The following is a 140349-nucleotide window of genomic DNA, read 5'->3' on the forward strand; positions in this document are numbered from 1 at the left end:
ATGATGAGCAAGCCAGTAAGCAGCACCCCCTCCATGACCTCTGCATCAATCAGCTTGTGCTTCTAGGATCCTGCCCTGTGTGAGTTCCTGTTCTGATTTCCTTTAGTGATGACCAGCAATGCTGAAGTGTAAGCCAAATAAACCCTTTCCTCCCTAACTTGCATTTTGTTCATGATGTTTCATGTCAGCAATAGCAACCTGTGGTGATATTTTAATTGTGCTGAAATGTGATATTTTATTTGTATGTTAATAAATAAAGTTTGCCTGGAGATCAGAGGTCATTAGCGAGCCAGGAATAGAAGTCAGGTGGTGGTAGCCCATGCCCTTAATCCGATCACATGGCAGGCAGAGTCTCTGTGTGGTCAAGGACACAGCCAAGCATGGTGACACACACCTTTAATCCCAGTACCAACCGTAGAGACCTGGAGGTCTGTATAGATAGGCAGTGACAAGGAAGTCATATGGTTGGGTTCAGAGCCAATGAGAAGGCAGGACAGAAAGGCAATAAAAAGACAAGTCAGACAGGAAGAAACACTCTTTCAGGGGAAGTAATGGTAGTGACTGGTAAGCTAAAGGTAGTCTTGGCTCTTTGCTACTGCTCTGATCTCTTGGGCTTTTAACTCTGCATTTGACTCTGTGTTTCTTATTTAATAAGACTGTTTAGAATTTCGTCTACAATAACCCTAACTAAGATATATAGGGACACCTGCAGAGAGGTGGTGGCACTTCTCCAGTAGCTGCAGGAGCCTGAGTAGTGAGGGCTCTAGGCTGCAGAAGAGGCTCTGGTGGCAAAACTGCAGGTGATGGTGGGAGGGAAATTGAGCAACTCCAGCTGGGATGGAGTGGAAATCCTAGGGGTGGGGCTGTTGATTCTAATGTGTGTTGGAGTGGGGCAGCTGGAGGAGGGGGTCTCAAGGTTTTCTGGTTTCAGATCAGAGTAGGAAGCTGAAGCTCAGATCCTCTGCTGAGAAAGGATAAGGCTTCTAGTTACCCTGTAGCAGATGGTATTGGAAGGGCCTCCAGCTGGTATGGGTCAGATGCCTCACTTCCAAGAAGGCCACACCTCCTAATCCTTCTAATCCTATCAATGAGTTCCACTTCCTGGTGTACATGGATTTTTCTTGGGGCCACCAGCTCACACACAAAAAAAACCCAACAACATGGAGATTTATTATAAATTATGAAAGCTCGCCACTACCTCTTATAACTCAAATTAACCCATTTCTATTCATCTATATGTTGCCACATGACTCATGGCATTCACTTCTCCTCCTGCATGTCTTGCTTTCCCTGTTTCCAGCTTGAGACTCCTCCTTTCTTCTTCCCAGAAGTCTCTGTCCCCAGAAGTTCCACCTAACCACTTCCTGCCTAGCTAATGGTCTTTCAGCTCTTTATTAAACCAAACACAGTAACACATCTTCATACAGTGTAAAGGAATAATCCACAACACTCTGACTAAGCATTCAAATATAAGCCTATAGGGGCCATTCGTATTCAAACAACCACAGGCTCCTGCTGTAGATGGTGGAGGCTGGGCTTTCTGGCACCAATTTTCTATTTTGCACTCACAGACCACTGCAGAGGCTGACACTCAGCTCATACTCTTGTCCAATCATGCTCTGTCCACCCAGGTCCACTGCTATGGCACTGGCGATTCTTCAGGACTGGTGTGGGTGGATGGGTGTCAATGCCCAGCGTTCACTGCTTATCCTGGGCATCCCTGATGATTGTGAGGAAGAAGAATTCCAGGAGGCTGTGCAGGCTGCCCTCAGGCCCCTGGGCAGGTACCGAGTGCTTGGCAAGGTCTTCAGAAAGGAGATTGGGGCAAAGGTCGCTTTGGTTGAATTCGCTGACAATTTGAACCAAAGTTTGATCCCCCGACAAATACCAAGTGATAGGGGGCCCTGGACTGTGATCTTTCTGCCTCAGGTCCCTGATATCGAGTTACAGGGTACATTCAATTTCCCTGCACAGGCTCATGGGCAAGCTTTGCAAGGGGCTTCAGGTGGGGCAGGGGCTTCAGGTACATCAGGGGCTGCAGTTGAGGAAGGAGATGTAGATGAGACAGGGACTGTGGGTGAGGCAGGAGGAGCAGCTGAGGAAGGCGCTGAGGATGAGGCAAGAGTGTCAGATGAGGAAGGAGCAGAGGGTGAGGAAGGAGGAGCAGGTGCAGCTCCCCCTGCCTCCTTCCTACAGGAGGAAGGAGCTGCAGCTGAGGCAAGAGTGTCAGACGAGGAAGAGACAGAGGGTGAGGAAGGAGGAGCAGGTGAGGCAGGAAGAGCAGCCGAGGAAGAAGCTGCAGCTGAGGCAAGAGCGTCAGACCAGGAAGGAGCAGAGGATGAGGGAGGAGTTATATATGAGGCAGGAGTAATAGATGAAGCAAGACTGTCAGATGAGGGGGCTGTCAATGAGGAAGATGATGTAGCTGAGGCAGGGGCTGCAAGAATGTCTGATGAGGAAGGAGCTGGAGGTGACATGGGGGTTGCAGGTGTTATAGGAGCTGTGGGTTGGGTAGGAGCTGCAGGTGAGGTAGGAGCTGCAGGAGAAGGAGGCGTTTTAGAGGCAGGAGCAGGTGATGATGGGTCTGCAGGTGATGATGGGTCTGCAGGTGATGATGGGTCTGCAGGTGATGAGGAGTCTGTGGGTGATGAAGGGTCTGGGAGTGATGAGGGGTCTGCAGGGGATGAAGGATCTGTGGATGGTGGAGGGGCTGTGGGTGAAGCAGGAGCTCTAGGTGAGGATGAAGCAGGAGCTGTAGGTGAGGCAAGAATGTCAGATGAGGAGGGAGCTGCAGGTGACATGGGAGTTGCAGGCATTATAGGAGCTGTGGGATTGGCAGGAGCCGCAGGTGAGGCAGGAGGTTCAGGTGAGGAAGGGGCCTTTGATGTGGCAGGAGGGGCACATGGGGCTGGAGCCTGGACCCAGCAGTGGAGCCAAGCCCTGCAGCCCATCCTGGAAAACATGGCCTACCAGGAACTGAGACACTTCTCAGGGATGGAAGAGCCTGGCTGTGGGGGTCAGTCTTTTGAGAGCTGGCTGGACCATGCCAATGACATGCTATACCTGTGGCGCCACATATCCGAGAGGGAGAGGCGGCGGCGGCTGGTGGAGAGCTTGGGGGGCCCTGCCCTGGATCTCCTGTGTGAGCTTCTGGAAGAACATCCAGATACCCCTGCACAGGACTGCCTGGCTGCACTGGTGCAGGTGTTTGGCAACAAGGATACCGTGATGACCGCACGGCTGAAGTTCCTGACTTGCTCCCAGCGGCCTCAGGAGACCCTCTTTGCCTATGTGATGCGCCTGGAAGGTCTGCTGCAGATGGCCCTAGAGAAGGGGGCCATCCAGCCTGCAATGGTGGATCAGGCGAGGGTACGGCAGGTGCTGATGCGGGCCCGGCCCAACCAGATGCTGCAGAACAACCTGAGGAGGATGCGGCTGGAGAGGCGGCCACCTGGCTTTGTGGGGCTGCTCAGGCTTGTCCGGGAGACTGAGGCGTGGGAGGCAGCTCTGGCTGAAAATGCGGTGGTCCCAGTGGGGGAAGGGGTGGAAGTGCATGGTAGAGAGCTGGATGTGGCCCAGGCTGCCCTTGTCAGTGTTGGGGGTACTGAGCCTGCCCCCGCTGTTAGAGAGGCTCTACTAGCTGGTGAAGATGCTGGCCAGGCTGCTGCTGCTGTTCTTGAGCAAGCTGCTGGGGCTGCTCCTGATAGTGATGGTGCCATAAAGGCAGGCCCTGACTCTGATGAGGCCAAGGTCTTCCCTGTCACCCAGAGAGATGAAAATGTGTTGGCGCCTGCTGGCTCAGGCCAGGCAAGGCCCACTGTGGCTCCTTAGGTCCTCACTCCAGCCAAGGCTCTGCTCAGTCCTCTCCTGCCCTGTGTCATGATCTCCAGGTCTGCTTTCTTGATATAAACCCAGGCCAGGTGCTTGTTCTCCAGAAGACAGGCATGTTCCTACCTGAGTAGGTCCTCCCCAGACACCTCAAGCACAGCACCAGGAGCCAGTGGGAAGGAAAAAGGATTGGGAGGGTGGAATTGTTGTTCTTCTCTTGACTGACTTTGACCTGAGATGGGCAGGAAGACTGGAACCAGTAATGGATGGGGCTTGTGGATCTTGCTGTGTGATATTCTACTTGTCATTTGTGACTCTATCTCCTTGGTTGCTAGGGTAGGGTGTTCCTTGCTGTACTTCCCAGTGTCCTATGACTATCCTGTACCAGAATAATGCACAGCCACCCCACAGTGGGTTATTCCCTGAAATGGTTCCTCCAAGAATGAGGACATTGCCAGAAGCCATTGTCCTGGACGGAAGCCTATCTGGGGCCCTAGGAAAGAGAAAATGTGAGTAATGATCTCCAGAATGGGGGTGGGGGGTGTGAATAAGGTTCTCTCTGGAGAAGTACCAGAAAGAGAAGATCTTAAGATCGTTGGCCTCTATTGGTTATGGGGTTTTTCCATATGTGTTGTCATCCCCCTTTTCAGTGGTTTCACTACAAGTTTCTATTCAATAAATTTCATGTATGTTCTAGCTGAGTCCTGCATCTGCTCAGGAGCTTTTGATGAATGGGTGAGTTGGGCCTTAGGATGGCGTCTTAGTTACTATTATTGCTGTGAAGAGACACTATGATCACAGCAACTCTTACAAAGGAAAACATTTAATCAGAGCTGGCTTACAGTTCAGAGGTTCAGTCCATTATCATCATGGTAGGAACATGGCAGAGTGCAGGCAGACGTGGTGCTGGAGAGGGAGCTGAGAGTGCAACATCTGGTTCCACAGGCAGCAGAAATTGGTTGAGACACTGAGTCTAGTTTGAGCTTCTGAAACCTCAAACCCTACCCCAGTGACACACTTCCTCCAACAAGGCCACACCTACTCTAACAAGGTCATTTGTCATAATAGTGCCACTCCCTATGAGCTAATACCATTTTCATCCAAACCACCACATTCCACTCCCTGGCCCCCATAGGCTTGTAGCCATACCATAAAGCAAAATGCATTTAGTCCAAATTCAAACGTTCCCATATGTAGCAGTAATGCCCGAGCTACTGTTAGTTATTTGGCAGCGCTCTTACCCTGTGAGGAAATGTCACAAAACATGATAGAATCACTAACAAGAGTTTTATTAAGATAAGAGAGAGAGAGAGAGAGAGACAGACAGACATGACAGGCCTGTGAGAAAGACACGTGCATAAGGAGAGAAGCCAGGAATATGGCGCTGGCTTATAAAGGCTGGGCTGTGCCTGCATACACAGGCTCATGTGGCTACTCCACGCATGCGTGTAGATCACATGGTTGCGTTGTGCACTTTACACAACCATGCAAAGCCACGGAGTCCTGGTCACGTGAGACGTTTTGACCCTGAAATGGCTATTTTGACCCGGAACTGGCTAGGTGGAAGTGTCTAGGTCTGCCAGGCATGCCCAACCATGCCCAACTGTGGGGGTGTGTTGTGAATCTATCAGCTACCACCACTCATTTGCCATGTCCGAGCCAGGGGCTGAGGATCAAAGAACAGAGACAAGGCAGTGGGTCACTCGTCTCAGCAGAATGCCGAATGCCGTTTATTGAAAGAGGGAGGAGGCCTTAAATACAGGCTTACAGCACAATGGGAGAACCCAGGAGGGCAGAAGTTCACTACCAATGTTTTACATTCTTGCATCTAAGTTGTTAACATCCAATATGCAGGATGCGCAAACAGGAACCTCTGGTGAGCCTTCAGGAGGAAGGAAACCTGCAGGGAATCAGCATAGGGAGGACATCTGGTCAAGGTCAGCAACCAAGGCAACAGCTACCCCAAAAGGGGGGCCAGGGCCCAACACCCATAGTCTATCACAACCTCAGCACTGGTTAAAAATCCTCTGAAGGAGCTTGCTTTGTGATAAATAGTCTCAGTAATCAACCACCTGTATCTCATGGCAAATGCTTGGATAGAAAAAAGGTTTAAAGTTTTTAAGTTCTGAGGGTCTAAAAAAGTGCTCTAAGGTATGTAAACACAAATTATAAAAGTCTGGTGATGTGAAAGCTTAAGAGAGTTATGAGGGTCTAAAAAGGTGTTTTAAGATGTATAAATGCAAGTTATAAAGCTATAAGAAGGAAGTGATTTAAGGTATGTAAAAATAAAAAAATGTTTCATATTTCTTTCCCTGAAGTCTTAGTATATTGGTATACTAAGACTTGAAAAAGTTCAGAGTTTTAACATTATCAATGGAGTTTTGATAAGCTATTAAGCTAGTCCTGGTAAAGTACTGACTACCTCATACTCACAAGCTCAAACTTTTAAATTTCCTTTGACTGTCTTCTAAGTATATACTTAAAAATGCTTCTCCAAAAAATTCTTGTAAGCTTCAGGGAGTCAGGAGACTTGGATCCATCTCTCACATGTCAAACTGACTCCAGATAAATACTCTTGTCAATCAAAAACCTAAGTTTCCCAAGCTGTCTATTCCTGAGAGCAGGATCTCTCTCCTCTCTCCTCTCTCCTCTCTCTCTCTCTCTCTCTCTCTCTCTCTCTCTCTCTCTCTCTCTCTCTCTCTCTCTCTCTCTCTCTCTCTCCCCCCTTCCTCTCTCTCCCTCCCCCTCCTCATTGGTTGAGACCCTCCATCCCCCAACTACCAGGACCATGGACCTGGAAGTTTCAAGTGTATACCCAAGATAAAAATTTCCCCCAATCTCCTTAACTTTACCTTTTGTCCCTAGTATATATCTGTACCAGCAGATTTCTAATCATCTGCCCCACACATGCCATCCCTAGGTGCTTCTGATTGAATTTCTGATCAGCCTGAGCCTCTGAGACACATAGTGCTCCAAAGTGGCCTACATTTCCCTATCCCAGGTGGTCCTGTAGAACCTGGGCATTGAGCAAAAACAGATATTCCCCCCATCCATTCTTTTGACCATCATTCTAGCCTTCCTGCCCATACCCAGTGATGCCCCAATTTCAGTTTGAAGTAGTTATAGAAAAGTCTGTGTTGCCCTTTACCATGATGCCAACTTTCACTGGTGAGCTTGTATTCTCTTTTTTTATACATTGCCTGTTTCAGAAAATAGTAAGATATGGAAGGGAAGGTAGAAGATACACATATATAAGCCTCACCATAGACATAGTTTTCATACCTTCCTAGTTTGTTTTATATTTTTTTGCAGCTTATAGTATTAGTGCTCATGATCTTTTTGGAAACACACACTTAAGATGGAAAAGAGAAAAAGAGCGGACCAATGTTTCCTTCAAATTTGGGGAGACACGCACTACAGAAACAGAACACACAAATCTGTATTGTGCTGTGTGTGTTAATTCCAGGGTAGTGTAACAAAGCATGCTTAAGATTTAGCGATCTACAAGTCTGCATATGAGTGTATGCCTGTGAATACTCCAGGGGACATCGTCCGCATAGCCGGAGCCTGAGTAAGAGTGCGCTTGCGCAAGCGGCCATTTCATGCATCCTTGAGCTCAAGTAGCGGTGGCCCTTGGGAAATGCGACTATGCAAAACCGTAAAATGGCTGCTGATGCGACTTTGGCCTCTGCGGGACTTCCCCCGAGGCAGTGCTCGCACCTGCCGCGAGATGGCGCTGGAGGACCACAAATAGTCCCTACTGCGCCAGCGTGCCGCCACTGCCCATCCCCCACCTCCATTTTCCTCATTTCAGGGCCCTGATTGGCCATGCTGGTGTACAGGGTGGCCTTGCCTGGCGACCTCGTTACCTGTCCTGATCTCAAGAACGCCCGGCTCCCCCTTACTCCCAAAGACTGAGCCCACCTCAGTCGTGCCAGTTGGGGGAGTTCAGTTTCCCTGTGTATTTAGTAAGTGAGTGGTGGAGGGGTGAGATTAGGCCCACTTGTGGGGCCACTCTTTGTCCAGTCCCAATAGTTATGGAGACTCTCTTTGTTTAAATGTAAAAACGGAGAAGACCAAAAAGGGGATTTTCTTTCCTGGTATTGCAGAGCCAGGTAGCGCCCCCCCCCGCCCCCCTTTTTTTTTAAGTTATACACACTCGCAGTATATTGTAAACTTTCATTATATTCACTCCCCATTACACTCTGCTATCTCCCTTTTCGTCTCTCTGAACTCCTTCCCACCTGGTCCTAACAGAGATCACCATTCCTAATTTTTTTGGCAATTTTACACACACACACACACACACACACACACACACACACACACACACACACTCCACTGCATTATACTTATACTCACCCCTCCATTACACTCTGCTATCCCTCTTCCCTTCCCTCTGAATCCTTTCTTCCCACTTAGTCCCATTAGAGAAAAGACACTTCCTCCTCTAACAACTATTAACAGTCAGTAGCTCCTGAGGAAAGAATGAGACCACATGGGAACCTCTCCTGTCCATGGAGGAAAGTTTGAAGGCCCAATTATGTGCAGGTATCCGTAGCTGCTGTGCATGTGTATGCTTGTTTGCAACTGCAGTGTCATATCTGGATGGCAGAATTTCATCACAGTCTCTCCCATCCTCTGGCTTTTAAGTTCTTTCCTCTCTTCCCTGGTGTTCCTTAGGCCTGGAGAACAGGGAAAAGTTGATACAGTTATCTAGTTTAGGGCTGAGTTGGCATCAGTCACTTATTCTCAGTGCTTTGACCAGCTATGTGTCTCTGAATTAGACATCACCCCCTGCAAGAAGGAGCTGGAAACTCCCTCACTGCTGGCTATTGATCATATTACTAGGTGGTACTTATGTAGGCTGCTGGTGGAGAAAAGTCACCAGGGATCTTTTCCAGCTGTAGACCATGTCTTCTATAATACTAACCAGTCAGGGATTATGGCCACTGGTGTAATAGTGAAACAGTTATTTGGGCATAACCACCCACTCTATGATTGCATTTTAGACCTATTCCATGAGTGTGTTGTATGTTGGAGACACACACCTATATACCTGGTCAAAAGCCTATAGCTTCTATGTCTCTATCTTCCATCCTGATTCACATAGAACAAGTTGCTAAGAAAGCCTTGGTGCTTCTTTGTTACCCAGAGCCTTTCAGTTTCTGGTTGGTATGCATATATATATATATATATATATATATATATATATATATTTATAATATATTAATAAAGAATATAGTAATTCTTTATTAATTCCTTGGGAATTTCACATCATGCACCCCAAACCTACTCACCTTCCAGTCCCTCCATATCAGCCCTTCACCCCTGCAGTGTCCTCTCCCCAAAAAAACCCCAAATTAATTAAAAACAAAAAACCACCTTGATCCTCTGTCTTTTCCACCTAACACCTCTTAATTCACCCTAGTGGCATTGGGAGCTGTGGTCTATCACACATCAGCCCCACCTGTAAAAGTTCATTACAATGAGTCATTGGTATGGTTCAAGGTCTCTGTGAGTCATTGGTATGGTTCAGGGTCTCTGTGAGTCATTGGTATGGTTCAGGGTCTCTGGCCTCTGGCACACCATTATCACTGGACCCTTACTGAAACTCATCTCAGACATCTTGCTATTGCTCTGAGTAATGGAGATCCTGCAGCTACCATTCTGCAGGACCAGTCTCTCTGCGTGCTTCAGCAGGTCATAGATGGGGTAGATGTTATGGTAGACCAACCCAAGGCCTAGGATGTGGGCTTCGGTGGGAGCTGAGCTGGTCAGTCCAGGCCACTGGGACTGCACCCCTCAGGTGAGGGGCAGAAGCAACTCTCCCATGACCATGGTGAGGGGTGGGGCCATCTCTCCCGAGTGCTGGTGTGTGTGTGTGGGGGATCAGCTCTCCAATGAGGGGCTGGACCTGCTCTCTTGCTGCAGTGACCAGTGAAGGGCAGGGCCAGCTATCCCAGAGCCAATGAGGGGTAGGGCCAGCTATCCCAGAGCCAATGAGGGGCAGGGCCAGCTATCCCAGAGCCAGTGAAGGGTGGGGCCAGCTCAGCACAGCCCTTGGATTTCAACAGACATGGGTTCCAATGGCCCCCTGTGGTAACACAGACCATGGATATCAACACAGACCCCAGCTGCAGCAGGACCACAGACTTTGCTCAGTCTGTTTTCTTATAGAACTCAGGACCACCAAGATGGGCCCTCCCCTATGGATCACTAATTGAGAAAATGCCTTTCAGCTGATCTCTTGTAGGCTTTTCCTCAGCTGAGGCTCCTTTCTCTCTGATGGCTCTAGCTTGGATCAAGTTGACACACAAAACCAGCCAATATAGAGGATTAGTCCATAATCATCATGATGAGAAGCAAATAGGTAATGGTGCTGGAGTAGTAGCTGGGAGCTTTACATTCTAATCCTCAGGCAGCAGAGAAGTGGGGAGGGAGAGGGGGAGAAAGAGAGAGAGAGAAAGAGGGAGAGGGGAGAGAGAGAGAAAGAGAGAGAGAGAGAGAGAGAGAGAGAGAGAGAGAGAGAGAGAGAGAGAGAGAGAGAGAGAGAGAGAGAGAGAGAGAGAGAGAGAGAGAGAGAGAGAGAGAGAGAGAGAGAGAGAGATTGAGGGAGAACAACAAATTTGGCATGGGCTTTTTAGGCCTCAAAGCACACTCCCAGTGACAGTTCCTCCAACAAAGCTGCATCTTTGTCTTTAACAAATGGTTCATGCAAATATATGAGCTTATATGGGGCATTTTCATTCAAACCACCACAGCCACCATGCCTGGCTCTCTATCTTTTGAACTAAGACTTAGCTATTACATTGGATATAACCTGGATATACAGCAGGCAGAGCAGGAAAGGCCTGCCTGATGCTGGGCCACCCTCCTGTGAGCTGGCCACAGGCACCAAGGGCAGCAAAGCATGCATGCCCCACGGTAGTGAGCATGCCTACAGCCCCTTCCACTGGATGGGCATCACCCAGATGGTGCATGCTCCGTGGGGAGTGGTGAGATGGGGTGTGTGCGCTCATGTGGTATCTATCTATTTCAGGGACTCTACCTAGACCAGGTGTTGCTTGCCCAGCTCTGTCACTGGACTAGGTCCAGATAGGGACTCACCAGCGGAAAAAGCCTCAGAGCCCCTGCTCCCTGGCCTTGATCAGGAGACAAAGCTGGAGGGGGCGCCGCAGCTTTCTGATGCCCTTCTGTGGAGAGACCCCTGAGCACTCTGGGGCCCTGAAGTCTCCAGGAGAACAGGACTGGCCTGGATTCAGGATAAGGAACCGCTTGGGGACAGTCAAAGGCAGGAGGACACTGAACATTGACTCATAAACCCCAGACTCAGAGGATTGGGGTGGGGTCCTCTGTGTTGGGGGAAGCGGTGTGTGTGTATGTGTGTGTGTGTGTGTGTGTGTGTGTGTGTCTGTCTGTCTGTCTGTGTCTGTGTCTGTGTCTGTGTCTGTGTTGAGGGTGGGCATCATCAGTTGACGTCACCTGAGGTCCCAGGTTGCCCAAGGCGTGATCTTCATGCGCCAATGGCCCTCCCAGGCTACGTGGAGGGTCCTCATTCCAGCACCACAGCACCCCCGCCCCAAGTCTACACTGCAGAGAGTGGTGGTGAGGCCGTGCGGCCGCATTGGACAACGTGCAGGGACCAGAGGGCCAGAGAGAGCAAGGGAGCTGGAAAGGGACCCTGGAAAGGAATGGTGTCCGACTCAGCCTCCTCTCTGAGCAGTCTGGGAACCTCACTGCGAGACTGAATGAGGAAGCATCTTGCCCTAGGAGGTACCAGATCCCAGGAGGAAGCTGACCCCGGCAGCCCCCTCTGCCCAATAGTGTGGGACTGCCGCAGCCTTTGGGATGGGGAGGGGGCTGCATCGGGGCTCAACCCAGTGGGGCCCGCTACAGCCTTTGGGGTGAGGAGGGGGCTACAGCACACAGAGGGGTGGGCTGTAGAAGTGTCTTCACAGGAGGTAGGTAGAGGCTGGGTGGTGTAGGAGCAGGAAAGTGAGCAAGGAAAGTAGGGTGCATTAATCTCCTTTCACTCTGTTTACAGACTCTGGAGACCTTGGAGGGCTACGGAACTGGAATTTGGCCCAGATTTATGTGCATCACACCCTGATCACCCCCTACATTAGAATCCTTTGAAGTTGGAGCCATGCCACTGAACCTGTTGCAGAACTGGTGTAGGGAGCAGGGAACATCTGAACACCCAGAGGTCTATGCTGATCCTGGGGATTCCCAAGGACTGTAGTGAGGATGAATTTGAGGAGACTCTGCAAGAAGCTCTCAGGCATCTGGGAAGATAAAGGATCATTGGCAGGATGTTTAGGAGGGAGGAGAACACCCAGGCCTTTCTGGTGGAACTTGCACGTGATTTTGACTATGCTTTGGTGCCTAGGGAAATACAAGGAAAGGGTGGGCTCTGGGAAGTAATGGTGAAACCTCCTAATTCAGATAATGAATTTCTTAATAGAATTAAGAGTCTTTTCTGGGAACATCATGTCAATCCCAGGGTTACTGGCCTTTGATTCCTGGCTTGAGCACACCACTGAGATGTTACAGATGTGGCAGGTGCCTGAGGTGGAGAAGAGGCAGAGGCTGATGGAATGCTTGCAAGGCCCTGCTTTACAAGTGGTCAATGTGCTCCGTGTCAACAATGCTGCCATCACAGTGAAGGAGTGTCTGGAGGCTCTGCAGCAGGTATTTGGGCCCGTGAAAAACCAAAAAATCGCCCAGCTGAAATTTTGGTAAGGCTTATCAGGAGCTAGGAGAGAAAGTTTCTAGCTTTGTGGTGCGTTTGGAGATCCTGCTCCAAAAAGCCCTAGAGAAAAACACAATCTCATGAAGGAATGTGAATCATACCCACCTGAAAAACATCTTAGGTGGGGCCATCCTTACTGAAAAACTTTGAGAGAAACCTAAGATGATGAAACAGCGCAGGAAGCCACCTGATTTCGTGGCCCTGGCGAAGCTTTTTCGTGAGGAGGAGAAGGAGTGGGAGGCTACTAGGGGTCCAGAGAAGAGGGGCTGGAGTTAGGCCCAAGTCCATCTAATGTAGGCAGCAGGGAGAGGGCACTATTTGTTCCTGCCTTTGGAAGTGGTCTCGAGATAAGGCCTTACCAGGGTTCCCATCCCTGGAGGGGCAGAGGCCAGCACTGAAGGGGAGGTGTGCCCAGGGATGGATCTCAAGGTACAAGAAAGCACAATTATGACACATTCTGTTATAGTTGCGGGGAAGATGGTCACATCAGAGTACACTGCTTTAACCCCTCCAACTGGCCCTTAGTGAAGCAGAAGAGACAGGCTGCAATGGAGATGGGAAACAGGGCCTGGGCTTGGGAGAAGAGCCATCCCAAGTCCAAGACCAAGTAGGCGCCAGGGCACCAGGTAACCATTGTTCCCATAGGCCAAGGAGACAAAAGAGATATTTGAAAGAGGGAGAAGAGGAGCTCAGAGAAATGGCAGGGGACCTTAGTGGAACACAAGTTAAGTCCCCTAAGCCAATGCCAGCTGGAGAAAACCCCAACAAGCAAAAGTATACCACATTCAGCTCAGTAATGACCAGATGCAAGGACTCTAGTGTGTATCAGAGAAGGAAGCCAGGAACTGCTGCAGCTGCGTGGGGCCACAAGGACTCAGATGGGGACATCAGGAAAGCAGAGGCAGAAGACAGTGAGGCTGTGGATCTAAGAAACCTAGCAACCTCCAATCTACACGGGCTGTGGAGGAACCAGTCACAGGGCTGTCCTGGCCAGAGAGAACCAGTGCCTGGGGGGAAGTGCAGCAAGGCAGGGAGACAGTGCTCCGCAGAGGAGGCCGCAGGATCCAGCCCGTCTTCAGGATCATCTACACTGCTCTAGGGGAGCCCCATGAGGGCAGTACCCTTGAGTCCTTTCGTGAGTGAAACCCCTGGGTCCCTGGACCCAAAGGCTCTGGGAGGCCAGTGCCAACCCAGAGGCAGTTTCCTTCTGGGCACCTTGACAGGACTGTGAGTGGGACAAGACACCAGTGCCCAAGAAGAGCCCCAAGCTGGGGGTGTGCACCCAGCACCATAGGATTCATGCCCTCAGCTGGCCTGAGAGCCTGTGAGTGTGCAGAACAGACTTTGTGTGAAGAGGAGGTAGAAGAACAGCAGCAAGAGGACTTGGGGAGAGGGGGTGAGGGTAATTTTGTCCAGGGCTGCTGGAGAATTCCAGAAAGCAAGCAGGGGGAGCCTGGTGAATACAACTGGGCAGGCAGCTGCCAAGGCTGGCCCCAAACCCTGCCAACCTGGGAGGGTGGCCAAGCAGTGCTGCCGAGGTGCCATCCTCCATCTGCCACCCATACCAAAAGGGTGGAAGTTACAGAAGAGGCCATCTCAAGGGTTCTGCCTGGCTCTCCCAACATGGATGCCCCTCCCCATTGCTATCCTGAGGCAGGCTACTCCCTGCTTTGGAACACCTCTCTTATCTGTCAGCCTCATACTGACCCAGCTGTCCAACCAGTCCCTTCCCCCCTTGTGTGCTTACCCCCGACCCATTGTTCCTGTACAAAGCTGTGAGTGAGGTGTGTGTTAACTTGAGCAGCAGGAAGCCCTGACTACCTGGTCAGGGTCACCTCTACACCCTGGCACATGTTGTGAGCTTCTGTGCCAGCCAAGGCTATGCTAGCTCCTCTCCCACCAGTGTTGTGAACTCCTTGTCTGCTTTCCTGGTGTACATCTAGACCAGCCTCCTGCTGCTCGTTCTCCTGCAGATGTGTGTGTTGTTACCTGATCAGGTGCTCCCCAGAATCCCCAGGCTCAGTCCTGGCAGCCAGTGGGAAGCAAGGACGTTGACAAGGGACTGGTTGATTCTCATCTTTTGACTGACTTCAATCTGGAGCAGACAGGAAGACCTGAACCAGGGATGAGTGGGGCCTGGGGACTGTGCTGTAATGTTCTACTCCTGTTTTCACTTGTGACTATGTTTCCCAGGGTTGGTGGGGTATTCTTTGCTGTGCTTTGTAGTGTCCTGTGACTATCTTGTGCCAGAATAGGGCAGGGCCACCCTATACTGGGTAATCCCTTGTGAATGTTACCCAAAGAGTGAGGGAATTACAAGAGGTAGCTCTTGGGCCCTTGGGAAGGGAGAAAATAACAGAGAGATCCCAGTACTGGGCAGACAGGGCCTTCTGAGGAACTCCAGTGTGGGATGACTCATCCCTAGCAGGCTTGAGGCCCAGCCAAGTAAAAAAAAATACTTTCTGAGAGCCAGCTTGGGTCCGCCTGATGGTCTTAGCAACAGCAGCTGAAACATGATCTGGAGATGACCTGGACCAATGAGAGGCAGCGATGTCACACCAGCAGATGCATATTCATCAGATCTCCCCCCCAGGGTGGAGTGGAGGGTATATAAGGCTTGCCTCTTCCTGAATAAACTGAGCTTGTTATTTCCAAATTCTCCCAGAGTCTGTGTGGTTTGACTCTGTGCCTGCTTGGCCCCCTCCCCCAAAGGGAACAACAGCAAAGGACCCTGCTACACTCAAGGAGGGAGGCCCAGAACTTGTTTCTTCAAGTGGCTGTGGAGAGTTTGTGTTGCTGGGCTGGTGACCCTACCAGCTCTCCCTCATCCTCACTACCAGAGTGTGCTCTACAGAACCACCCTCAGCTAGCTCACCTTGTATAGTAAAAAACAAGGGGCAGAGCCAATTCTCCTACTCCCATGTCCTCTTTGCTAGCTTTACCTACACCTACACCATCAGGGCCAGATCTACTATGATGCCCAGGCAAGGTGCAGGGATCACTCTCCTGAGGTACTGCAGCTGGTGAGACACAGGGCCAGATCTCTTGCTCTTGTGATCTCAAGGCCAGCTCTCCCACTTGCCACAAGTATCAAGGGTGGGCCTTCTCTCCATCCTCTTCACCACCCTTTGCCAGATGAAGGACGGGGCCAGATCTCCCTTGCTCGTGCTTGTTGGCCCAGCTTACTACAGTCTTATGTTGTTGTTTGTTCTCTTAATCTTTTTAGGAGCCCACCACCCAGCTCACAAATAAATCGCACACAGAGGCTTTTTCTTAATTATAAATGCCAAGCCCTAACTTGACATGTTTCTAGCCAGCTTTTCTTAATTTAAAATTATCCTGACTCTCTTTTGCCTCTGAACTTCTCCTCTTCTATTCCTGTATATTTCACAGATTCACAGAGTTAAACAAATGCATCATGAACAAGAGTAACACACCTTAAAATAATATTCTGTAACATTTCCTCCCTTTTGTCTAAACAAGAAAGGCTTTAACTTTAACATTGTAAAACTATACACAACAAAAACAGTTATCAAGTAAGAATTTACAAGATTCAGTCAATTTGCAAAACTCTAGTTATTTAGCCTTTAATAATATTGCCTAACAACAGAAACATTTAGCTGCCTGGACAGTCACGCACAGTTCTTCTGCAATGTTGGGGCATCCATCTTCAGCCTACAGGCCTAGAGTATCTGGAAGGCTTTTCAGTGAAGCGGGAAATTTGAGGGACTGTCCTGCCTTGTTTTGGCAAAGTTCATCAGTCGCTTTTCTCTGTGTCCTGCAGAATATCTGACAGACTCTTCTGTGAAACAGGAATTTTGGAGGACTGTTCTGCCTCATTTTGGCAAACTTCAGCGGTCACCGTGTGTCCTGCATGTCCAGTGCTGTGGGATGTCCTGTATGTTGTGAATATATGTTGCTATGATTGATTGATAAACAAAACAATGATTGGCCAGTAGCCAGGCAGGAAGTATAGGATAGGCGGGACAAACAGACAAGAGAGGCTGGGAGGTGGAAGCTGGGGGAGACGCCAGCCTGCCGTCCAGGGAGCATCATGTAAAGGCACGGAACACGTGGCGACATATAGATGAACAGAGATGGGCTGAGTTAAGTGTGAGAGCTAGTCAGTGGTAGGCCTGAGCTAATGGCCCAGCAGTTTAATTAATATAAGTTTCTGAGTGATTATTTTATAAGTGGTTGCAGGGCCCATGGTGCTGGGCAGGACTGGAGAAAACTCCAGCTACAGTCCAGTCTGCACAGCACACTGTCAGCAGTCAAAGGCAAGAGCAGATTATTTGCCCAGTGGCTAACCTTGCCAGAGTGAAAGCAAACTCCATAAGGAGTGTCTTTGATGCCCATCATCTCTGAAGGAAATTGGTGCTGCCAGGAGCAGATGTGTCTCATTGTCATGAAACACCTTAAGTTAACAAAACATTTTAAATGCCATATTCCATAGGTCTTTGAAGTGTTTGAAGACCACTTCTTCTAAAATATACCTATTTAACCTTGAAAACATAACTAATGTGACTACAAGTTTGATCATTATAGATTAACCACCAACCTCATTTCTTATTCATACACTGCATTTTAAATGAGCTGCATAAATAAGCACAATACCCCAACTTTTCTTTGTTTCTTACTCCATAGCTGGTTGTGTGGCTGGGTGACTGGCCCCTGGATCCTCCTCCTTCTCTGGTGACTTCCTCTTTTCTTCTAGATCTCTCATTCTAGTTATTCTGTCTGCCTGCCAGCCCTGCCTATCCTTTCTCCTGCCTCGCCATTGGCCGTTCAGCTCTTTATTAGACCATCAAGTGTTTTAGACAGGCACAGTAACAGCTTCACAGAGTTAAACAAATGAAACACAAACATGAGGTAGCTGTGGCTTGTTCTGCTTCTCTGATCTTCCAGCATTCACCACAATAACTGGCCTTAGGTTTGAGTTAATTAATAAGACCTTGTAAGATTCCTGCTACATCTGGCGCCCAACGTTCGTGGTACAAATTCACAAAAAAGCCGCTTGCCTGTGGCCTTGTGGGCCCCAGCTCAGGCCCGAGCTACCCTCGGCTGGTTGTGGTGGCACACTGGTTGGATTTATTGAAGGAGCCAGAGGCAGGAGGATCCCGAGTTTGAGGCCAGCCTGGGAGGCTTGCTAAGGAGAAGCTGTGGCCTGGCCCAAACCAAAAACAGTGGAGGCAGGACCACCGAGGTGGTGGCTTCTGCTCTGAGCTACAAGCTGCTTCTCATCATGTTGGTGACTGCGGTGATGCTGCTACCTGGGACGAAGGGTTTACTGCTGCTTGTTCCGAGAAGAATTGCCAGGACCATCGTGTTACAAGAAAGCATCGGCAAAGGTCAGTTTGGAAACGTTTGGCGAGACAAATGGTGGGGAGAAATTGCTGTGAAGATTTTCTCTTCTAGGGAAGAACATTCATGGTTCCGAGAGACAGATATTTATCAGACTGTGATTGCTCCAAACCACAGAGGAGGCACGAAAAATAAAAATAAAAAATAAAAATCTACAGGAACCATGACCACGCTTAACAGCAACTTTGAATTCTTCAAAAAGATGACAGGAGCCCACAATGACGATTCCACATGGACTATGATAAAGGCATTAAGCTGATTAACACCACCAAAAGATTGACTTTGGACTACAAACTGCTCAGAACATTTTCAAGATGGCTAGCTGAGATGATCCAGATTCATAGACAACTCGAGCAAGGACTTGAGACAAGCCCTGCACTTTCCCATTATGCAGAGATTGGACAAATGATACAACTAACTTTATCAGGACTTGACAATTAGCCCCAAAATTTTCTCTTTAGGATTCCCTAAAGATGTCTTCACCCCCAGAAAGCAGGAAGTAATTTCAAGAACACAACACCCACATTCCCAAGAAGTGGGGTGGGTGTTTTTTGGTTGTTTAGTAAGTTAGGGATATTGTCATTGTTTATGACGGTTGGTTACAAGTTGTTAATTGTTATTGGCCAGGAAGAAAGCTGAACAAGGAGATTAGATCCAGAGTTTTCGTTTAAAAAAGAAAAAGAAAAAGAAAAAAGAGAATATAGATATGAGGTAGATTATTGAATCTACTCTGAGAAAAAAGATAAAGAAATCATAGGATAAATGGGTAGATCATTGAATCTACTCTAAAAAGAAAAAGGGGAAGATATGTAAATGACAAAAGGTAGACTATTGAATCTATTATGAAAAGAAAAAAGAGAATATGGATATGATAAGATAAAAAGGTCAATTATTAAATCTACTTTTAAAAAGGAACTACTTGTTTTAAATAGGATAAGTAATGAATTTTTTGTCTGAGTTTATCAAATGCAAATGGACTGGACGTTGTTATATATTAATGGAGTTATTCGTCTGAATCTTTCAAATGTTAATGGACTAGACATCGTTAATGTAATTCTTGACTGTATATATTGTATATACTTATTGGATATAGTTTTTTTCTTGCATTAGTTATAAGCTTTTTTAAATTTTAGACAGAAAAAGGGGGGGGGGGGAATGTGGTGGTATTGTGTTCTCCAAAATATTGTGTGACCCTAATAAGCTTATCTGGGGTCAGAGAACAGGACAGCCACTAGATACAGAGGCTAGAAAATGGTGGCACTCACACCTTTAATCCTAGCCTTCTGGAGGCATGGATCTCTGTGAGTTCAAGGCCACACTGGAAATAGCCAGGCATGGTGACTCGCGCCTTTAATCCCAGGAAGTGATGGCAGAAAGCAGAAAGATATATAAGGTGTGGAGACCAGAAACTAGAAGCATTTGGCTGGTTAAGCTTTAGGCTTTTGAGCAGCAGTTCGGCTGAGATTCATTTGGATGAGGACTCAGAGCCTTCCAGTCTGAGGAAACGGGATCAGCTGAGGAACTGGCAAGGTGAGGTGGCTGTGGCTTGTTCTGCTTCTCTGATCTTCCAGCATTCACCCCAATACCTGGCCCTGGGTTGGTTTTATTAACAAGACTCTTTAAGATTCATGCTACACAAACAAGAGTAACACAGCTTAAAATAATATTCTCCAAAGACTTGTTAGCATACAGTGGACTATTATTCGGGTGTGGAAAGGAATGGAGGAGCACTGGTTCAAGCCGCTACATAGGCGAGGTGAGACACAAGGAACTGTGTACTGTGGGTGAAACATCATGAATCCAGGATGCTAAGTGAAACGGACAGACACAGGTACACTCAAGAGGACGGTTTGCCGAATGATTCCACCTACAAGAGCTGTCCAACTCGGAGATGAGCTGACGTGGCAGAAAGCAGAGTAGCGGCTAAGGGGCCCCAGGGACCAGGAAAGCCTGCAGCTCTGGATTTGCTCGGGATGCTTGGAGCTCTGAGTTTAAGTCTCCGGAAGGAAAAAGGGAAAACCCCTCAGGTTTACAGTGGTGACTGGGATCCTGGGTGGGGCGTGGGGTGGGTGGTGGGTGGTGGTGGGGAAGGTAGGGACAAAGAGCTCACGCTTAATGGGTAGACACGGTGAAAGTACCTTAGAAGCCGAGGGTTGTGAAGGGCTTGGTTCTCAATGGCACCACTGAGTTGCTCCCCCTCACGTCTTTGTCTTTCCTAGAAGGCTCCTTGAGCAGCCCAAGGTGTCCAGGTGGCGACAGCGCCCCTAGCGAGGGCGGGCTGGGAGCCATCACACACCACACGTCATCAGTGGGAGCTGGAGTGGGAGCACAGAAGAGAGGATTTAGACCGTGAGGGGTCGCTAGGATACGCAGCCAGACGCAGAGGGGCCCTTGGGATCAGCCTGGAGGCCCAGAGCCCAGCAGGCCAGCAGAGAGCCGCCAGGTGGAGCAGAACCAGCCTGTGAGGTCGCACTCCGAGGCCAGCATGCCCAGGACCAGACAGGGCAGCCGTCGAGGGTCGTCGTCGTCTCGCCGCTCCCGCACCTCCAGAGCCGAGCTGACCTTCTCTGTGAGCCTGGTGGAACACCGTCTTCGGGAGGGCGGCCATGCCCGGCGGCTGAGCGAAACGGTGCCCATCTTGCTGACTGCCATCCTGGAGTTCCTGACCCGCAGGCTGCTGGAGCTGGCAGGCAATGAGGCCCAACGCCGAGGCGCACAGAGGCTCATCACCCCGGAGCTGCTGGACGTGACTGTCTACAATAACACGCTGCTCAGCGAACTGTTCCAATTCGCCACCATCTCCCAGGTGGCCCCGGCTGGTCGCCCCCGTCGTGGGCGTCGACGTCAACGCTAGCTACTACCTGCTGCTGCTGGTGCTGCTGCTGGCTGGCTCTGGGTTGCTGACCTGCCCATCCGCCCCAATCTACCCACCGAGCATCAGTTCATCCCGCCCAAACTTTGCCACAGACAGCCCTGCGAGGCTGGTCAGCCTCGTCCCTTCCTTCTCCCTGTTGTGCTCTTATTAAAGCTTTAGTTCGAGAACCCCATAGGTTTGCTTCCCTGGCTTTTCCTTTGGCACGGGGTGGGGGTGGGGGTGGGGGCAGAGGGTGAGGTGGGCCTAGTTGGAGGAACACAGCGGGTGGGAGTGGTGCTGGGGTGCAGGTGACCTACAGGCTGGTTTCCCTAGTTTTTCCTTTGGGCATGAGGTGGGAGCGAGTGGAAGGTAGGGGAAGAAGGTCAGGGTGGCCTAGTGCGGCAACACAGTGGTGTTTGGGGTGCAGGTGTGGAAGGCAGGCGGGCAGGGATGGTGGAGGAACAGCCGCTTTGGAGGGAGACAAGGGGGACCTGGATGGGGGTACCCCCCATGCACCTCTTGGCCCTGAACCAGCCTGGGCCAGCCTGGCCAGCTGCATCAGAAAGATGGCCTTCTCATGGGAGACCACAGAGCAGAGACGACCCATGTGCAAAGGCACGCCTTTTGGCTGAGGACACAGATGTAGAACAGCGAGTGGCATGTGGGGCCTAGGGTCATGGAGGATTATGACTCATTATTAACCTTTATTAATCAGCAAGATCTGCCAGGAGGTTTGCCTGGCACTGGATGTGAGTAAGATATAACCTGCGTGCCAGTGCCTGGAATGCTCCAACATCTATGGCTTTGCCTGCCCTGGGACTGAGGTTTTGTACATGAGGCCATATCCCTAAAGCTAATCTCTACCCTACAGACTGTTATTTGCAGAATGGTCTGACACTTTGCTTGCCCTGCCTTCAATTTTTGGCTATCCAAGCCCCCTGCCCTCAGCATATTTGTTTGGCAACTGGTTTCATCCCACAGGCTATCATCTGCATATAGGGCTGATGGCCGGACAGAATCTGAAACATCGTTCCTGTGACCTGTGACTGGAGTTGGAAACCTCTCTGTATGCTCTGGGCAAGAATGCCACAGCTACCTTCCACTTCTTGCTTCAAACAGCTGCAGTTGCCAATTCATTTGCAATGTTTGGCCACCCCTCCCAAATTCAGCTGAGGCCATAACTTGGAGCAGCTCAGGCCTGTACCCATCAGTCTAAGCACTGACACCATCCCTTCTATCTGCCCAGTTCCCTGCAAACTCACCATACTCTGTCTTGCCCTCCCCTGCCACAATGGAAACTAACAACTTCCTAGGACCATTCAAGTAGAGGAGACATAGAAAAGCACAAAGAGACAACGTAAGTGGACAACTCATGAAGGCAAAAAAATTACATAAACGCATACATATTTGAAGACTCCCCCAGCTTATAAAGAGAATGAAATTCTGCCATTTGTAAGCAAATGGATGCAACTGTAGGATACTGAGAGGGAACAAAAGCCAGACGTAGAAACACAAGTACAATATATTATCTTTCATACGTGGAGAAAAAAGTAATAATTTAAAGGACCTGAAAATAGAAGAGAAGACTATTGGAAACAGGTGATTTTGGAAGATGGAATATTTGGAAGGAAGTAAAGGGTTGAAGCCTGGTGGCTTGGTATATATACAGTATGCAGATAAATACATAGGTGGTAATGAAATCGTGAAGAACATTCAAATGTAAAACTAAGGATAATTTCAAATATATAAATCAATTTTAAAAATTTACAAAAAAAAAGAGAAGAATGGTTAATAGAGACAGATGAAATAGGAATTTGGGGAAATATGGCGATCAGTCTTGGGAGATGGGTTTTCTTTTTAATAGTAAGCTACACAAAGAATATGAATAAAGGACATATTACAGTTAGACAACTTCAAATGGATTCAAAAAAAGGTTTTCAAGACTTTATAAAACAGCACAGGAAAAAAATAGTAACTTTAATTTTTAGAGTTAGATGCCTACGTGTACAATTCCACATCCAAGCTGAGTAATTAATATGAATAATAGAAGCACTATAAAAATTGCTCCTGGAAACACCCATCTAAAATTCTGAAACTGTAAATGCTTATGCAGATATTCATCGATGATAAAATGTTTGTGACCAAAGATGAGGGCAGGTGTCTTCTAACCAGGGTTGAATACAGCCTAGAAACGAGTCTTTGGGAAATGCCACAGCCCCACTGCAAGCTCACACCCAACACGTTAAGATCTGGCTCTGCTGCTGCGGGAATGCTGTCAACAGTTTAGCACATCTGGGCAGGAAAACATGAGTTGTGCTCAGTTAAGTCTGAGTGAACATGTCGGGTTGGTTTTCCTGTAAAGGCCCATTTGCAATGGAATTGGCTCTGTGACCTCCTGAATAAATGAAAGCATGCACAGAAAAATGGATCCCACCGTTATTTATTTCTTCCTGAAATAAGAAAGGTAACATTCACTTTGGGCAAGTGACAGAGAACCAAAGAAGCCAATCGTAAAATCAAATGACATTTTCTTGCAAAATGTAACTGCCACTGCTGGGGAGAATGTATCTCCCTTGCTGTCAGGGGCTGGAGGATCCACACTTAACTGTTGCTACTCACAGAACTGTTGGGGGTTCACTTAATGGTTAACAGAGTCTCAGTCATATTTCTAACAAGCGAAGTAAAGAGAAAGGAGCTGCACTGACTGCTACTAACGTCCTCTTAGCATGGCTAATGCTCCCTGTGCGTCCTCTACGTGAGCGTCAGATGGTTTCTTCAGAGTGGTCAAGGACCAGGGATTGAAGGTATGTTTCAACAACAGACACATCTTGCTCTTGCTGTTTGAAAATGGAGAATTAGGGAATTGTTATTGCATCTCTGCCCGTAGGAAGCCATCTCGAGGCTCACGGCATTACAGACACACGACTTACAGTTTCCATGATAACTCTGTCCTGCGCCTTGGAGATTTCTTTCTTCACTTCACTTTCTTCACCACCAATAAAAGCTTTGAGATGTTCACTCAAGTCCTTGGCTTTCTGAAAAAAAACAAACAAGCAAACAAACAAAACTCTGCTTGAGCACAAAGCCCTGGCTTGGCTTGACACCTCACCTCATTTAATTTCAAAAGAACCGACTCTGCATATCCAAAGGACGCTTGCTATGAATTCAAAGAACGAACAGTGGCTACTTCACACACATCTAAATAGCCACTCCAAAGAAAGCTCCAGTGCCACATTTTAAGGTGGTGCCATTGTGGGACAACAACAGCTAAGACACTTATCTCCGAAAATGGGTGGAGGATCAGTTAAAAGGTCCCACGGAGCAGACATGGAAAACGAGGCACAGGCCCACGTTGGAGACCCCCAAGGTTTCCCAGAGGAGGGAGCCATTCACTATGTCCATGGAATGTGATTTTTCAGAGGAAGACACAGTGTACGATCCCATGACCCTTCAATCTAAGAAACGCTCAAGCGGGGACTCAAACCCCTCTGATCTCTCAAAGCACACTGCAGTGGTGGACACAGAGGAGAAAGAACTGTGTCACCCTCTGTCCAGAAATTGCAAAATGCCTGTTCAGTCTCTGCCCTATTCCCAGGGCCCAGAGCACCTTGGGAACAGATGACATGCACACTAGCTGAAAACAGGTATGGAAGGGGAGCTTGCTGGGCTCGCGGCTGAAAAGGACACAAATGGTGACTTCAAGCAGTAAAAACGTAAGATTTCCTTAGAGAAGACAAGGCACAGGGAGCTTTCTGGGCAAAGAGCAGAAGCAAAGCATGGACACGGAATAGGAGCCACTTCAGGGGAAGCTGGTGCACTGGGAGGAGGGAAGACAAGATGGACAGAGGGAAGCAGGCAGCCAGTGAAGCTGTCAAGAGGCTGTGGGGGGGGGGGGGGGGGACGGAGGGGGAGGGAGAGGGGGCGTGTTGTGCAGAGGACACAGGAAGCAGAGAGAATTAAGAAGGAAGGCCTCTGGGAAATCTGGAAGGCCATGTTTCAGGACAATAGTCCCTCAGAGCCAGAGCCAAGGACTAGGAAAGGAGGGAAGCCTGAGTGGAGAGGCAGAGGGAGATCAAGAGAGTGAGGGAGTCAGAAGAGCACAGGGCAGAAGGGCAGGGACCACCTGGGAAGCCAGAGAGGCCCAGTCACAAGGCTCCCTCTGTGGTGCTGCTCACATTGAGCACTCACAGTTAGAATCAAGCCTTTCTGGTCAGTTCTTCCAACCAGTTCCCAAGCAGTATTCAGCTGCATTAGAGCTGCATGTTCCCTTTCCTTAAGCTCTTCCTAAAGGACTGGATGTATGTAGATGGCCCCCAAGGTCTTGAAAATTCATTTTTACTTTTCTGTGTGCATGGGTGTGTGCCGGAGGGTGTCCCTGTATGTGTGCTTGAGTGTGGAGACCAGAGGTCATAAAAAACACTCAAAGTGATTTCCTTCACATGTACATGTTTGCACGCATACACATGTGTGTGCTCCCATGTGCCGGCGCCTTCCTGAACCGCTCACCACATGACTTTTTGAAGCAGGGTCTCTCACTAAACACGGGGTTTCCAATTTGGCTGTACTGGTGGTCCCACAAGCCCCAGGGGTCCTTGTGTCTCTCTCTACCCTCACCACTCTGGGGTTACAGGCACCTGTTGCCATGCCTGGAGGACACATGGCTGCTGGGGATATTCACTAGGGTACTAAATGGGGTACTCATGCTTGCTCAGCAAAGACAGGCCTAGCTTCTCGATAGCATCTTGAAAACATTTAATTTACTGTGGCACACTGAGCACGTTAGTTAAGGCATCTGAATCAGATATGAGGAGAGATTATTTCATAGTGTATTTAAATGAGAGCATCCAAAAGAATTCCCATTGAAGGGCTGCTTCAACTCCTGGATATATAGAGGTCACTTAGGAACTAGAGCTTCGGCAAGGGTACGATTGCCAGCTCGCAGCTCTCAGTTCAAAGAGGGTTAATCCTCTGCCAGCTTTGTCATTCCCCACATCTCTTGGGGAGCTCTTGAAATACACGGCCACCAATACTCAAGAACAATGCTGATGTCGGAAGACTACAAAACACTCAACATGAAAGAAAATAAAATCTACCCTTGCCCATTGCTTGTTTTACCGACCTGTCCAATCCAAACGAGTCAAAGAAAACCAGAAGGATCCCCAGACTTGCCAATTTCCATCGAAATGTCACGAGAGGTCACTAATAGCTCATCACCGCGATGCAGTATGCTCCTTTCTAAGCAAATTTCCAGTCACCAGCTCCCGTGCTAGAACACTGTCCCCAACACTGTCATCAGTTTCCCAGGTTAAACAAACCTTAGCATTTCTCCTATGTGTGGGGAAAATAATCCAAAGAGAATGTGATCCCGGTTTTCAAAACTAATTACTTCTCCCACAAACTGAGAAAGGGCCAACCTGTCTTCTGCTTTTACAGACACCTGGTGTGACATAAATGGGTGTGTTCTGTTAACAAGTGCAATCCACCAGACCTTCAAAAATGTGTCACATAAATCTTTAGCGTTTTCAATCCTGGTTTCATGATCCTCTATAGCTTTCTGTAAAATCTTCATCTGCTGCTGAGCTATAAGCTGAAATAGAGGAAATCAATGACAAAATGTCAGTAAAGCTCAACATCCAACCCTGCTGCTTACAGGAACTGCTTCCCGTGATGTTTTGTGTTCTGACATTCATGAACAAGTTTGAAGACATGCCCTTCACTGCCAAAAGCAACATAACACGGTCTGACCAGTCACAGAGTGAGATAGTCTGTCAAGCCTGTGCAAAAATTCTATGAAATAATTATTCATTTTGAAATTAACACAAGACCCACCTAATCTGTGGATTCTCACCTCACCAAAATTAAGTACAAAGCATTCCTTTGTTTTCATAAAGTATTTATTTTAATACAACGAGGACACAGAATAGCTTCCAAGGAAACCCTTCTTTTCAAAAAAAAAAAAAAAAATTTTTTTTTTTTTGACCAAAGCCTTCCTCATCAATCAGTCATTCCCCAGCTTGTGACATTCCATCAACTACATTATCAACCAAATAAGAAGGGCAGGGAAGACGAACAGCAAACATGCATCAGCTCCCACGGTCAAACGTTCCATAGCAACATGCCACAAAATGAAACCACTCAATACACAAAGTCTAGAAAGGTAGGGATTCTTCACAGGTCGGCTTTTACTCCTAGGAAACTGAGGCAGGGAGGTTAATTATTTTCCTGAGCTTTCACAATGAGCAAGTGTCAGGACTATGGTTGCATCCCAAGCAATGGGGTCCAGAGAACATGCTCCTCACCACCAGACTGGAATCTGTCTCCATCTCCCTCAGATTCCAGGTTCTGCTTCCCCACCTTTGGAAGTCAGCGCCTTTGGGAGTACAGTTCTATCCTCCATCAGGATGAAAGATTCCTCAAAGACCGCACTACTCGGTGTCCATACTGACTGTTCTCACTCTGCCTCCCTGATCACTGTGTCAGAAGGCTACCTGGGACCCCCCCCCCCCCAAGCCCCACCCCATCCCGCACTACTTGGCATCCGCACTGTGTGGATCACAAAGGCTCCCCTCCCTCTGAGCATACAAGCCCATACCTTCTCCTGCACTCTCCAGGCAGTGCCTGCTCAGCCTCCCCCAGCCCCCCATGCTGGCTCCTAACCCATGACCACATCACCCCTCCACAGAAAAAGAAGCAAGCCAGAGAGGATGGCCAGTCTCTCCAGGCCACATCCACCCCCCTCCTTGTCTCCGTAGGCTCATGTCCTGTCCTGTCCCTTTCCCTCTCGACTTGATGCACTGAAGCCCTGACACTTTGGAAACAGACACAGTGGATCTAGTCCAAGCTAAGAGAGAGACACTCACAGTAAGGTGTTCTTCTTGCTCCCTTGCTCTCCCCACCTCGTCCAGCCACTTGTGATAGAGAGACTCAAACATCTGGGAGTGCATGGAGTGAAGCTCCTGCCTGTAAAACACAGTAACAATTACTGAGCATTGTCACACTGCGTGTGGGTAAGGCAATGGCGCACACACTCATCATTTTGAAACAAGAGCTAGGAGCAAAAGAGAAAGGGGACATGAATGAAATTGGCTCTTGAGAGGCAGCAATGTGACTCTCGTCCCAGAAGAATGTTGTCCTAATTTGCTGCCAGTGACGCGCCGCCATTTCACCTGTCTTCCCTCTCGAACACCTAGGATGCTGTGATGCATACATTTCCCAAGATTGCATTTCTGGCTTAAAATTAGACTCATCTTCCCTTTCCCTTATGGAGTAACCTAGAGATTCTGAGAGCCCAAGTCTGTGTTGTGAAGGCAACATACCCTTCATCCTCTGGGACTTAGATACACGAAGAGGGCACAGAACCTCCGCCCCCGACATGGGCACAACGTAGACCATAGAAGACTGGCCTTCCTTACAGGAAGTTATCTGTATTGTTATCTGACAGGGGGGAAACCGGTCTCTTGCCAGTCTTGAAGCTAATACATCTCAGCTGCGTAAAAGTGGGGGAGGGGGGGGGTCCCCGCCAGCTATGAATAGGACTAGCTCATAGAGAAAATGCAGTGCTATGTAGGTCCCATTAGCGATTCCACTCTGTGCAGGACCACAATGGCAGGCAGGAGTGACTTTGGAAGGAAGAGTAAAAGCTGTACAGGTCTCGTTGACAGAGGGTCACAACTTTACCTTGACTTCTGTTGGGTTTTGAAAACACTCTGGAGGCTTTCATTCAGGCTGCTCAAAGAGGCATTTATATCCTTTTCAAACTGCTTCCTCTTTGCCAGAAGGTACCGAGTAACGTCACCTAGTCGAGAAAGGAAATGGTATCACTTTAAATCAAATACCCAGAGGAAGAGGCGCACTTTCATCCCTGACACATCACCTACACGGTAATAGGAGTATCTACAGATCTGGTGTCCATTTTGCTCTTCGTTGTATTTTTATTTTTTAATTTTAGACCGGGTCTTGTGTAGCCCAGGCTGGTCTCAAACTTGAGAGGTAAGTGAGGACGACTTCCAGTTCCTGATTCTCCTGCCTCCACTTCCTAAGTGCTAGGAATACAGGTGTGGGGGCATCGAGCTTTGACGAGTGACCGCCACTGACAAACCATTTTCTGGACACCTCAAAAACCCAAGCAGTTCATCTGTACCAGAAAGAGCGATGCTGTCAGACATCCTTGCTTGTATGAATTGACTCTATACACTGGCTAAGAACTGACGGTGTCTCTCCAGTAATGCTGTTTTAGGGCCACCTACACCAGTGAATAAAAGCTGTCTCGGCCTGAGGGGCGTGTGGTACACTGACTTGGTTACCGTGGATGACAGAAAACAAGCTAGTGTGGCATGCATGATGTTTGCATGCTATCACACTTTTCTTCCCTGTCCACAGTGTGGCTGCCTTCAGCATTCCCTGGCAGGCTCATAAACGTGTACGGCCTAAAGGCTGTTTTCCATGCCCTCCTTTGGCAGGGCTTCCTGGAGGAGAGCAACTTCGGAAAGCCAGAAAAAAAATGACTTAATTCAGAAGGTGAAAAACAGCTGTTGAAATGCGACATGCCACTCGTGCAGTAAAGATAAAAAGCAGAGACTTATCTGCTTGCCCATCATCCCTAGTAACACTCTTCAGCAATGCAGGAAGCAGGAAACTCTCCCCACGGCCTCAGTGACAGCTACAACACCCCCCTGCTCAGAGAGGCCAGCTAAAAGTTAAACTAAAGGTGCCCCCTGAAGGATAAATGGCAATTTACTGTCTCCCCCACCCCACCCCACCCCACCCCCAAAAATCCTCTGGGCGACAGAAGTGTAACAGAGTCCTGTTGGCGGGTGACCACGTTCTCACCACATATTAAGTTGTAGGGTCAGAAAGAGGGCTCTGGGACTAGCAACATCTGCTCAAACACACCTTTGACATCCGGTATCCTCTTCTGAACAGGCTCCCTATGGAAAATGCACACAAGAATCCTTAATTGAGGACAAACATCCCAAGTTTGCTTCGAAGGAAAGGTGAGGCGCTTGGTTTTGGAGAGACTAGCGCTTATGTGAGGCAAAGTTGGATTTTCCTGTTTGGGGCCATTACTTTTATTCCTTTATTCGCGTTTTCACAGTGAACCAATGAGTTCACTGCAGAATACATACGGGCACATGGGTAAGGGTTACTTACTGGAGCATGGGTGACTCAAAGTCAGCTGTATCCCCAGGACCCCAACCTCTGGCTGGGTGTTGGATGACACATGAAAACTGCATCCCTGGCGTTCGCTCCCTGCCCAACTGCAGGCAGCTCCACGGAAGTGTCCCCTCTCCTCAAGCGGTGACTCCCGTGTTATGTTGTGGCAGTGTAGGGGATTTTATACTAAAGGTTTACTGGAACCCATCCACGGTACAGCTGCAAGGCGCCTCATAAAGGTGTACTCACCCATCTGTCGTGCACTCCAGCCATATTCCCTCTCATCCTTCCTCAGTACCCTCCTGCTAGTCCTCCTCTATCACCCAGCCAGTGTCTCTTCAACTTTCATGCCATGTGACCATATTCAACCTCCAGAGTCGGCCTCTACTCCTCAAACCTTCCCCTCTATTGGGCATTGCCTGCCTCTTCCCAGCCTCTCTTCTGAATTCGGATTATATTATTTTATGGACCTATTTATAATTTAGGATCATCAAATGAGAGAAAACAGGTGACTGTGGTCTCTTTGGTGCTGGCTTATTTCACTTAACACCAAACTCTCCGTTTGGATCCATTTTCCAGCAAAGGGCAGAAATTTCTTTGTATGCCTGCATAAAACCACACTGAAACTACCTCCTGGGACAGGCCAAAGTTCCTTTAAGACATCACCTGGCCTCTTGCACGTCTGGTCCTGAGGAACAGCTGCCCATCTCACTGGTATCAACTGCTGGATTGTTTGCTGCATTGAGAAGAAAGGAAAAAAAAAAAAAACCTTTGCGAATGAAGTGTGCTGTTCTCATCATCCTACATGGGAAACAGCTTCACTCTAGGGTTGGTTGAGCCCATGGCCAACAACAGTTTTAAAGTAGTCTTCCAGGAACTCATGCCCCCCACCCCAACACACACACACACACACACACACACACACACACACACACACACACACACACACACACACAGGTGAAATTCAGCTCGGCCGGAGTCTGGGGACAGCAGGTACATGTATTTGTACAAGCTTTTCAAGGAAATTCACTGTGACCCATGGGCTTTGTCAGAGGCACATTGGTCAGGACAATGGCTCTCCTCTGTGAGCCTTGTACCTCTGCCACGGGGTGAGAACGTCAGGTGGGGACAGAAACCCAGAATATGCTTTGAGAATCAGCTCTCAGCACCCGAATCTCCCATCTCCACCCCACCCACGCAATCCCATGCAATGACCTGGTTAGTACCAGGCCACTCCTGTGCTCCACCTGCCAAGGAGTAGTATAATGTCCCCTCCGTTAGGCCCAGCCCTATATGCCCCTTATCAGTTGTTACCGGGGGTGATTGCATCTGGGTTCTGGAAGTCATCTGATGGGAGATTCTGATCAACCCTTGGGCGCTTGGCACGTCTCTCCATGTCTTTCTGTTCCTTGCTTGACATGGCTGGGGCCTTGCTGGGCTGGGCAGGACTCCTGAAATGCTGGTGTGCACAGACAGTAAAGACACCAAGAAGCAATTTCATGACGGCAATGGAAACAGGTACCGGGACTCCACAGGCTGTGGCCATGTGTCCTGGCACTTGCTGTGCTGGAGCAAAGAGGAGGCAGGAGGATGACACCGATATCCCACCACATCCAATCACTTTCTGTTCCATTTTTCTGGTTGAATGCAGAGCTCTCCACAAGCCTGTAGCCCTCAATCTCAGCCCTTTCTGCTGATTTCTTGTCACCCACCAAGACAATCCTATTCCGAGACCCACCCCTCAGAAACCTCTTTCTCTTTTGAGGAAAGTAACACCTAGCTACTGTCTGCCCCCACAAGCAAGCATGCTTACTGATTGGCTGGAACAGCACCTATACGTGAGAAAGGCCCAGCAAGTGGGCCCAGCTGGTATACATATATGAGGGGTGTGTGTGTGTGTGTGTGTGTGTGTGTGTGTGTGTGTGTTTGTGTATGCGCACGCAAGCGCATACATGCACGGGGGTGGGGTGGGGTGTGTGGGGTGGGGAGGGGGGTGCCTGACATGCGTGGTAGGCGATACAGGCTAAGGCTGAGCACCCAGCAGGTGAATATGCATCTTCCTGTCCCTGTGTGAGGCCCCTCAGCAAGTTTACATACTTGAGGCTGGCCCAGCAGGCACACTTGCCTGTGGTGGGCCAAGTATCCATCCTTGGTTGAGGCTGCCCTGGCACAGATGAATGGATGGCCTGGGAGTATCATGCAAACTCAAGAGGTGGGGCTAGGAGGTGCTCTTGCAACAGATGGGTCCAACAGTCACATATGCCTGGCTCGGGCCCAGCAGTTGCCACCCATGAAAGGGCCCAGCGGACATCGAAAATGGTGACGCATTGTCCAGCGTTGACCAAAGAGTACACAAGGGGCAATGGGGACCCTCCATGTTCTCGCCCATCCCTCACTCTGTTTCCCACATACCTTCTAGTACCTGCAGTACCCGGGATTCTGTCTAGTCCCTTGCAGAAGGGAGGTTTGCAGAAATCACCTCAACCAGGCCCCCGACACCCTGTGATTCTGTGCCACCACCAAGCACTGTGTGGGCCTAGGCTGACTCTGATTTTGTAACCAGCAGAACCTCAGAACAGGGATCCGCTCAGATTAGGTGGCCATGCTTCTTCCCCTCAGAGGCTTGTCCCACCTCAGCAGGGTCCATTTCCCTGAATGGAATGATTTCTGATGAGGGGGAGAGCATGCAGGCCTGTGTGAGCCTGCTCCAAGGTGCTAAAGGATGAGACCCATCCAGTAATCGAGCATGTGTGGTAACCTGGGCTCGCAGTTGTACTTGACTGAGCTGGGAACTGCATGCAGTAACAGGGGCTGGAAGGGACTGGACTTCCCTCAGCAGAACACATGCTGTCCTGCCCACTCCTCCAGGGCCCTGCGATCCTGACAAATCTTTCTCAGAATCGCCCCCGCCCTCCTCCCCGTGCTTGCAGTCTGATGCAGAAGTGAGGCTCCAGACATCATCTCAAGGGTTACCCTGGGTCACAATAACTAGTCACTCACCGAAGTGAACCTGCTCCACCACCGTCCCCTGAGACCCTCCTTCTACTCGAGGGTGGTCACACCCAGTTAGTCCTCACTTCCTGAACTTAAGAATCCCTGCTTCTGGAAGAGCAGGAAAAGCATGTAGGCACGGGCCTAGCCAACCCTGTTCCATGGTGAGGTCCACCCAGAAATCATGCCTAGGGGCTCAGGGCTTGCAGTTGCACGTGCCTGAAATGGGACCTGCACTATCAAGGGTGGGAAAGGCCCAGAGCACCCCTTCTTTCCAGCATGCCTGCCTGTCTAGCTCTCTCCCCTGGACCAATCTGGAAAATACCCAAGGAGTACAAAAAGTGCCTCCTGGAAGGTCCCTACTCCCTCCCCCAGCAGGCAAAACTCCCTAGGGCCCTGGGGCCCCAACAAAGCTTTCTCAGACTGCTCAATCCAGCCTCCTCCAGTTACATTTGGAAGTGAGGCTCTGGATGTCATGGGCTATCCTGGGTCCCAATACCTCCTCACAGACCTAGGTGGACAGGATTCACGATGATCCCCAGAGACCCTCCTTACCCACGAAGGTGGGTCACACTTAGCTAGGCTTCCCAGAAAGTAAGCATCTCTGCATCTGGAAAAGCAAGCATGGCAATCGCATATGTGTGGGCCAGGGTGAGTGTGGGGGTGTGGAGGTGTGGGGGTGTGGGGGTGTGGGGGTGTGGGCGTGTGGGGATTGAGATTGCGCCTGCATGTACTGAAAGTTTCGAGAACCTGAAACTGTATGAACCAGAAACTGCCCAACTAAGGCCTAGAAAGGCCCGGAACACCCAGAACCCTCTTTTAAATGGTCCCACCTGTAGAAATATGGGCCCGGGAGAATGTCTGGAGTACTCAGAGACGGTCCCTAGACACTCCGCCAGGACACATGCTGTCCTGCCCACTCCTCTCACAGTCCCTGTGGCCCTGACAAACCTTTCCCAGACTGTCCTCCCGGGCCTCTTCCAATTCGATGGGGAATTTAGGCTCCTGAAGTCGCCTCATGGGTGACTATGGTAGGTTCCAATACCTAGTCACTCAGCTAGGAGAATATGCCTCACTGCAATCTCCCCAAACCACTCTTACCCTCGAAGGGCAGTCACAGCTAGTGAGACCTCACTTCCGGAAGCATTCCACCTCAGTGGAAAAACGTCCTCGAGGGCGGTCACAGCTAGTGAGACCTCACTTCCGGAAGCATTCCACCTCAGTGGAAAACGTTTGCGCATGTGTGAAACAGGCCGTCCCCCCTCCTGAGGCCCAACTAGCACTCACGCATGCGTGCCTTGGGTCTTGGGGTTGCGCATGCGTATCCTAGGAACCACTGTACTAAGGCTTGCGAGGCCCTGAACACCCACACCCTTCTTTCCAATAGTCCCACCTATGGGCATGTGGACCGAGAGAACATCAGAAGTACCCAAAGACCTCAGAAAGGGCCATGTGGAAGGTCCCTAGTCTTCCCCTAAGCACATGTGCTGCCTAGTCCACTCCCCTCAGTCCCTGCAACTCTCACAAAGCGTTCCCAGACTTTCCTCCTGTGGCCTAGGCCACTCGGTGTGGAATTTGGGAGCCAGACATCACCTCAGGGAATATCCTGGGTCCTAATACCTGGTCACTCACCTAGAGGAGCAGGCCTCAGCACTGCGACCCGAAACCCTGCTTCCCCTCCAGGGTGGTCAGAGCTGCTTAGTCCTCACTTGCAGAAAATAGTCGGCCTCCGTGGAAAAGCATGGGCGCATGTGTGTGCGCATGCGCCTGCCCAGTCCGTTTCCTTGGTTAGGCCCCCCCACAATCGTGCGCGGGTGGACGGGAAATTGCGCTTTAAGGCCTGAGAGAACCTGAAACACCCATACTCCTGTTTTAATTAGGCCCAACAGTGGACATGTGGACCCGGATGAATGTCTCATGTGCCCAAAGACTTCAGAAAGGGCCGTGTGGCAGGTCCCTAGTCCTTCTGCAAGCACACATGCTGTCCTGACCACTCCTTTCAGTCCCTGCTTCCTATCAAAGCTTTCCCACACAGCCCTTCCAGGCCTCCTCCACTCCACTGTGGAATTCGGGCTCCGGACGTCACCTCAGGGACCATCCTGGGTCCCAATACCTAGTCACTCACCTATAGGGACACAGCTCACCACAATCCCCGAGACCCTCTTTGTCCTCGGGGGTGTGGAGGTGGGGGGGTGGGGGGGTCTCAGGTATGCCTCACTTCCGGAAAGTGTTCTACCTCTGTGGAAACCATGTCCGTGTATGGGAGCCTGGCCAATGCTATTCCATCTTGAGGCCCACCCCGTAATAACTCATACTTGACTTGGAGCTTTCGGTTGTGCACGCATAAACTGGGAACTCACCTAGGAAGGGCTGAAAGTGCCCGGAACACCTCTGTTCCCTGTTTGCAATGCTCCCACATGTGGAAGTATGGACCTGTGCAGAATGGCGGGAGTACCCAAAGGGTACTGAAAGGGCCATGTGGAAGGTCCTTAGTCTCTGCAGGGGCACACACGCTGTCCTGCCCACTCCTTGGGGTCCCTAGCACCTTCACAAAGCTTTCCCAGGCAGCCCTTCCAGGCCTTGTCCACTCCAGGGTGGAAGTGAGGCCCATGACATCACCTCATGGGCCCTAACACCTAGCCACTTACCTACACAGACATGCTTCGTGACAGTTACCTGAGACCCTCCTTTTCCAGGGATAGTCCTCACTTCTGGAAACTAAGGGTGCTGTCCTCTCTAGAAAAATCAGCAAGTGTAGTTGGAGTTTTCCTGGTCCTGCCTGGCCCACAGTCAGGACAAATCTCTCTCTCATCCGCCAGTCCCACGGCCGCTCACACCCAACCAAGTAAACACACAGACTTACATTACTTATAAACTGTATGGCCATGTGGCTCAGGCTTCTTGCTATCTAGTTCTTATATCTTAAATTAACCCATATCTATTAATCTATACCTTGCCACATGGCTCATGGCTTACCAGTATCTTACATGTTGGTACTCATGGCGGCGGCTGGCAGCATCTTCTGACTCAGCCTTCCTGTTCCCAGAGTCAGAGTTCTCTTCTCTCTTTGTCCCACCTATACTTCCTGCCTGGCTACTGGCCAATCAGCACTTTATTTATTAACCAATCAGAACAACACATTAACAGCATAGAGAACATCCCACAGCAAGCAAGCATGCATGAGACCAGCTGAAGGTGCTCCTAAGGGATACCCATCCAGCAATCATACGAGTGTAACTTGGGGCATGTAGTTGTTCGTGCTTGACTCATGTCTGTGGTTGCACATGTGCATCGGAACCCAGTAAGCCCCTCTTGTCTAAGTATCACTCATGGCTGCTTCTCTGGAGGACCCGGGCGTCCAATGATGAGTGCAAAAGTACACAAGGGGCAGAAAAAGGAAGCCCCTAGTCCCCCGCCCACTGTACAGTCTCGTGCCCAGCCTTTTTAGGCCTGCCGTATCCAGGGCCCCCTTCCTGATTGCCTTCAGGAGCTTAGTCCCATCTAAAGAATAAGTGAGACTCTTGGCAGTCACTGTATTGTTCAGCTTGGGTTCGGACACTTCATGGTCCTACTGTCCTCCCCCAAGGACTGTGGATCTAAGATGGCCATGCTTTGCCACCATATCATCTGGGCATGCATAGAGCGTGGGGGCTCAGAACACAAGTACCATGATATCTGACCTTATGCAAGAAGCATACAACGACAGCAGTTAAATCCACCTCTCTCCTCCCCCCACCCCCGGCCCACTTGACCATTTAGGAAGGAAATTAAGAACCACTGTTAAGCACAGGAAGAATCCCAAGGCCTTGTTGCTGTGGGGATTTTCAATGCTGTATCTACTGTGGGGAGCACCCTTGCATTCATCAAAATGGAAACTGTTACATCAGCCCATCACACAATCACTCCACCCCCAGGTATGGACCAATCCCCTGAATAGAAGCATTTGAGCAAATATAGGTACACAAAGGCTCATGGCAGCCCTAGTCTCAGTGGGGAAGTCCCAAATTACCCCCTCATGATAAAGAGATACACCAAGCATGGTATATCTGCACAACAGAATACTACCCAGCCCTAAGAAGGAATGCACTGCCAATCCATGAACGTGGGAGCATTTTAAGTGAAACTGGTCAGACAAAAGGCACATTCTGTAATGATCCATGTATGTGTCATGGTCAGAGTAGGAAAAACCCTAAGAGGTGAACTTTCCAAATTGGTGTCATCTAATGTGGTGAGAAAACATCCCACTAGATGCAGGGATGGGTGCATGGACTAGTAGGCATGCCTTGAGGCAGCTTAGAGGAAAATGGTTCTCTCTCTCTCTCTCTCTCTCTCTCTCTCTCTCTCTCTCTCTCTCTCTCTCTCTGTGTGTGTGTGTGTGTGTGTGTGTGTGTGTGTGTGTGTGTGTGTGTGTGTGTGTGTGTGTGTGTGTGTGTGTGTGTGTGTGTGTGTGTGTGTGTGTGTGTGTGTGTGTGTGTGTGTTGATTGGAATGAGATATCCACCACAGCCTGGGGCTTTTGAATACTTGTTTCCTAGTACTGTTTGGGTTTGTTTGGAAGGTGTGGCACTGCTGGAGGAAATATGTCACTGTGGGTGGGCTTTGAGGTTTCCAAAGCCTCCTGTCATTTGAAGCTTGCTCTATCTCCTTGCTGCCTGAGATTCAAGATGGGTTTTTTTTTTTTTTTTTTTTTTGATGATGATGCCACCTGAATTCCTGCAGGTCCACAGTCCTCCATATTTTCTGCCAAGTGACCTAGAACACTTATTTACATCTGGAGAAACAACGTGCCTGCCTTCCAGATTCTGGCAGGTGCAAAGGTGTCCTCAGACCTGGCCTCTTCCTGATCTTATTATATTAGAAGGCAGAACAGAACCTGCCATCTCTTGTCTTGCCTTGTCCCAGACCCTCTGTGGTCAAAGCCCCTGCACCAAGGCCCCCTGCACCCTGGAATGGCAGCATCACCTTCTGTAGTATGTGTGCATGCTTTCTTTCATGCGTGCAGCTGCAGGGGGTGGTGGGGGAACTAGGTGACAGAGATGGAAGTGAACAGTCAGCCTCCTGGGTGGATTAGTACTTCCTGATTTCCACAGAGAACTGGCTAGTAGGAAAGAACGTTTTTTTTTTTTCTTCCCCCCTATGACACTGTGGTTGCCATGACAACGGGGACAAGCCATTCTTTCCTGGTTACAGATTCATTTGCGAAGGATACTCACAGAATGGAGAGGTGGAATCACTAGACAGACACGCAAAGCACATAGGTAGGTGCCTGTAGCTAGCCTGAGTGAGTGTGAGCTGAGCCTGTGAGTGTGCCGTGGGAGCGTGCTGGCCTTTTCACGGGACAGGAAAGGTTCTCACTACTACTGTTTGAAGCGAAGCCCCAAGGACTGGCTGCTCAGCCAGCCCTGTCTCTTTGTCCTCAGGTGACACCTCTTTGGTACCAGCTTTATCGTTTCAGGCCCTGAAAGCATAGATCGCCAACCTACGTAAATGGATGCCTCGTCTCTGTTTGGCGATGATTGTCACATGTGCTCTTGACAGAATGACCCTGTTCATGTGACAGCACCTTACCTGAGATAGTTGTGGCTTGTGTTGTCTTGAGGGAGAGAAGCTGGAAGGCATCTAAAGAGGAGGTAAATGGGGACGAGGACTGGCAGTTTCCTTGGAGGATTGAAGCCAAGGTCTCCAGGTCTCTTGGCCTGGAGACCTGACACAGGAAGTAAGAATTGCCTCCAAAAGACAGCCACCTCCAAGCTGGCCACTAATCACAGCTAGGCAGACTGAGGTAAAATCAGCGCGGTATGAACACCTGAGGAAGGGGCAGAGTTTGTTCCCTGGACCGGTATTAGTTTGTGTCCGGGCCTGCGTCTTTACTCTGCTCACGGTTGGGTTAAGCATCAGCTGGGTATTACAGGATGTGTAATTACAGGTTTCTCTCTGACCCACCAGCACATCATCTGGATCTCTGTGTATCTCTGTCCCTGTGTGTGAGCAATATGCTTTGTACCCTTCTTGCACCCTCTCATCAGACTGTCCCCTGTCTGTGTGTCTTACCACAGGGAGGGAAGCCATCTGGAAGCTCCCATCTGGAGAAAATGTGACTAGACGTCGTACACAGGGATTGAGTGCAAGTTCTTGATAGAAGGCCTTCGGGCACGGAGCCAAAGCACGTGTTGAGACAGAGATTTCAGGATTCTATCTCGCACACTTCTCTGTGCACCTCTGGGGAAGACAGTGCTTCTTTCATCGGAAAGGTAACTGTTGAAGGTAGTGCACTGGAGGTGATGCCTGAAACGATGGAGGCGGGTGGCAATACTGACAATATTTAAGCAGGCTGTAGAAAATGTAAGGACTTTCCTATGCCCTGGAGCAATAGGCATGCACAGATGGAATACACACACTGTGGAGGGTGTGGCCTGATCTGAGTACAAACGTTTTTCTTTATGACTGAGTTACAGATGCTGCATGGATATCCTGGTTTGTGGGCTTGAACACATACTTGGTATTCCCAGGTATGGTTTCTAACTCAGGAAGTGTGTGAGGCTGAGAACATCGTGCTTGAGGGAAGCAGAAGCTCGTGCAGGCCTGCCTGGGGTCAAAAGCTTGCATTCTATAAGCGTAACTCGGGCATCCGTGGTTGCTAAGGGCACTGAGTGAGGGGTGGGCTCTCTTGTGCCTGAGGTGTGGTGCCTGGACATGGGGGCACATTGGGGCTTGATGGTGCTCATTCAGCCTTGCTGGAGGGCATGTGCTAGGAAGGTCCAGCAGAAGGCAGCCTGAAGTAACTGAGGCACCTATGTTTTTTCCTCTGTGTCCTCAAGAGACAGCTGTGGCCCAGGACTCCAAGGGGGCTGGATCAGAGAAGGCCAACCCTGTGAGATCACACAGATTCCTCAGAGGAAAGATTACTGCAGGTGATCCCTAAATTGGGCCCCAGACTTCCACAGTACACATTTACTATTGCATCACCCAGCAGGTGTGGCCTGGGACAGACCTAGGCTTCTTTATGCAGATAGCCACTTTACACACTGTGAAATCAGATTCGAAGTCAGTAAGACTTGAATGGGAATAGGGCAGAAGGGCCACCGCACATTTGTGCAGTGACTAGGGAGCCAGAATGTAACACCAGGTGTTTATGGATACAGAGAGCGTGGGAGGGGGAGGGCTGAGGGAATGATGTGAATATCATCTGCCTCCCATATTTCTGTACGGTTGGGAATTCCTATGGATAAGGACTGGAGTCCCTAAGAGAGCTCAGTGTGCCCACACTCACAGAAGGGACACGGGGTAACGGGAGCCCCAAAGAACAGCAGTGTCCTTAGGAAGCTGTGTCAGGAGCCCTGAGTCCACAGTGTTCTACCTCACTGTGCCTGGTGGCGCCCAGGCAATGACAGAAACCACCTGCATCCTTGCATGAGCGGTGAGCAGCTGTGGCATGTGAGCCCTTCATGGTTCTACTGTGTTGTGGTCCTTTAAAGCGTGTGGTCCTTCTTGGCAAGCACAGTGGGCCTCTTCTGAGGATCAGACAGATGTGGGCTTTGTTTCCAGCATGCACGCACGCACGACATGCACACTGCTGACAGGAAACCACGGGCCCAAAAGGCAAGAGCAGTCAGGAAAGGAATAGACCCTGATACACACCTACTCACAGTGAGAAGAAAGGGATGAGATTCCACTGAGAAGCACAAGGGGGAGGGACTGTGTGGAGAGGCAGAGCATGGAGGAACATGAACAGGAGTGCTGCCCTACAGATGAGATTGGACACCACTTCCGATTCAAAGCACGCCTTCTGGACTTAGGGATGGGCAAGTGGTCATCAAGCTAACTGCTTTGATTTCCTGTCTGTCTAAGACTTTGTGGATTAACGTTAGGGCACAGAGGTTGTGGGCAGGAGACTTCTGTGGCCTGGGGTCTTATTGGTAAGAACAGTGCCTATCACCAGCAGATATGGGTGTGGCAGGGTCTACAGACCTGAGGTTGCAGCAGGAGGGTGGGCAATTCCAACAGAGACACTTACCCTGTTGCTCTCCATCTGACACTACTGAGCCTGCCAATTAGTAAGCATTTCTCCACAACGAAGTGCTTTCTTTTGGGGGCTCTCCTTTGTGCCATGTGGACACTTGATCCCATAGCGAGGTCCAGGACAGAGTTGGGAACAAGAGATCTGAACCAAAATATGGGGGGCTCGGGGAGGGGTGAGGGACACCAGAAGCTATGACAGTGACCTCAACCATCCTTACTTGCCATGTTATGCAAATCACCGTGAAGATTTCCCTACCCCCTTGCTCCTCAACCTGGTATCACACTGGTGTGGAAGGCACGGGTGCACTAGGTGTCCACAGGCTTCCTGGGGTGGGGCAGAGTGGGATTAGCTCCCTAGGAAAGAGAACAATGAGGCTCCCCCCACCCCCAGGGAATCCCAGGGAGCCCCAAGGTACTGGATGGGCAAGAAAATACACAAGCCATGTAAAGAAACTCACCTCTCCAGGAGGAAGTTCACCACCTCAGCCCCAGGTGGGGAACCGTGTGTTACACATCTGCTCTGGATCCTTCCATATCTTCTCCCGGATGCACCCTCAGCTCTGTGGAACAGACTTTGTGCACCCCCTTGCTTTCTCTCTCCTCACCTCTGTGTCCACTTAAGGCTAATTCTGTGTCCACTAAAGGCTAATTCCTTCCTAACGCAGCTCTGCTTCCCTCTCCCACACTACAGGATACGCCCACATCACACTGAGCCAGGACGTCAGTTCAAGCTTGTCTACCAGATTCTGGAGGGAGGATAGCACCACAGGCAGGGGAGCCAGGCCAGAGACGACCAGCAGTCACAGTGCCCACCACAATCAAGGGAGCCAGTCACCCTGTCCTGATCAGCACAGCCCCAGAGTCCCATCACCATGGACTCTGCAGAGTATGTGCTCTGTGGCTGGAAAGGCCAGCTGTGGCCTGCAAGGGTGTTGTCCAGACCCGGGATTTCAGCCCATAGTAAGAGGAGAGGGGCATCTTTCCTGGAGGTCCAAATTCTGCCTGTGGGTGAGAAGACGAGAGTAAGGCGCACAGAGGCGAGGCCCCTAACCAAGTCTGAAACCGTAACCATCGCCTCCTTGGCAGGAAAGGAGTCACAGGGCAAAAGCTCGCCAAGGCAGACCAGGGCATACAGAAAAGCCCTCAAGGTGGCACTGGATGTTCTGGGCGAGGGAACCTGCTTGTATCAAGGAGGAAGGGCAGGTGGCCGAAGAACCGGCACAGCGGCGCCAAAGGTTCCGAAAGAGCAGGCCAGCTCCAGCCCACGCCAGCGCCTGCACCTCCAAGGGCGCAACCAGAAAGGCCAAGGGCTCTCCCACAGGAGTCCTGGGAAGCGGGGCCGCCCGGGACCTGTGTTGATGGGCTCACCGAATATGCCTGCAGTGCAAGGGGGAAAAGCCCGGGCACACAGTGCTGTTGGGCACGCTCACTTTGAAATGCAAGGAAACATGCTAAGACGCACCAGAGTGTGGCCAGGTTCCTGCAAGACACCAGCAGGAAATGCTGGTGATAATCCCAGCAAGAGAAAGTTGAGCACATCCAAGCTCAGGTCTTTGAGCGCCCCGGCCTCCAGGGAGGGTGCCCGGGATAAAAATGAGCAGCAGGCTGCCTCTGGGCCACCGAGGCATGCCTCTACCCTGCCCAGAGCTCTCAAACAACAAGCACGGTGCGGCGGCCTAGAGATCCGGGCTATTGGAGCCCAAAGGAAGACCATTCTCCCAGAGAACAAGGAGGACCCCGGCCGGGGGACCCCGAAACCAGACTCAAAGGGAGCATCGGCAGCCTGCATGCCTCCATTCCCGAGGCTACGAAGATCTCTCCGCATTGCTAGCCGGAAAAGGAAGATCCATGTGCTGTGTGCACAATGCGGGCTCCCAGAATTGGAAACTAAGGTGCACTCAAAGGTAACTAACACCAGGGTCAAGAGGAGAGCGGCTGGAGTTCAAGAAGACCGCCAAGCCACCAACGTGGCTTCTGCTCAGGAGCCGAGTACCATCGAACGAGGGATGCTGGTCTGGTTCAAATTCCAGGACCTTCCTTTCTGGCCGGCGGTGGTCAAGAGTGTCAGCAAAAACGACAAGATAGCGAGGGTGCTGTTGATCGAGGGCAACATGCAGTTTGAGCACAGGGGTGTCAGAGTCCCTCTCCGCAAGCTGAAGCACCTGGACTGTGGAGCAAAATTATCGCTCCTGAGGAGAGCCAGCAGAGTGTACAGCCAGGGCATCAGCTGGTGTCTCTCAGTGATTGACCACTACAGAGAGGACCTTGCCTGTGGCTCCTTCCTGGGCTCCTTTATGGACTACTACACCTCCCAAGCCAGTTATCCGCTAAGGAGAGCCATCCAAGAGGGCGACCTGCACATTGATTTCCCCAAGGTGAGCTATGCCGACTTGGAAGATTGGGAGGAGGAGACAGCCCTGGGTGGGAAGGGGCCCCGCAAGAAACTCCTGCCTGACCGCATGAGGGCCGCTTGGGACAGAGCCAACCAGAAGCTAGTAGACTTCATCGTGAAGAGAAAGGGGGCCGACCAGCACCTGCTGGACATTGTGAAGGGCAGGAAACCATCCAGGTGGCTGGACGACCTTTGGAAATCAAAGAGGGAAGTCTTCTGCATTGAGACCTACCTGGAGGATGAGGACCAGTTGCATCTCGTGGCCAGACATTTGCAAGAAATATCCAAGGAAGCAGACGAGGCCCTGCTCTCGCTGGCAAGAGGAGACAGAGTCCGGTTTACCATGGAGGTTCTTCTTCCAGAAGCAATCATCTGCTCCATCGCTGCCCTGGATGAGCTCAGCTACAAGGAGGCAGAAGAGAAGTACCTGCGTGGCCCACCCGTGCACTACCGTGAAAAAGAGCTCTTTGACAAGACCATCCTAAAGGCTGCCCGGAAGAGGTCCGCATCCAGGATTCAGGCTGCCAGGGACCCCTCTGCACCCACTCCTTAGAAGGGAGCTTCCTCCTTTCAGCCATCACCCCTTCAGCTCCACCTCCAAAAGAGGACCATCTGGGAGACCCTGGGGTTTGCTATGGCCACTGTGAAAGCTCCTCACTGCATACATGTTTCTCCCCTCCTACCCACCCCACCACACCCTCGAAATAAATGTTCATGTCCGTGCTTGACAGTGCAGATGTCCACATCGGCTCGACAATTCCTGTAAGCTTCAGGCCAGGCCTAGCCCTCTTTAGCCTGTGTCCAAGGCGCCGTAGAGGCGCCTCTCTGGACCGTCACCAGCCATGGGTGGAGTATTAGCTAGCTATGCACAGCCTTGCACTCTCTGTACGGACCCCACCCACCCAGATAGCACACCAGGTCCCTGATGACACTGTGTCTCTCCCTGTCCTCTCTAGGGTGCTATGGATGGGCCCGGATTCCACTGTTTTCTCCATTACCTCGTTCTTGCTCACTCACGTTGAAGGAGAGGAACAGATGTGTGCTTTGAGCTGTGCTTTGAAGCCAAAGAAGGGGTTGGAAATATTGTGACCTTGGAGATAGCCTGATTTCAAAGAACTTACATACACTCTCTCTCGTCTCTGTCTCTGTCTCTGTCTCTGTCTTTCTCTCTCTCTGTCTCTGTGTGTGTGTGTGTGTGTGTGTGTGTGTGTGTGTGTGTGTGTGTGTGTGTGTGTGTGTGGTGTATGTGTGATAGGGCAGAATCTGGTGTCTTCTTCAGCTATTCCCTCTCTAATTTTTGAAACAGGATCTGTGGACCTGTCACTTGCTCACTGATTGTGCTAGAATGACTGGCCAGGCAGGTTTTTTTTTTGATCCTCCTGTCTCTCTCTCATGGTGCTGAGTTTAAACATACCTGACCATATACTTTTTTTTTTTAATGAGTACTGGGTAATGAACTCAGGGTGTCACCTCATGCAGGAAGCACTTTACATTCTCTGTCATCCTCTGCTCCCCAGAGACTTCATACTCTTAATGAGAAAGATTTGCCAACCTCGTGGGCTGACTCTCTGCAGCAAACATCAGTATCCCAGCTTTTCTCACATTTCAGAGATCAGAGACTTGTGCTGCTTGCAGGAAAGGGAGGGGACCTGACATTCCTTGGAGTCACTGACCCCTGGGGTATACACGGATGAGAGACAGCCCTGCCATATCTCCCAGAAGCTCCTGTTTTCTGTCTTGAATCACAGTCCATGACATATTTTGGTGACAGGGAACTGAATTGGTGCCTATGTGGACTCTCAAGTACAACCTCATAGGCACCTGATTCCACTCTCCTATTGTTCTTGCCTGAATCTCTGAGTTCTGTAAAATGTAGTTTCTTTTTGTATTGATATTTTGCTTTATTCTGTTATTAGAATATAGGACACTTTATCTGTGTTTACGGTTTCTTTAGGTTTACCCTCTGTCTTAATGTGTCTTCACTTTTGCCAAATGTCCATCAGGTGCAGTGTGTATTCTTGCCCTTCAGTTGGAACATTCTTTCATGTCCTTCTAATTAATAATGTTATTTATTTTCAGTTTTCCTCTGTTTATTTTTAATCCAGATGACCTCTCTATTGGTGGGCATGGGTTTTGAAATCACCCACTATCAGTGTAGTGGTTTTTAACTGTGGGTTTACATTTTTCCATCAAATTGTATTTGGTGCATATATTTTTAGGTTTGTGTTTTCCTCTCAACTTATTGTTCCATTGATGAGAATGAGGGAATCTTCTTTATCTCTCCTCTTCTGGGATAGAATTTCATTTTGTGTTATATTAAAATAGCCATACCTGTATTTTTTAGAGGCAACAAAATAATGGCTCCTATTTTCCAATTCAATATATTCATCTGCATCTTTTTCATGTGGAACTGAGACTATTAATATAGAGAGTTGTTTTTTAAAGATATGTATTAATTCTTTCATTTTGTATATTTGTGTTGTTTACTTTGACATTATTTTGATTGGCTGTCCTGTTATTATTTATGCTCCAACAGTGGCCTCTTTGATGTATTTATCCTTTATTTCTGATGAGAATATTCCTTTTAGTATCTTCTGTAGAGCTGGCTTAGTGTCTACAAGTTCCTTTCGTCTCTTTTTAATCATGAAAAAAATTAATTTTCCCTTTATTTTGATAGATAATTTTGCTAAGTATAATAGGTTTGGCGGTTGTGGTCTTGTAGAGCTTGTAATACATCTGTGCAGGATCTTCTGGTTTTAAATATTTCTATTAAATAATCAGATGTTATTCGGATGGGCCTGCCCATATAAGTGACTTTATTATTCTTTCTTTCATACCCTTTCTTTTGTCTGTGATTTTAGTGTTTTTACCATAATATATAATAGGGGGTTCTTTTCTTTTCTTGTCTATTTGATGTTCTGTAGGTTTCTTGTGTACCTACAAGATGTGTATCTCTTTTTCTAAATTTTGGAAATTTTCTTTTATGATTTTATTGAAAATATTTTCTATTGCTTTGGTGCAGAATGCCCTTAATTTGAAGATTTACTCCTTTCATGGTGTTTCATAAGTCTTACATGTTCTATTAAGGAATGATCTAATTCCTCTACCTTGTCCTCCAGCTTGATACTCCTTTTCCTCATGTCTCATTCATTGATGAGGCTTTCCACCAAGCTATTAATTCGTCTAATTGAGTTTTCATTTTCAGTATCATTTCAGTTTGGTTTGTCTTCAGCACTAATATCTCTTTGCTGAAATCTATTTTTGTATCTTTGATTGACTTCCTGATTGCATTCAGCTTTGTGTCTTTCTCTTGGAGTACATTAATGGTTTCTTTGAGTTATTTTAATATAGTTAAAATCATTCTTCTGAATTCTTTGTCTATAAGTTCTTACAAATTGTTCTTACTGAGACTCTTTACTATGAGATCAGTAATTTTTGGAGAAAGTATGTTATCTTGGTATTTTTGTGTTGATTTGTTTTTGTGCTGGACTTGTGCATCTGGAGTTGGTTTGTTGGCTGAGTTTCTCTTTTTTATTTTTTAATTCACATTGCCTTTCTTCTTTCAGTGGTGGTGTTTACAATGTTCAGAAGAGGACTAATTCATAGTAATGTTGAGGTGTGGTTTTCCTCTGTGACACCGATATTTAGGCCAGAGTCTCTATGTCTAGTCTTTCTCCTGTGGGTTGTAGAATCTGTCCTATGGGTGTTGCCCTGGGTCAGATCTGGTCCCTACCTTGGGTCTGCAGCTTCCTTTGAAGCAGCAGCAAGATGTGCATTCCCATCACATATGGAGGACTCCAGTCCTTATTCTGGGTCAACAGCTTCCTCTGCTGCTGGGAGATGTCAAGACCAACATTTCACATCGGTTCTGGTATCCACCTTCTTCCAGTATGACCTCACCTAAATTAAACTAAGTGTTCAGCAACCCTATCCCCCAATAAGGTCATATTCTGAGGTAATAAGAGCCAGAGACTTCCTCTTAATAGTGTGGATTTGTGGGAAATTGAATCCACAGCACCCAGGAACCCAGGACCATGGAGTCTCCATCAGATGACTGGCACAGAAGCCCATGCGTTTGGGTAAAGACCTCTTTCTTGCAAGATGTTGCCTTGTTCATGAATGTTGGCTGACTCCTGAAGTACCACTCAACCCCATGAGCCAAAAGGGCAAGCCAGGCAGACCATGTAGGCTGGTAAGCCGAGCTAGAAGGAACAAGGGCCCTTGGGTTACATGTCCATGACTCCAGGCTGGACAATCAGGCTGCCACGTCCATTTTTGCTGCTGTAACAAAATACCTGAGACAGATTAACTTACACTAAAAGTATAAATCTACCTCTTACAGTTTTGGGTGTTGGGTCACTCACTCCTGCTTAGTTTGAGAATCTATCCAGATGGTCTTCAAGGCAAGCTCAATCCATCACTGATTCCCAGTGAGCTTGAAGCTAGCTAAATTGTATCATCATCTTATTTCTCTGGTGTCTTCATTCCCCACAGAGTCTCTCTCTCTCTCTCTCTCTCTCTCTCTCTCTCTCTCTCTCTCTCTCTCTCTCTCTCTCTCTCTCTCTGTATGTTTGTGTCTGTGTGTGTGTGTGTGTGTGTGTGTGTGTGTGTGTGTGTGTGTGCGCGTGCGCGCGTGTCTATTTACTATTGGCTCTTACAACCTAGAAGACAGACTCACTTGCCATCCTAGGCAACGTGATCCTGCAAGGCCCCTTTTGGTAAGGGCACCTGCTTGCTTTCCAGGAGGGAGTACTTAATGCTTAAAAGCAGAGACCTATCCATCATTTATCTGGTGATGACATGTGAATAAGTGCTACTAATATGGATAAAGGAAGATAGAGGGGTCAGAGTACAGGCACGAAGAGTAGGACACCAAGCTAGGAACTATGGAAAAGAATTGCAGTCCCTGGCCATAGTTGATAGCCTCTGGTGGTGGGAGAGATTTGGAGGTGAGGAACGAAGGAAAGGGGAAGAAGTTTCCTGCTGCCTTTGCTCAAATAACCTGATAGAAGGCAGAGCCATTTGTATAGATGTGGGAAGCCTAGGGAAAGAGCAGGTATGCAAAGGTGCTCGAAGCACCCTAGTTGAAATATCTGAATTATTAAATGCCTGAGGGGCATCCAAATGGACAGTCTGATACACGTGGGCAGAGCTGGAGAAGGGATCATGACCAGCACAGAACATCTCTGGAAAGAATGTCCAAGACCTGCAGCTAGGAGACCACCCACACTATATTATATTGAGGTCCAACAAAGGAATAGGAAGAAGAGAAGGAGGTGGGGGGGAGTTAGAAGGATAACTTCAACTGAAAGGCAGGAAAAGAGGCAGGAGGTCAGTTCAAATGCAGGAAGGGGTGTTCCAGAAGCCAAGAAAGGAAAGGTAGAGAAAGAAAAGCTACTAACTGCTGAGAGACAGAGACGTTGGGTACAGAGAAGAGACAAAGGGAGAACAGCTGAGGTGTCACAACCCATGCCCTAGTGTAGAGGGAGGAAAATGAGCCTATACAGAAGCAAAGCCCTCACTTGGAGAGAAGGAAGAGAGGGAAAGAGGGAAAGGAGAAACAAGCCTAAAAACAGGGGAAATGGGTTGATAATCTGTTTGCAAGCCCACTGGGCCAGCTGGTAGCACTAGATCAGCCTGCATATTTATGTTCCCAAGGGAATGCCTTCTCTGGGGGGGAAACCAGGAAAATTACACCCAAACCAAGAAGGAAGACCAGGTATTTATTGTATGAGTCATGACAGGTCAAACAAGGAATTTCAGTAGACAGAAATTCTTACATCAGATATTAACAGCAGTAACTGGCCAGCATGAGAACAGGCAGTTTGGGCCCTGGAGGTTGAGTAAGGGAGGGATTAGATAGATGCTTTAGACCAATTGAGAAAGTTGGGTTGTAACAGAACATTTACAATTCTCCCCCCACCCCCACCAAAGCACTTGCCTTCAGGCTGTGGATAATCATAATAGGAATCACAGGGGCAAGAAAGAGAACTGCCCATGACAAACGGAAGACCAAGTGTGAGGTCAAGTTGAATGTAACCTGTTTTGGGCAATGGTTGCATGTACACAATGAGAGTGCCTTCAGCTTTGATGCTAAAAACTTTCTCCTGAAAACGGGCCAAAGACCTGTCTGTAGGATGGGGCTGGGCATGAGGAAGGGGCAAAAGAGATACACAGAAGATGAACCAGGAGTGGAAGATAAAATTTTAAGAGGATGCACAATATAATAACCTATTAAGGAAATGCCAAGCACATGTTGGTGCATGAGGTAGTAATTCTCCCTTTGCGGGGGGGGGGGGGGGGGGGGGGTGTTCAATGGTCAAGGCTGAAAGGCTGCTTGGGTTGTAGGTCGGAGATGAGTGCTCCCACACTGCTAATTGGAGAGAACATGGGTTGCTCCACTCACAGCAGATAATGGATTAATGGAAGCCTACTCGGACACAGCCCAAGTCTCAGCAAGGTCACTTTCTGGTGTACACCCCAGAGCCTTCCTCACTGCCAGAGGTTCAGGAAGGCAGGTAGGATGCTAGTGGCAGCACTGTCTGAAACAGTCTAACATGACAACAACCTAAATAGAGCTCACAACAATAAGCCAAGGCAGTATGAGTGAGATGGACACCACTAGGGAAACTTTTCCCAGTAGTGAAAGTCAAGTGGCCAGAGTATGGTGCCCAAAGAAAGGAAAGGGGGGCAAGAAAGGATATGTAGAGGTCTGACCTTCTGTGAACCTGCTTGCCTTCTCACTGGCAGAGACGTTGTGCATCTCTGGACTCTTGGTGACTGGAAAGAGTCAGGGGGATAAGAGTGGTAGGGACTGAGACTCTGTTTTGAGCCACGGTAGCACAACTCTGAGGGGATGTCTACCCCAGGCAGCAGAAGACATAGGGCAGGGGAGGGATTGACTGATGGTAAAACACATAGGGAGGCTTCTGGGATTTAGGCCACCCATGTCACCTTCAACACCAAGAGAGTCGTGTCCCAGAGCCTGCAAGGCTATTGACACAGGAGGCAGTGAAAAGTTGAGCACCTCACTGCCATCACAGTGTTTCTTCCTACATGAATTTAGGCAGAATTCCCAGAAACTATAAACTTTTCTGCAACAAGAATGGGCAGGGACTGGCCCAAAGAGAGCCAGTAAGATACAAGTCCAAGTGTTTGGGCTTCAGATCTCAAAAGCAGCTTTTCAAGAACCTGGATATACAGCAGGCAGAGCAGGAAAGGCCTGTCTGATGCTGGACCACCCTCCTGTGAGCTGGCCACAGGCACCAAGGGCAGCAAAGCATGCATGCCCCACGGTAGTGAGCATGCCTACAGCCCCTTCCACTGGATGGGTATCACCCAGATGGTGCATGCTCCGTGGGGAGTGGTGAGATGGGGTGTGTGCGCTCATGTGGTATCTATCTATTTCAGGGACTCTACCTAGACCAGGTGTTGCTTGCCCAGCTCTGTCACTGGACTAGGTCCAGATAGGGACTCACCAGCGGAAAAAGCCTCAGAGCCCCTGCTCCCTGGCCTTGATCAGGAGACAAAGCTGGAGGGGGCGCCGCAGCTTTCTGATGCCCTTCTGTGGAGAGACCCCTGAGCACTCTGGGTTCCCTGTGCCAGTGGCATAGATGTACGATGGGGGAGGGGTCAGCAGCAGGTTACGTCACCAGTGGCCGGCCCATTGACATCACCGGAGGTCCCAGGTTGCCAAGGGCTAGGCGACAGCCTTGTCTTGTGATCTTCCTGCGCCAATGGCCTGGCTGGCTTGCTCCCGGAGGACGTAGGGGGCGTCTGTGCTCCAGCGCCACCATACCCCCGCCCCAAGTCCGCACTGCAGAGAGCAGTGTTAAGCTTGTGCCCACACTGTTCTTCGTGAGTGTGCAACTATAAGGCTAGAGAGAGCAAGGGAGCTGGCTGGCGAGAGAACCTGGAGAGCAGCCCGGGGAATCCTTGCTGTGAGGCCGAAGGAGGAAGGATCCTGCTTCTAGGAGGTACCAAACCCTGGGAGGGTACTACTGGCCCTGACAAACCCCGCCCCAACCCGCAGGCCTGTGGGAGTTGGACTGCAGGGAGATACTGGGCTGAGGAAGGCCTGTGCCTGAGGCATGGGGTGGGATGCAGAAGCATCTTCTAAGGCAGTGGTTCTCAACATTCCTAATGCTATGGCCCTTTAATACAATTCCTCATGTTGTGGTGACCCCCAACCATAAAATTATTTTCGTTGCCACTTCATACCTGTAATTTTGCTGCTGTTATGAATAGTAATGTAGATAGATATCTGTGTTTGCCAGTGGTCTTGGGAGACCCCCGTGAAAAGGTCTTTCGACCTGAAGGGTTGCGACCCACAGGTTGAGAACTTCTTCTCTAGGGCTAGTGGATGGGAAGGGGCGGGGGTGGGGAGGAGTGGACATTAACCTCCTCTCTCCCTGTTTTTGTTTACAGGCTGTGGAGACCTAGACTGGTCTCTAAGTGAGTCCTAGCCTAGGCTCCTGTCCCAACCTGACCTGCTTCTGGGGAAACTGTTTCCTGCTCCTAGTGTGAGCCTTGCCAAAATTTCAGGTTATGGCGGTGGAGATGCTACAGGACTGGTGCAGGTGGATGGGTGTCAGCGCTCGTAGGGGCCTGCTTATCCTAGGCATCCCGGAGGACTGCAGTGAAGCTGAATTCCAAGAGTCCCTGGAGGCTGCCCTGTGGCCCATGGGCCACTTTACTGTGCTGGGCAAAGTATTTCGTGAAGAGGATAATGCCACTGCAGCCCTGGTTGAGCTTGACCGGGAAGTCAACTATGCTTTGGTCCCAAGGGAAATCCTAGGCACTCGGGGACCCTGGAACGTGGTCTTTGTGCCCCGTTGCTCCACCGAAGAGCTTCTTGGTCGTGTTTTTCACTTCTTGGAGCAACAGGGGCAGACGGTGGATAGTGTACCTGGAGCCCTGGGCCTGGAGCTGGACAGAGTATGCAGGCTCCAGTCAGTTAGTCAGGCAATCCAGCCCTGGGTGGAGACCTTGCAGTACCAGAGCTTGGGTGTGTTTTCTGGGAGGGTTCAGCCAGCCCCTGGGGAGGAACACTTTGAGGCCTGGCTAGACCACACCATTGACATGTTTCAGGTGTGGCAAAGGGTCCCAGAAAGGGAGAAGAGGAGACGATTGCTGGAGGGCTTGCGGGGGACTGCCCTGTACCTTGTACATGGGCTGTTAGCAGAGAATCCAGCAAGGACTGCAGAGGACTGCCTAGAGGCCCTGACCCGGGTATTTGGAAACAATGAATCTCAGGCCACCCTCCGAATGAAGTGTCTGACTGCTCAACAGCAGTCAGATGAGCAGCTCTCTGCCTTTGTGTTGAGGCTAGAAGTCCTGCTGCAGAAAGCCATCCAGAAGGGGGCTCTAGAGAGAACCTCCACTGATGATGTCCGCCTGAGGCAGGTGCTCACCAGGGCTAACCTGAATGAGCCTCTGGATGAAGCTCTGAGGAGGCTGAGAATGATCGGGAGATCTCCAACTTTCCTGGAGTTGTTGGGGCTCATAAGGGAGTCTGAGGAATGGGAGGCAAGACTAGTCAGCAACATGGAAGCCCAGGTGGAGAATGAAGCTGGTGATCTGGCTCCTGCCTGGGCTGATGGCAGAGTCAATGCAAAGGCAGAAGATGAGAATGTGGAGAAAGAGGAAGATGAGGTGGAGGAGCAGGCAGAGGATGAGGTTGAGGAGGAGATAGAAGACCATAACCCAGACCACGGCCCTGTGGACCCAAGCCAGGCAGGACCCGATGAGCCCCCTGGGGCTCCCACTCCAGCCCAGATGGGCAGTACTCCTAGAGAGTGCCCAGGAGGGCCTGGCTGGGTGCCGAGCAGCCTTGCCTAGGCAGGAGAACATAAAGCAGATGATCCCATCCTGTACCAGCCTAGAAGTATTGCTGAAGGGTCAGCCCCAGAGTAGAGGAGAGGGCCTGCAGATAGCTGCTATACCCCTTGGCCTGGGAGATATTAGAGAGAAAGAGTCTATTCAAAGGATCCTGACAGCCTGGCTCTTCTACCCAGTCAGCATCCCCAGGCAGACTTATGACACTGCCTTTGGAATCTCATCCTTAACTGTTTTACTCACAGTGACCAGCTATTCAGTGAGTATGCATTTTCATACTAGCTCTCCCATCCACCACACCCTAGGCAAAGTGTATCAATCCCAGATAGGTGGAAGCCCTGACCCACCCAGCTAGCCACCACCATAGTCCCAGCTTGTGCTGTGAATTTCCATGCCAGCCAAGGCCCTGTTTGCTCTGCTTATGCCTCGTGTTGTGTATTCCTGGTCAGTTTTCTTGATATACTTGCAGGCCAGCCACTTGCTGCTTGTTCCCTACAGATGTGTGTGTTCTTACCTGAGAAGGTCCTCCACAGAGATCCCAAGCCAAGCCCTTGGAACCAGCAAAAAGGATGGGTGATGACAATCAGGGACTGGCTGATGCTCATCTTGTGACTGATTTCAACCTGGGGTGGGCACGAAGACCTGGACTAAGGATGGGTGTGATCTGACAACCAAGATTTAATGTTCCACTCTTGCTGTTACTTTGTGACACCAGTTCTTCAGTTTGATGAGATGTTCCTTTGTGTGCTTTCCAGTGTCCAGTGACTGTCTTATGCCAGAATAATTCAGGACCACCCCGCAATGGGTGATTCTTCTAGAGAGTTCCCCCAAAAGAGAGAACATTTCCAGATGCCATCATCCTGGAAAGAGGCATATCAGGGGTCCCTGGAAAGGAAGAAGCTGAGACAAGTAGGCCTTAGTGTAGCAAGCAGATGAGGTCCTTCCTCATGAAATGCAGAGTGGGATAAGGTGGGACCTGTGGCCTTTAGCAGCTGTGGGAAATTTCTGTGCTGTCATTCCCTTGCCCTCAATGGCTTCAGTAAATGTATCTGTTCAATAAATTTAATGGATGTTACAAGTTACATCCTGCTTTTGCTGGGCTTGGGCTGGGCTGGAGCAAGATTGGTATACGTGCAGGGCAGGGACATGAAGGGCTGTGTGTGTGTGTGTGTGTGTGTGTGTGTGTGTGTGTGTGTGTGTGTGTAGGTGTGCAGGGTGCGTGGGTTAATAAGAGTAGGCTGACCAGTCGCTGGTGGGTGTGTGGGGGCAGTGGCTATCTGGCTTTCAGGGGGAAGGCACTCCAGGATGACAAGAGATAGGGGTAAGTCAGTTATGAGCTCAAGTGAGGCTACAGGGCAGCAAGCAAGGCCCTTGGCCCCAATATTCTTGACTGTCAGGTATTTCAGTTAGGAAAGCATTCTCACAGAACTCAAATGCCATTTTTTTTTCACTAAAATATAGAAAAAAGAAAACTAAAAAAAAAAAAAAATCCGTGGGGCCACAAAAGGCCCTAAATAGCCAAAGCCCTCCTGAGAGAGAAAACCAAAATTGGAGGCACCAGCCTTCCTGATTTCATAATATATTACATAGATATAATGATCAAAAGAGTGCGGTAGCCAGGAATGGTGGTGCATGCTTTTAATTGCAGCATTGGGAGGCAGAGGCAGGAGGATCTCTGAGTTCAAGGCAAGGCTGGTCTACATGGTGAGTTCTAGGATGGCCAGGGCTACACGGAGAGACTCTATCTCAAACAAACAAACAAACAAACAAACAAACAAACAAAGTATGGCATTGGTATCAAGGTGGGTATCAATGGGATGGGAAAAAAGAGACAAGGAACTAGTCCACACACCCACAGAAAACTGATTTTCAGGGAAAGATGCCCCAAAATACCACAATTGGGGAAAGTATAGTCTTTTCAGCAAATAGCACTCAGGAAACTATGCATCTATGTGTAGAAGAAAGAATTTTGACCTTGACATTGTTCTTGAAGCATTTTTTTAGTTATCACATCAAAACATTAGGCAGTAAAAGCATAAAAGATTCCTTCAATCTGTAAGTGCTATATATAGCAAAAGGAAATATTCAACCAAACAAAACCACCATCTTTGGATTGGAGAAAATCATTTGTGAATTATAAACCACATGGGGGGTTAATATCTCAAATATCAATGAATTAACACAACTCAGTAGCAAAAAGCAAGGAAGCAAACAAGGACTCCCAAATCATCTGATTTAAAAATGGACAAAAGATCTCAGTAGATAGTATAGCCAGCAAGTATATGAAAATGTGCTCAACATCACCAGTCATTAAGGAAATGCAAACCAAAACTGCAATGTGAAACTACCCTAGGTGGGTTAGATGACTACTATTAAAAACACAACAGAGGCCGGGCGGTGGTGGCGCACGCCTTTAATCCCAGCACTCGGGAGGCAGAGGCAGGCGGATCTCTGTGAGTTCGAGGCCAGCCTGGGCTACAGCGCGAGATCCAGGAAAGGCGCAAAGCTACACAGAGAAACCCTGTCTCGAAAAACCAAAAAAAAAAAAAAAAAACACAACAGAGCAGAGCTGATGAACATATGAACTCACAGGGACTGTGACAGCATACAAAAGACCTGCACAAATTCAAGCCAGACAAAATCCTAGGAGATGGTGAAGAGTGCACAAAGTCTTACCCCCTAACCAAGAAGCTATTTGCAATTGATAATTGCTGGGAGAAGAAAATCAGTTTTCATTAATGGAGTGACAGTGGGTATATCAATCACACTGCAGGGCGGGCCCCATGCTCAAGAGTAAATGGCCAACACAAAACAGACTTCATGGTTTTTGTTTATGCTTGTTTTGTTTTGTTTGGGTTTGGATTTTGTTTTGCTTTTTAAGGGCATACACCATGGGGCCAGTAATGAATGTGGAGAGACTTTCACAGTTTGAAAGCAGGGATCTGGGAAGAGTTGGGGGGAGGGGAAGAATATGATCAAAATATATGAAAATTTAAAAAAATAAAATAAAATAAATCACAGCAAATAGCAAGTGCTGGAGAGGCTGTGGAGAAAACCAAGGTATTTTTCACTGCTTATGGGGATGTCATATATTACAGAAAAAATAGTATAAACATCCTTCAGACAGTTAAAACTAGAACTATCATATGACCCAGCAATCTTCTGTTGAGTCTATGTGCAAAGCATATACAATCAGCACCATGTTAAAATTGCCGCGTTCCCATGTGCACTTGTATAGTATTCACAATAACCAAGCCACGGAATCAATCCAAGTGTCTATCAATGAGTAATGTGATGTGATGGGTGGTGTGTGTGTGTGTGTGTGTGTGTGTGTGTGTGTGTGTGTGTGTATCTGAGAGAGAGAGACAGAGACAGAGAGAGAGAGAGAGAGAGAGTGGAAACTTGATACTCTTGTTTAAAAGATAGAACTAAGCTCTTTCTTACTTTGGAAATTTCACATCCACATTTTGCTTCAGTGTATTTATATTTCTATCCTTCTTCCCTCGCATGTATTTTCTTCTAAAAATGCTTTGTTTTATCTTGAAAGACTCTAGAACCCATTGCTGGTAGGCCTTTTTGATTTTTAAGTCCTGAGCTGATGCATTTAAGTACTTCAAGATACATATTACACAGTGAGTGAGGAGTATGCTTCCCTTTTGGAAAGATGAGAAACAGGAGCTGTGGAAGGAACTGGGAGTCCACAGGAAGAAGCCGCCAGATTTCAAGCATATTCAAGAATCAGAATATGAAACTCCAGGAAAGTTAAATTCACTGGAACCCCTAAATTTGAGAACATATTTGCACATGAGGCACATGCCCCTCACTTTTGATAGTGGTGGGGCTGGAGTCCACGTTCTCTCACATGCTTGGCAAATATTGTACCACTGATCTGCACAGCAGGCTCCTAAACCCTACTTATAGATCCCTGGACGTACACCACGGGGGCAGTGATGAATGTGGACAGACTTTCACAGTTTGAAAAGAACCTGGAAAGTAGAAGCTACCCATCTTTGTGTTTGTGTTGCATTACTCAGGAGGTTGGGGACATGGATAGTGGGCCACTGGTGTTATTAATGATGGTCCTTAACGCAATGCAGAGTTCTGTGCAGCTGGTCCCTATCCCAGAAACTGAGAGTCAGGTTCCGTGGAGGCGAGACCTGCTTAATCCAGACATTGCTGCATCAAAGGTTACTCTCATCCTAGCCAGTACCCTCACTCGGTTTGCAATCGGTTTGTAATCGTTAAATTCTACAAGGACAGGTATTATTTCCATTTGGATCCTATGCTCCACTCTGGGACCAGGGAGTGCCTGGCCCAACTCAGAGCTGAGGCAGGAGTTAACATCCTGTATCCTCACTCTGTCCTCTACTATCCATGAGCACATCACTTGTAGGGGACAGAGGTGGTGAGTTAAAAAAAAAAAAAAAAAGCCAGCATTCATACCGTGGGCTTCCTGTTGTTCCTCAAGCAGCTGAAAATAGCTTGGCAGTATCTCTGGTTAACGAGATTGTCTCCAGAGTGCGCAACTCCACGCCCCTAAAGGGGAGGATCATGGGTAGATCTGGGCCTGCGCCTGGACAGCGGACTACAGCTCCCAGAACGCTCCGGAGCACCTAATGGGCCTTAAAGGGGTGAATAACAATTCTTTTCCGGCTGTGCAGGAAACTGAGCCACTGGCTGGGCTAGGAAATGCGACTCCTGGGTCCAAGGGAAGGCTCCCTCTAAGGTGGCAATAGAGGAAGTGGCTGGTGTTCTGGTCATGCATGGGAGAGGAGGGGGATTGTGTGGGGAGCATTCACACGGTAGGGGTCTGTACCTAGGGGATCGCCTCTCAGAGTTCAGGACAACTTCAGAAACTCAGATGTCAAGCCAGGAGGTGTAAACAGTGGTGAGCTGTTTGGCTGGGTTGTCGTAGTGACTACCAGACCTAGGTGCCCAAGAATGGCATAAAGAAGACCAGAGTGTGGCCCCGAGACTCACAGACTGCATCCCAGGATTCTAGCCTGTGCCTCTTGACCCTAGGCCCAATCCGCGCACGCGGATTGTGTGCATGCGTGCGTGCGTGCGTGCGTGTGTGCGTGTGTGCGTGGTGTGTGAATGGAGTTCCTGTGGCAGTCATCTTCCTCCTGGTCTGAGACAGGATCTGTTCCTTGTTCTCCCTGCTGACCCAGTTTCTAAGGATTCTTTTCCATCTTGCCTGAGAACAGTGATGCTTCTAAGCATCTGGCTTTCTGTGAGTTCTGGGGATTTGAACTCAGGTCCTCTCAGTTGCTTGGCAAGTATTTTGCCATTGAGCTAAATCCTCGGCGCAATTCCCAATCCTTTGATCCTAAAGAGCTCTGTGCAGGAGCATTACTGGACCAAGGGTTTGATGCGAGACCACTCCTCAGATGGGAAGGTAGGGAAACGTTAAGATAACACACGAAAACTAATTAGCTCTCAGGTTGGGGTCGACCAGGAGGGAATTAGCTTTTGAAATCTAATAGATTTTCTATCACGTCAAAACAAACTGATGAAACGAATTAAAAATGTGTTTTATTTTACCCAACAAATCCAAATGTTTTATTTCAACATGTGATCAATACAAAATGTTATCAAGAATAGTTTTTTGTTCAAGTTTTTGCACTAACTCTTTGACGTTGGTATGTATCTGGCCTGAATAGCACATCTCAACACAGACTGGCCGGGTGTCCAGTACCTTAGAGCCATGCTTGGCTTAGTGGTAGCCTCACTGTGCTGCATAGCTCCACAGTGTTCTGTGGAGCACTTCTACTGTAGAGCTTGGTATGGAGTAGTTCAGATGTAACCTTGGACCAGGCGGAAACCCTGCCTTGCCAGGGTTTCTGCCTCCTTTCCTCTCAATTACTCCTTTGATTTTGGCTTACATTTACCGAATGCACTGCTCAGTCTTTTGTCTCATTTTGAGCTCTGGTGCCTTTGAGGAGTATAAGCAGATGTTGGTGCTGCTTCACCTGATGGGACTACACAATCAGTGTGGGCATTTTTTTTTTTTGTTGTATGTGCTTGTATGCTTGCTGCAGGAAGAGCCAGAGTCACTCAGGGTCTCTTCTTTCCTGGCCCCCACTCAGAAATTCCTTTAAAGACTCTGAACTTCTCAATGGATGATCCAGAGGAAGAGGACAAGGCTGATGGGCTCCAGACAGTCTGTTCAGAGGTCAGTTGGAATTCTTTCCTTACTCACAGAAAAAGATTAAGAAATTCTTACTTAGAGAGGTAAGATGTTGCCTTCTTCTGACCTGGATTGTCTGCTACCATTTGATCATGTTTCATATTTTTGAGACATACTGTGCCAAAGTCTTTTCTGATAGACTAAAGTTGAGACCCTGACCCAGCCCCAGGCATCAGAGGTTTTTTTTTTTTTTTTTTTTTTTTTTTTTTTTTTTTTTTTTTTTTTTTTTTTTGTGTGTGTGTGTGTGTGTGTGTGTGTGTGTGTGTGTGCATGTGTGTCCATTGTGAGGGAAGAGAAAGAGAAAAAAACTGTGAGCATGAAATTGTAAAATAATAGGAAACAGTGAGATGCTTTCCATTCACCCCCAAGAATTTTGAGCAGAAAGTGGCATAGGGAAAAAGAAGGAGAAATGTAGGCTGCATGTGTAGATTTGGAGGTGATGGGCAGGAGCATTCCATGTTAGAGGCAAGAAAGAGTAAAGGGTCAGGAACAGAAAGGAAGTGGTGTCTGATCCACTGGAACTGGAGTTACAGATGATTGTGAGCCTCCATGTGGGTACTCTCAGTCCTCTGAAACAGTAGCCAGTGCTCTTAAGTACTGAGCCATCTCTCCAGCCCTAGAAAGGTTTTTTTGTTGTAATGAATTATATAAACAAAGTTGTACTTTCTTAGCAAGTTAAATGTATAGTTCATCAGCACCTAGGGCATTCACAATGTCGTGCAAACAATATCATCCTTCATCTATGGAATTTTTTTCCTTCTTTTCCCCAGACTGGAGCTCTTTCTCCTCTAGACATGAACTCCCCAGTAGTCATCTATCTATTTTCTGTCTCCATGGCCTGGGGCGGGGGGGGGGGGGGGGGGGGGGGGGAGTGTGTGGGGTGTGTACCATAGGACCTCTGGGTTGCATCTTCAATCATTTGTCCTTTCATGTCTTGCCCCTTACATTGAACATAGTGGCCTCCAAGTTGGTGTCTACACTTTTAACTGTCAGCCTTACTGAAACTTATTGTAGACATTGAGAAGCAGAGCAAATTTTAAGATGAGGGCTGCTCCTTTGGAAATGGTAATTAGAGTAAGCCTAAAGGTTGTAGAGGAAACAGGATATTCACTGACTTGGCTTTTGTTGTTCTTTAATTTAGAAGTCTAGCAGAATGCCAGTTCCCACATTCCTTAAGTAAATAACCATTTGTGAACCTCAGGAATTCCTCCAAAATTCCATTGCTTGACACTGGAAAGGTTTTAAAGATCTAACTTGCTGAGCCATGCCAATGCATAAAATTGAGGGGATGGGAAGCCCCACTATTTCCTAATCAGTTAGCTCAAATATAGCTAACATATTCCTTAAGAGCTTGTTTCCCGTGGTGTGGTCATGGGGTGCAGACTGTTCAGACATGTACAGATACCACAAGGAAATACTTGGTGGCTCTTTGGTCCTAGTTAATCCTTTCAGTGGGTAAAAGGAAAACAGGAAGGAGACTCTTTTGTAGTTGGTTGTTTTTTTACTCTTAATTCTTTGGGATCCCACCACCCAGGTCCTAAATGGAGTCTTATTATTACTTATAAATTCCTGGCCTCAGCTTGGCTTGTTTCTAGCCAGCTTTTCTTAAATTATCCCATCTATCTTTTGCCTCTGGGCTTTTACTTTCTCTATTTCTCTATACCTTTCTTTACTTCATAGTCCGTGGCTTGCTGTGTAGCTGGGTGCCTGGCCCCTGATGTCCTCCTCTCCTCCTTTTCTCATCCCTTGATCTTCTCTTCCCAGATTTCTCCTTCTGTATATTCTCTCTGCCTGGCAGCCCGGCCTATCCTTTCTCCTGCCTCGCTATTGGCTGTTCAGCTCCTTATTAGACCATCAGGTGTTTTAGACAGGCAAAGTAACACAGCTTCACAGAGTTAAAAAATTCAACATAAAGGAATGCAAAATATCTTTGCATCGTTAAACAAATGTTCCATGGCATAAACAAATGTAACACATCTTAAAATAATACTCTACAACACTGTTTAGTCTTTTAATGCTGTCTCAGGACAAGAAATGTCTTGTTCCAGTGGTGTTATGCTAACTTTCAAATTAAGAAATATAAATCAGTCTTCAACCAGAAAAGGTTTATTAGTAATTCACATTGCCAGGGTGAGGTGCTTACCTCAGTATGTAAAGTGCTTGGCCTGAAGGCATAAGGATTTGAGTTTGATCTTCAGAACCCATGTGAAAAGCTAGACAGGGTGGCTTTCACTTTTGATTCCAGCTTTGAAAAGGCAAAGACAAGTGGGTTCCTGGATCTCCCTGGCCAGCTAGCCTTGTATTCTCATTGAATTTTAGGGCCAATGAGAGATGCTGTTTGAGAAAACAATGTAGAAAGCTCCTGAGGAATGATACCTGAGGCTGACCTCTGGCCTCCACACAACTCTTCACAAACACGTGCTGTCACCCCTTCATAAAAGTGAACATGACACAGGAGAGCCCACATGCATGCACCATGCAAACACACACACATACACACAAACAGACCCAGCAAAACTTCCATTGCATAGTTGTTGCCCCTTTGGACTTAAGTATAGGGAATTCTAGGATTAAAAAATGAGACAGGGTTTCTAGGAGATCCTTTCCTGGCAGTTGTCATTCAGGCCACTGGATGGCTTTTTTGCAGGTCTGGTGGCAGATGCTGGTTCTTTCATGAATAGGGTTGGTCATGTTGCAAGGAGGTCCTTTGTGAGGCCTAGAAAGATTTGGGTCACATTTCTGGGAATACTTCATAGCTTGGGCTATGAATGCTGCTCACACTACTAGGCAATCCTTCCAAAGTTTAGGGGCACATGCTTGCAGCCTGTGTGTGGATTTCACTTCATGCTACTGTTCAGACCGCATTTGTACTTTCCTGAATACCATGTGGTTCCAACTCAAATACTCTTCCCACTCCCAGTCTAGAGGTACTCTGGAGGCTAGGCTAGAGCATTTAGTACTGTGACAGTATCTGTGGGTTCCAAGAGTGTGTGCTGCAGTAAGGATCTTTTTCCTCTATGTCTCCAAGTCACCAACTAACTCATCAGGGGTCTTTTCAAATTAGCCTCCTGGGAGTGCAGAGATGGCTCAGTGGTTAGGAGCCCTGGCTGCTCTCACAGAGGAGCCAGGTTCAGTTCTCAGCACCCACATAGCAGCTCACACCCACATGTAACTTCAGTCCCAGGGGATCCAATGCCTTTTTCTGGCCTCCTAGGGCACTGCACACATTTGATACACAGGCATACATGCAGGTAAAACATCCATACACATAAAACTTTAAAAATAAAAAGAAATAGCTTCTTGCAGCTACTCTGACAGTGATGAGGAGAGAGTTTTTCTGGGGCCTGAGTTCACTCTGCCAGTGCCTTAACACTGCCCGACTGAGCTTTTTAAATTAACTCCCCCCTCTTTCTTTAAAATGGCTCTCACTGAGAACACTTGATGGGTTTTCTGAGGCTCTCCGTCTCAAGTGGTGGTTACAGCCTTCTGCAGTTGCAGTTCCACAAGCAGGGCAGATTACTGCAGGGTGGACTTTGTACTCTCTCCTGTGTTGCTCTGATAGTTTCCTATTTTATTTTGTTACCAAAACTACAGATTCTCTGCCAACACCAAATTTTTATGGTCACTGCTCTTCAACTGTTCCTGGTTTTTGGAGACACAGGTGACTTCCTGTATGTCATTGACACCTTCTGGAAAGATTTCCTTTATGTTGATTGCTTCTGTTGGAGGTACCAATTGTTACAAGGATTTAAGAGACCTTGAGGTCTAAATGAGGCTTGGTTTCCATAATGCAGTATTGTTTCTCTTAACATAATTCTCTTAGCATAACAAACTCATGCACGGAAGACACAGAGTTTGAGAGAATAAGGGATTAAAGGAATCAGTTCTTTTGTAGATATGAAAGTAACTAGGTTTCCAAGGCATAATCTGCACTAGCGAGTGCACACATCTATTCAGTGTTTACTATCCATTTTATGAAACAGTGTTTTCATTTGAATTTGAAATCCAGTGTAAAAATTGACTGTGTAATACCACATTAGCTGCTCTATCTAGTCTGTGACACCAAGTTCAGTCTTCTACTCACCCATGGACAGGTTTGTTTGCTTTTCCTTATTGTCTTTTGGAAACATAGGAACTCAGAACAGCTGTCTGCTTGTGGGTTACTGGGCTTGCTCATCTCTAGCATACTTGTATTCCCTTTGGCCCTGTAGCAATGCTTGGGACTCAAGAGTCAGCCTCGGCCCCGGACCCCATCCCTGGGCACCAGCCACTCCAGGGAAGACCTGCCCAACTTGGCCCCAGGTTCTGGCCACCGGGCAGGTTCCCTGCTAGCCCCACCGGGAAGGATCCCCTTCTCCAAGACCCCTGGCAGACCCTGCAGTCTCCACGCTCTGCCCCCACGCCCATTCCCCTGAGCCCCAAGCCTCTTCCTGAGACTTAGAGGCCGGCCCCCAGCTCCCATCTTGCTCCGGACTTCCCTTTTGGAAAACTGGTGAGTACCCTTCCTTGCCCCAGACCCCATCCCTGGGCACCAGCCACTCCAGGGAAGACCTACCCAACTTGGCCCCAGGTTCTGGCCACCCGGCAGGTTCCCTGCTAGCCCCACCGGGAAGGATCCCCTTCTCCAAGACCCCTGGCAGGCCCTGCAGTCTCCACGCCCTGCCCCCACGCCCATCCGCCTGAGCCCCAAGCCTCTTCCTGAGACTTAGAGGCCGGCCCCCAGCTCCCATCTTGCTCCGGACTTCCCTTTTGGAACACTGGTCTGGCTGAACCAAGTGTGCGGATAAGGCCAGTAACGAAGCACAAGGAGATGGGCAGACGTCAAGGCAGAAACATATACAACAAAATGAATAGCAATACAGCATCACCAGGCCCTAGCCCTCCTCCAACACCTAGACCTGAACATCAGAAATTGGAAGAAGCAGAAGAAAACAGCCTTATGAATGACATCATGAAGAAGCTAGAGGCTTGTGTAGAGGAAAAGACAAAAAAATGTGAAGAACGCTGTAAACAACTAGAGGAAAGGGCAAACAAATTAGAAGAAATCAATAAAGTTCTGGAAGAAAACAATAAAATACTGAGAGAAAATCAAGAAAAATCAATGAAACAAATGAAGGAAACAGTCCAAGACCTGAAAAGGGAAATAGAAAAAATGAAGAAGACACAAACAGAGGGAATGCTGGAAATAGAAAATCTGAGAAAACGATTGGGAACTTCAGATGCAAGTATAATCAACAGAATGCAAGAGATGGAAGAGAGGATCTCTAGCGTTGAAGATACAGTAGAAGAAATACATTCATCAGTCAAAGAAAACACTAAAGCCAACAAAGTCATGAACCAAAATGTCCAAGAAATTTGGGACACCATGAAAAGACCAAACCTAAGAATAATAGGGGTCGAAGAAGGAGAAGAATACCAACTCAAGGGCACAGAAAATATATTCAACAAGATCATAGAAGAAAATTTTCCCAACTTAAAGAAGGAAATGCCTATGAAGATACAAGAAGCTTATAGAACACCAAACAGACTAGACCCCCAAAAAAAGTCCCCTCGCCACATAATAGTTAAACAACTAAACGTACAGAATAAAGAAAGAATATTAAGAGCAGCAAAGGAAAAAGGCCAAGTGACATATAAAGGCAAACCCATCAGAATAACACCCGATTTCTCAATGGAGACTTTGTAAGCCAGAAGAACCTGGACAGATGTAATGCAGACACTAAGAGACCATGGATGTCAGCCTAGACTAATATACCCAGCAAAACTTTCAATCACCATAGATGGAGTGAACAAGACATTCCATGACAAAGCCAGATTTAAACAATACTTATCCACAAACCCAGCCCTACAGAAAGCACTAGAAGGAAAATTCCAACCTAAGGAAGTCAGATACACCCTCGAAAACACAGGCAACAGATAAAGCCACAGCAGTAAACCCCAACGTATAGAAGTACCCACACATCACCACCAAAAAATAACAGAAATGAACAATCACTGGTCATTAATTTCCCTCAATATCAATGGACTTAATTCACCTATAAAAAGACATAGGCTTACAGAATGGATACGAAAGCAGGACCCATCTTTCTGCTGCATACAAGAAACACATCTCAAATTCGAAGATAGACACTACCTAAAAATAAAAGGCTGGGAAAAGACTTTCCAATCAAACGGTCTTAAGAAACAAGCGGGTGTAGCCATCCTGATATCCAGCAAAATAGACTTCAAACTAAAATCAATCAAAAGAGATCAAGAAGGGCATTACATACTCATCACAGGAAAGATCCACCAAGATGAAGTCTCAATTCTGAATATTTATGCCCCAAACACAAGGGCACCCACATATGTAAAAGAAACATTACTAAAGCTTAAATCACATATAAAACCCCACACATTAATAGTGGGAGACCTCAACACCCCACTTTCACCACTGGACAGATCTCCCAAATTGAAACTTAACAGAGAAATAAAGGACTTAACTGATGTCATGACTCAAATGGACTTAATCGATATCTACAGAACATTCCATCCTAACAAAAAAGAATATACCTTCTTCTCAGCACCCCATGGAACCTTCTCTAAAATTGACCACATACTTGGCCACAAAACAAATCTAAACAGATACAAAAGAATTGGAATAACCTCCTGTGTTCTATCAGACCACCATGGTCTAAAATTGGATTTCAACAACAACAAAAACTACAGAAAACCTGCAATCTCATGGAAACTGAATAATACCCAACTGAATCACCAATGGGTTAAGGAAGAAATAAAGAAAGAAATTAAAGACTTCCTAGAGATCAATGAAAATGAAGACACCACATATCCAAATTTATGGGACACTATGAAAGCAGTACTAAGAGGGAAATTCATAGCACTAAATGCCCACATAAATAAGTTGGAGAAATCTCACACTAGAGACTTAACAGCATACCTGAAAGCTCTAGAACAAGAAGAAGCACAGTCTCCCAGGAAAAATAGACGCCAGGAAATTATCAAAGTGAGAGCTGAAATCAATAAAATAGAAACAAAGAGAACAATACAAAAAATTAATGAAACAAAGAGTTGGTTCTTTGAGAAAATCAACAAGATAGACAAGCCCTTATCCAAACTAACCAAAAGACAGAGAGAGAGCATCCAAATCAACAAAATCAGAAATGAAAAGGGGGACATAACAACAGACATTGAGGAAATCCAGAGAATCATCAGGTCATACTTCAAAAACCTCTATTCGACAAAACTGGAAAACCTAAAAGAAATGGATAACTTTCTGGATAGGTACCACATACCTAAGTTAAATCAAGACCAGATAAACTATTTAAATAGTCCAATAACCCCTAACGAAATAGAAACAGTCATTAAAAGTCTCCCAACCAAAAAAAGCCCAGGACCAGATGGTTTCAGCGCAGAATTCTACCAGATCTTCAAAGAAGAGTTAATACCAATACTCTCTAAATTGTTCCACACAATAGAAACAGAAGGAACATTACCAAACTCCTTCTACGAGGCTACAATTACCCTAATTCCTAAACCAAACAAGGATACAACAAAGAAAGAGAACTACAGACCGATCTCCCTCATGAACATTGATGCAAAAATACTCAATAAAATACTGGCAAACAGACTCCAAGAACACATCAAAACAATTATCCACCATGATCAAGTAGGATTCATTCCAGGGATGCAAGGGTGGTTCAACATACGAAAGTCCGTCAATATAATACACCATATAAACAAACTCAAAGAAAAAAACCATATGATCATCTCACTGGATGCAGAAAAGGCATTTGACAAAATCCAACACCCCTTCATGATAAAGGTATTAGAGCGATCAGGAATACAGGGAACATACCTAAACATAATAAAGGCAATTTACAGCAAGCCAACAGCCAACATCAAATTAAATGGAGAGAAACTCAAAGCAATTCCACTAAAATCAGGAACGAGGCAAGGCTGTCCACTCTCCCCATACTTATTCAATATAGTACTTGAAGTTCTAGCCAGAGCAATAAGACAACATAAGGAGATTAAGGGGATACAAATTGGAAAGGAAGAAGTCAAGCTTTCCCTATTTGCAGATGACATGATAGTATACTTGAGCGACCCCAAAGATGCCACCAAGGAACTGATACAGCTTATAAACACCTTCAGCAACATAGCAGGATACAAGATCAACTCAAAAAAATCAGTAGCCCTCCTATATACAATGGACAAAGAAGTGGAGAAGGAAATCAGAGATACATCACCCTTTACTATAGCCACAAATGACATAAAATACCTTGGGGTAACACTAACCAAGCAAGTGAAGGACCTATATGACAAGAACTTTAAGTCCCTGAAAAAAGAAATTGAAGAAGATGTCAGAAAATGGAAAGATCTCCCATGCTCATGGATAGGCAGGACTAACATAGTAAAAATGGCAATCTTACCAAAAGCAATCTACAGATTCAATGCAATCCCCATCAAAATACCAACACAATTCTTCACAGACCTGGAAAGAATAATACTCAAATTCATATGGAAAAACAAAAAACCCAGGATAGCCAAAGGAATCCTGTACAATAACACAACTTCTGGAGGCATCACGATCCCTGACTTCAAGCTCTACTATAGAGCTACAGTAATAAAAACAGCTTGGTACTGGCATAGAAACCGACATGTGGACCAATGGAATCGAATTGAAGACCCTGACATTAATCCGCACACCTATGAACATATAATTTTTGACAAAGAAGCCAAAAGTGCACAATGGAAAAAAGAAAGCATCTTCAACAAATGGTGCTGGCAAAACTGGATATCAACATGTAGAAGGCTGCAAATAGATCCATATCTATCACCGTGCACAAAACTTAAGTCCAAGTGGATCAAGGACCTCAACATAAATCCAGCTACTCTGAACCTGCTAGAAGAGAAAGTAGGAAGTAGTCTTGAACGCATTGGCATTGGAGACTACTTCCTAAATAGAACACCAGTAGCACAGACTCTGAGAGAAACAATCAATCAATGGGACCTTTTGAAACTGAGAAGCTTTTGTAGAGCAAAGGATACGGTCAACAAGGCAAAGCGACAGCCTACAGAATGGGAAAAGATCTTCACCAACCCCACATCTGACAGAGGACTGATATCCAGAATATATAAGGAACTCAAGAAATTAGACATCAAAATGCCCAACAGTCCAATTAAGAAATGGGCTATAGAACTAAACAGAGAATTCTCAACAGAGGAAACTCAAATGGCCGAAAGACATTTAAGGAATTGCTCATCATCCCTAATCATCAGGGAAATGCAAATCAAAACAACTCTGAGATACCACCTTACGCCTGTCAGAATGGCTAAGATCAAAAACACTGAAGACACCTTATGCTGGAGAGGATGTGGAGCTAGGGGAACTCTCCTCCACTGCTGGTGGGAATGCAAGCTTGTACAACCACTTTGGAAATCAATATGGCGCTTTCTTAGAAAATTGGGAATCAATCTCCCCCAAGATCCAGCTATACCACTCTTAGGCATATACCCAAGAAATGCTCAACCACACCATAAGAGCACTTGTTCAGCTATGTTCATATCAGCATTGTTTGTAATAGCCAGAACATGGAAACAACCCAGATGCCCTTCAACTGAAGAATGGATAAACAAAATGTGGTACATATACACAATGGAATACTACTCAGCAGAAAAAAACAATGGCATCATGAGGTTTGCAGACAAATGGATGGATCTAGAAAAAATCATCCTGAGTGAGGTAACCCAGACTCAGAAAGACAAACATGGTATGTACTCACTCATAGCAGGATACTAGACATGAAACAAGGATGAATTGTCTGCTACTCAGATCACCAGGGAGGCTACCCGGAAAACAGGACCCCAAGAAAGACACAGGGATCGCCCAATGACAGAGAAATGGAATGAGATCTACATGAACAGCCTGGACATGAGTGGGGGTAATGAAAGGCGAGGGTCGAGGGAAAGAGAGCTTGGGGGAGCGGGAGATCCCAGCTGGATCAACAACAGAGAGGGAGAACAAGGAATAGGAGACCATGGTAAATAAAGACCACATGAGAACAGGAAGAAGCAAAGTGCTAGAGAGGCCCACAGAAATCCACAAAGATACCCACACAACAGACTGCCGGCAATGGTCGAGAGACAGCCTGAACTGACCTACTCTGGTGATGGGATGGCCAAACACCCTAATTGTTGTGCTAGAAACCTCATCCAACTACTGAGGGATCTGGATGCAGAGATCCATGACTAGGCCCTGGGTGGATCTCTGGGAGTCCAATTAACGAGAATGAGGAGGGTTTATATGAGCGAGAATTGTTGAGACCAAGGTTGGATAAAGCACAGGGACAAATAGCCAAATGAATGGAAACACATGAACTATGAACCAATGGCTGAGGGGTCCACACTGGATCAGGCCCCCCGAATGGGTGAGACAGTTGATTGGCTTGATCTGTTTGGGAGGCATCCAGGCAGTGGGACCAGATCTTGTGCTCATTGCATGAGTTGGCTGTTTGAAACCTGGGGCCTATGCAGGATTGTTTGGCTCGGCCTGGGAGGAGGGGACTAGACCTACCTGGACTGAGTCTACCAGGTTGACCTCAGTCTGTGGGGAAGGCTTTGCCCTGGAGGAGATGGGAATGAGGGGGGGGCGTTGGGGGGAAGGTGAGGGGGACGGGAGGGGGGAGAACAAGGGAATCCGTGACCGATATGTAGAACTGAATTGTATTGCAAAATAAATTAAAATAAATTAAAAAAAAAAAAAGAGAAAGAAAGAAGAAAAGACAATTACTAGTTTTAAATACTTTACATTGGATTGGATTGTTTTATATTGTATACAAATTATATATATTGAAGTTGATATTGTTAGAAAATGCTGTATGTATATTTCTAATTGTACTTATACCGTTCATTTAACAATGCAATTTTCTGATCCTTGAATGTTATTATTACCAACTATTAGGATGTAGGGAGATGAAAGTTAGTAGTTAGACATTACAGTGGAAGTTGTAGTCATATTGGATATGTTTTAAAAATTGAATAGATGTGTTTTAGACAGGTCATCTTCAAACCCTTCGGAGATCTACAGAATATGGCATTTGGAATGTTTTGATAACTTAGAAAATTTTTCTTTTTTGTTATGATTATGAGACATGTCGGCTCCTGGCAGTACCAATCTACTTCAGAGAAAATATGGGCATTGAAGAAACTGCATATGGAGTTAACTTTCATTGTGGCAAAAGTTAGCCACTGGACAACAAAGTATCCTTGAATCAACTGCTGACAAAATGGACCGACAGGACATGAAACAAAGGACTACTGATTCTTGCCAAAACGAGTGTGGTTATGGCTTTATCAAAAGGCATCTTCTGAGGCCAGGACAATATGGCACCATCCCTGAAGTGGCCTTCGCAATTTGGAAAAGGTACAGTGCCCTTTTCTTCGAAGGCAGCTGAATAGGCAGTGGGCCGATGGCTTCTGATGTGCAATGGAACAGCAGCTGAAACAGTTATTCTTGAAGAGTAACTAAGCTCACGCCTCGCAATAGTAAACTGGCATTTGACAGAGGGATGTGGAGAAGAACGGGATGCTAAGATGAAGCCATATATACACAGCCAAGAATGGACAGCTGAATTAAAAAATCAACAACAATTTCCAGAATTTAAAATCCTGAATCATGACATGACACTAGTGGAATTCAGGTGTTTCTGGTACATGGACTGCTCTCACCCAATGTGAGGTTGAACTGTCGACCTTGTGTACATCCTACTTCACAAATGAGTCTGTCAGATATGCTAAGCCTATAGGCTGAAGATGATGCCCCAACACTGTGGAGAAACCTCAGGTGACTGTCCAGGCAGCTGGCTGTTTCTGTCAACTCACAAATTTTTTGGAAGTTGCTTGCATGCACTTTCTGTTTTTATTTTTGTTAGCTAATATTATTTCCTTCTTGGGTCTCTGAGGGAGTTGAAGATTAGTTAGTTATAGTTGAAGGTTAGTTAGTTATAGTTGAAGATTAATTAGGATAGAAAGTGAATTAGATACATTTTGGACTTAACAAAATAGGATAGATAATGAAATTATTTTCTCTGAATTTGTCAAATACAAATGGACTAGACATTGTTTAGAAAAAAAAAATTTCATAATTAGTTGTTTTATACAGAGAGAATAGGGGTCCTGCAGTTTGACCTAATAGGAGAGTATTCAACATAAGGGAAGATATGCATGTGTAAATCTAGGAGCCAGAATGTAGGATTCCAATGGATAAATGTTTACTGTAAACCCTTGTTCTCATTTTCATTAATTGTGTTGTAAGGATCAAACAACTGCTTATCACAATGCTAGGCTTCCTTGGTTCCCTAATACACAGTAAAGTTAGTGTGTACTCTGTGAATTACATACTTATTTTAATTAATCAAAATAATAAGTTATTTCATGTGCATAAATTTGGAATGCTGAACCAATTCAATTTATAAGACAACAAATAATTTTAAGATAAAACTAAAAATATTGCTTTCCTAAATATATGAATCAGACACCAGCCCAATTTAGAGGTTCTATGGTCACTGTTGGGTTGCAGACCATTCATATAGGGTCCAGCCTGAACTCATAATATAAGCTGACTTAATTGCAGAAAAATGTTAACTTTGCTTTCTGAAAAAGCATTTAGTTATTTTTGGACCTAATACTGATATTTTGGTATAGTTACTCTTTAACTTAAGTACAGTTTTTTATTTCACTTGGTTACAAAGACATTTAAATGGATGTTTTCTCTCCTGACTGGCCATTCCCAAATACCTAGCAGCTGCTTCCCAAATTACCACACAGAGGCTTATATTAATTATAAATGCTCGGCTGGTAGCTCAGGCTTGCTGCTAGGTAACGCTTACATTTAATTTAACTCATAATTCTTATCTATGTTTAGCAACATGGCTTGGTACCTTTCCTCACTGTGGCATTCTCATCTTGCTTCTGTGGTTTGCCAGCTCCCTGACTCTGCCCTTCCTCTTCCCAGAATTCTACTAGCCTTGCTCTGGAGCTCAATCTCTTCCTGCCCAGCTATCAGCCAATCAGCTTTGTATTAGCAAATGAGGGTAATACATATTCACAGCATACAAAAGGCTTATGCCACAGGAAAGACACATTTCACTAATAAAAGATACTGATAATCAAAAAAAAAAAAAAAAGAGTCAGCCTCAAACAAAACTAGTTCACTAGAAGCTCTCAGAAGCTCTATTATCTAAGATATATTTTCTGGGTTGACAGTAGAACAGGTGGCAATTCCAAGTACCAAGATTGCCCAGATTGTCCCTTGCTAGGTTGTTATTATTGTTGTTGCTGTTATTATTACTATTTATTATGTGTACCATATTCACATGTGTGGTGTATGCATGTATCTGTACACACACATAGGTCAGAGGAGGGCTTTGGTTGTACCTTATTCATTTAATACAGTGTCTCTCACTGAACTTGGAGCTCACTGTTTTTTAGGGAGGCAGCTGGCCAAGAAGCACCTGAAATCTTCCTGCTTCTGGTACTCCTGGGGCTCCTGCCCTTTTCCCATGCTGGAGTTGCAAGGACAACAGCCAAGTTCAGGTTTTTTTGTGGGTGCTGGGGATCAGAGCTCAGATCCTTACACTTGCACACCCAGCACTTGTACCTACTGAACTAACTCCCTAGCCCCAGTTGCTATTAGTTTTTTTTTTTACATTATTGTTTTTTGTCTCTTTTATTTATATAAAAATTGTGTTATAGCCATATTTATGGTGGTATTTTACCTGTACTGAAATGTGATTTTAATTGTATGTTAATAAAAAAAGTTGCCCGGGGGTCAGAGCTATTAGAGCCATAGCAAGAGCATGGCGGTGGCGGCACACGCCTTTAATCCCAGCACTTGGTAGACAGAGCTAGGTAGATCTCTGTGTGTTCAGCACAGCATTGGAGACACACGCCTTTAATCTCAATACCAACCATAGAAGACCTGGAAGTCTTTACAGACAGGCAGTGATGAGGCATGGGTTTACAACCAATGAGAAGGCAGAACAGAAAGTCTTTATAAAGACATACACACAGGAAGTAGGCCCCTTTTCAGAGAGCTCTCTTGGCTGAAGAGGATCGCTGAAGCAGGAAGGGTGAGGCTCTTAGCTCTGACCTCTTGGCTTTCTTCTCTGAATCGGCTCTGTGTTTCTTATTTAATAAGACGGTTGGTTATATCTACACATATTAGCAATTTATGCAAAGAAAAACTGTATATCTTTTACATAATATGGCTGAGTTCATGTTTTTGTGTTTATTCCCACAGTTCATCTATTTGTTTATGCATTTTTGTCATTGTTATCACTTTTTTCATGCCTACATGTAATTTTGAGGGTCTAGACATTACAATTCCTGGGGAGTTTGTTTATAAGACTAGGTGCTTCTTACCACAAAGCACTTCCCTGCTGGCCCAGTGGGATGGCTGTAGGTTGAAGAGTTTCCTTTGAATTGCTAGAATTAGATACACTATCCAGTTTTCCACTTGCTAAGTATACTTTTTAGTTTCCCATTATATATTATCTAGCAATCATTTTAAATAACTTAAATTATGTCTATCCTCTGAGCTGGCTCTCTGAATATATTAAATAATTATTTTTAAATGAAAAAGAAAGAGAAGGTGCTCAGACGTTGAATATTTTTTGTGTAAGTGTTATAGGGATACAATAGCACTATTCACTCAAGGAATAGTGAAACAGATTTCCAGGCGAATGGGATCTGTGGGACAGGATGAGAGATGAGGCTAGACAGTTAAGTAAGTATGGCCCTGGTCAGGAAAGATCTAGAATACCAGTTAAAGAAACTTAACTGCACACTAGAAAGAGTGTCTGCAGAGGGCTATAAATAGACACCTATTATGTCTAGTTTCCAGAATGGTTACTCTGATGTCAGTGGAATAGAGGAATAGTAGCATGTGAGGTCTGAGGAAGCAGAAAGACCAGGTATAAGACATATGCAGTAATATAGGTGAAAGGTGTGTGAAAGCCATGGGAGTGGAGACCCCTCAGCACACAGCAATATAATTCCAGGATGCTGTGGATATCAATCGCTCTGTATGCTGTGAATGTGTTGCTCTGATTTGGTTGATAAATAAAATGCTTATTGGCCAGTAGCCAGGCAGGAAGTATAGTATAGGCGGGATAAGCAGAGAGGAGAATTCTGGGAACAGGAAGGCTGAGTCAGGAGACGCTGCCAGCCACCGCCATGAGAAGCAAGAGTAAAGTACAGGTAAGCCAGGTAAGCCACAAGCCACATGTCAATGTATAGATTAATAGAAATGGGTTAATTTAAGATATAAGAACTAGATAGCAAGAAGCCTGCCACAGCCATACAGTTTATAAGCAATATAAGTGTCTGTGTGTTTACTTGGGTCTGAGCGGCTGCAGGAGCTGGGTGGACACAGGAAAACTTCAGCTACACCAGGGTCTTTCTCCACTGTTGTAGGGCATGTAGTGTCATGGGCCAAAGGTGTGAAGCATCCTGTGAAAGTGTCACCCTCTTTTAAAGACTGCCTGAACTATAATGCACCTCTTACTCATTCAGCATACGCACCCATGCTCAGGACCTATCCCTATGATGGCTTTGGCAGGCCATGTGGCTTCTGCTTAAACAGTGATTTGACCTGGAGATATAGGTCAGTGGTTGAGTACATGCCTAGCACATGTAAGCCCTGAGTTCAATTCCCACAACCAAAATCAAAACATATGACCACTTGACTGTGTACTTGGGCCTTTAATTTTCAAATTATTGTAGTAATTTCCTTGAAAATGTTTGCTGAACAGACAGGTGTGGGAGACCAGCTCCCACATTTATTTACCCCAGGGACTCTTGAGGAGTGAGGGATAAGAGACTTAAATAGAAATATAGAGGGGGAGAGGAACAGATAGAAACACAGGATAGCCTTGGGTGGGCCTGGATCCTTATCCACCAGCCCAGAACTTTATTCAAAAGGACTTTTTATAACAATGTCAAGGGGAGGGGCAATAGACCTCCCCCTTGCTAGATACAGCCAAGTGTAGACCCTTCCAAATACCTGGTACCCAGGCCTGTGGTCCAATCATCCTCTTATGCAGTCCTGCTGGGTAAAGCCACTAGGAAACCTCAGTGGGCTCCAACAGACAGGGAGCAGGAGTTGGCAAGGATTGGGGATGGGAGCCCTCTGGTATGCAGTGACTGGAAACTAAACCAGTTCTTTGCCACTGAGAGATTGGCCCACCCTGCTATGTTCAGCATGTAGGTGCTCTTTTTGGAATCTACTTGAACTATTTTTTTTTCCTAACCAAATGACTTTCATCCAAGGAATAGAGATGCCTCCACTAAAGTACTCATCTAGGCACACACTAGATGCTCAGTAGACATAGGACTTAGTGCAGAGGACCCTTGAATACATTCCAACCACTTTGTCCATTTTTACTTCATCCCATAATGCTGTTTACTCCAGCCCTCCCTGAGGAAGCTCAGTAAATGGGAAACTACTTGTGTTTTAAAGACATTTACTCATTAGTTTGCCAAATAGATTTTTATCTGAACTTACTTTATTACATTGATAATGCATACTTTTCCTATGAATTAAACAAAAATACAAACAACTCACTATCTCATTTCTTGCTTCATAATTTTTGCTTCCTCCACTCACCCACATGAAAAAGTAAGTTCTGGGATGTCCATAGGGGAGAAAACATGAATTATTTGTCTTTCCGAGATGTTTTGCTTAATATAGTAAGTTTCTGTTCCATTAATTTTCCTGAAAATGTCATTACTTTATTTTTCCTTTCAGCTGAATAAATTTGTTGTGCCTCTTCATATTTTCTGGTACTGGACACTGGGATGGTTCATTACCTTAGCTGGTGTGTAGTAGTAAGCATGACTGTATGAGAATCTCTGAGGTAGGACTTAGACTCTTTGGGGGTATTCCTTGGACTCTGTTGTTACAATTCCTAATCCATCTCTAATTTTATGAATTCTGGTTATCACTTTCTTTTGGTTAGTTTGCCTCAGACTTTTAAAATTGTGTTTATTGTTCTGAAGGATCAATGCTTTCATCGATTCTGTTAATTAATCTTTTCCTCCCTAGTTCATTTAACTCTCTAGTTCATTTACCTCTGCCCTGATCTTTATTGCTTCTTGCTGTCTACTGCATTTTTTTTTTGTATTTTTCTGGAACCTTTATGTTCATCATGAGCTTATTTATTTGAGATTTATTGAGGGTTTTTTTTTTAGCATAAGCAATTATACCATTAATAGTTTCTCTTGAGACAGTGAGTCACATTGGACCTAGAGCTCTTTCTTCTTTTCAGCTAGGCTGAAAGCCATCAATCCTCCTGTTCCCTTTCTCCAAGTTCTGAGCTTATAGGCATATCCAGCCATGTCCAGCTTTGTGTATTCCCTATTTGTATTTGATGGAATATTCTGTAACTACCTATCAAATCCAGTTGGTATTTGGTATATGGTGTAATCTAGCTCTGAAGTTTCTTCATTGATTTTTAGTTTGAAAGATGTGTCTAAAGATGAGAGTGGTATATTGTGCCTTTAATGTTGTTGTTTTCATGAAATTACAATACCAAATATCTAGTATATATCATTGACAGTTATTGTATCTTTTTGATGAATTGTTTCCTTCGTTAATCTGTAGTGCCTTTCTCTATCTCTTCTGACTGGTTTTGGTTTGAAGTCTACTTTTTCAGGTATGAGAATAGGTTTGTTTATAGTCTACCTTCCCTTGGTAGGATCATTTCTGTCCTTTGACTATAAAGTTTTGGACTTTCATCTTCAGGGGTAATGGATTATGTTTCTTCTAGACAACAAAAGGTTGCATCTTGGTTTGGTTTTGTTTGTTTAAATCTGGCCAGTTAGTATTCATTTTTTGATTGGTGAGTTGAGGCCATTTCCATTTAAGATTGTTATCTAGGTGGGCTTGCTCTTGCTTATAGTTTTGTTGGTTGTTGTTCTGGTTGTCTGGATTATTGGTAGTTCTCTTCTTCCTCCTCAGCCACTCTTAGGTGTTTGGGTGTGTGTTTGGCACCACAGATTCTTCTCACAGATTCCTCTGTTCATCTACTCCTCAGATGAAATATATTCCTCTGTGCTCTGATGAATGAGATGGTCTTGTTCCTCTGTACTATTTTCTATGGTGCTGACTTGATTGAAATGAATTACTTTAACCTGTGTTTGCCTTGAAATGTTCTTATTTCTCCATCAGTTTTAGAAATCACTCTGCAGGGTATAGAAATCTTCGTTTTTTGGTTCCAGGGCTTGAACTATATTATTCTGTAATTTCCTGGCTGTTAAGGTTGCTGATGTGAGATCTTTGTTATTTTGATATATTGGCCTCTATACGTGAGTTGTTTTCCCCTTCTGGTTTTTAATATTGCTTCTTTGCTTTGTAATTTGACATCTGGACCATTACATATCATGGAGATGCTCTCTAGCCATGTCTAGTTTGGGTTCTATACACCTCTTGTGGTTGTCTGCACCTTTAATTCTCTAATTCTGGGAAAATTTTGGCTATACTTTTATTGAATAAATTGTCTGTGCCTTTAGACTTTGCCTCAGTTCACTCCTTCTTCTATCCTGTGGATTCTTAGGTTTGGTATTATTGCACATATCCCAGAATTCTTAGAAATATTGGTCATGTGTTTTTTTTCTTTTATATATGTCTCAATGTATTATTGCTTCCATCCCTGAAATTTATTCTCCTGCTTGGTCTTATTTGTCCATTATGCTTTCTACTGTATTATTATTATTATTATTATTATTATTATTATTATTATTATTATTACTATTACTATTATTATTAATAATTTCTTTTATCCAGAGTCAATTTCCATAATTTTGTGGTAAAAGGCTGGGCTTGAGCAGCCCCAATGAACTAGGTTTGGCCACCCATCCTCAATATGCTAATTACGTAGAAGAGTAAGTATGAAGCAAGAAGACTTTTATTCAGTGTTCTGTTTCATATAACACATGCTCCTATGAAGGCCAGTTGGGTAGCCAGTGCTATGCTAGCTAAGATTGCCATGCTTTTGTAGCATCCTCTAAGTGGTCATACTCCATATACTCCCATGATCACAATGATCTGCTGTCAGGCAGGAGGCTTGTCTCATATATGGCACATCCTTCAACACTGGATAATGGTCAAGATGGCCAGCTTCTGCTGAAAATAGAGGAAGAGAGGGATAGAGGACTAAGACAGAATTTGAGCAGACCTGTGCATATCAGATATCCTGGCTTCTGTTCTCAAAGGTCCACCCATTCAGAGTGTCTGCCAATACAGGCAACCTTGCCATGTCTGACTTTGAGGTGCCTATGCCCTCCTTAATCTATGTTCTATGTCATGCTGGAGTCATCCATAAACCCAGCTCCCCAGTGAAAACCAAGGAGAAGAAAGATGAAGGAGGCCCAGAAAGGTATTGTACTTGGGTGGGGAAGCATATAGTCTGTCACTGAGGGAAGTCAGGGCAGGAATTCAAAGCAGGAACCTGGGGGCAGGAACTGGGACAGAGGTCATGGAGGGGTGCTGCTTACTGCTTTCCTTCTCATGGCTTGCTCATCTTGTCTTCTTATACCATCCAGGACTACCAGCCCAGAGATAGCACTGGCCCCAGTGGGCTGGGTCCTCCCTGCATTAATCATTAAACAAGAAAATGCCCCACAGGCTTGCCTATAGGCCAGTCTGATGGAGACATTTTCTCAGTTGAGGTTCCCTCTTCCTAGATGATTTAGACCAGGAGGCTTGTTTTTCTTTCACAGATAATAGCAGGAAACATGCATAGAAAATTTGAAGCAATCTGGATGAATAGGAAGTAAATTATATGAAAAATATGGACTCTGTCACATGTGACTCAATGGTCAGAAGGTTTGGTTAGGTTTTCCTTAGGTATCATAACCCAGACTGCTCAAAATCTTTTACATTTAATCTTACAAGTTACTACTGTTCAGAGGACAGACAGCACAAGTACCAGATAAGAAGTCACTATGACAATTTAAGGCAGAGAGGGATATTTAAGGAATAGGACATTGAATATATCATACTCCTGGCTGTGCTACCTCATCACTGCAGAACGTGGGCAAGCTCCTTTCCTCCTATGTCCTTGGATTTCCAGTTGTACAATGTGGAAAACCTGGTATGTCCTACCCACTCCAGAGGCATAGGATTCTGTGTACCTAATCTGTCTTCATAAATCCCCTTTAACACTCTTGGGAGCTCAGGTGGATGCTATGGATTATGGGGAGGAGACATGAGTGCAGTGTGGGGGTGTTCATTCAGATGATTCAGTGATCAATTTAGTCACTGATTTTTCTATCATATAAACTTTAGTATACAACATGGTATTGTGATATTCATAAACTTAGTACAGGACCATGGACCCAGGACTGCTTCTAGAGTATGAGGGTAAAAGAATGACCTCTAAAGATGTGAGATCAAAGCACATGAGTATGTTGATGAGAGACTAGATCAAATGTAGAGGAGATACTTCAGCTGAGAAAGGGATGGGAACAGAAAGTATGTGATATCTACCTATAGGAGGTGAGAGAGGATGGACAATGGGGCAACAGCATGTGCTAATCTTCGGTAGGGTCTGAGAAAGTTTATCCATTGTCTCTGTGCTAGAGCAGGTAGTAGAGACATACACTGGCAGTGAGTAGATTTGACAGTGGAGGATGATGTGTTTCTCAGTTGATCATACCTGTTTCCTCAGTGAGGCAAAGTTATCAGCCATGATATTTGAAGTTTGAAGGGAGGATAAGGTGTGAAAGAGTGTGATTGTAGCAATTCACCAGAGGTTCTTAGTGTTAGGAATATAACACCAGCCTGTTCTATAGAGCAATAACTCCAAATGATATTCCTCTTGAAAAGCAACTGGGAAGTAGGTTGGTCTACAGTTCAGTGATGCAAGACAAGCAATGGCACCATAGAGAAAGAGAAGCAAGCAACTAAGGGTGTTAGTAAATGCATATATTTATTTGTATATGTATATATGAAGGCTTCACAGAACTAGGCAAACAGAAAAATGGGAGCATGGGGTGAATATATAGGAAAGAATAAACAAGCGTGTGTGTGTGTGTGTGTGTGTGTGTGTGTGTGTGTGTGTGTGTGTGTATTTCTGTTTGGTCATGTAAATGCATGTGCTAAGTGGTATGAACGGTGGGAATGGAGGTTGGATCAATGTAGACCTGCCAATAGCCACAATGAGTGCTGGTCATAGTGGGAATGTGGACACTTGTGGCATTGCTACTTCAAGCCTGTTGCCCAATGTGATGTGGACTCTGGAGATAAGAATGCTTTGTCTGGTTTCTTGAGTTCTTTATATATTTTGGATATTAGCCCTCTGTCATATGTGGAGTTGGTGAAAATCTTTTCCTGTTCTGTGGGCTGACAGTTTGTCCTATTGACGGTGTCCTTTGCTATATAGAAGCTTTTCAGTTTCATGAGGTCCCATTTATTAATTGTTGATCTTAGTGCCTGTGCTACTGGTGTTCTATTCAGGAAGTTGTCTCCTGTGCCAATGCATTCAAGGCTATTCTCCACTTTCTCTTCTATCAGGTTCAGTGTATCTGGTTTTAAATTGAGGTCTCTGGGGGCATCTCTGGGATGAACTAGGAACCTAGAGCAATAGAAACTCCAAGGAATCAATGAGGGTGACCCTAGCTAAGACTCCTAATAATAAGGAATATAGGGCCTGAACTGGCCATCTCCTATAACAAGGTAAGACTTCCAGGGGAGGGACTGGGACACCAATTCAACCACAAGCCCTTCAACCTACAATCTGTCCTGCCTACAAGATGTATATATAAAGATGATATACAGTATCCTGCCTATAAAGATGATGCAGAAATTGTGGGAGTGACCAAGTAATGACTGGGACAGCTGGAGACACATACCCTGAGAGGAAGCTTACCCCTGAGGGCCAGGACCCAGAGGCAGGATACCCCAAAGACCTAGGATAGAACCAAACACAAATGGCAAAAAAAAGTCAATGAAATGATTCCTAATGATATTCTGCTGTACTCATAGATTGGTGCCCAATTCACCAGTCATCAGAGAGGCTCTACCCAGCAACTGATGGGAACAGATGCAGACCCATAGCCAAACATTAGGCAGAGCTCAGGGAATCCTGCAGAAGAAGGGGAAGAAGGATTGTAGGAGCTAGTGGTGTCAAGGGCACCACAAGAAAACCCATAGAACTAACTAACCTGGGCTCATAGGGCTCACAGTGACTGAACCAACAACTAGGGAGCCTGCATGGGACTGACCTAGGCCCTCTGCATATATGTGACAGTTGTGTATATTGGTCTTCATGTGAGACTCCTAACCATGGGAGTAGGGGATGTCTCTGACTCTGTGTTCCCTGCTTTTGGGACCCTTTCCTCCTACCAGATTGCCTCATCCAACCTTAATCAAGGAGGAGGGGCCTAGTCTCACTGCAACTTGATATACCATGGCTGGCTGATGTCCATGGGAGGCCCGCCTGTATCTGAAGAGAAACAGTGGAGGCGGAGTGGACAGGACGGGGGTGGGGTGGGGGTGTGAGGGAGGAACTTGGAAGAGGGGAGGGAGGGGACACTTTGGTTGGAATGTAAAAACAAAACAAAACAAAACAAACAGAATACTTTGTCTGCTAACTAACTTTTCCCAAGCCTACCTTATTATTCATCCCTTTTATGAGGGAGGTTTTCTGTTTTTCCAAACATGTGCTGATTACCTTCTATAACACAGCTCTCCTAGTTGTAACCAGACTGTGTATTGCCTCAACCAGGACACTTGGGAGAGTCTAAAAGGCAAAGTCAGATGGGACTCAAGGACAACCAGAAGAAACCATTACTGTCCCAGGCAAACTATGATGAATATTGACAAATGACTGCATGTGTGACTTCTCTTCAGCCAATTTTTCTGTGAGAACAGTATAATTATCAACACACACACACACACACACACACACACACACACACACACACACACACACACACCACTGACCCATTGCATGAGCAGGATACTGTTGTGGAATAATAGTTTAAGATGTGTTAACATTCATTTATGCTGTGGAACATTTGTTTAATGATGCAAAGATGTGTTTCATTCCTTTATGTTGCATTTGTTTAACTCTGTGAAGCTGTGTTTCACTCTATTTTGCCTGCCTAAAACACCCAATGGTCTAATAAAGAGCCGAGTGGCCAATAGCTAGGCAGGGGAGAGGATAGGCATGGCTGTCAGGCAGAGAGAATAAATAGGAGGAGAAATCTAGAAGAGAAGAGCTAGGAGCGAGGAGTGAGAAAAAGAGGAGAGGAGGATGCCAGGGGCTAGCCACCCAGCCACTCAGCCAGCCATGGCATAAGAAAGAAAGAAAGTTATATAGAGTAAAAAAAGATAAAAAGCCCAAGGCAAAATGTAGAAGAAGAGAAACAGGATAATTTAAGTTAGAAAAGCTAGCTAGAAACAAGCCAAGCTAAGGCCGGGCATTTATAAGTAAGAACAAGTGTCTGTGTATTTATTTGGTAGCTGGTGGCAGGCCCCCAAAGAGTAAAAAAACAAAAAACACACAAAAAAAAAACAACAAAAAACTACAGGATACAAAGTGAAAGAATTTTAGACACAGCATTAAGCATGGAGATTGATCAAATTCAGAGAAATACCATTGTACTAATTGCATATATGTATTCACTTTTAGTAGCAAAAAGTTTCCTCAAAAAAGTTTTTTTTTTTCAAACAATGGATTTCTAGAACTTTGCAAAGATAGTACAGGGTACTCCCTGATCAATCTTTGCTCAGCTTCCTCTAAACTTACTTTGAATTTTTCAATGAAGTACACAGTTCTAAAGAGAACAAAGACAGAATGAATCTTTAAAAAATAAATGCTGTGACTGAGCATCTCCACCTCCCAGATGTTCTGTCTTTCTAAAGGAGAGACACTGTCTGTGCCCTATTAGCTAGTGAGCAGTTAAAATCCCACACTCGCAATGTTTTTAGCGATGTGGTCCCTTCATGTTCCATTTTCTTCTTTGTTGTAACTGAGCAGACAACCTTTGCTAAGTTCAGTCTGGTTGTCTACAGTCTACTAATTGTCAGTTACAAGGCCAGAAATATAGAAGAAGCATTCAAGAACATTTATGGCAACTTGACACTACTGCATCATCTGCTTTATATTTACAAAATGTTCCCCAGAGATTAGAAGGCAAGTTCCTTAGAGGCTTGGCAGACAAAAGAAACAGGAGAAGCAGGGATCTGTAGGTGGAAGTTTTCTTGTGTCCCGGCCGGCCAGTGGTCAGGACAAATCTCTCCCACTTGTGTCCCCCAAGTAAACACACAGAGGCTTATATTAATTATAACTGCTCAGCCATCAGCTCAGGCTTATTACTGACTAGCTCTTACACTTAAATTAACCCATAATTCTTATCTATGTTTAGCCACGTGACTTGGTACCTTTTCTCAGTTCTGCCTTATCATCTTGCTTCCTCTGTATCTGGCTGGCGACCCCTGACTCTGCTCTTCCTCTTCCCAGAATTCTCCTCTCTGCTTGTCCTGCCTATACTTCCTGCCTGGCTACTAGCCAATCAGCATTTTATTTATCACCCAATCAGAGAAACACACATTCACAGCATACAGAATGACATTCCACAGCACTTCCCCTTTTCTGTCTAATCAAAAAAGGACGTTTTTAACTTTAACGTAGTAAAATTACATATACTGGAACAGTTATCAAGCAAGAATTACAGTTACACAATCTAGTCTATATGTATTTGGCAAAATTAAAGAAAATATTCTATCTATCCTATATTTGTGAGTCTAAAGTTACATATATAATTTATCTTTTATCATAACCAAGGAAAATTATAACTATCTAGTCTTCAACTACATCAAAGACCTCAGAAGGATATAATATTTACCTAATTAAATAGGAAATGCATTGTGAGCAACTTCTAAAATTCTGGAAATGATAGAGACAGCTGCTTGCCTGGACAGTCATCCAAAGTTCCTCTGCAACATTGGGGCATCCATCTTTAGCCCATAGGTCTAGTCTCTCAGTCACTTTTTCCTGTGCCCTATAGAATGTTTGGCAGTCTCCTCTGCAAAGCAGGAACCTGAAGGACCATCTCATTTTGCAAAGTTCAGTTCATCTCATTTTGCAAAGCCATCTTCCTATGGGTCCTGCACATCCGGTTTATACAACATATTGTCATCAGTCGACATAAGGACACTTTTTTGCCCAGTGGCTAATTTTGCCGCAAAGAAAGACAACTCCATAATGAGTTTCTTCAATGCCCATTATCTTCTCTGAAGTAGATTGGTGCTGCCAGGAGCAGACATATCTCAATGTCCAGAAAGTCAAAATTCTTAAAACATTTTTTTATTATTTTTTTTACAGTATGTGGCCAAAGAGTAGAGAATGCTCTGTAGCAAATGGGGAAGAGAAACAAGCAACAGTCCTAAGTATACATGAGCAACATAAATATACACATGAAGAGTGGAAGTTAATACAGAAAATATTGAGCTCTAACAGGTGGGTGCTGTGTTTGTCAAGGATCACAGGTTCCACTAACTTTTCTCATAATCATCCATAACCCTACCCTGCCTCTTTTCCCCTTTGCCTTTCCCTGAAAAGTCTGTCTAGATTTTTTATTTTAACTGAAGCTACTGTGAATGGAGTTTTCCTCCCCACAGATCTGTTATTCGTACATAGAAAAGCTACTGAATTTCATGTTTATTTTGTGTCCTGTTTTTTTTTTTTCCTGGAAGTGTTTATTATGTGAAAGGTTTCTGGTGGGCTCTTTGGAGACTTTTAAATGTAGGATCATGTCATTTGCACATATGAATACTTTGACCCTTTTCTCCTCTCTGAATTTCTTCTTCTTGCCTATTGCTCTAAGACTTTGAGCACCGTATTTACTGAGTGGTGAAAGTGAGCACCGTTGTCACTATTGAATTCAGAAGAAATGCTTCCATGTCACCACTGAGTATTGACTCTGTGGACGTCTTTGTCAGTGAAGTCTATTTCTCTTAAAACATTTTAAATGCCATATTCTGTAGGTCTTTGAAGTGCTTGAAGATTACCTACCTAATTGAAATATATCTATGTATACCTAGAAAACTTAGATAACATGACTATAAGTTTGATTATCATAGATGACTAATTATTAATCTGTATTTCTCAACTATACACTACAATTTCAAATGAGTTGCACAAACAAAATATTCTAAACAAGAGTAGAAATATACATACAGTATAACAAAATTAACTTTAAATTTGTATCAGTAAATTAAACCTATAGCAATGTAAAACATTTTACACAAGTTGTTGCTCTTTAAAAGTAGATTCAATAATCTATCCTTTCATCCTATCATATCTATATCCTATCCCCCTTTTTTCTTTAGAAAGATGTTGACTATGACCAATAACAGTTTGCAACCAGTCTCTAAACAAAGACAAATATCCATAATCTGTTCTTTGGGAATATGGGCATAGTGTTCTAGGCTATTTCCTGCTGGTAGGTGGTGCTGGTAGTTTTATGGGGATCCTGAGAAAATTCAAGATAATGGTCAAGTCCTGGGGAGACTGGCTATAATCTTTGTTGATAGGTACCATCTGTTAAGGTTCAGGAGGTCTGGCTTGATCAAATCTGATCCATCTTAACCTAGAACAAATCCATAGCCTCTTGTTTCCTGTGGAAACAAAAGCAGAGACTCCTTTCCAAAGCAACATATCCTTAGATCCAAATTTTGAAGTCAAAATACCTTTAAATTACACATATTGGTTTAACTGAGCAGCCTTTACAGTCAAAAGTCTTTCTGCAGTTAAAAATCCCAAAGACAATATAATCCAGACTCTCTGTGTGATTTCCATCTTTACGTGGCTTATTTTTTATATTACTTTTACTTTCTCTTTAAAGACTTTATTTTTTAAAACTTTCTACTTCTTTATACAACTATCTATATTCCTTTTCCTCTCTCTTCCAAGCCTATGTACATTTTTACATACATTGTGATCTGTTTAAAGTCTTATTCCATCTGAATCTGCCTTATTGTGAATCTATAATCCTTCTCTGACCAGGAGAGATTTTAAACTGCTAAACTGCGTGGCTAGTACAAAGAGCAGCAGCCTTGGCTGCTGACTCCACCCATTTCAGCTTTTCAACTTGGGGGAGATAATTTACCTCTAGCTCTGGGCCATGTGTACCATCAACTCTCAGAAGCAGTGGGTCTATGCCTCCATTAAAGCAGCGTGTAGCCCAGAACCCCCCTCCCCATTTTTGTACTAGCAAAAGCTAAATCCACAACACAGCATACTGTGTGGCTTGGAGACACCTCTGTGTACCTCAGCAGGAACCCTCCATGCTGCAGGGCAAACCCAGGCACAGCTGCAAACCCACCATACTGTAGCTCATGGCTTGCCTGAGAGACACAACTAGGAAGCTGTTTTTAGCTCCATTTTTAGATTTTTTTTTTTAAGATTTGTCAGGTTTTAGGTGGAAACTCTTGCCCCATGTTGGGCACCAGAGAGAGAAAGGCAGAGAGAGGAGACTGCGAGTTGCCAGCCAGACACAGAGGAAGCAAGATGACAAGGCAGAACTGAGAAAAGGTATCAAGCCACATGGCTAAACATAGATAAGAATTATGGGTTAATTTAAGTGTAAGAGCTAGTCAGTAATAAGCCTGAGCTAATGGCCAAGCAGTTATAATTAATATAAGGCTCTGTGTGTTTACTTGGGGGATACAAGTGGGAGAGATTTGTCCTGATCACCGGCTGGCCAGGACGCAGGAAAACTTCTGACAACAGGGATCCAGTTGATCAGACCATTGTTTGGTAGTGAAAAATGAGCAAGGCTTGACATGTGGGAGTGGGAACATACAATGAGGCCCATGATACTGGCATGAAGCTAGTGGTGGCAGAGAAACATAAGTTGTTCAGCAACACCAATAGAAAGTACCTCATAGCCGGGACATGCCTTTAATCCCAGCAACCAGGAGGTAGAGGCAGGACAGCTAGGGCTACAAAGAGAAACCATGTATCAAAAAGAAAAAAGGAAGAAGAAAGAAAGAAAAGAAAGAGAGAGAAATAGAGAGAGAGAGAGAGAGAGAGAGAGAGAGAGAGAGAGAGAGAGAGAGAGAGAGAGAGAAAGAAAGAAAGTGCCTGAAGTTACATTGGTTTGTCTGAAATTGTTCTCCTCACCCACTCCAAACTCCCAGCTTTGGGGAACTCACTGCTACTTCTGCATACATGCACAAACATCTGCCTATCATTTATCACACACTTATGTACACATTAGCTTATATGTATATGTAGTCTCTCTCTTTCAAACACACATGCTCACATGCATATATATTTGACATAAAATTCCTGCCTTACAAACCTCTCCCATACATGAATCCACTCTCATATACACATCTCACACACTGTGTGCTCCCTCATGCACTTTTCTTACACTATACATGTGCACTCATATTCATGCATGTGTATGTATACCCATCCATGCACTAACACTCACGTGCTCAAACAATGCATATGTCCATACTCTACTCACTTCCATGTATTATCTCACACATGCATACATACAGTTCCCTCACAAAAACTCACAAACAATTATTTTACACACACATACACACACACTTTCACTGATACCTTCCTTTGTACATTGTTGCCAGACAGATTAAATACTTAGGTGTTATTTTTAAAATAAATCTCAAGCTTATGATTTTACCAATAAAGACTCTGGAGGAAGATGCTGGGGTGAAAACCTCCTAGCTCAGAGAGGCCAAGGAGTAACCAGCTGACCTTCCTCCTTAGCCAACATTCCAGAAAAGAGAACCTTTCTCCTCCATCATCCCAAACCCCCCCCAAAAAAAATAATAAATGTTTCTCTGTTTTCCTAACTCCCTCTTATTCTCTATGACTACTTTCTTCAACTAGTTTCTAGATCCACCTCTTGACCCATGGTTGATTTTATTTAATTAATGCAATCTCAGGGTTCATAGTGTGATCAAGTATCCCACAACACTTACATCTTCTGTGAAGTTTTCTCTGATTTACTGTTCTCTCACATTGTGCATTTTCCACTTCTACTATCCCATTATTCAGAGTGTAGTAGCTCCTCAGGTTCTTTGGATTCCATAATACACATACACCTAAGTCCCTTATATAAAATAATATAGTGTTCACATAGAACCTGTGCACATCCTCTAGTATATTTAAAACCATCCCAGTGCAATGCAGTTGTGTGTAGCATGAATCTTAAAAGGTCTTATTAATAAAATCAAACCCAGAGCCAGGTATTGGGGTGAATGCTGGAAGTTCAGAGAAGCAGAACAGGCCACAGCCACCTCACCTTGCCAATTCCTCAGCTGATCCTGTTTTCTCAGACTGGAAGCTTCTGAGTCCTCATCCAGATGGATCTCAGCTGAACTGCTACTCACAGCCTGAAAGCTTAACCAGCTAAAAGCTTCTAGTTTCTGTTCTCCACACCTTAAATACCTTTCTGTTTTCTGCCCTCACTTCCTGGGATTAAAGGCTTGTGTCACCATGCCTGGCTGTTTCCAATGTGGCCTTGAACTCACAGAGATCCATGCCTCCAGAAGGCTAGGATTAAAGGTGTGAGTGCCACCATTTTCTATCCTCTGTATCTAGTGGCTGTTCTGTTCTCTGACCCCAGATAAGTTTATTAGGGTCACACAATATTTTGGGGAACACAATACCACCACAGTTGTGACACTGTATTATTTAGAGAATAAGGACATGTAAAGCACATGCACATTTTCAGTTTAGGTGTGCTTTCCACAAATATCTTGGAACTAGTTTGGTTTGAACCTGAGGATGCTACTCACCATTGTACTAAGTACTTAGCTATATATTGTCCTTCTTGTTCACAAAACACCTAGTACATGGAGCAAGGTTATTTGTTTTTCCAGGTTCAGAGGCATTAAAGGCAGCTAGATATATGGGACTGTCTTAGATGGAGTGTGATGTCACAGTAGATGCTCATTACTAAGATGCTGGATGAGATTACAGTTCAAATGGTAAGACTGTTGGCATGCTCAGTGTGATATTTACTTTTAGAAAGAGATGTCAAAAATAGTGACAGAGGTAGTGTTTGCTTTTTGCTACACTGAAGAATGCTTTGCTCAAATAATTTCCAGTGGACTTAAAAACTGGGGTCCAATGGTTGAGAGAAAAGTAGACATGCACATTAGAGACTTTTAAGCCAAGGTAGAGGTCATAGTGAGAACAAGATGAGATAATTTAGGGAACGTCTAGAATGAGGCAAACAGGATGATGGGACAAAACCCTAGAACTGTGGATTGAAAGGGGACAAGCAGGGGAGATGGAAATAAACGCAGGTAAATAGGAGGAGAGAACTATCTTCCTGGCCTTGGAGGAGTGGGTGGAGTCATCCACTAGCCGCAGGTTGCAGGAAAAGTGAGGTTATTCCTGGGATTTCTACAGTTTTCTGGATAGCTACAGGACAGGAGGAGAAAGGATGGCAGAGTGTGATGAAAGGACATTCAAACTCTGTTGTTGAGTTTTCTTTTACTCTAGCCCCATGTTGAAACACCAAAATGTTATTAGTTGTTTTTTACTCTTTTGTGGTGCCCACCACCCAGCTCCCAAATAAATCACATGGAGGCTTACTGTTAATTATAAATGCCCAGCCTTAGCTTGGCTTGTTTCTTGCCAGCTTTTTTTTTTTTTTTGACTTTAAATTATCCCATCTACCTTTTGCCTCTGGGCTTTTTCCTTTTCTTACTTCCGTATATCTTACTTTCACTCTTACTCCATGGCTGGCTGTGTGGCTGGTCCCTGGTGTTTTCCTCTCCTTCTCTTGCTGCCCTTTTTTTTTTCCCTCCAAGATTTCTCCTATTTATTCTCTCTGCTTGCCAGTCCCGCCTATTCTTTCTCTTGTCTTGCTATTGGCTGTTCAGCTCTTTATTAGACCATCAGGTGTTTTAGACAGGCAGAGTAACATAGCTTCACAGAGTTAAACAAATGCAACATAAACGAACGCAACACATCTTTGCATCATTAAACACATGTTCCACAGCATGAACAAATATAACACACCTTAAAATAATATTCTACATCATTTCCCCCTTTTTGTCTAAATAAAAAGTTTTAACTTTAATGTAGTAAAACTGTCCACAACAAAAACAGTTATCAAGTAAGTGTTACATTTACAATATTCTGTCCATTTTTAGTTAGCATATTAAGAGAACATAATACGTTATCTATCCTATCTTAGTGAATCCAGAGTTTTACACCTAGTCTGCTTTCTACCATAACTAAGGAAAACTGCAACTATAACTATCTAGTCTTCAACTCCATCAAAGACCCAGAAGGTTGTAATATTACCTAACAACAGAGACATTTGGCTGCCTAGACAGTCAACCAAAGCTCCTCTGCAACTTTGGGGCATCCATATTCAGCCTACAGGCCCACAAGATCTGGCAAACTTGATAGTGAAGCAAGAAATTTGAAGGTCTGTCGTGCCTTGTATTGGCAAAGTTCATCAGTCACTTTTCTCTGTGTCCTGCAGAATATCTGGCAGACTCTTCTGTGAAGCAGGAACCCTGAAGGACCATCCCACCTTGTTTTGGCAAAGTTCAGCAGTCACTTTCCTGTGGATCCTGCATGTCCAGTCTGCACAGCACATTGTCATCAGTCAAAGGCAAGAACAGTGTCTTTGTCCAGTGGTTAACTTTGCCACAGTGAAAGCAAACTCCATAAGGAGTTTCTTCAGTGCCTATCATCTCTGAAGTAAATTAGTGCTGCCAGGAGCAGATGTGTCTCATTGTCATGAAAAGCCCTAAGTTAACAAAACATTTTAAATGTCATATTCTATAGGTCTTTAAAGTGTTTGAAAACTATTTGTCTATCTAAAATATATCTATATATGATCTTGAAAATATACCTAGCACATCTACAAATTTGATTGTTATAGATGACTAACTACTGACCTGTGTTTCTTGATTATTCTAAATAGTTCATAGTTTTCAAAAGCTAGAACTTTACCTTACATTTTTAAATGAACTGCATAGGTACAATACCTTAAACAAGAGTAGAAACATAAATACAATATGTTGTAACAAAAGTAACCTTAAACTTACATCAATACACAAAAATCCTTTAAGCAAGAATAAAAATGTATATACAGTGTGTTGCAACAAAAATTACCTTAAATTTGTATCATTATACAAAAGTCCTTACAAATACAAAATATTTGAAATAAGTAGTTTTTATTTTAGTTTATAGTAGATTCAATAATCGACCCTATTATTTAAAGTAGATTCAATAATCTACTCTTCTATCTTATCATTCCTATGTTAACCTAAATGATAACAAACATCCATAGCCCACCAAATAACCAAAAGCCTCCCACAACCCAACTCTTGTGAATGTGGGTGATATGTTCTCCAAACTGCTTCCTGATTGTCTGTGGGAAAAGCATCTTTAGGGATACCTGAGAAAATTTTGAGATAATGACCAAGTCCTGGAAAGACTAGCTATAACCTTTGTTGATAGATATTACCTGTCAATGTTCAGGAGGTCTCTCTTGATCAAACATGATCAATACCATTCTTGAAGGAATCCACAGCCTCTCGTCTCCTATGGGAACAAATCTCTAAAGAATTTTTGATTTCCATTTAACAAATACATTTTTTGAGTTCAATTTTAAAGTTAAGGCATTCTTAAAATATCTAGGCTGAATTATTTCAGCAGTCCTTTCAATCCCATGTCTCTCAGCAGCTGCTGCTTGCTTCTCAACAAGCAGAAAATTTAAAATCAACACAATAACATACAGGATCCAGACTCCCTGTGTATTTCCCATCTCTACGTGGTGGCTTATTCTTTTTCATTATTTTGCTTCTCTCTTTAAAGACTTTATTTTTAACTATTTTTTTCTCAGACTATACCCTTTTTCTTTTCTTTCTTATGCCTATGCACATTGCAAAACACACTTGAACCTGTTTAGAGCTTTTTTTCCCCACCTGGACCTCTTTTACTGCATATCTTTTAACCTTTTTTGACCACACAAGCAAACTTTAAACTGCTAAGCTACACCTGAATCTTCCGCATGGCTCTCTTGGCTGGCTCTGCCTGCTTCTGGGTTCCTGACAGCCAGGCTTAAATCTTGCAGCCCAATCGGAGGTTTGTGACTGAAAACTGCATTCAACCTTCCTAGCTGTGGAAGCCTGTACCTGTGCTGCCACAAGTGGTTTTTACTTATCATTTTTATTTAGCCACTGCTGGCTGAACAACAGTTCCTCTTTAAGGAGCTGTGTCCTTTTTCTTTTTCTTTTCAGCTTTCTCAGGCCCTAGAGATATTTGAGCCCCATGCTGGGCACCAAAATGTTGTTGGATTTTCTTTTACTCTAGCCCCAAGGTTGGAATGCCAAAATGTTGTTTGTTGTTTTTTTTACTCTTTTGGGGGGCCTGTCACCCAGCTCCCAAATAAATCATATATGGAAGCTTATTCTTACTTATAAATGCCCAACCTTAGCTTGGCTTGTTTCTTGCCAGCTTTTCTAACTTGAATTATACTGTTTACCATTTGCCTCTGGGCTTTTTCCTTTTCTTACTTCTGTATATTTTACTTTCACTCTTACTCTGTGGATTGCTGTGTAGATGGTGGCTGATCCTAGCATCCTCCTCTCCTTGTTCTTGCTGCTCCTTTTTTTCCCCTCTGAGATTTCTCCTATTTATTCTCTCTGCCTGCCAGCCCTGCCTCTCCTCTCTCTTGCCTCACTATTGGCCATTCAGCTCTTTATTAGACTATCAGGTGTTTTAGACAGGCAAAGTAACATAGCTTCACAGAGTTAAACAAATGTAACATAAAAGAATGCAACACATCTTTGTATCATTAAACAAATGTTCCACAGCACAAACGAATGTAACACATCTCAAACTAATATTCTACAAGAAAACACTGATGATTTGTGGAGGAGGGAGCAGAATGAGAATGACTATGGGTCCTATGAGGACATTTTCCTTCATGTCCTTTGAGTGTTCAAAGTACAATATTCCAGCACCATTCTCATCTTACAAAGAATGTTAAGAAGGCCCAGAGAGCAACAAGAAGTGACATTAGAACAGAATCCCAGGCCATGTAATGTCAGAGACTGGAGTTTTGAGTACCACATGCCATGCCTCTCAAAGGAAAAGAAATAAATTAATCCTAAACTAAAATCAAATTTCTATTATGGCTTTCATTAACCACACTTACCTAGAGACTAATCTAGAGACAGTCAAAGGTATGGTGAAAACAAAAACCACAAGCTTATGAGAACTCATGCCCATATTTCAGGGTATGGGAATAGTCTTTCATCTCAGTACTTTATTGTCACATAAATTATTAGTTTTGCCCTTTAAGTATGTTCATCCCTGATCAACACAGACCTCTGTCCAACACATTTAACTTTGTTCCCAGGCTGATGGAAGCTCCAGCTTGTAGCTATATATTTACTAGGAACATAGGACCCCTTAGATCTAAGGAACAAGACATACCCCCTCTTAAGTGCTTTGGACTTGCAACACACATTTTTTTTTCTCAATTTTAGCTCACGGAACAGAAGGAAGCTTGTAATTCAATATAAATGAGTAGGATTGGAGAAAGGGAGGCATAGAGGAAGGAAGAAACATAGAATATAGTATGTTTGGTCCACAGTTCCATAGGGAAATTTTTCCTTGTATTGCTCCTTACTTCTTTATTTTTCAATTAATTATTTTAGTTTATAAAATGATATATTTCATTATAACCACTTTTTGTGCATTTTCATATGTTTACGATATTGTATCTTGCTCTCATTGCATGCAACTGTCTCCACCATTCCTGCTCTTGCTCATTTGCTTTGTCTGCATTATACTCCTGCAGTCCTAGTCAGATCACACACACACACACACACACACACACACACACACACACACACACACACACACACACACACGAGGAGTAGACAGAGACAGATAGACACAGAGAAAGAGACAGATACCAGAAGGCACCACATACATTCTTCTGCTCCTCAGGTCTCAAGGATCTACGCCTACCTTATGACTTCCATAAAATGAAGATAGCAAGAAAGTATCATGTGTCAGACCTCAGTATATAGGAAAAAGGAGTCCCAGCAATTAGCACAAAGCAATGATGTGCAATATTCTCCCATAAAATGAACAGGGAGGTGGTCTTATAAATCCAACACAGGTCATGGACAAATGGGCATTACAGAGGGAATCAGAATAAACAGTGGGAGAGTTTACTTCTGAACTGATCAGGCCAGCACTTCAAGTCTATAGGGAGAAAACTGCATTCCCATGTCCCCAACAAAATCCAAGGACACAGATCAAAAGAGGAGGAGAACAGGAACTTCTGGGAGGCATGGGACTGCCTCTCATCAGTACACCCTAGTTGTCAGTGACTCCAAAGAATAACATATCCCCTTCCTTGAGCTAATAACTCAGGAAGAGGATGCTGTAGGGAGGGAAAATAGTGTTGCTGGGGCACATAGGCCCATGAACGGCAGGCAAGGAGAGAGTGCTTTGTTGTCAGAACATAATGTACAGGGGCAGTGGCAGTTAAGGTCATAGGAGAGGCTGAATATGCAGGTTACAAAATCAGAGTCAGCCTAGGCCCACACAGTGCTTGGTGGTGGCACAGAATCACAGGGTGTCGGGGGCCTGGTTGAGGTGATTTCTGCAAACCTCCCTTCTGCAAGGGACTAGACAGAATCCCGGGTACTGCAGGTACTAGAAGGTATGTGGGAAACAGAGTGAGGGATGGGCGAGAACATGGAGGGTCCCCATTGCCCCTTGTGTACTCTTTGGTCAACGCTGGACAATGCGTCACCATTTTCGATGTCCGCTGGGCCCTTTCATGGGTGGCAACTGCTGGGCCCGAGCCAGGCATATGTGACTGTTGGACCCATCTGTTGCAAGAGCACCTCCTAGCCCCACCTCTTGAGTTTGCATGATACTCCCAGGCCATCCATTCATCTGTGCCAGGGCAGCCTCAACCAAGGATGGATACTTGGCCCACCACAGGCAAGTGTGCCTGCTGGGCCAGCCTCAAGTATGTAAACTTGCTGAGGGGCCTCACACAGGGACAGGAAGATGCATATTCACCTGCTGGGTGCTCAGCCTTAGCCTGTATCGCCTACCACGCATGTCAGGCACCCCCCTCCCCACCCCACACACCCCACCCCACCCCCGTGCACGTATGCGCTTGCGTGCGCATACACAAACACACAACACACACACACACACACACACACACACACACACACACACACCCCTCATATATGTATACCAGCTGGGCCCACTTGCTGGGCCTTTCTCACGTATAGGTGCTGTTCCAGCCAATCAGTAAGCATGCTTGCTTGTGGGGGCAGACAGTAGCTAGGTGTTACTTTCCTCAAAAGAGAAAGAGGTTTCTGAGGGGTGGGTCTCGGAATAGGATTGTCTTGGTGGGTGACAAGAAATCAGCAGAAAGGGCTGAGATTGAGGGCTACAGGCTTGTGGAGAGCTCTGCATTCAACCAGAAAAATGGAACAGAAAGTGATTGGATGTGGTGGGATATCGGTGTCATCCTCCTGCCTCCTCTTTGCTCCAGCACAGCAAGTGCCAGGACACATGGCCACAGCCTGTGGAGTCCCGGTACCTGTTTCCATTGCCGTCATGAAATTGCTTCTTGGTGTCTTTACTGTCTGTGCACACCAGCATTTCAGGAGTCCTGCCCAGCCCAGCAAGGCCCCAGCCATGTCAAGCAAGGAACAGAAAGACATGGAGAGACGTGCCAAGCGCCCAAGGGTTGATCAGAATCTCCCATCAGATGACTTCCAGAACCCAGATGCAATCACCCCCGGTAACAACTGATAAGGGGCATATAGGGCTGGGCCTAACGGAGGGGACATTATACTACTCCTTGGCAGGTGGAGCACAGGAGTGGCCTGGTACTAACCAGGTCATTGCATGGGATTGCGTGGGTGGGGTGGAGATGGGAGATTCGGGTGCTGAGAGCTGATTCTCAAAGCATATTCTGGGTTTCTGTCCCCACCTGACGTTCTCACCCCGTGGCAGAGGTACAAGGCTCACAGAGGAGAGCCATTGTCCTGACCAATGTGCCTCTGACAAAGCCCATGGGTCACAGTGAATTTCCTTGAAAAGCTTGTACAAATACATGTACCTGCTGTCCCCAGACTCCGGCCGAGCTGAATTTCACCTGTGTGTGTGTGTGTGTGTGTGTGTGTGTGTGTGTGTGTGTGTGTGTGTGTGTGTGTTGGGGTGGGGGGCATGAGTTCCTGGAAGACTACTTTAAAACTGTTGTTGGCCATGGGCTCAACCAACCCTAGAGTGAAGCTGTTTCCCATGTAGGATGATGAGAACAGCACACTTCATTCGCAAAGGTTTTTTTTTTTTTTTCCTTTCTTCTCAATGCAGCAAACAATCCAGCAGTTGATACCAGTGAGATGGGCAGCTGTTCCTCAGGACCAGACGTGCAAGAGGCCAGGTGATGTCTTAAAGGAACTTTGGCCTGTTCCAGGAGGTAGTTTCAGTGTGGTTTTATGCAGGCATACAAAGAAATTTCTGCCCTTTGCTGGAAAATGGATCCAAACGGAGAGTTTGGTGTTAAGTGAAATAAGCCAGCACCAAAGAGACCACAGTCACCTGTTTTCTCTCATTTGATGATCCTAAATTATAAATAGGTCCATAAAATAATATAATCCGAATTCAGAAGAGAGGCTGGGAAGAGGCAGGCAATGCCCAATAGAGGGGAAGGTTTGAGGAGTAGAGGCCGACTCTGGAGGTTGAATATGGTCACATGGCATGAAAGTTGAAGAGACACTGGCTGGGTGATAGAGGAGGACTAGCAGGAGGGTACTGAGGAAGGATGAGAGGGAATATGGCTGGAGTGCACGACAGATGGGTGAGTACACCTTTATGAGGCGCCTTGCAGCTGTACCGTGGATGGGTTCCAGTAAACCTTTAGTATAAAATCCCCTACACTGCCACAACATAACACGGGAGTCACCGCTTGAGGAGAGGAGACACTTCCGTGGAGCTGCCTGCAGTTGGGCAGGGAGCGAACGCCAGGGATGCAGTTTTCATGTGTCATCCAACACCCAGCCAGAGGTTGGGGTCCTGGGGATACAGCTGACTTTGAGTCACCCATGCTCCAGTAAGTAACCCTTACCCATGTGCCCGTATGTATTCTGCAGTGAACTCATTGGTTCACTGTGAAAACGCGAATAAAGGAATAAAAGTAATGGCCCCAAACAGGAAAATCCAACTTTGCCTCACATAAGCGCTAGTCTCTCCAAAACCGAGCGCCTCACCTTTCCTTCGAAGCAAACTTGGGATGTTTGTCCTCAATTAAGGATTCTTGTGTGCATTTTCCATAGGGAGCCTGTTCAGAAGAGGATACCGGATGTCAAAGGTGTGTTTGAGCAGATGTTGCTAGTCCCAGAGCCCTCTTTCTGACCCTACAACTTAATATGTGGTGAGAACATGGTCACCCGCCAACAGGACTCTGTTACACTTCTGTCGCCCAGAGGATTTTTGGGGGTGGGGTGGGGTGGGGTGGGGGAGACAGTAAATTGCCATTTATCCTTCAGGGGGCACCTTTAGTTTAACTTTTAGCTGGCCTCTCTGAGCAGGGGGGTGTTGTAGCTGTCACTGAGGCCGTGGGGAGAGTTTCCTGCTTCCTGCATTGCTGAAGAGTGTTACTAGGGATGATGGGCAAGCAGATAAGTCTCTGCTTTTTATCTTTACTGCACGAGTGGCATGTCGCATTTCAACAGCTGTTTTTCACCTTCTGAATTAAGTCATTTTTTTTCTGGCTTTCCGAAGTTGCTCTCCTCCAGGAAGCCCTGCCAAAGGAGGGCATGGAAAACAGCCTTTAGGCCGTACACGTTTATGAGCCTGCCAGGGAATGCTGAAGGCAGCCACACTGTGGACAGGGAAGAAAAGTGTGATAGCATGCAAACATCATGCATGCCACACTAGCTTGTTTTCTGTCATCCACGGTAACCAAGTCAGTGTACCACACGCCCCTCAGGCCGAGACAGCTTTTATTCACTGGTGTAGGTGGCCCTAAAACAGCATTACTGGAGAGACACCGTCAGTTCTTAGCCAGTGTATAGAGTCAATTCATACAAGCAAGGATGTCTGACAGCATCGCTCTTTCTGGTACAGATGAACTGCTTGGGTTTTTGAGGTGTCCAGAAAATGGTTTGTCAGTGGCGGTCACTCGTCAAAGCTCGATGCCCCCACACCTGTATTCCTAGCACTTAGGAAGTGGAGGCAGGAGAATCAGGAACTGGAAGTCGTCCTCACTTACCTCTCAAGTTTGAGACCAGCCTGGGCTACACAAGACCCGGTCTAAAATTAAAAAATAAAAATACAACGAAGAGCAAAATGGACACCAGATCTGTAGATACTCCTATTACCGTGTAGGTGATGTGTCAGGGATGAAAGTGCGCCTCTTCCTCTGGGTATTTGATTTAAAGTGATACCATTTCCTTTCTCGACTAGGTGACGTTACTCGGTACCTTCTGGCAAAGAGGAAGCAGTTTGAAAAGGATATAAATGCCTCTTTGAGCAGCCTGAATGAAAGCCTCCAGAGTGTTTTCAAAACCCAACAGAAGTCAAGGTAAAGTTGTGACCCTCTGTCAACGAGACCTGTACAGCTTTTACTCTTCCTTCCAAAGTCACTCCTGCCTGCCATTGTGGTCCTGCACAGAGTGGAATCGCTAATGGGACCTACATAGCACTGCATTTTCTCTATGAGCTAGTCCTATTCATAGCTGGCGGGGACCCCCCCCCTCCCCCACTTTTACGCAGCTGAGATGTATTAGCTTCAAGACTGGCAAGAGACCGGTTTCCCCCCTGTCAGATAACAATACAGATAACTTCCTGTAAGGAAGGCCAGTCTTCTATGGTCTACGTTGTGCCCATGTCGGGGGCGGAGGTTCTGTGCCCTCTTCGTGTATCTAAGTCCCAGAGGATGAAGGGTATGTTGCCTTCACAACACAGACTTGGGCTCTCAGAATCTCTAGGTTACTCCATAAGGGAAAGGGAAGATGAGTCTAATTTTAAGCCAGAAATGCAATCTTGGGAAATGTATGCATCACAGCATCCTAGGTGTTCGAGAGGGAAGACAGGTGAAATGGCGGCGCGTCACTGGCAGCAAATTAGGACAACATTCTTCTGGGACGAGAGTCACATTGCTGCCTCTCAAGAGCCAATTTCATTCATGTCCCCTTTCTCTTTTGCTCCTAGCTCTTGTTTCAAAATGATGAGTGTGTGCGCCATTGCCTTACCCACACGCAGTGTGACAATGCTCAGTAATTGTTACTGTGTTTTACAGGCAGGAGCTTCACTCCATGCACTCCCAGATGTTTGAGTCTCTCTATCACAAGTGGCTGGACGAGGTGGGGAGAGCAAGGGAGCAAGAAGAACACCTTACTGTGAGTGTCTCTCTCTTAGCTTGGACTAGATCCACTGTGTCTGTTTCCAAAGTGTCAGGGCTTCAGTGCATCAAGTCGAGAGGGAAAGGGACAGGACAGGACATGAGCCTACGGAGACAAGGAGGGGGGTGGATGTGGCCTGGAGAGACTGGCCATCCTCTCTGGCTTGCTTCTTTTTCTGTGGAGGGGTGATGTGGTCATGGGTTAGGAGCCAGCATGGGGGGCTGGGGGAGGCTGAGCAGGCACTGCCTGGAGAGTGCAGGAGAAGGTATGGGCTTGTATGCTCAGAGGGAGGGGAGCCTTTGTGATCCACACAGTGCGGATGCCAAGTAGTGCGGGATGGGGTGGGGCTTGGGGGGGGGGGTCCCAGGTAGCCTTCTGACACAGTGATCAGGGAGGCAGAGTGAGAACAGTCAGTATGGACACCGAGTAGTGCGGTCTTTGAGGAATCTTTCATCCTGATGGAGGATAGAACTGTACTCCCAAAGGCGCTGACTTCCAAAGGTGGGGAAGCAGAACCTGGAATCTGAGGGAGATGGAGACAGATTCCAGTCTGGTGGTGAGGAGCATGTTCTCTGGACCCCATTGCTTGGGATGCAACCATAGTCCTGACACTTGCTCATTGTGAAAGCTCAGGAAAATAATTAACCTCCCTGCCTCAGTTTCCTAGGAGTAAAAGCCGACCTGTGAAGAATCCCTACCTTTCTAGACTTTGTGTATTGAGTGGTTTCATTTTGTGGCATGTTGCTATGGAACGTTTGACCGTGGGAGCTGATGCATGTTTGCTGTTCGTCTTCCCTGCCCTTCTTATTTGGTTGATAATGTAGTTGATGGAATGTCACAAGCTGGGGAATGACTGATTGATGAGGAAGGCTTTGGTCAAAAAAAAAAAAATTTTTTTTTTTTTTTTTGAAAAGAAGGGTTTCCTTGGAAGCTATTCTGTGTCCTCGTTGTATTAAAATAAATACTTTATGAAAACAAAGGAATGCTTTGTACTTAATTTTGGTGAGGTGAGAATCCACAGATTAGGTGGGTCTTGTGTTAATTTCAAAATGAATAATTATTTCATAGAATTTTTGCACAGGCTTGACAGACTATCTCACTCTGTGACTGGTCAGACCGTGTTATGTTGCTTTTGGCAGTGAAGGGCATGTCTTCAAACTTGTTCATGAATGTCAGAACACAAAACATCACGGGAAGCAGTTCCTGTAAGCAGCAGGGTTGGATGTTGAGCTTTACTGACATTTTGTCATTGATTTCCTCTATTTCAGCTTATAGCTCAGCAGCAGATGAAGATTTTACAGAAAGCTATAGAGGATCATGAAACCAGGATTGAAAACGCTAAAGATTTATGTGACACATTTTTGAAGGTCTGGTGGATTGCACTTGTTAACAGAACACACCCATTTATGTCACACCAGGTGTCTGTAAAAGCAGAAGACAGGTTGGCCCTTTCTCAGTTTGTGGGAGAAGTAATTAGTTTTGAAAACCGGGATCACATTCTCTTTGGATTATTTTCCCCACACATAGGAGAAATGCTAAGGTTTGTTTAACCTGGGAAACTGATGACAGTGTTGGGGACAGTGTTCTAGCACGGGAGCTGGTGACTGGAAATTTGCTTAGAAAGGAGCATACTGCATCGCGGTGATGAGCTATTAGTGACCTCTCGTGACATTTCGATGGAAATTGGCAAGTCTGGGGATCCTTCTGGTTTTCTTTGACTCGTTTGGATTGGACAGGTCGGTAAAACAAGCAATGGGCAAGGGTAGATTTTATTTTCTTTCATGTTGAGTGTTTTGTAGTCTTCCGACATCAGCATTGTTCTTGAGTATTGGTGGCCGTGTATTTCAAGAGCTCCCCAAGAGATGTGGGGAATGACAAAGCTGGCAGAGGATTAACCCTCTTTGAACTGAGAGCTGCGAGCTGGCAATCGTACCCTTGCCGAAGCTCTAGTTCCTAAGTGACCTCTATATATCCAGGAGTTGAAGCAGCCCTTCAGTGGGAATTCTTTTGGATGCTCTCATTTAAATACACTATGAAATAATCTCTCCTCATATCTGATTCAGATGCCTTAACTAACGTGCTCAGTGTGCCACAGTAAATTAAATGTTTTCAAGATGCTATCGAGAAGCTAGGCCTGTCTTTGCTGAGCAAGCATGAGTACCCCATTTAGTACCCTAGTGAATATCCCCAGCAGCCATGTGTCCTCCAGGCATGGCAACAGGTGCCTGTAACCCCAGAGTGGTGAGGGTAGAGAGAGACACAAGGACCCCTGGGGCTTGTGGGACCACCAGTACAGCCAAATTGGAAACCCCGTGTTTAGTGAGAGACCCTGCTTCAAAAAGTCATGTGGTGAGCGGTTCAGGAAGGCGCCGGCACATGGGAGCACACACATGTGTATGCGTGCAAACATGTACATGTGAAGGAAATCACTTTGAGTGTTTTTTATGACCTCTGGTCTCCACACTCAAGCACACATACAGGGACACCCTCCGGCACACACCCATGCACACAGAAAAGTAAAAATGAATTTTCAAGACCTTGGGGGCCATCTACATACATCCAGTCCTTTAGGAAGAGCTTAAGGAAAGGGAACATGCAGCTCTAATGCAGCTGAATACTGCTTGGGAACTGGTTGGAAGAACTGACCAGAAAGGCTTGATTCTAACTGTGAGTGCTCAATGTGAGCAGCACCACAGAGGGAGCCTTGTGACTGGGCCTCTCTGGCTTCCCAGGTGGTCCCTGCCCTTCTGCCCTGTGCTCTTCTGACTCCCTCACTCTCTTGATCTCCCTCTGCCTCTCCACTCAGGCTTCCCTCCTTTCCTAGTCCTTGGCTCTGGCTCTGAGGGACTATTGTCCTGAAACATGGCCTTTCCCTCTTCCAGATTTCCCAGAGGCCTTCCTTCTTAATTCTCTCTGCTTCCTGTGTCCTCTGCACAACACGCCCCCTCTCCCTCCCCCTCCGTCCCCCCCCCCCCCACAGCCTCTTGACAGCTTCACTGGCTGCCTGCTTCCCTCTGTCCATCTTGTCTTCCCTCCTCCCAGTGCACCAGCTTCCCCTGAAGTGGCTCCTATTCCGTGTCCATGCTTTGCTTCTGCTCTTTGCCCAGAAAGCTCCCTGTGCCTTGTCTTCTCTAAGGAAATCTTACGTTTTTACTGCTTGAAGTCACCATTTGTGTCCTTTTCAGCCGCGAGCCCAGCAAGCTCCCCTTCCATACCTGTTTTCAGCTAGTGTGCATGTCATCTGTTCCCAAGGTGCTCTGGGCCCTGGGAATAGGGCAGAGACTGAACAGGCATTTTGCAATTTCTGGACAGAGGGTGACACAGTTCTTTCTCCTCTGTGTCCACCACTGCAGTGTGCTTTGAGAGATCAGAGGGGTTTGAGTCCCTGCTTGAGCGTTTCTTAGATTGAAGGGTCATGGGATCGTACACTGTGTCTTCCTCTGAAAAATCACATTCCATGGACATAGTGAATGGCTCCCTCCTCTGGGAAACCTTGGGGGTCTCCAACGTGGGCCTGTGCCTTGTTTTCCATGTCTGCTCCGTGGGACCTTTTAACTGATCCTCCACCCATTTTCGGAGATAAGTGTCTTAGCTGTTGTTGTCCCACAATGGCACCACCTTAAAATGTGGCACTGGAGCTTTCTTTGGAGTGGCTATTTAGATGTGTGTGAAGTAGCCACTGTTCGTTCTTTGAATTCATAGCAAGCGTCCTTTGGATATGCAGAGTCGGTTCTTTTGAAATTAAATGAGGTGAGGTGTCAAGCCAAGCCAGGGCTTTGTGCTCAAGCAGAGTTTTGTTTGTTTGCTTGTTTGTTTTTTTCAGAAAGCCAAGGACTTGAGTGAACATCTCAAAGCTTTTATTGGTGGTGAAGAAAGTGAAGTGAAGAAAGAAATCTCCAAGGCGCAGGACAGAGTTATCATGGAAACTGTAAGTCGTGTGTCTGTAATGCCGTGAGCCTCGAGATGGCTTCCTACGGGCAGAGATGCAATAACAATTCCCTAATTCTCCATTTTCAAACAGCAAGAGCAAGATGTGTCTGTTGTTGAAACATACCTTCAATCCCTGGTCCTTGACCACTCTGAAGAAACCATCTGACGCTCACGTAGAGGACGCACAGGGAGCATTAGCCATGCTAAGAGGACGTTAGTAGCAGTCAGTGCAGCTCCTTTCTCTTTACTTCGCTTGTTAGAAATATGACTGAGACTCTGTTAACCATTAAGTGAACCCCCAACAGTTCTGTGAGTAGCAACAGTTAAGTGTGGATCCTCCAGCCCCTGACAGCAAGGGAGATACATTCTCCCCAGCAGTGGCAGTTACATTTTGCAAGAAAATGTCATTTGATTTTACGATTGGCTTCTTTGGTTCTCTGTCACTTGCCCAAAGTGAATGTTACCTTTCTTATTTCAGGAAGAAATAAATAACGGTGGGATCCATTTTTCTGTGCATGCTTTCATTTATTCAGGAGGTCACAGAGCCAATTCCATTGCAAATGGGCCTTTACAGGAAAACCAACCCGACATGTTCACTCAGACTTAACTGAGCACAACTCATGTTTTCCTGCCCAGATGTGCTAAACTGTTGACAGCATTCCCGCAGCAGCAGAGCCAGATCTTAACGTGTTGGGTGTGAGCTTGCAGTGGGGCTGTGGCATTTCCCAAAGACTCGTTTCTAGGCTGTATTCAACCCTGGTTAGAAGACACCTGCCCTCATCTTTGGTCACAAACATTTTATCATCGATGAATATCTGCATAAGCATTTACAGTTTCAGAATTTTAGATGGGTGTTTCCAGGAGCATTTTCTAGTGTTCTCTTTAGAGTTTAATTTTCATCAAGAAGTTCTGCTTGCTTGTGTGTGTTTGTCTAACCCTTGAGTTATTCTTTTCCCCTTGTCCTGTGCTCTGTTTTCTTTATGAGTCCTTAGAATGTGTGTTCAGTCCATTTGACGCATATTTTCATGGGTGTGTACTTGTAGAGACTTTGTGAGCTTATTCCAAGCGAGTGTCGGCTCCCATGAAGGCCAGAAGAGGGCCTCAGTTCCCCTGGGGCTTGAGTTACATGTGCTTGTGAGCTACCCAAGGTGGGTAGTGGCTAGCTGAATTTGAGTCTTCTGGAACAACAGCAGGTGTTCACAACTGCTGAGTCATCTGTTCAACACATTTGAAATTGCTTCACCTTTTACTTGGAGTTTGTGAGCTAAACTTATTCTTTGTGTAGATTACAGAAATGAATCTATGATAGAAAACAAAACCCTTCTGACAGGGAAGAGAGGAATGATGATCACTTTCCCCTGTGCTGTCCCTTTTCATGTGGCCCTGCCTACCACTGTTTTGTTTCAAATTTTCCTGATGGTTTCAGTTTTAATTGTCTTTTGAAGATGAGCCTGATGGATTTACAAAAACATTACGTTTGTGTGTGTGTGTGTGTGTGTGTGTGTGTGTGTGTGTGTGTGTGTGTGGAGAGAGAGAGAGAGAGAGAGAGAGAGAGAGAGAGAGAGAGAGAGAGAGAGAGAGAGAGAGGATGACACACTTGGTATCTTCTGTCACCCTTTTTTTCCAGACAGGATGTGAAATTTATTACTGAACATGATTTAGTAGGGTAGAGGAGAGCACCACAGTAGACTACCTCAGGAGTGCAGGGACCGCCAATGCCCAGGGGACCATGATTGGTGGTGTATTTAACCCCACAGCCATCAGGGATGAGTCGCTTCTCAGTGTCCATGTCTTTAGATCAATCTGCATTCAACTTAGCAAAGACCCACCTCTTTGAGATGTGGGTCTGGAGAGAGACAGATGGAAAAAAAAAAGAAACTCAGTGAGGATGACCAGGGCAAGAAAGTGGGAGGAAGGGGCTTAATAACACCACTTGCCTTCTGGCAGTCAGAGAGCTTTAAGTTGGCTTTCAACTTTCAACATAGGGCCTCCATCAGATGTTCCTTATTCTGAAGCGTGATTCAAGTGGACACGATGGCCTGGACAATGAGAACCCTGGCCGTGGTAACCTGAGGCACCACAAATACCTGTCTGGAGCCTAGACTGAGGACAACATTGAGATCAGAGACTTGAAAAGCCATCAGAAAATTGTCTCCCAGGTCCCTTAGGGTAGCCTATATAAGCAACAGGGTGAATTCACTCCAAAAGAGTGTGCTGTTAGCAACCATTGCACACTAAGCTCCCATGAGGAAAGGGACCTACCTGGTCAGCTTAGTTGGGCTGTGGATTTACTTTATCTTTTAAGGCACAGCCTCTCAGTGAACATGGAACTCACTGATTTGGTCAGGCTGAGTGGCCAGGAGCTTTGGAGATGGATCCACCAGTCTCTGTCTTCCACCCCAGACATGCTGGCTCTGGGGTTTAAGAGTATTACTGTGCTTGCATTTTCCATGGGTGCTCGTGGTCTGAACTCGGATCCTCATGTGCATGGCAAATACTTTATCCACTGAGCCATCATCCTTGCCCATCTTTAATTTTATGGTTGGTAACATTAGTGTTACAAATGAATGTCATTTATGGTGCCATTTCCTTCCACGTACATATGTGCACAGATGATACACAGCCTCACCATGTTTCTACCTTCTCCCACACTCTCAGATGCTGCATCTCACAGACCTTTTCACAGTCTATAATAGTCCTACTCTCTGGTCCATGGGTTTGATTTTTTTTTCCAGTTTTCATGTATGAAGTAAAAGAGAACATGTGACACTTGGCGTATTTCTCTTACTGTTAAGTAATGCCCTGTTACATTCATTTGCCTGTGGAGAACAGGCTTTCCTTTTCTTGTCCTCCATGTGAATGTGCCATGTAATGTATATATTATATAATATATACTGTATATAATATAGCATTTTCTTCATGCTGTCATGTGTTGATGGCCACCCAGGATACTTACTTGAGCTTGTACATGTCTCCTCTAACTAGAAGGCCATGTGTCTTGGTTAATCTGGGTTGTCAACTTGGCTGGACTGACAGATACCTAGAGTAAGATTAGGGAAGCTCACTTCTGGTGTGCCTGTTACAGCATCATTTTCAGAGAAGACTGAGTCACAGGAGAGTAATCCTGCATGTGGATACTCCATACAGTAGTCTGGGAGCCCAGGCAGAATTAAAGAAAAATAAGAGAAAGCCTGCCAGGGCAGCCTAGCTCCATCCTTCCCGAGCTAGTGCATGTAGCACTGTCACCATCGCCCATGGCCACCAGATTCCAGAGCCTCCAGCTGTCCAATGAAGACGCACAGCAGCTATGCTCCAGGGAGCTCCGAGGCCTGGATTGGGGCTGCAACATTTGTCCTCCTTGAGTTGAGGCTTTCAGCTTGTCCGTTTAGTTGATACTGAATTATCCCACTCTCCAGCATGCACAAAGTCATTTTTTGAACAACCCAGCCCCCAATTGGGTAAGACATTCAATGAATTCCACCTACCCCATGTACTTGCATGTGTGTGTGTGCATGTGTGGTGTGCGTGTGCGTGTGCGTGTGCGTGTGCGTGTGCGTGTGCGTGTGTGTGTGTGTGTGTGTGTGTGTGTGTGTGTGCATACATTTTCTATTGACTCTACCTGGAGAACCCTGACTTACACAAAGTTATGCATGTAGTTGCCAAGGTTTCAGAGACTGTCAGCTATGATTTCAATGTGCCAGGTGGTTTTTTTCTTCTGTATCCATAGTCTTGCTCATTCTAGAGAATCACACTACTGCAAACCTGTACCTCCAGCCCTTGGTCACCCTTTCATTGAGTAGGTTTTCCATCCTCAACAAGCAGCTCTTCTTTGGGTTGGTTTGCCATGGAGAGACATTTGATCCTATTAGTATTCCAGGGATCCCATCACTGCCCTCCATATTTGTTTGTTTCCCTTTATTGCTGTCTGAATGTAATATTCCTAAGAACTTATGTACAAGCTCTGATGTCCCTTCTCCCATTCTGTTCTCGCGGCTTTCCAATGAGATTTTAAAATTTGACTTACTCAGGCATTTTGGAACTGTTACTCACTTGTGTTTCTCCCTTTTCCTGAAATGCTGAAGAATCAACCCGGAGTGTCAGAATAGCTAGGCCGCCATTGTACCACTGAACTACATCCCTGGCTGAACTGTATATTTTGTTTCAAACCAGAGTTTATAGGTGAGGTTTTTTTTTTCTTTATCTTTCTTTTCTCATTCCTTTCCTCTTTTAAAAACCTCTTTCAAAAATAATCGTATAAAATATACCAATTATTGAATTTCACTGTGATAAGCTGTGATCATGCTCACTCACGCTTGTTTGTACCTTTACTTTCCTTCCCATCTCTCCCCCTCCATCAGGCTCCTTTTTCTTTCCCTAGAGGTCCCTGTTCATGGGGGTGGTGAGTTCTTCCCTTCCCATGTCAGGATGAGCTTGTGCTAGTGGCTCCACAAACTTAGATGGAAACAGCATATTATAGGAGGCAGAATGAAGGAGCAGCTAGGAAAACCCAGCCCTGTCTCCTCAGGCAGACTTCAAGGAGAACTGCCTAAATAGAAAGTGGGCTTTCAGTTTCCACTGTCCATTTCAACCTCAAAGACAGGACCACCTTAGATGGTGCATTACTGCTTATAAATTGTATTAAGATTTTAAATGAGAAGTACAAAAATGAGATGGTGATTAAAAACATTCTTCTGTATTCTGCTTGCTTGATTTTTCTATGCAATGTATTTCTTTTGGTAATGTCTCCTCATAGGGTAACTAAATTGAGCTGCGTTTCCTAGCGGTGAATGAATTTGACTTTTTATGTGGGTGCCAAATTACAGTTGCATTTTATTAAGCAGAATAAAATGTGCTTGCAACCGATCAATGTTCTGGCTGTGTTAAATTTAAATGTCTCAAGGCATTGGTCTTGTAATAGACAGCTGTGTTCAATGTGATAGGAAAAAAAAGTCCATCTTACATTGATGATAATGTATGAATTTACTGGATAGGGTTCACTATTCTCATGTACTGATATCATTGGTGGGACAAAGTAGAGAACAACAAAATATCGTCTACTTAATTCTCTGATGGTAGTGTATATATATCATCCTTATTGAATATATTCTTCAGAAAGAGAAAACAAAGGGAAATCTCTTCTTGGCAGGAACACAAACACTTGTGGAATATTTATAAAATGAGCAGAGTCATCATCTTGAGTTACATAGCTATTGGCGAGCCCAACGGACTCCAAATGGTTACTCCCCAACTCATGATCCCGTGGACAGGCCTGGGTAAACTCAGTCAGGGCTTCGGTGGAATATCTCAGTGGTTAAGAGCACTTGTTCTGTGAGTATGAGGTCCTGAGTTCAAAGCCCCAGCACCCATGTAGAAATACAGACATGGCTGCATGTGCCTGTAATTCCAGAGTGGGAGACAGGTGAATCCCAATAGGGCAGTGGCCAGGCAGCCTAAACAAAACATCTAGCTTTTGGTTCATTTGAAAGACCTTTCAAGGCAGTAAGTGGCAAAGCTGTGGAGAAAGCCATGTGATGTCCTCCTCTAGCCTCCGCATGCACACCAGACATGTATGCATAAATATACTACTGCATACACATATAAGAAAAGAAAACTTAGTGGGTCAGAGCACAGAAGGTCATGAAAGTGGGAATGGAATTTTTAGGGGGCTTCAGGGCTGACAGAAGATAGAGGGAGATAAAAGCAGGTTGGATGAGAGTAATCAGAACATGTCAGTAATTGTCAAACAAACAAACAAACAAACAAACAAAAACAAAAAAACAACCAAAAACCTAATTTAACAGACAATGATTCATCCTGAATTGTGCAGAGGTAAGATCTGTGAAGTGACTTGTCTCCCAGCTTGGGAGGAAGAAATACTGTTAAGACCACATAGTCTACTTCATTTTCCATTTCCCCTTAGAATATTTTAATTGCCATTTCCCCATCTTCCATCGATAGTGTTAGCAGAGAGGCAAGTCTGTTGTGCTTTGAAAGCATTTTATTCATATTGTGATGGAATACCACAGTGTTCATTGCTATCATTTGTAGGCAGAAAATTTAGACTATTCTCTTCAGATTATGATTTTGAATATGAAGTTAACCATGGATGCAGATTGTGGTGGACTGAATAAGATTGGCCATTATAGGCTCATATATTTGAATGCTTAGGGAGTGGCATTAATGGGAGTGGCCTTGTTGGAGTAGGTATGGCCCTGTTGGAGAAAGTGTATCACTGGTGGTGGGCTTTGGGGTTTCAAATGCTCAAGCCAGGCCTGGTGTCACTCTCTTCCTGCTGCCTGTAGAACTCTCAGCTCCTCCTCCAGCATGATGTCTGCCTGCATGCCACCATGCCCCCTGCCATGATGATAATGGACCGAACCTCTGAAACGGTAAGCCAGCTCCAATTAAATGCTTTCCTTTATAAGAGTTGCCGTGGTCATGGTGTCTCTTTGAAGCAATAACACCTAACTAAGACATAGATCAAGAGACAGACAGAAAAACTCTCTTAACATCAGGCTTAGCTTCTGAGGAATCCGTTGTGTCAGAGCCTGAAGTGGCAGGGCTTTATGCAGTGGTTCAGGAGGGAAGGTAGATGGTATGAGCTTAGAGGGCCAAGCAGGATGGTGGAAGTGGCCATTCTCTCTGGATTGCTTCTGTTCCGGGGAGAGATGCTAAGGTCATGGTTTAGGTGCTGGCATGTTGGTGGAGGCAGTAGGCAGAGCAGGTGCTGCCTGGAGGGTGGGATACAACATATGGGATTTTATCCTGAGAGGAGGCACTTCATGATCCTTGTGCTGACAAATTGCAAGCAGTGTCTGTGTGTGTGTGTGTGTGTGTGTGTGTGTGTGTGTGTGTGTGTGTGTGTGTGTGTGTGTGTTGGGGGGTTCCATATAGAGCCTATGGCAATGAGATCAGGAATGCAGAGTAAAAGCATTCAGAGTGGCTGCGGCAGAGCAGGTGGTGAGTTGGCTTTCAGGGGTTGAGGTTCAGAACAACCCAGTCCCAGAGCCATGGTGTTCATTAAAGGATGGGCAAATGATAAAAACATGTCAACATACTCCCTTATAGGAAGAGAAAGTCCATCAGATTTGGGGGAGTGATGAGTGGCTTGTCAAGTCTTCATGAGAAACCTTATACCCATACCCATACCCATACCTAATGCTGCAAAGTAGGAAACTTTCCCATTAGATGATTAGGAGTGGGGTAATTGTGCAGGGTATTTGTGTAGAAGTGGGTTTCTCAAATTTTGTAAATGTGGTTTTAAAGTCTGTTAAATGAGAAGACATTAAACGTGTTCTTCACCATTTTGTGTTAGTAGCTGCAGAGATGATGGCTCAGTGGTTAAAGTGCTTGAAAGGCAAGCATGAACACCTGGATTTGGAAGGTCAGTATCCACATAAACAAAACAAACAAACAACTAAAACAGGATTAGTGCCATATGCCTGGAAGCCCAGTGCTCAGAGGTGGAAAGAGGAAGATTCCAGGGACTTGTTGGCCAAACACCCTTGTCACTCTGGGAACTTCAGGTTGTCATTGATTCAGGATCAGAAACAGAAGGTGGAGACTGATAGAGCAAGATGCCCAGCATCAACTTCTGGCTCCTGCGTGAGCACCCACAGGTATACACATGCACATATGTGTGCAAACACATGCATATACCACACAGAGACAAAACTGTCGTGTTAAAGCATAATATAGAATCACGTTTTTTGTAAATTTCCCATTCTTCCTAAATGTTTACTTTATCCTTCATAGCATAGACCATGTGAGGACAGATCACTTGCATTGGAGAGAAAAGCAGAGCCCAAACTCAGGTGGCCCAGACCAAAGGAAAGAGTTAGTCCTGAGTTTTCTTGTCCTTGGGTGAAAAATGAAAGGTACCTGACTTAGTCAGCATTTCTATTGCTGTGATGAAACACCACGAATAAAAGCAACTTGAGGAGGAAGGGGGTTCTTTTGCTTACATAAGTCGATCATGGAAGTCAGTCGGGGCAGGAACTCAAATCAGGGAAGGAACTGAGGCAGGAGCTGATGCAGTAGCCATGGAGGAGTGCTGCTTACTGTGTTGCTCAGCCTGCTTTCTTAGAGCAACCAGGACCACCATGCCCCCGAGGGGGGGGCACCTGCCACCCACAATGGTCTGGAAACTCCCACATCAATCACTAATTAAGAAAAGGCCCTGTAGGCTTGCCTACAGCAATCTTCAGCTCTGACTTGTGTCGAGTGGACATAAAATTAGCCAGTACAGTGGCCATTTGATTCCATCCCCAAAATTCTTTAGTACAGAACAGCTGTCCTTTGCCACTTCATAAGCTGTAAAGTGATGGGATTCAGTCTTGAGCATCCATGGAGCTGACACTCATTCATATCTTTTCTTCCTTAATTTTCCCTTGCCTTTTATGATATCAATACCCACCTTAGACTGTAAGTACTGTCTGTCATTAGAAGAAGAGACAACAGGTGTTTGGGACAACCAGATGGGGATGTTGAGCTGCTATTGCTAATGTCAGCCTGGAAGTTTTGGCAGCCACTAGGTGAGAGGTTCTGTAATTAGTGGGCATTAGCACATCCTGGAAACATCCTTCCTCCCAGGAGCACATCCCATGCCCACTAGTCACAGACAGACTTGCTCAGGCCTCGAGATTTGCCTAGATGTTCTTATTTTACCATCTTCTCGTGGTCCTCACACAAGCTGCTCCAGGAAGCACACTGTGAGGAACTCTGATGGCATGCATGGAGTGGCAGTACTCACCTCAAGGGGTCCTGGGGAAACCTAGGCCATGGAATTGACTTCATGAGCAGGCTCGTTGGAGGAGGGGGAGCTAGCAAACATGCACATAAGAAGTTATGCAGAGAAAGTCTAAGACTAGACAGGAAAGTGATCCATAAAAGGAGACAGACAACACTGCTGATGGCCACCAAATGTCATGTGAGGTGAAGGCCAAGAATGGTCATGCCATACAGGCCAGTGAAGGCTTTTAAAGGGTGATTTCAAGGTTAGAACTCTCATGGGAGAGACCTGGAGCCAGCATTGGTTGGCTGTGGGATGAAGAGCACTTAGCAGGTCAGGAAATGCAGGCAAGGAGGAAGCACCTGTGATGTGAATGATGCTGGTTGTGAAGGAGGAGCTATGATTTAAAGGTTAAAGAGAGTAGAGAGCATGAAGTTGTAAATGAGAGGGACAGAACCAGTAAGGAGGCTGCTACTTTGATAGGAAAAGTGATTTCTAAAACTTTTAAGAAAAATCAAAATGTCAGATGATTAATTGTGGTAAGCAAGGTCATCTGAAAAGGGTTGGTAGGCAAGGTGTTCCTAGAGACAATGTTTTTTTCTAGACATAATCCAAATGGAAGGTCTCAGCCCTCCGGAGTATGCAGAAGGTTGGCAAAGGCCAGCATTGGACTAATGAATGCAGATTGACAAGGGACAGGCAAGGTAACCTGTTGCCATTGGAAAATGCCTTGGGGGCCTCCCACAGGACCCAATACCAAATTTGGTTCAATCATTTCCTGTCAGCATCAGAGAAACTCATCCACGGAGCAATTAAAAGATTTAATGCCTGCTGTTAAGAACAGCACTGCTGTGCATGTGATCAAGGACAGAACAGCTTCAGTAGATAAGCAATTCAGGAGAGACCATAAAACAAGTATTTTGGCAAACTGCTATAAATGATCAAAGCTAAAATTACGAATAAACAGCACTGTAATTGAAGGATTACTGGACAAAGGTGCAGATGTAACAATGATTTCACCCAAATCTTGGCATCCAGATTGGCCTCTTCAGGAGATCGATATTCAGCTCTTGGGGATTGGAACCTTATCTCAGGTAAAACAAAATACAAGATGGGTCAAATGTATAGGGCCAGAGGACAGATAGGAAAATTAAAACCATATGTGGCTAACATAAGCATGAATTTATGGGGACATGATTTGTTGTAGCAATGGAAAACACTGATTAACATTCCTCCAACCTCAGAAATAAACTGGGGTTCATATATTGTGCACCCCAATAAATTTATCTGGGGGTCAGAGAACAGAACAGCCACTAGATTAGGCATAGAGGCCAGACAGTGGTGGCACACATACCTTTAATCCTATCACTCAGGAGGCAGAGATCCACCTGGATCTCTATAAATTCTAGGTCACACTGGAAACAGAGCCAGGCAGTGGTGGCACACACCTTTAATCCCAGCACTTGAGATCTCATGTCTTTGCTTGGGAAGGGCACACGCCTTTAATCCCAGGAAGTGATGGCAGGAAGCAGAAAGGTATATAAGGCATGAGGACCAGGAACTAGAGGTTGTTAAGCAGTTCAACTGAGACCTTCAGGGATGAGGACTCAAGAGGCTTTCAGTCTGAGGATTCGTGGATATAGGATCAGCCAAGGAGTTGGTGAGGTGAGGTTGGCTGTGGCTTGTTCTGCTTCTCTGATCTCTCAGTTTTCACCCCAGTATCTGGCTCTGGGTATTTTATTAATAAGACTGTTTGGAAATTCATCTTTCAACAAACCTTAAAAATAAATAATGCTTCTGAGAGAAATATTAAAAGGTATTATCAAGAACAGTCACAGACCGTTCAGGTTGTACAAAAGCAGGGCACAACAGCTGTTGGTCTTTCAAAGGTACCAACAGCTCTAGCCTTAAAATGGTTAACTGACAAACCTGTGTGGGTGGAACAATGGCCTCTGACATCAGAAAAAAATTACAGGCACAAGAACAGCTGGTACAGGAGCAGGTAAATGCTCAACATATTGAAGAATTGACCAGTCCTCAGAATTCGCCTATATTTTCCATTAAAAAGACATCTGGATAATGGAGAATGGTAACAGATCTGAGAGCTGTAAATATAAGGTGATCTCACCAGTGGGCTCTTTTCAGCCTGTTATTCCATTGCCTTCCGTATTACCAAAGGGATGGTCTATTATAGTGATTAATTTAAAAGACTGCTTTTTTAAAAAACTATACCTTCACAAGAACAGGATAGAGAAAAATTTGCCTTCACGGTGCCCACTTGAAATAATTCTCAACCTATTAAAAGGTACCATTGGAGGGTCTTGCCACAAGGAATGTTAAATAGCCCCACTTTGTGTCAATATTTTGCACAACAGCTGTTATAAATGATTTGTAAACAGTTTCCCTCAATCTATAATTTACCATTATATAGATGATATCTTACTGGCTAACTCAATGTTTGACCAAGTAAAGAGAATTTTGCCGTGTTGGGTATTAAAAATTGCTTCTGAAAAAATACAAAGAAGAGATTCTATTAATTGTCTAGGATATAAGATAGGTTTACAGAAAATTCAACCACAAAAAGTACAAATCAGTCCAGAAAAAAAAAACCTATCAGCTGAGGCTGAGAGAATTGGCTGAGAGAAAAGAAAGTATAGGTTGTACATGTGGATCACTTGGATCCAGAGCTTGATTGTCTTCTAGTCTACCTTCTGCTCATTCTCCTTCAGGAATTCTTATGCAGAGAGGAGATAGTCTTAGAATGGATATTTTTAGCACACAGAATAAAAAAAATTAAAGACCTATGTAGAAAAAGATTTCTAAATTGATTCTGAAAGAAAAATGAAACGTTGTTAATTAGCAAGGAATAGACCCTGCAGAAATGGTAGTTTCCTTTTACTGATGTTGCGATTGTCTCATTATAGGCAGAAAATGAACACTGGCAAAGAGCTTGCCATAATTACTTGGGAGAGATTAGCAACAAACATCCCCAAAGCAAGAGACTTCAGTTTATAGAAAGAACTAATTGGATTCTCCCTCATGTAGTGAAAGGGACACCAATTTCTGGAGCCCCTACATTCTATTCTGATGCAACTAAATCAGGAAAGGCAGATTATAAGTCAGGGAAAATAAGTAAAGTGGCTCAAAGCCCTTATGATTCTGTTCAAAAATCAGACTTATATGCTATTCTCATGGTATTATTAGATTTTCCAGAACTCTTAATATAGTTATGGACTCTCAATATGCAGAAAGAGTTGTTTTACATATTGAAATCACTGAACTTATTCCAGATGATTCAGAATTAACTTTGTTATTTATTCAATTACAACAAATAGAAATAGAAATCACTCATTGTATATAACACATATCAGATCCCGTATGGGTCTACCAGGCCCTCTAGCACAAGGCAATGATGAAATTGATCAGCTATTGGTAGGAAATGTACTAGATGCCTCAGAATTTCATAAGAGACATCATGATAATAGCAAAGGTTTGAAGAAAGATTTTTCCATCACTTGGCAACAAGCCAACAAAACTATAAGGAAAGGTCATACTTGTTCTTTGTGTAACCATAATCTAAATAACCTGCAGCAAGTAACCCAAAAGGTACTCAAAGAAATGAAATTTTGCAAATGGATGTGTTTCATTTTGCAGAATTTGGAAAATTAAAGTATGTGCACCAAATCATAGTTACATATTCAGGATTTCAATGGGCAACTGCTTTAAGTTCCAAAAAGGCTGACTCTGTAATTACACATTTATTATAAGGTATGGACATTATGGGAATACACATACAAATTAAGAGTGACAATCTCCAGCATATGTCTCTAGTAAAATGAAACAGTTTTTTGTGGTTTTTTTTTTTTTTTTTTTTTTTTGCTTTTTTGTTTTTTGTTTTGTTGTTTTGCATCTTACAACATAAAGTATGTTACAGGTATACCACACAGTCCTACAGGGCAAGCAGTTATAGAAGGATCTGATTGCACTTTAAAAAGATATGCTTAATAAACAGAAAAGGATAATGAAGACACCACTCCCAGAGATAGATTACACTGTGCCTTATTAACTTTAAATTTTCTAAATGCTAATGAGAAAGGAACGACAGCTGCGGAGAGACATTGGATAGTAGGAAAAAAAGTGCTGAATTAACTCAGCCTGTATATTTTAAAGATGTGTTGACCTCAGAATGGAGACCAGGACATGTGCTATATTGGGGAAGAGGTTTTTCTTTTGTTTCCATAGGAGAAGAAAAGCTATGGATACCATCAAGATTAATAAAGATTAGATTTGGCAGGAGAGAACTCCTGATCTTATAAAGACTAACAAATGCCTTTCATTTGATCAGGTGTGAAAAATAAAAATAAAAAATAATAGTATTTTTGAATGGTAATTTGCCAAAGGCACACTTGCCTTGCTGACATAAAATGAAAAAAATGGGTTGTCTTAAACCACATGTTTTAATTCCATGCCAGAATGTTAGACTGTAGATTGCCATGTGGTCCATGCCATCTTGGACATCAGCTTTTGAGTTTTCTTCTTAAACAGGAAGGGTATTTTTGTTGTTTGGTATTAAAAACCCACTTAAGAGATTTAAAATGTTTCAAGTAAATTCAAGAGGTTACTACAGTTAAAGCTTGTTTTCTCACTATTTAAGAGTTGGAGTGATTTGGAGCTGAGATAAAATATTTGATCAGGGCAGTGCTAGCCCACACCTTTAATCCCAGCAGAGACAGACAGATCTTTATAAGTTAAGTTGTATTCTAAATTCTAGAGTTATAGTGAGCAAGCTGGTGGTAGCACATGCCTTTTATCCCACCACCTAGGGACAAAATTCAGATACAGTTCCTAAATGGTAGGTTTGCATAGTAGAGAAATCATATGCCATATTTACTTATTATTATGAAAACCCTCTACAGGGTTACTAGAAAGACAGGTTAAAATTCAAAATGAATGTCCTTTGTGATCTAAAAATAAATACAATTAAACCTTGATATATGAAAAAGAAAGAGGAATATGGGTATATTTGTCCACACATAGTAAGGTCTCATTAGTTTCAAATTTTCAATTTTTTAAAATTAAAAGATAGTACTTCTTCTGTTGCCAAAAACCTTTTGCCCTTAACAAAGATATAACCTGCCAAAAAAGAAACTCCCCAAAGTCAGGGTTGAGGCAGGTTTTTTTTCTTTATGTGTTTCTGGTAGAATAAAAGCATCCATCGTAAGAATCAGGAGACCACTGGACAAGTGAGACATCTAAAGAATAAGGATGAATCATCACAAGAAGAATGCCCCAAGGAAAAGAGTTAAATTGTCATAATGTTATAGCCCACCTCCAACAGGGTAGAATTTCATAAACCTTCCCAAATGCTTGTTTCTCCTGCCCTCTACAGATGTAAGTGACAAATGGTCTTTTTGTGGTCCCAATTCAATTAAAATTTAAAGCTGGCTTTGGAGTTGGAACATGGCTCTCTCGTCCTGTAAACTCAAGCATGTTTGTTAAAGGAAAATCTAGAATCTCTGCATCATGTCAGAATAGCCACCTGGTATGGGACAAAAAAAAGCCAAAATTGGGGGACTATTCTGTTGCCCCTAATCTCATCATCCTTTGGTTCACATTTGAATCTTTAAAACTTTTCTTAAGGCATGAATATTATCTCAAAATCTATGAGATTATTATGCATATATAAACATTCTGTTGTGATATTAATGGTCATATAGAGTACTAACTAATTCTAGAAATAAACTTCATCTAGCTTCCTACATGTGATTTGGGGTTTGAGTCTGAAGCAGGTAACTAGGAACTAAGTTAGTGTACCCTGGATGTACTTAACAGATTGTGGTCTTTTAACCTCTCAGAGATCTGCTGCATATGGCATTTAAAATGTTTTTAAGTTTTCTGCAGTGAACCATGACCATTCCTAACAGTGACCTTTGAGGTCTCCAAGAAGATGATGGGCCCCTGCAATGATGAATCCACCTAGATTGTAATAATGCCACGAAGCTGGCAAACACCACCCCAAGATCAGCTTGCGACTACAAATTGCTCAGGACAACTTCAAAGTGGTTAGCTAAGACAGTCCAGCCTCATAGACTACTCCAGTCAGGACTTCAGATAAGCCCCGCACTTTCCCACCACACAGAGACTGGACAGCAAATGATAGAGCTAGCTCTCCCAGGACTTACCTGATCATTTTCCCAGTTTTCTCATGGTCCCCTAAAGATGCCATCACCCCCAGACAGCAGGAAGTAATTTAAAGAACATGATGCCCATATTCCCAAGATGTGGGGTGGGTGGTTTTGAGTCATCTAGAGGGTTATGGATATTTGTCATTTTTTTAGGGTGGTAGGTTGCAAGTTGTTATTGGTCATGGTCAGTGAGGAAACTAAACAAAGGAGGTTAAATTAAGGGACTTCTTTCTTGTTCTTTCTTCTTTCATTCTTTCATTTTTTTCTTTTTCCTTTCCTCTATCTTTGTAGCTGGAGAGCTTTTCTCTCTGTGTCCCACCAAATCCTGCCAGTCCTGGAGCCCACTTATAAAATAAACACACAGACTCTTACATTATTTAAACTGCCTGGCCATTAGCTCAGGCCTGTCATTGTCTAGCTCTCACTCTTATATTCAGCCCATTTCTATTAATCTTTACTTTGCCACGTGGCTCGTGGCTTACCGGTACTTTACATCTTCCTTGTCCTGGCGGCGGCTCCAGGCAGTCTCCCTCTCTCTCCTTCCACTTCCCAGAATTCTCTTCTCTGTTTGTCCCGCCTATACTTCCTGCCTGGCCACTGGCCAATCAGTGTTTTATTTATATAGAGCGATATCCACAGCACTTCCCCTTTTCTCTTTTTCAAAAAAAGAAGGTTTTAACTTTAACATAGTAAAATTACATATAACAAAACAATTATCAAGTAAGAATTACAGTTACAATATTAAAGAAGAGAGCCTATCTATCTTATATTTGTCAGTTTAAGGTTTTATATCTAACTTATCTTTTATCATAACTAAGGAAAATTGTAAGTATCTAGTCTTTAACCACATCAAAGACCTCAGAAGGATATAATACTACCTGAGAAATGGGAGAAGGATGCAAGCAACTTTCGGGAGTCTTGCAGGGTAGACAGAGACAGCTGACAGCCTGGACAGTCATCCAAAGTTCTCTTGTAAAGTTGGGGCATCAGTCTTCAGCCTGCAGGCCTAGAGTCTCCCATTCACTTTTTTCTGTGTCCTGTAGAATGTCTGGCAGTTTCCTCTGCAAAGCAGGAACCTGAAGGACCATTTTGTCAAGCAAAGTTCAGTGGTCACCTTCCTATGGGTTCTGCATGTCCAGCTGATCAAGCAGTTCAGGCAAGAACAGTTTCTTGCCCAAATGGCTATTTTTGCCAAGGTGAAGATAAACTCCATATGGAGTGTCTTCGATGTCCATCCTCCTCTCTGAAGTAAATCGGTGCTGTCAGGAGCAGACATGTCTCACTGTCCCGAAAGTCTAAATTTTTAAAACATTTTAAATGCCATATTCTGTAGGTCTTTGAAGTGTTTGAAGACTACCTATCTATCTGAAATATAACTATGTATACCTGTATAACATGGCTACAAATATGATTATCATAGATGACTAATTATTAATTTATTTTTTAATTATCCATTACAATTTTAAATGAGTTACATAAACATAATACCTCAAACAAGAATAGAAATATATATATATATATGTGTGTGTGTGTATATATAAATATATATATATATATATACAGTATAACAAAATTAAGTTTAAACTTGCATCAATAAACTAAAATCTATAGCAATGTAAAACATTTTAAACAAGTTGTTACTCTTTAAAAGTAGGTTCATTAATCTGCCCTTTCATCCTATCATATCTAAACTATCCCCTTTTTTTCTTTAGAAAGAGATTGTATTTATAATCAACATGCTTTAAATAAAAAATGTTGGTTTTTCTCTGTCCCACACCAGAGGGCTCTTCTGATTTGGGACACAAGAATCTCTTAACCATTTTTTTAAGCAATATGTCTGGGTTTAGAGGGGGGGTGAGCCAATTCCTTCTCTAAAGCCAGCTTGGTATATTTGGGGAATTTGGGCATAGCTTCTCTTACTACTTCCTGCTGGAGGGGGGTGCTGTATCTTATGGGGACACAAAGAAAATTTTAGGATTATGGAATAGTCCGTGAGGCTGTATCATCTGAGCCAGTTGCCTTCAAACCATTCTGGATGTTGGATCATCTGGGCCATGGTGTCATCGGAGACCTTTCAGGGGGTCTTGACTGGTCAAACCTGATGTATCTTAATCTGGAACAAATCCATAGCCTCTGGCTTTCTGTGGAAACAAAAGCAGAGACTCTTTTCCAAAGCAACATATCCTTATATCTAAATTTTGAAGTCAAGGTACCTTTAAAATACACATTTTGGCATAACTCAACAGCTTTTACAATCAAATGTTTTTCTTCAGTTACGAATATCAAAGACAACATACTCCAGATTCTCTGTGTGATAGCCATCTTTATGTGGCTTATTACCTTTATTGTTTCTTTAAAGACTTTATTTTTAAAAACTATCTATTTGTTTATATAACTGTATATATTCCTTCTTTTCTCTCTTTTAAGCCTATGTACATTTTTACATACATTGTAAACTATTCCATCTGAATCAGTCTTATTGTGAACCTATTGGCTTTAAACTGCAGCATTCTAAGACTGAAACGGCGCGGTGGCTGCTGGCTCTGCCCACTTCAGCTTCCCATCATGGCGGTGGTACATTTTCCACCAGTTCTGGGAGCCATGAAGTCTCAGAAACAGTGGGTCTATGCTTTTATCAAAGTAGCGCATAGCCCAGAAACCTCTTTTTGTTTTGTACTAGCAAAGGCTAAATCCACCACACAGCAGCAGCGTAATGTGCCGCTGGCAGATGCCTCATTCCTGCCATACTGCAGGTCAAGCGCAAACGCCAGGAACCCGCCAGTAGCACAAACCCACGTTTTGCTTGTCTAGCTGCCTGTATGAGACATGAAGCAGGAACCTGTTTTTGGCTCTGTTTAGAATTGGTTATTAAATATTCTCAGGTTTAAGGTGGAAACTCGAGCTGTTGGGCGCCAGTTGTAGCTGGAGAAGTTTTCTCTCCGCATCCCACCAAGTCCCTCCAGTCCTGGAGCCCACTTATAAAATAAACACACAGACTCTTACATTATTTAAACTGCCTGGCCATTATCTCAGGCCTATCATTGTCTAGCTCTTACTCTTATATTTAGCCTATTTCTATTAATCTATACTTTGCCACGTGGCTCGTGGCTTACCGGTACTTTACATCTTCCTTGTCCTGGCGGCGGCTCCAGGCAGTCTCTCCCTCTCTCTCCTTCCACTTCCCAGAATTCTCTTCTCTGTTTGTCCCGCCTATACTTCCTGCCTGCTGGCCACTGGCCAATCAGTGTTTTATTTATATAGAGCGATATCCACAGCAATCTTTCTCTCTTTTCTAAAAAGGGGGAGGGGTATAGGAATGATAGGACAAAAGGGTAGACTATTGAATCTACTTTTAAACTAAAAAGCAACTACAAGTCTCAAATATTTTACATTGGTTTGGATTTTTGTATATTGACACAAATTTAAAGTTATTTGTGTTGCAACATACTGTAAGGTATTATACCTATGCACCTCATTTAAAATTGTAATATAAAGTTCTAGACCTTGAAAGCTAGTATTACAAATGGATAATTAAGATAACAATCAAACTTGTAGTAAGGGTTTAGATGTAGACAGAAATAAGTTTTATTTTTGCCTCCTGTATTTTAGATAGATAGATGGTCTTCAGACACTTCAGAGATCTACAGAATATGGCACTGAAGATGTTTTAATACCATAAGGCTTTTCACAATGGTGAGACATGTGTGCTCCTGGCAGCACCAATCTACTTCAAAAAAGATGATGGGCATTGAAGAACCTCCATATGGAGTTTGCTTCAAATGTGGCATAGCTAGCTGCTGGGTAAGAAACTGCCCTTGCCTCAACTGCTGACAGTATGCTGTCCAAAGTGGACAAGCAGGACACAAAGGAAGTCAACTGCCATACTTTGCCAAGACAAGGTAGACCAGTCCTTGAAAATTTCTGCTTCACAGAAATGTCTGTTGGATACTCTGTGCCTGTAGGTCAAAGCTGGATTTTCCAATGTTGCAGAGGAACCTTGGGTGACTGACTGGACTGTCCAGGCAGCCAGCTGTCTCTGTCGTTCCTATAGTTTTAGAAGTTGCTTGTTCTGCACTTCCTGATTGCTCAGGTAATATTTTATCCTTCTTTGGTCTCTGATGGGAGCAAAGACTAAATAGTTATAGTTTTACAGTTTTCCATGTTACCAAATTCAGCAAATACAAATGGGCTGGACATTGTGAATGTAATTCTTACCTGATAACTGTTCTTATTGTATATAGTTTTACTGTGTTAGCGTTAAAAAACTTTCTTTTGTTATTTAGACAAAAAGGGGGAGACATTGTAGAATATTTGATCACACCTTTCTAGCTAAAGTTTTCCTGCCTTGCTCACAGTCAGGACAAATCTCTCTCACCTGCCAGTCCCGCAGCCTCTCAGACCCAACCAAGTAAACACAGGGACTTATATTGCTTACAAACCGTATGGCCGTGGCAGGCTTCTTGCTAACTGTTCTTACAGCTTAAATTAATCCATTTCCATTAATCTATACCTTGCCACATGGCTCGTGGCTTACCGGCATCTTCACATGCTGTTTGTCATCGTGGCGGCTGGCAGTGTCTCTCTGACTCAGCCTTCCACTTCCCAGCTTTATTCTCCTCCTTGTCCCGCATACACTTCCTGCCTAGCCAATGGCCAATCAGTGTTTTATTTATTGACTAATCAGCAACACATTTGCCATACAGAACATCCCACAGCACTTCCCCTTTTCTTTTTTTAAAAAGGAAGGTTTTAACCTTAACAAAGTAAAATTACATATAATTTGGGAATTTGGGCGTAGCTTCTCTTACTACTTCCTGCTGGAGGGGGGCGCTGTATCTTATGGGGACACAAAGAAAATTTTAGGATTATGGAATAGTCCGTGAGGCTGTATCATCTGAGCCAGTTGCCTTCAAACCATTCTGGATGTTGGATCATCTGGGCCATGGTGTCATCGGAGACCTTTCAGGGGGTCTTGACTGGTCAAACCTGATGTATCTTAATCTGGAACAAATCCATAGCCTCTGGCTTTCTGTGGGAACAAAAGCAGAGTCTCCTTTCCAAAGCAACACACCGTGAACCTGGAGGTTGTGTTAATGAAATTAAAACCTGAGGTCAGGAGGCAGAGCCAGTGGCTGGTTGACAGGAAGTAGCCATGGAGAGTAAAGAGGGAGTCAGGAAGATGGGTAGAGAAAGGCACAGGAAGTAGAAGGGAGGGAAGGAGAGTTTGGTGGTTCCTTTGGCTTGGAAGGGCGGAAAAGCTCTCTCTTTCTGAGATGCTGGCTAAGGAGGAAGGTGAAGTAGCTGCTCCTCAATCTCTCTGAGCTAGCAGGTTTTCACTCCAGCCTCGGACTCCGGAGTCTTTATTGGTAAAATCATAAGATACAAATTTACATAAAAACGACACTCTGAGTCCACCTCACACGTTCATGGATGACTGGCACACTGCACTCGTTCATCCCTGCTGCTCCAGCTGATCAGAGAGCTCTGTACCTGGGGAGTTAGTTAGGCCTAGGTAGGTGTGGTTGTCCTCCGAGGGGAAGGAGGCTGTCTGGGGATTGTGGTGGAGCAGGGTTGCCTACGTAGGTGACTGATTATCTGGGTTCCCTGTGGTGAGGCTGTATGTTGGTGGCTGTGGGTGTGTCAGAGGGCAGCAGGTGGCAATTGAAGTTCAGGTGTCAGCCCACCAGAAGAAAAAACTCTCTGATGAGTATATCTCATTTAAGCAAGGCTTTTGAGAATACAGACTCCGGAATGTCTTTTGCTTCTGCTGTGCCTTTGCATGCTTGCTACTACATGTTTTCTCTGGTATCTGATATGGTGTATATTGGATGTGGGGACTCCCCCACTACCTGTATTGTAGTGTGTTTATCTCATGATAACATCCCGATCTACTGGGCATTCATATCCGTGGACTGTCTAGAAGATGATCCTTCCTTAGCTGTATGATTTTTATGAATAAAAATGAATACAAGGATTTGCTACGTAGTCTAGGCCCATGATTTCCCCCTAGAAGCTGCTTTAGATCACAGCTCCGATTTATGATTTAGGAAAACATTTTAGTCCAGGAGCCTGGCTGGCTCAAATTCCTTTACTCTTAACGCTGAGGATTGTGGTTTACAGGTTTCCTGTGCACCCTTAGGTCGTATTAGCCTCAAAATAGCTTTAGATTAGACCAGATGCCTTGCTAATGGCTTTTAAGATAAACATTCCCAGAAAAGCAATGTGTAAGGACACAACTGAGCTGTCTGGCTAGGTCATAAATACAAAAGCAGCCCAGTTATTGCCAGCTGGCAAATGATTAATTCCTTACACCCATTCCGAATTGACCTCAGTTTGTGAAGACAATTTCTGACTAGTTGAGGCTACAGAAAATAATTTGACTTTGTAGCCCCAAATGAGGGATGAGGGTTTTCTTGGATAGTCAGGCATCCTGGGAGACTTAAAGAGAGTTCAGAATTTATGACTTCTAATTACAGAATGCTTACATAGTCATGGGTTAGTTTGAACTGCCTTCCCCCTGCCTGGGACATGTTTTTATCTATAATCATTTACTTGAGAAATGGAATGTCCCTTTTCATGACTTTTGCATTGCCTGAGAGATTCTGTTAGAGTATTTAAGCAGTGGAGGGAAAGGGAACAATGGAACAAGGAGAGTAGTACAGCATGAGAGAGAACAGCAATGATGAGAACAACATGAGAAGAATAAAAAAATGAAACCATCAAGAGAATGTGTGAGTGTCCTTTTTCCTTAAAACCCCTCAGATAGAAAAGTCCTAGCTTCCTTGACACCGTGGATTCCTTTCATGCCCTGAGCTGCCTTGGAGGCTGGTTCCCCCACAGGCAGCGTTAGCTGTAGTGGTGGGGAAGCTTGGTGAGCCTGGATCCCCAGTCCTTGCATGAGGAGAATGGAGATCTCAAAGAAGTAGGGCACAGGCTGGGAAGAGCACGTGAGGGAGACTGGAAGAGATCACTCCCGCTGGACACCCAAAGTGCCCAGAGCTTGTGCCATCATTCCTATCTGTGGGTCACTTGCCAAACTGAGAAACTGTGAAAGCTTTTGAGACAAAGGACATGGTTGGCCCCACCCAGCTAAAGCTATAGGCATGGGACACACTTTAGCAAGCAGGCCCCTCTCGGGGTAGGGGGGTCATGGCCTGACAGGCCTGCCTCAGGCATGTGTGAATGCTTTTGGCCATCATGTGCATGTACTTCACTAGGCTGGCCTCACTCAGGTGTGCCTTCTGGGTCCAGCTTCCCACGTGGGCATGCTGGAACAAGCTCAGCCATGCTTATTCTAGATCCTGCTCACTCAAGTACATCTGATGGGCTCCCATGCTGGGGCCACCTCATGCTCATGCTTATGCTGGGACGATGTCAGGAATGCATGCCTGCAGGGCCCACCTCACCCACAAGCTCCCCAAGATTGCTCTGTTGAACTTTTCCAGGTAATCAGAAATGTACACCCAGGCAGGTGGAGCTTAACTAGGTATGATTGCTCACCCCAAGGGAAGAAAGGAGGCTCTGAGGGGACTAAGGTGATGCTAGGATCACCTAGATGGGTAACTGTACATAGGTAGGTGTCTCTGTGCTAGGCTGCAATGGTGTGGATGTTCAGTCAGCCAGGATCTGCAGCTTACTGGGGCCAAGAAAATGTAGAAGAGCCAGGGGCCAGACTTGGAATGGTAGATGATAGAGGCCAGAGGCAATTTTTCCTGCTGTCCACCTCAGTTCTCATATCAGGCATGGGGTCCAGGGCCAGCCACATTCTTCCTATCCCTCAGTTACCTGCCCAGCCAAGGAACCGTGAAAGCATTGTGATCAAGTACCTGGCAGGCCTCAGTAAACCTGAGAACATAGCCCTCAGAAAAATTGCCCATCTAAAGGGTTCTTGGCCTGAGAGACCTGCCTACTGCAAAAGTGAATACATGCCACGTCACACAGGCACCTTGCAGGCCCAGCTAGGCCAGAATTGCATAATCACAGCAGCTGGGGCCCCACTGTTGGACTAGACAGATCTTGGTGTCTCATAAAGGAACAGATGAGCAAAGTGAAAGTAACTTGGCAAGCAATTTCTTTTTGTAAAAAACGGAAATGCATGGCAGGCCGTGGAGTAGCAGAACACATGGCCTACTTGGCTTCTTTTATTCCTCACTCAGGGAGGATGTTGGCTGCTCCTCATTAACTGAGGCTCAGCTTTCCAGTCTAGTCCTACCAAACTGAGAAAAGTGAAACAAAAAATGGAGAACAGAGGGAGAATGCAGAATTAGCAAGGATTGGGTGTATAAGCATTCCAAGGATCGCAGAAAGCTTACCTGAAAGCATGCTTACCTAACAATGGAATAACAAAAGGGACCCTGTGGAAGGAGGGGACAGGAGGGAGCAGACACACAGCCATTTAATCTGTTTGTCAGAAGAGAAATGAGTGAATCTCACACCACGCATGCAGGCCTGATGGACCAGACATGTGCCTACAGGGCCCACCATGCACATACACAAACGACAGGTCTATCTCAAACATTTTTTTGCCTGCTTTATTGTGGAAGTTTCTGAGAAACTGAGTCACCAAGCCATTTTCAGTTGAGGAGAGGAAAATTTGCTTCTCCAATGGACAGCACCCCAGGATCACTCCATAATGGCATTGGCCCTCAGCCTCAGCCAGGTTCAGCAGCCTCTTATTAGGTGGGAGAGCAGAGGCAAGCAGACAGGAAGTACAGAAGCGTGTACATGGCAGTCAAGTGCAGTTGCTGGGTTGAAATTCAGTTACCCTACCTCCTCAGGGCCTGGGGTTTCTCTGGGGGTGGGTTCAGTTCAGAGGAACTATCTCAGCCCTGGGGAATTCCATTGTTTTTTACATGTGGCAGTTGGGGGGGGGGTGGATTTCCACCAGAGCATCACCTGTGTGCTGGTTTGTAGGAGATGTGCCCCATAGTCTCAGGCATTTGAATACTTGGTCCCAAGGATGCTAGAATGCCCTGGCTGTAGACAAGCATCAAGTCTCCGGAGACTGTCTTGCTGTCATTGCCCCACTGCTATGGGTCAATAACATCCACAGATGTAGCATGAATCTTAAAAGTTCTTATTAATAAAATCAAACCTGAGGCCAGTTATTGGGGTGAATTCTGGAAGATCAGAAATACAGAACAGGCCACAGCCACCTCACCTTGCCAGTTCCTCAGCTGGTCCTGTTTCCTCAGACTGGAAGGCTCTGAGTCCTCATCCAGAATGAATCTCAGCTGAACTGTGCTGCTCAAAACCTAAAAGCTTAACCAGCCAAATGCTTCTAGTTTCTGGTCCTCAAGCCTTATATATCTTTCTATTTTTGCCATCACTCCCTGGGATTAAAGTCTCGCTTTCTGGGATTAAAGGTGTGAGTCACTATGCTTGGCTGTATCCTTGAACAGATGGATTTATGCCTCTGGAATGCTAGGATTAAAGGTGTGTGCTACCACTGCCTATCCTAAGTATCTAGTGGCTTTTCTGTTCTCTGACCCCAGATAAGTTTATTAGAGTGTACAATATTTTGGGGAACACAATACCACCACATTTCCTCTCTTTTTGTCTAAAATTTTAAAAAAAGCTTATAGCTAATACAAGAAAAACTATCTAATAAGTATATACAATATATACAATCAAGATTACATTAACGATGTCTAGTCCATTAACATTTGACAGATTCAGACAAAAAAGCTCCATTAATATATAACAATGTCCAGTCCAGTAACATCTGATAAACTCAGACAAAAAAAATTTCACTACTTATCCTATTTAAAACAAGTAGTTCCTTTTTAAAAGTAGATTCAAAAATTGACCTTTTATCTTATCATATTCATATTCTCTCTTTTTTCTTCTTTAAACAAAAACTCTGAATCCAATCTCCTTGTTCAGCTTTTTTCCTGACCATTAACAATTAACAACTTGTAACCAACCATCATAAACAATGACAATATCCAAAACTCATTAAACGGCCAAAAACCTCCCATCCCACCTCTTGGGAATGTGGGCGTTGTTTTCTTAAAATTACTTCCTCTTTCTAGGATGAAGGCATCTTTAGGGGATTCTGAAAAGAAAATTTTGGGTTAATTGTCAAGTCCTGTATCACATAACTCCAGGCTACGGCAGGTAGTTTCTCAAGATAGAATGCCTTGTTTGGGAACACAATCTCAGGAAGAGGAGATCATAAATTTCTCAAGAACATCTTAATCTGCATGTACCCCACAGAGCTGCATCAACTTCCTCTTATCCAAGCCCCTTGCCCACACATGCCCACTCCTATAAGAGCCCTGACCAGCTCCCTCCCCTTGGCACAACTTCCATTCCAGAAAGTTGCAGCCCCCCGCTTTGCTGATAAACACAGTCAGGCTTATCTGTTGAGGTCAGATTTTGGTTTCTTTCCACTCTGAAATTGAACAGTAGCTGTTTGGAGAGGCTAAGGAGATGAGGCCTTGCTGAAGGAAGGAAGTATGTCACTAGGGGTGGCCTTGAGGTTTCAAAAGACTCACTCTATTTGGAGTGTTTTCTCTTGACTTCCTGTTTGCAGTTTGAGATGGGAGCCCTCAGCTCCAACTTCCAGCTGCAGTTGCCATGTCTGCCACCTGCTTTCCCTGCCATTATGGACCCTAACCCTCTGGAACCATAAGCCCCAAATAAACTCTTTCTTCTCTGTTGTTGCCTTGGTTATGGTGTTGTATCACAGCAATAGAAACCCTAACTAAGATAGCCTGATACAAGACCTGAAGGGGCTGCCCCACACATGGGTGCTATTTCAGCAAACCTAACTGTATACTCAAGGAGGTGGCCTTTAACTGGATGAGCCCCTCCCCTCATCGCTCTAAAAGTAGAAGTATCTGAGGGTACCCTGTTGGATCGGGGTGGGAAGGTGTGTGACTGACTATTAAGGAACTCCGTGGTGAGGCTTCAGCAGAGGCAGAGACTGCCGTTATCCACAGCCCTTGGGGAGTAGAGTGTGTATCGTGAGACATGCCTGATGGCCACCTGTCAGGCATGCATGCACGGATGGATGAGCCACTGCACTCATTCGTTCTTGCCAGGCCTGCCTCGCAGGTGAGCACGCATGCCCTTCCAGCAAAAAAAAAAAAAAGAGAGAGACATGTACATTGGAAAGACTGGGACTGCTCTCTGAAGGGAAGGAAGCTCTCAATGGTGTGGTTGGGTTAGGGTCACCTAGGTGAGTAACTGGGTGAAAAGGCATCCTCTGGTAAGGTGAGTTAGGAAGAGTAATGCTTGACCACAGCCCTTGGGTGTGTGGGGATCACAAGGAGGCTTGCGCAAGAGGGCCTGTGATGCAATGTGCCTGAGTCTGGCTTTAGCCTCAGACTGGACTAGGCACCTCTGGAAGGTCAGAGAAGAGGTTTGAGAAAGAGAAGGCCTGGGATATCTGAGCCGGACAGTGTGGTAGAGGAGGGACTCACGATATTCAACATCTGCCCCCTGTGTACTATACAAGGCCAGACTGAACACCTGAGACCTCTGAGAGAGCCACGGCCATCGAGCAACGGGAGCACCATTTAGAGAGAAAAGTAACGCGGACCCCTCACGCATGCGCAACTGCTGTGCCCAAGTGTACATGTCTGATTGACTTAATAGGTTTGCCCATCCTTCGAGTTTCACCTGAGCTCTCTTTGCGCATGTGTATACTATTGCCTCACGTGAGCGACCCATTGGACTGCTGGCCTCTGTCACACAACCATGTGCCTTCCTGTTCCAGTCAATCAGAGATAGACACATAGGAAGATGGGCATAACTGGCTGTGGCTGTGGCCCAATGAAATGAAGCCATGGGCCATCCCTCAACAGGAAGGCAAGCGTGACTGGGCAAGGCGTGCTGGATCCCTTGGCGCATGTGCAAAGTGCTGGTACCCACTGCGCATGCACAAGTGCTATTATGCCAGCCAATCAGAGAGCGTTATATTGGGAGGTGGGGCCAAACTAAGCGTGATCAACCTCTGAGTGGAAGGAGGCTCTCTGGTGGAGCCAAGGCACGTAAATGGGTGACAGGATTTTTGTTTGTTTTCTGGGGCTTTTTTGGGTGCTGTGGTGTGGCTCCAGGGGTGGTTTAGAGGCATCAGGAAAGGTGAAAGCTCTTGATGTAGGACCGTGGGATCACAGAATGAGAGGGTCCAGGGTAGCCAGGGAGGTGACTTCGGGAGCCTCACTTCCACTTTGGGCTGGAAGAGGCACCAAAGCCAATAGTGAAAAGGGGTGATGAGGGCAGCAGGGCCCTAGAACAGTGGACAGGGCAGTTAGTGGGCTGGGAGAGGGAGTGGGGACTTTCCATATCTGCCGGGGGTTTTTTGGTTGTTGTTGTTTTGTTTCGTGTTTTTTTTTTTTTTTTGCCTTTGGGTCTAGACCGGACAACTGGGTCCTCCTGTGATGCTTCCACCGGCAATACCTCGACAGGTTGGGTAGTCTGAAGGGGAGGAGGAACGCTGGCCACTTTGCGCAAGCATGTGCACAACAGCAGGACCCAAGTCAGGAATGGGTGACTGATGGGCAAGCCTCACAGCTTTGGGAGTGCCTGTAGGCAGCCTCAGGGGTGCCCACGTAATGGTGTTTCAGCTAGTCAGAGATCCATTCCAGGAGGTGGGGCCTCTCAGAGGAAGGTGGTGAAGTGTGGTCACCTAGGTGAGTGACAGGGTAATTAGCAGACTCAGTCGTGAGCCTGGGGTCAGCCTAGATCCACAGCCCTTTGGGGAGGAGAGTGGGAGCTTGAGGCAGAAGGGTCAAGGTTTATCTGTGATGTGAAGTTTGGAAGACTCACTTTCACCTGGTAGTGAAATAGAACACCGAGAGCAGTGGAGGAAGGGGTCCTGAGGGTTTTGGGTTTGAAGAGAGCTGGGTGTGACAGTGAGGTGTAGAAGAAGAAGTACTTCCATGTATTGCTCCTTGTGTCCAGTTGGAGGCCTCAGTGGACATCTGGGTCTCACTTACATGCGGCCATGGGCCTTGCCTCGACAGAAATGCCTATCTGAAGGGGGTGGGGCAGGACTGGGCCCCTTCACCAACCAGCAGCTTCTGCATCCAAATCCTACAAGTGCCAGTTTAAGCCACTTAATCGTGGGCATGTATGCCTTTCCAGACAGTCAGAGAGATGTGCATTGGGAGGTGAGGCCTAGATAGATATGACCACTCTCTGAGGAGATAGATATGACCACTCTCTGAGGAGAAGGAGGCTCCCAGGGTGGGAGAGTACCCTGGGTGGATGATTGGCTATTGGGGAACTCTGTTATGAGTCTCCCCAGTTGTGACAGGGATCAGAGAGGAGCCTTCCATAGCTCATGTGGTAGGACAGCGGGGTCACAAAGAGGCAGGACCAAGGCAAACCTGTGGGGTGATACCAGGAGCTTCATTTCCAAATGGGACTGGACAAGGCCCCAGAGGGCAAGGCTAGGGAGGGGTCATGAGGGCTACAGGGATTGGGAGGGCTGAGTGGGACAGCGTATGAGCTGGGAGATATGGCCTTGGTGACTGAGTAGGTCCTCAGCCAGTTGGAATTCCCAACCTGAAACCAGTATTAGGTGCCTTGTTTTACAGGGAGGGGCAGTGCCCCGGATTTTCCCAACCAAGGGTTGGGAAAGCAGCAGAGAGTAACGATCTTGATAAGTAGTGGGTTGGGGAGCTCCACATTCTGGTAGAGAAATGGGACAGAACGGAACATTGGTGACATCCTCTTGCCCTCTCTTTGCTGCAGCACAAGTGCCAGGACACCTGGCCGCACCCTGTGGAGTCCCAGTCCCTGTTGCCATTGCTATCTTGTAATTCCTCCTGGTGTCTGTAGTTCTAGGAGTCCTATCTAGCCCAAGAAGATTCTAGCCATGTCAAGCAGGGAAAGGAAAGCCACTGACAGTGCTGGCATGTGCCCAAGGCTGGATCCAAATCTCACATCAGATGACACCCAGAACCCAGATGCAATCACCCCAGGTGAAAAACAGATGGGCTCCTGTAGGGCTGTGTCCACTCCGGGGAACATCCTAAAATCTCTTGGCAGATGGAGCACTGAGTGGATGAGGTGCATGGATTTTTCTTGGACTAGCAGGAGGTTTCAGATGCTAATAACTGTTGCTCAAGCTTGTTTGTGGCTTTAGGTTCCCCTACCTTAAATTCCCACCCCACAGGACACCTGCAAGGCGCACAAGGCCGTTCTTTCTAGTCAGCCTGCCTCTCTGGGAGCACATGGGTCACAGTGACTCTCTGGAAGGCCTGTACAGGTGCCTGCACCAACTGTTCCCAGACTCAAGCCCAAAGAGTTTTGCGTGTGTGTGTGTGTGTGTGTGTGTGTGTGTGTGTGTGTGTGTGTGTGTGTGAGAGAGAGAGAGAGAGAGAGAGAGAGAGAGAGAGAGAGAGAGAGAGAGAGAGAGAGGAGAGAGAGAGAGAGAGAGAGAGAGAGAGAGAGAGAGAGAGAGAGAGAGAGAGAAAGAGAAAGAGAGAAAGAGAGAAAGAGAGAAAGAGAGAGAGGTGACTCCACAGATGACTGCCTTAAAAAGTGTAACCATTGCTATGGGATCTAGAAACCCCAAAATGAAGCTGTTTTCTGTGGGGGGTGATGAGAACAGCACACTTTGTTTCAAAATATTTTTCCTCTTCCTTTTTAATACAGTGGACAAAGGAGTCATTGATGTCAGTAGTGAGGACATTACTTCCTCTGGAAAAGAAGGGCAACAGGCCAGGTGATACGTTCGTTGTTTACCCACTCATAAAATAAATTTAGAAAAGTCTGGCTGGAGAGAGGGCTCAGTGGAAGAGTGCCTGATGTACAAACACAAGAACCTGAGTTCAGATCCGTAGCACCCACAGAAAAAGCCATGCATGGCCACACACACTTTTTAAGTCCAGAACTGAGAGGTATGATGCGGCAGAGGCAGGAGGACTACAGATGCTTGCTGACTGCCAGCCTAACAAAATAAACTGAGATTAAATAAATAAGTAAGTATGTAAATGCAGCAGCCTGTAATGTGTATGCATCGCATAAATGTACTGGGTGCATTGAGCTTAAAGGCCTCAAAGCATTCATCCCATAGTCAATCAGATGTTCAGTGTGGTAAGAAATGAAAGTCTCATGCCTCCAGCAGACTACAGATCCTGTCATAGAATCTGTCTGACAGTAATAAGGTGGGGATGGAGAGAGGAGGACACCACACTTCTACCTCTGAGGTCAGCATGGGTGCACACATGCCCTTCCTCTGCACACAAAGAAATCTAGAAAAGTCAGTGCCTGCTCTTGAAATGTGAATTGTATGTAGGCTGTGTGGCACACTCCACTTCCTCCACTCACACTACAACAACGGCCTTTTGTATACATTAAAGTAAAAAATGTGATTTCTTTGCAGGAAGGAAATACAGGATTTATTTGAAGAATTTGAAGGTACGTTCTAGGAGGTATTAGGAATTTGAGAAAATTGTTTGACCCAAAGAAGTGCAAGGCGAGGGAGTTGTCACTTGGCAGACAAAAGAAGTGTGTTTACTACCTTGTTCTCAAACACTCAGTGTCAAAATAGTATTTATTAGATTACCAACTCTCTACCTCATGTTAATTGTCGATATGGAGAACATGGCACCGGTAGTGTGGATGCTCTTATTTACTCACTGTGAGATATTTGAAAACTGGATGAAATTATCTGTCTCCCAGGTTTTGATTCACACAAGTGATACGTCTGTTTTTAGTATCACATTTTTACTTCACTTGTTTGTATTCTAGTCCGGCTCTTTGTGTGTGTGTGTGTGGAGGGGGGGGGCAGGTTGGTGAGGGCCAGCTCCTCTTAAATAGATACCCACTGTTTAATGTGCAAAAAAATAGCACATGCAGTGGAAAGCTGAAGTCAGCACTGGTAGCCTGTGACCATTATATGATCAGACTGAGTCCTGCTTTAAATTGCTGTGTTAGATGTTAGTCACATGAACTGTTCAAAACAAAAACAAAAAACAAAACAAAACAAAACAAAACAAAAACATTGCAAACTTGACAACTGGCTGGGAGCTCTGTAGAGTTTTCTGATGGAGAGTCATATCTAGAAACTATTCAGGAATCAGGATAGGGATGTAGCTGAGTGGGAGAGCACTTGCCTAGTATGCTTAAGGTGCTGGGTTCCATCCCCAGTACCACACACTTTTCTACAAATCAATGTGGTTCCCCCCCTTTAAATTATTCAGGGTGTCTACCTTGTCAAATGTGTCTAAAAAGTTCAATGGCTGCAATAATTACAGTATTTTCATCTCACTGTGCAATAATATCTGAGTCTTTGGAGATCTTTGTAAATGGACTACTTTTGTGTTTTGCACAAAGCGGCCCAACAGTCCCTCTGAATGTGTCCTTGAACTGGAGCACATCTTGAACTGGAGTACATTGATTAAATTTATACCTCATAAATGACGTCTCATAAAGAAATTACACACTGACTTGAAACCCTTCTTGTAAGTTTTGTTAGGTCCACTGTGTTTTGTATGTAATATATAGACACTGAAGTCCAGCTGTCCAATTCCACATCAAGGTCATAACCACTGAGATTCTTGACTGAAAGGAAGGAGGCAAATAATCTTATCATTGACAGATTGTTTCCATCTGTTGATTACAAGTGTCTTTCCAAGTAGAAAACTAAAGTTGAGGGAACTTTACAGTAATTGTTGCAAGATTATATTTCAATACAGAGCCCATTAAGAACTTTCTTCAGGGAAACAGAGAAAGATTCACAGCGATCATCATGGCATCTTTTGAAACCATGGAGCAGAGAGTTGAGGATGTCCTAAAAATCCAGTGTGAACAAAGGTACGGTTGTTGCTTCTGGGTGCTTTGATCCCAGACCCTTTGACATTTGGTTAGTAAGCATGATGGCAAGAGGTTGAGGAATAGCCGTGACCCCCACTGACCAGAAGCTCGGTTGGAAAATATATTTGGCTTGGATTTTCTGTATAGAATAGACTTCCTTTAGTCTTATTATAGCCTCACATCATAACGGAAGTCAGTTGCATTTCCTAGGGATGAATTACGATGACCGTTTTGACACATGCAGTTGAATCAGTGCAACAGTAAGGACAGTATATGCATCGCATGAATGTGTTGGGCATGATGAGCTTCAAAACCTCAAAGCATTCATCCTGCAGTCAGTCGACCATCTATTCCATGTGACAAAAATGAAAATCTGATGTCTCCAATGTCGCATAGATTTCAGGAACAGTGTTTGCTATGCTACTGTACCAAAATCCTCACTGGCACAACGTGAGGAAGAGTGGGTAGGCCTCCACAGAATTCTCTGATGGTAGTGGATGTGCATGCTCATTGGATCTGTTCTCCAGAAAGAGGAAATAAAGGAGAAGCTGTATGTGTCAGGAAGGTGAATACTTGTGGAATATTAATAGAATACTAATGATAATTCTCCGTAAGTTTTCTAGAGCTAAGGTATTTGAAGTGACTTCTCTCTCAGCCAAGGAGGAACAAATACTGTCAGTGTAAGATGAAATAATCCACATGGGCTTCCTTTTCTCTGTCAGAATATTTTAGATGCCATTTCCCCATCCTCCATCGATAGTGTTAGTGAGGGCAAGTCAGTCGTGCTTCGAATGCACTTTCTTCATATTGTGAGGGAATATCACACTGTTCATTGCTATCATTCACAGGCAGAAACTTTATCAAGACTATTCTCTTCAGATTATGAATTTGAATAGGAAGTTATCCATGGATGCAGATCAAGTCAAGAAACAGGCAGAAAAACTCTCTGTGAGTATCAGCCTTAGCTTTGAAGGAATCCATTGTGTCAGCACCAGAAGTAGTAGGGCTTCCTGCAGCAAGTCTGGAGGAAAGGGACAGGACAAGAGCTTAGGGAGACAAGGATGGTGGTTGATGTGGTCAGGAGAGACTGGCCGGCTCCTCCCCCTCCCCCCCACCCCCCCACCCCCCGGGCGTGTTCCTTTCCCTGCCAAGACACAGCAAGGTCAGTGATGGGTTAGGAGCAGTCATGGTGGGGGGATGAGCAGGCACTGCCTGGAGAGTACAGGAGAAGGTATGGGATTGTATCCTGAGAGGGAGCCCTTCATGATCCACGACATACGGAGGGAGATGGAGACGCCGTCCAGTCCAGTGGTCAGGAGCATGGCCTCTGCAATCCCACCAGCTGGAATGCAGTCACAGTTCAGTCACTTGCTAGTTAACGCTAACTCAGGAAAATAATTTACCTCTGTGCCTCGGATTCCTAGAAGTGAAAGGAGAGATACTTAAAGTGCCTATGTCACGGAATTGAGCCAAAATATCACATCTAAACACTTTGAGATGTGTATTCTTATATCGGTCCAGGACAGTATCTGAAGTAAGTCTTACAGAACCCTTCCCTGTTAAGCATGGCACTGTGGGCTCTACTCTCACTGGGAAGGACAAAATGGAGTGGGTTCCTATGTAGGGGAGTGACAGATGGCCACAGGGGACATCTCATGGTAATTTCTATAAAAAACAGAGTTCGACAGCTATGGAGGCCTCTAATGGGTGGGTTTTCAAGTCTTCAGGAGCTAACAGGAATGTTTTGAATACTGTTAAGTAGGAACACTTTCCATTAAGTGAATGGAAACTTCATAGTATTAAGGTTATTCTGTAGTATTAGATAACTCATGTAAAGCGGTCATTGTGTTGGTTGAAAAAACACTATAGTTATTTCATTCTCTGTGTTTTGCATAAATACAATACAGAGTCATGTTTCTGTAAGCTTTCTGTTTTTTTTTTCCCCCCTGAATTGTTCTTACATCTTTTATTGTCTTTGTTTGCAGAATATGTTTAAGGAGCAACGAAAATTTATTCATCAGTCTCTGATTCTTCAGAAGAAGAGAATGGAAGGCTTTAAATCACTGTGTGAACAATACTTGGAGGTCTGTTGTACATTCCGAGGAAGCAGCCTATCCACAGGGCATTGAATACTCTGGCATTCTTTCCGTGCTCTTTGGAAAGTTACCCATAAACATCTTCCAGCATATTCCTCATGGTGTCACCGTTCCACGTAAACCGAAGTACAAAATGAGTTTTTGCTTTTAGGATTCACTTCTGGTTGGCAGAATCATTCGAAGCAGGAAGTCCTGCCTTGGCGATCTCATCTAGAGTTGTTCATATTGTACAGGGCATTAATGCTTTTCAGATCGTCTCTTCTTGTCTCACAGTACGTTTTCCGTTGGGTGTATGTGCACACAGGCACACACACGTGTACTTGTCTGTGGGTCTATGTGTGGAGGCCAGAAGCCAACTGTGGGTATCTTCAGTCACTCTCCAGCGTATCTTTCTGAGACAGGATCGCTCACTGAACCTGGAACTTGCTCACCACTGTGGCTAGGCTGGCTGTTCACCAGGTACCAGGGGCGGCCTGCCCTGCCCCAGGTCAACGTGTCACCACGCTTGGCTTTTAATATGTGTGCTGGAGAGCCAAAGTTGGCTTTGGCTTTTCCTACTTGTGGAGCAAGCTCTTTGCCCACTGAGCCTTCTTCCCAGACCCTACGATCCATTTTTAAGCAGAGTGGTGACAAGAATATATCACATTTGCTCTTGCTTTATTTCCTCAGTCCACTTTGATTTTATACCATTGCATGACTGAAACATGGTTTTAGATGGCCAATTAGAGTTGTAAGACAGCTCCCAGATGTAGCACACAGTGGAAAAGTAAGTGGAAGACTTAAGTAAGTGAGAGATTGTGAATTGAGAGTCACCCTCTGTAATAGGCCCGTCTTTGTAAATTCTTCCTAGGCACATTGACCTATGCTATCTGCAGGTTTACAGCTATTTGCAAAGGAATTAAGTACTCAGCATTCTGGGTTGTATTTTTTTTTCCAGACTTGATGTGAACTGGCTTGTTCAAGTTGCTGTTAAAGTTTTGTTCATCCCGAGTAATTAAGATGACCCAAACAATCAAGTTATAAGAATTTACCCCATGCCCCCATGCTTTCTTATGTTTAGCCCCTACAACAACTACCACCACCACCACCAAACACACACACACACACACACACACACACACACACACACACACACACACACACACACACACACTCTCTGCCAGTATCTGTTCCTGCTGAAATGTCATGCTTTTGACAGCCCGGTGGCCCAGAAACTTGCTTGCCCATTCCAACATTAAGATCTCTGTGTTGTTCCTGCTTCTGTGTTTTCTGCATCACCAGACTAAGGAAGAGGTCCCACAGAGTTCTATAATTCCCCCCCCCCACAGTATTTAACAAAACCATTTAGATGTAGTATGTTCAATTACACTCAGCACTAAAGGGACCGTGGGGGTGGAAACCTTGAGTTTTAATTTCGTGGTGTTCAGTGGTCATAGCACAGGACAAGCTACTCCATCTCCAGAAGAAGTGGGTGAGTGGCAATAAATGAGCTCATGCCTCGTGTTCTCTGTTTTCATTCAGTTTCATTTGCTTTTCTTCTTGCTGTGCGGGGAGAAGGATCCCAGGGTCTCACACATGCTAGGCAAGCACCCTTCCCCTGAGCCACCCTCATTGCTAATACCTCATGATTGAACGTTCAGCAGTGGGTTGCGGGGTGGCAATGTCTGTGTCTCTTTGGTGGGTGTTTCGATCTTCATGTTGCACATGGTGTGTGCTTGTTTTGGAATAATTAAACCATGTCTTTTACCAAATTTACTCGCTTTTAAATGTTGCTGTTCACATTTGTAAACCAAGATGACATGGGGCTGATTTCTGCACATGTCTTTTCACTTTAGAAACTTGAGGTACTGAGGGATTCTCGGGGAAATTCTGTGGCTGAAGAGCTGAGACATCTAATAGCCACCTTGGAAATAAAACTTCTGATGGTGAATGTAAGTACTCAGTCTTTCACGTCGAAAATGATGATCGACGAGCACTACTTATTTTATCCCATTTAATATGTCCTTGTACTTAACAGCGCCAGCAAGAGAGTGCTGCTGCTCAACAGTCTCTCCTGGATCTGTTATTCTCATAATACCTTGAAGAAACGAAAGTCCATACAAGGGGAGCGAGCGATTGTTTCATGGAAATTCGCTGGGTGAAGCTGATTGACATTTGCAGCTTCAGTGACTACATCTTCTTGCGTCCCCCCTGTTCCTAAAGATAAACCCAAATAAACCCAAGGATTTGTGTGACAGCAGTCCAAAGATGTCTATAGGAACCTCCAGCCCTCGGGTAGTAATGGCGAGTTTTTCTTTTCTTGGTAGCATCATAATTAACAGTTAGCACTGCGTTGATGTCGATACAGTGGGGTCTCATACCTCAGCATCACTTTCAGAAATCAGAAGGCACAAGAGTGGTCCACCCTTGTCATCTTCAGAGAAATAATTAAAGAAGACACACTCTTGCCATTACATTCCGCTATTAAATTTGTTCAGTCATGGAGCCTATGGGGATGACCATAACCGTCCAAAGGGAATGTGCCCTGTATACTTCATAAAAGACTGTGCCCCTGAATTAGTTAAACTGGTAGAATTCCTTAAACCTCCCGAGTAAGAAAGATGTGAGTAATGTGACATAAGTTTTTGGAAATGTCACTTTCAGACAAAATTTACAAGGTCTTTGAATTAAATGGGGTCTGCTACCCAAATGTCATCTGCCTGTCACACCTTAAGAGTTGATCCTTAGCACCTGTACAGCTCAGTTCCTCATAGTTTATGTATTTTGTCCTTTGCA

General features: G+C 45.4%; 9 protein-coding genes and 1 non-coding gene across 23 annotated transcripts in view; 8 read left to right on the forward strand and 2 right to left on the reverse strand.

Annotated features, from left to right (window-relative positions):
• The first annotated feature begins 1641 nt into the window (after positions 1-1641).
• LOC128112242 (paraneoplastic antigen Ma6F-like) lies at positions 1642-4414 on the forward strand. Its single transcript, XM_052741181.1, has one exon. It carries the CDS (start codon positions 1642-1644, stop codon positions 3829-3831), a length of 2190 nt encoding a protein of 729 aa, XP_052597141.1. The 3' UTR covers positions 3832-4414.
• A 7563-nt stretch (positions 4415-11977) lies between these two features.
• Positions 11978-13194, forward strand: Pnma3 (PNMA family member 3). Its single transcript, XM_052741244.1, is given in 5 exon segments — positions 11978-12010; positions 12012-12292; positions 12294-12570; positions 12572-12839; positions 12842-13194. Coding segments are annotated over 5 exon segments (1212 nt in total).
• A 2960-nt stretch (positions 13195-16154) lies between these two features.
• On the reverse strand, positions 16155-39028 carry LOC128112391 (X-linked lymphocyte-regulated protein 5C-like). Of its 7 annotated transcripts, none has more exons than XR_008218986.1 (9): positions 31269-31859; positions 30621-30690; positions 29694-29728; positions 28479-28596; positions 27662-27761; positions 26290-26388; positions 23732-23836; positions 20086-20262; positions 16155-16479 (listed from the first exon to the last, which is right to left on the reverse strand). XR_008218986.1 is itself a non-coding variant. In XM_052741442.1 (9 exons), exons 1-9 carry the CDS (start codon positions 39011-39013, stop codon positions 23564-23566), a joined length of 765 nt encoding a protein of 254 aa, XP_052597402.1. In that variant the 5' UTR covers positions 39014-39028; the 3' UTR covers positions 23224-23563. The 7 variants fall into 7 exon arrangements, 6 of the variants coding, with proteins under 6 accessions (XP_052597386.1, XP_052597402.1, XP_052597383.1 ...); XM_052741442.1 differs by lacking the exons at positions 16155-16479; positions 20086-20262 and adding exons at positions 23224-23638; positions 38996-39028 and having other exon boundaries at positions 31269-31413; XM_052741426.1 differs by having other exon boundaries at positions 16155-20262.
• On the forward strand, positions 20271-20994 carry LOC128112474 (histone H2A-Bbd type 2/3-like). Its single transcript, XM_052741478.1, has one exon. It carries the CDS (start codon positions 20433-20435, stop codon positions 20799-20801), a length of 369 nt encoding a protein of 122 aa, XP_052597438.1. The 5' UTR covers positions 20271-20432; the 3' UTR covers positions 20802-20994.
• A 53-nt stretch (positions 39029-39081) lies between the features above and the next one.
• Positions 39082-44441, forward strand: LOC128112245 (PWWP domain-containing DNA repair factor 3B-like). The gene is made up of 2 exons (XM_052741196.1): positions 39082-39195; positions 41655-44441. The coding sequence occupies exon 2, from the start codon at positions 41836-41838 to the stop codon at positions 43906-43908; it is 2073 nt and encodes a 690-aa protein (XP_052597156.1). The 5' UTR covers positions 39082-39195; positions 41655-41835; the 3' UTR covers positions 43909-44441.
• Positions 44442-51143: 6702 nt separating this feature from the next.
• On the forward strand, positions 51144-54274 carry Pnma6a (PNMA family member 6A). The gene is made up of 2 exons (XM_052741231.1): positions 51144-51331; positions 51783-54274. The coding sequence occupies exon 2, from the start codon at positions 51903-51905 to the stop codon at positions 53193-53195; it is 1293 nt and encodes a 430-aa protein (XP_052597191.1). The 5' UTR covers positions 51144-51331; positions 51783-51902; the 3' UTR covers positions 53196-54274.
• Positions 54275-57633: 3359 nt separating this feature from the next.
• On the forward strand, positions 57634-104292 carry LOC128112314 (X-linked lymphocyte-regulated protein 5C-like). Of its 8 annotated transcripts, none has more exons than XM_052741397.1 (12): positions 57634-57918; positions 59282-59367; positions 84774-84908; positions 90931-91062; positions 95998-96249; positions 96825-96894; positions 97787-97821; positions 98919-99036; positions 99754-99853; positions 101125-101223; positions 103680-103784; positions 103878-104292. In XM_052741397.1, the coding sequence occupies exons 4-12, from the start codon at positions 91026-91028 to the stop codon at positions 103950-103952; spliced, it is 891 nt and encodes a 296-aa protein (XP_052597357.1). In that variant the 5' UTR covers positions 57634-57918; positions 59282-59367; positions 84774-84908; positions 90931-91025; the 3' UTR covers positions 103953-104292. The 8 variants fall into 8 exon arrangements, with proteins under 8 accessions (XP_052597357.1, XP_052597359.1, XP_052597358.1 ...); XM_052741398.1 differs by lacking the exon at positions 57634-57918 and adding an exon at positions 57946-58590; XM_052741399.1 differs by lacking the exon at positions 84774-84908.
• Positions 104293-105932: 1640 nt separating this feature from the next.
• On the reverse strand, positions 105933-106072 carry LOC128118066 (small nucleolar RNA SNORA70). Its single transcript, XR_008220994.1, has one exon. It is a non-coding gene; the product is annotated as a small nucleolar RNA SNORA70 (small nucleolar RNA).
• Positions 106073-132533: 26461 nt separating this feature from the next.
• Positions 132534-140341, forward strand: LOC128117844 (X-linked lymphocyte-regulated protein 3A-like). Its single transcript, XM_052750279.1, has 8 exons — positions 132534-132639; positions 133316-133385; positions 134046-134080; positions 135319-135478; positions 136327-136426; positions 137464-137562; positions 139410-139505; positions 139592-140341. The coding sequence occupies exons 1-8, from the start codon at positions 132534-132536 to the stop codon at positions 139646-139648; spliced, it is 723 nt and encodes a 240-aa protein (XP_052606239.1). The 3' UTR covers positions 139649-140341.
• Positions 139855-140349, forward strand: part of LOC128117847 (X-linked lymphocyte-regulated protein 3C-like) — an 8981-nt gene continuing 8486 nt past the window's right edge. Inside the window, exon 1 of the mRNA XM_052750295.1 lies at positions 139855-139876. Within this exon, the coding sequence (XP_052606255.1) occupies positions 139855-139876 (22 nt within the window). The remainder of the gene's footprint in view (positions 139877-140349) is intronic.

This window comes from Peromyscus californicus, unplaced genomic scaffold (genome assembly GCF_007827085.1).
Source record: "Peromyscus californicus insignis strain IS unplaced genomic scaffold, ASM782708v3 Scaffold_10__1_contigs__length_136768540, whole genome shotgun sequence".
In the NCBI taxonomy this organism is placed as follows: domain Eukaryota; kingdom Metazoa; phylum Chordata; class Mammalia; order Rodentia; family Cricetidae; genus Peromyscus; species Peromyscus californicus.

What these genes read in the sequence shown, in the direction of transcription:
- LOC128112242 (XM_052741181.1), top strand. Translation starts at nt 1,642, where the DNA reads ATGGCACTGGCGATTCTTCAGGACTGGTGTGGGTGGATGGGTGTCAAT.
- LOC128112474 (XM_052741478.1), top strand. Translation starts at nt 20,433, where the DNA reads ATGCCCAGGACCAGACAGGGCAGCCGTCGAGGGTCGTCGTCGTCTCGC.
- LOC128112391 (XM_052741409.1), bottom strand. Translation starts at nt 31,587, where the DNA reads ATGGAACAGAAAGTGATTGGATGTGGTGGGATATCGGTGTCATCCTCC. An exon ending in CCAGACGTGCAAGAGGCCAG is followed by an intron (nt 29,729 to 30,620) that starts GTGATGTCTTAA and finishes CATTTTCCATAG; the next exon opens with GGAGCCTGTTCAGAAGAGGA. An exon ending in GAGGATACCGGATGTCAAAG is followed by an intron (nt 28,597 to 29,693) that starts GTGTGTTTGAGC and finishes TTTCTCGACTAG; the next exon opens with GTGACGTTACTCGGTACCTT.
- LOC128112245 (XM_052741196.1), top strand. Translation starts at nt 41,836, where the DNA reads ATGGACTCTGCAGAGTATGTGCTCTGTGGCTGGAAAGGCCAGCTGTGG.
- Pnma6a (XM_052741231.1), top strand. Translation starts at nt 51,903, where the DNA reads ATGGCGGTGGAGATGCTACAGGACTGGTGCAGGTGGATGGGTGTCAGC.
- LOC128112314 (XM_052741394.1), top strand. Translation starts at nt 95,931, where the DNA reads ATGGAACAGAAAGTGATTGGATGTGGTGGGATATCGGTGTCATCCTCC. An exon ending in GAGGATACCGGATGTCAAAG is followed by an intron (nt 97,822 to 98,918) that starts GTGTGTTTGAGC and finishes TTTCTCGACTAG; the next exon opens with GTGACGTTACTCGGTACCTT. An exon ending in AGCAAGAAGAACACCTTACT is followed by an intron (nt 99,854 to 101,124) that starts GTGAGTGTCTCT and finishes CCTCTATTTCAG; the next exon opens with CTTATAGCTCAGCAGCAGAT.
- LOC128117844 (XM_052750279.1), top strand. Translation starts at nt 132,534, where the DNA reads ATGTCAAGCAGGGAAAGGAAAGCCACTGACAGTGCTGGCATGTGCCCA. An exon ending in AACAGGCAGAAAAACTCTCT is followed by an intron (nt 136,427 to 137,463) that starts GTGAGTATCAGC and finishes CTTTGTTTGCAG; the next exon opens with AATATGTTTAAGGAGCAACG. An exon ending in TAAAACTTCTGATGGTGAAT is followed by an intron (nt 139,506 to 139,591) that starts GTAAGTACTCAG and finishes TGTACTTAACAG; the next exon opens with CGCCAGCAAGAGAGTGCTGC.